General features: G+C 43.8%; 4 protein-coding genes and 1 long non-coding RNA gene across 9 annotated transcripts in view; 4 read left to right on the forward strand and 1 right to left on the reverse strand.

The window, feature by feature from the left end:
* The window catches only part of LOC119436359 (Ig-like and fibronectin type-III domain-containing protein 1), a 225,299-nt gene extending 208,515 nt beyond the window's left edge, over window positions 1–16,784 (forward strand). For all 3 annotated transcript variants that reach the window (XM_049657148.1, XM_049657152.1, XM_049657156.1), the window contains 6 exons: window positions 4,170–4,298; window positions 6,059–6,205; window positions 7,888–8,039; window positions 10,498–10,627; window positions 11,877–12,070; window positions 14,320–16,784. In XM_049657148.1, the coding sequence (XP_049513105.1) occupies window positions 4,170–4,298; window positions 6,059–6,205; window positions 7,888–8,039; window positions 10,498–10,627; window positions 11,877–12,070; window positions 14,320–14,448 (881 nt within the window). In that variant the 3' untranslated portion in view covers window positions 14,449–16,784. The remainder of the gene's footprint in view (window positions 1–4,169; window positions 4,299–6,058; window positions 6,206–7,887; window positions 8,040–10,497; window positions 10,628–11,876; window positions 12,071–14,319) is intronic.
* Window positions 16,785–21,684: 4,900 nt separating this feature from the next.
* On the reverse strand, window positions 21,685–27,569 carry LOC119436362 (nudC domain-containing protein 2). 2 transcript variants are annotated; one of them, XM_049657178.1, is made up of 3 exons: window positions 27,433–27,569; window positions 22,009–24,090; window positions 21,685–21,954 (listed from the first exon to the last, which is right to left on the reverse strand). In XM_049657178.1, the coding sequence occupies exon 2, from the start codon at window positions 24,059–24,061 to the stop codon at window positions 23,498–23,500; it is 564 nt and encodes a 187-aa protein (XP_049513135.1). In that variant the 5' UTR covers window positions 24,062–24,090; window positions 27,433–27,569; the 3' UTR covers window positions 21,685–21,954; window positions 22,009–23,497. The 2 variants fall into 2 exon arrangements, with proteins under 2 accessions (XP_049513135.1, XP_037559109.1); XM_037703181.2 differs by lacking the exon at window positions 27,433–27,569 and adding an exon at window positions 27,100–27,232.
* Window positions 27,570–27,599: 30 nt separating this feature from the next.
* LOC119436361 (tetraspanin-17-like) lies at window positions 27,600–76,086 on the forward strand. 2 transcript variants are annotated; one of them, XM_037703180.2, is made up of 9 exons: window positions 27,600–27,792; window positions 39,823–40,017; window positions 50,139–50,213; window positions 52,741–52,839; window positions 54,819–54,947; window positions 58,995–59,045; window positions 63,332–63,448; window positions 64,578–64,697; window positions 72,298–76,086. In XM_037703180.2, exons 1-9 carry the CDS (start codon window positions 27,664–27,666, stop codon window positions 72,364–72,366), a joined length of 984 nt encoding a protein of 327 aa, XP_037559108.1. In that variant the 5' UTR covers window positions 27,600–27,663; the 3' UTR covers window positions 72,367–76,086. The 2 variants fall into 2 exon arrangements, with proteins under 2 accessions (XP_037559108.1, XP_049513119.1); XM_049657162.1 differs by lacking the exon at window positions 64,578–64,697 and having other exon boundaries at window positions 27,603–27,792; window positions 63,332–63,442; window positions 72,292–76,086.
* On the forward strand, window positions 43,815–44,542 carry LOC125940715 (uncharacterized). Its single transcript, XR_007463917.1, has 2 exons — window positions 43,815–44,056; window positions 44,097–44,542. It is a non-coding gene; the product is annotated as an uncharacterized LOC125940715 (long non-coding RNA).
* A 7,134-nt stretch (window positions 76,087–83,220) lies between the features above and the next one.
* LOC119436364 (uncharacterized) lies at window positions 83,221–121,332 on the forward strand. Its single transcript, XM_049657211.1, has 14 exons — window positions 83,221–83,305; window positions 85,345–85,393; window positions 88,967–89,034; window positions 90,059–90,157; window positions 91,515–91,593; window positions 97,740–98,011; window positions 98,693–98,758; window positions 99,261–99,297; window positions 100,673–100,750; window positions 107,057–107,085; window positions 108,060–108,118; window positions 111,723–111,810; window positions 113,131–113,218; window positions 120,594–121,332. The coding sequence occupies exons 2-14, from the start codon at window positions 85,346–85,348 to the stop codon at window positions 120,696–120,698; spliced, it is 1,116 nt and encodes a 371-aa protein (XP_049513168.1). The 5' UTR covers window positions 83,221–83,305; window position 85,345; the 3' UTR covers window positions 120,699–121,332.
* The last annotated feature ends 16,695 nt before the right edge of the window (window positions 121,333–138,027 follow it).

The following is a 138,027-nucleotide window of genomic DNA, read 5'->3' on the forward strand; positions in this document are numbered from 1 at the left end:
TCGTAATAGTTGAAATGTTAGTTAATTTGTTTCTATAAAAAGAAAGTAATAGAAAGAGAATGCACAAGGACAATGCATCACTACACTCATGAAAGCACTTCTGGCACACAGCAAGTGTTGTCTGCTTGTGTTGCAACATGCTCCGTGTTGACGCGAGCTGCGCAGTCTGTATTGGTCTCGATCTGTCTTTTCGTGAGCACCATGGTTCGCTCTTGCATTGTGAGCTGCAAACGTAGCGATCGGAAACATGTCAAGTTGCGACATCGTGTCCCTCTGCAAGGCAAACATGCGATCGAAGTGGCTGCAGCGCTGGTTGTCGGTATCGGATCGGCACCAGCATCTACGCGTTTGAGGCCCTCACTTCACACCGAAGGATTACTATATACCACAATATTGTTTTGCGTGTCCGGTATTCGGGTAAACGCAAGCGCAAGCTGACTGTGCTTGGGCGTTTTACGGGATGAGTGGAGGCACAAACGTGAATAACCTGGATGATGCAGCCACCTGGTGGCACAGAGCTCAACCAAACACAGAACTAATATAACAGTAATCAAGTGTATTCTGCTTTGCTGCTGGCGTAAATTTTTGGCAGGAGCGTAATCATGAACACGTTTTTCTAGATTTTGAAATGTTTTACGCTTGGTTACAGCAATATTAGCTATTTGTTTGGACTGGTTAAGCTCTGCGCCACCAGATGGCTGGACCATGCAGACCGATCAGGCCGCTCACATACATCTGCGCTGAAGCTCCTTCATCACAGAAATAGTAGTATGGAGGGGCTTTAGTTTACGCCTCTGCCCATCCATCAAAACGGCCAGCCCGACTGTGGTTACCGGAATACCAGACACGCTCGGTGCTGCAACAGAATGCAATTCGCACTACTTCAAAGCTCTCACTTGGGATTGACTGCCAGGCAGCTAGCGGAGAGGTTGGAGAGGCTTCACACGCTGGCTCCAACTGGAAGCAGACATGACGGCACATCATGACACACAGCCAGTGAAGGCGGAGCTTAACCCTGATCGCTCGGCGAGCGAGTTGTGGAGAAAAAGCATGGCTATAGAGGAGGGTAACTTGTAATCGTCCGTAGCTCTCTTAATATGAGACGCTTCACACAAATTGGGATGCGAATGTTTTACTGTATCTGTACCCTACGTGTCTACAAAATTTGTCCAAATCGTTTCAGGGACCCTTTAATACCCCTGTCACACGGGCACGCAAAAACTCTTTTAAGCAAGCGGTCTTTTACCAAGTCGAAAGACTTTTGAATGAAGAGGTGTTGCGCAGCAAACACACGGTGCCGACCATCTCCTTTTAATGTTTTTTTTTTCTGGACCCGCTACCGAAAGCGTAGCGCTAGCGTTCAAAACAAAATCGGCTAAAATACACTGATGTATCTCGAAATATAAAGTGAAAACTTATTGTATTACACGTTTTTCAAGTAAATTTAACAATGCCAGATTAAGAAACATTAATGTAAACATTTATTGTAGTAGTTTAAAGAGTGTTTGTAGAACTAGCGAAGTGCACATGCTTGTCTGGCAACATTGGGCTTATTTTTCTAGCATTACTGGGTTTACTACACCTTCTGCGAGACATAAAATAATTTTTTATGATGGGCCTAGGTGACAGAAAATTACGCATTTGCTTATTTTCTTTAATATAGGATAATTGCTGGCGCCTACTGGTTTCGAGGCTAATCTTTTTCGGCCGTAAAGGAGATCGGAGAACTCCTCTTCCAGAAAAGACTGCTTCTGAAAAAGAGATCACTCCCTGGTGTGTGTCTGCAGGCAAAACTATTTTTCGGGAGAAGTCTTTTTGTTCAAAAGACTTTCGAGTGCCCGTGTGACAGGGGTATAAGACAACCAGATTATCCTAATGCAACATCTGTGGTATTTACCAGTTCCGAGCTTATGAGCAGCCTGTCACCTCTGGAAGTTGGTTTTCAATCCCTATCTTGATTTAAGAACAAAGTGAATTCACCAGAAATTTATTGTCAGAGAAGCACTCTACATTGTGAAACATGAAGTGGGTTGGTTGAGAACTTCAATGAAGATGTAAGAGTATTAGTAAAAAGCAGAGAGGCTGACCATATTTGGTCAGCCTTAATAAGTGTGTGCAGTCCAAGCGAAACTTTATCAGAACTGTTCATTCAAATTTGTGTTGCTTCCTGTAACTCCCTCCATTCATTTTCAGTTACTCTTGCATGTGAAGAAAGCTTCCCAATTTGTGTCATTTTTCCAAAAAAGAAGATAACAAAATCGACATGTTTACATGGCAATAATCACAGGCACCACCATTTGCCAATGCGAACCTCTAAATACTCTTGCCCGAGTATTACAAGTGTATCATCAATGGCAGAAACCATGTAGAAAAGAAGCTTAGAGCTTGTAGGTATAATAGACTTCCGTTAATTCAATTTTTATTGCGATAGCAATTATATGGACACTTCAACCGGATTTCTGCCGTCGGCATCGCTGTCGCCGTCGCCGTAATAAAATCTTCGCCGCGCGCCGTATGCCCGAGCGGGAGCGGAAGCATGCGGGGACGCGCGCTATCACGGAGAGCGAACGCACTCAATCTACCACGCGCAAGCAAGGAAGCGGGAAGCCAGCGCCAGAGGGAGCGGGGGGGGGCGCACTTCTACTCTGCCAACAACCGCGCTCGTCGCTCGCTCGCACCGTCGCTTATCTCCACACGGCTCTGACCTTTATGCGCCGTGCATTCGCCGCTCAGTTTCTGTTGAAGCGATAGACCGTACGTACCTTCGCCCGTTGCTGCGGCGTATGCGCTTGCTGCCAGCGTTTTGACAGTCGTTGTCTGCAGTCATTCAGTGTGATCTATTCATGTTTGTTTGTGCGCGCTCACACCACGCTTGTTCAATCAGTTAGTAATAGTCGGGCCACATTTTCCAACGCACGCTACACATGCAATGCTGCCCGGGTCGGCAGTGCAGCGCTACAGGTGTGTCCCTTCGCACGCGCTGCCCACGGGAAGCGCTTCTCATCAACACCACCGTTTCACACGCGCCTTCTCGTGGTCATCGAGTCTCTCTTCATGTCGGTCTACTTACGCCGCAGCACACCTGCTTACTTAATCAGCTCATGTTTACTACAATTCATATTGCTACCAAAGCCGCTCACCTTACTTCGTATGACATTGCTGTGTTGCTATCGCATTCATTGCTTCGCCCTTAGGGCGAAACTGTGACATTTTTTTTGGTTAATTCGATCCCTTTCAAGGTCTTGGCCGGTGCCCATGCATTTCTATGGGCCCAAACTTCCGTTATTTCGATCCTAAAATTGGCCTTCGTCGGATAATTCGCACTTGACCTGTCAGCACGCACGGACCTGCCCCCTATGATGACCCCAATAGTGACCCCTTTAGTGGCGGCGTCTATCTTGGCGGAGCTTAGTGGGCAGTGTATGCGTTGAGCACGCATCATCTCTCATCGAAAACGCTTATTTTTGGCCCGCCCTGGGAAGATTTTCAAGCAATAACCGTAGCTCAAAACGTTTGATTACAGTATTTACCAAATTATAAGGTGTGCATTTTGTTTTTTTTATAAAAGAAAACTGGGTCGAAAATTGCCTGCTCGGTGCACGCGCGGACACGAAACCGAAAACAAAACCGCCTTTGCAACGTTTGTATGCTTTGTCGCATAACGAACGAATGTATTGTGGCGAAGCTAACGTTAAATAAACCGTGTACGTGTTTGAATCGGTTAAATATGCCAAATGCATCATTGGTTTCATTTGGCGTTTTTTTATGCATCTTGTTTAATTCGACCCGCCAAATAATTTGATCTATTTTGTCCGTAAAAAAAATGATGGGGTTTTACGTGCCAAAATCACGATCTGATTATGAGGCACGCCATAGTGGGGGACTCCAGAATAATTTCAACCACCTGGGGTTCTTTAACGTGCACCTAAATCTAAGTACACGGGTGTTTTTGCATTTCGCCCCCATCGAAATGCGGCCGCCATGGCCCGACAGGGTCGAATTAACGGAAGTCGACTGTAAGAAAACATTATATATTTCGGCAACCTTTTTTTTTCAATAGTCAGTCAGAACTTAATTATTGCTCAGACCAATTAATCAGTGGCCCTGGGCAGCTATGTCATTCTGGTAACTGAACACCTTGTTTCTCTTTCTTTTATTTTTTGTCATAGATTGCTGTGCATCTCTGGGCGTGTCAGCACCATGTATGACAGCGTGTGCCTTTGACATTGACATCAATTTCGCTGTAAACAGGCCACAGTGCATTCGAGAACTTGATAAGCTGATGCACTGTGCTGCTGGTAAGTTGATGATTTTTCAGAGTTGATACGCAGAGTTAAGAGCACCCACAATTATGCAACTACTAAAAGAAGTCACAAGGGTCATAAGTGTCAACAATCACAACAATTACAAACTGTGATAGGCTGTTCTGACCAACAGAAAAAGGATACACATTTTCGTAATGTATTCTATTAATTTAAAATTAATTTTTTCAAGGATATAAAGAACCCTACTTTACACTGCAGATTGTATTTAAGAAATGTGTATTGTTCAGTCTAACCATTTTCTATTCTAACTCTCATCTACTTTGAGGGCCTGAGATTTTGGGGAAGATTTTTGTTTAAATTTGTGTTATGCTATTGACTTTTGGCATTTGGGTGTTGTGTTAATAATAAATAGTTGACCATAATATGCACACATTATAGTAATTATATGTACAGTATAGACCACTTATAACGTAACCGCTTATAGTGCAGGACCGGATATAGTGCGGTCTTTTCAGACTCCCGTTAATTTTCGCATAGCACTCCATGTATACACGTATCGCTTATAGTGCAGTTGCGGGAAACGAAATACCGGTTACAGTGCGAAATACCGGTTACAGTGCGGAAGTCAGCGGCGACGGCGAACGCTCCCCTCAAACGGGCGCCCGAAGGAGTGCTCGAGGAAGAAAGAGAGACGAAGTGGAGGAGAAGGGCACGTGGTGCGAACGGAACAGCCAGGGAGGCTGAAACCAGAATCTTGAATGCTAGTCGTGAAATATCACGGCGCGCATAGCGAGCGAGCGCCACGAAACTGCCAACGCCGGCCAACGCTTGCTTCATGATAACGGCAGTAAACGAAACTTCAGGGAGCGGGCGGCGCCGGCACATCACGGCGAAGGGCGCACGCGGACACCATGGAATGTGAGGGAGGAGGGCAGCAGGGAAGCGGATTTCGCCTCGGCAACTCCGCCGCTTCGGTGGCTCCCCTCGCCCTCCCTCGTAGCTCCCTCACTTTCGACTGTCACCGTGCGCGCCCGCCGCCGCTCCAGCCGGTCCGGCGCCAGCTCCCCGAAGTTTCGTTTTCTGCCGTTATCGGGAAGCGGGCGTTTGCCGGCGTAGGCAGTTACGTTCGCCAGCCTGGGACAGCGCCGCTGCTTCCCTCTGCGCCATAGCCGCAGCGTGCAAGGTCAACACGTGACTAGAAAGTAGAGGAAGCATAAAGGAGAAAGAAGGGTTCACTTTCATTTTCTACACATGGCTACGGTAGCGTGGCTGAGACGTCGGCACGTACACGCATGTTCCGGCGCAACTCAGAATCGGCGAGAGAGGGTGAAATTTCCGCCGCATTTTTTTTTTCTTTCTTTCTTTCTTTTTTGTTTCGTTCGCGCGCAACATTGAGGGGTCTCTCCTAAGCTTTTACTCTATGGCGATGCTGGAGCAATGCCGGTCGGAGGCGCCGCCGCGTGATTTGGTTCGAATTAACGAGATTCGACTGTAAATTGAATGCAAACGTTCTAGCCGCATTCCTCGACTGTCGCATACGCCTGGCGGCTCGGTGCACATGTTTTGCATATGTGCGGGCCTTGAAAATTGTTGCTTTGGTTATAGTGCGGTACCGCTTATAGTGCGGATATTCGCGACTTTGGCGACTTACGTTATAAGCGGTCTACACTGTAGTTGATATAGGGATTCCATGATTTGGTATAATGATTGCACTGTCTTGCACAAGAGGCTTCTTTCTCCCAGTCATTGGTACACATATATTCAGTACCTTCTCCTCTTTCTCTTCAACACAGATGGTAGTGATCACAGACAGTGTTGTAGGAGCAAGGGCGTCCCTTCAAGCTGCTTGCGCTGGTGTGTTGGCAGGCCAGTATTTCAGACTACACAATGTGCCCTTGCTGCTGCCAAAGAGATTGTGTCCTGCTTTGAAGAAGGCAAAGGTAGGCCAAGTGATATTACATGGCTAAGCGCAAGCACACAAACTCAACTTCATGTAGGGAATTACCAACCCTTACGCAACAGAAATGCACTAAATGCGGCAACATAGTTTCATTCCTAGCAGAAAATTTTAGATGTTCAGTTTGCATGAAAGGACATAGTTGCATTAAAATGTCAGGAAGTCCTTACATTGTAACAGAAAGGCTTAAACAATGCAATTAAGTATAATAAGTAATGGAGCAATAATGGTATTACTAGCGGGCTGACCTTGGAAGCTGAATAGTTTAATGGGTTATATTGACTCTGGATTAAATTATTCTTGTTTAATTTGATGGCCTTACACAAGAAGCTGCCTCAGGCAAGGTAGCAGAATGCACTATACAGTAATGCACAAATTTGTAATGCCTTGATTATATTTGGATTTTCAGAGCACCAAAATTTTGCGTCAGTCAGTTAATTTGCTATCACAAGGCTCCAGGATTTCCAATTTTATTTCTTTAGAACTTCTTTCTTTGTTCTACAATTCTGAAGAGCTTGTGATGTCTTGTGATCATAGGGGGAGGTTGTTTTTTCAAGCTGCTGCACTTGGGGGGGGGGGGGGGGGGCAGCTTTTCTTCCCTGCCTCCCTAAACCTGTTGGAAATAAAGACAAAGAGCTGACCAAACAATTTGTGTGAGTTATTCATGTTGAAAGATGTCTGTTGACGAGGAGATTTTATGTATTAATATATGTGGTAACAGTACTAGGGAATCAAGCTGTTCATTGTACCTTAACAGTCTTCTATTCCAGAAAGTGGCCACTGCCGCAAATTTATTGCAACAGATCTTGAGTAACTAAGTAAATATATGTAAACTTTGTATGGCAATGAATTTAAAATGTATTTATTCCAGTGTACTTCAATTAGGGCAGTTGTGAGAGTAAAGTTCTGAGGCAGTTAAAACAGTACTGTGCGTTGGTGTGATATAGTTCTGCCTCTGGAAAGGCCTGGAAGGTGTTCTGTATACTGTCAATGCAAGAAAACTTTTTTGGCAGCATTGATATAAATGTAGTTACTGTATGAGTAGCTCTATACTGCCTCTCATATTCCAGTTCAATTGTTTATTTCTGATGAAACTTCTATTCTTTCTATCATTTCTTAATGCATGAATTATGAAGTGTAACAGTTCCAGAGCTGTCTGTGTCTAGGCTGTTACTGCGAAGTTTGGAGCAAGTTCTCCACTGCTTTTGATCAGATATAGATGCACACGTCAGGGATGGGTTCTCACTTCCACAATCCATGCATAAAAGAATCTGGCAGGAAAGCACAGCCTCACTGAAAAAGGAGAATGATATTGAGTCCAAAAACTTGCATCTTCTCTCATTTGCTAATCATGCCAAAGTCAAGCAGCAGTACTCCAGTGATTACCCTGCAGGAGAGCTTGGTTGCTGATGCTCTGTTACAGAAACAGCTACTGCATTATACAGGAAAGGAATAGCACTTATTTCAGTAAGGGTGCTTGCTACAGCAATTTTACAACCACTGTGGCTGCCCTTAGTAACAAGCCTCAGATGACATTGCATCTGCAGTCAGTGACAGTTAGCAACTTAAAACGCAAAAGAGCCAGCTGGCCAGTGGTTATTACTCATGCACTTGAGCTTCTGTGCATGGCTGTTAGCCTCACGGATCATTGTATATCTCTCGTAGCAATGCTGCCGGGCCCACCTCAGAATGTCAGGGCCACACAAGTGGCTCCAGGGGCAGTGGACATCTACTGGGATCCTCCGCTCAAAAATCCTGATGTGGTTCAGTGGTACCGTGTGCTCTGGAGGAGTGTTGGCTCGCAGAGCATCAACAGGGTAAGTGCTGGGCCATAGCACAAAGCTTTTCTGGTGGTAAAAAAGGAGCGGAGAAACTTGAAGCTGTTCAACCCGACAACATTTCCGGTCTTGCCAAGTTGCCCTTTTGTTGTGTCGGATTAAATTTTAATATTTTTTCACTATAAGTGCTCAAACAAACCGGTACAGGTAATGTGCAGAAAGAGCTCCTGAAGCGAAACATAGTAATGGGACCTCTGAAAATAAATTATGAAGAATAAGAACTCTTCTAAACAGCAAGACTGTAACTCGGTACTATATCACAAAACAAAATTTTGCTAGTGCATGTCAAATCACACTCTGAAAGGAACTATATTGCAAATTAAAAAAGCTTTTTTTTTTCTGTTTTAAGTGGGCAAGCAAAGGAAAGCTTTAGCCTGAATGCAATGTTTCAACTGGGGGACTTGTGTTCCTCTTGTCAAAACGTTAGCTCTGGGCTGATTTCCTTGTTCACCCACTGTTAATCACTTCAAGTCTCTATTTCCTGTGACCTCTCTGTCTTGGTTGAATTGTCTATGAAATTGCTACAGTGAGAAATCAAGGTCTTGCAAGGGTAATATAGTGTCTGTTAAGTAGAGGTGAGTGTGAGTTAATTGTGAACATTCAAAACTTCATATACGAATTGAATAGACCTTGTTATTCACGTCATATTCAATGCAATATTTGAATATTTAAAATTTTCTAATACCTGTGTAGTATTTGTTTTTGGCTGAATAGTACGGAATGAAAATGGTTGTTAGTGCCTATCAGGTGGAGGGAGAAAAGAAAGAACACAGCAAGGCCACTCCAAATGTCTGTTGTTAATACATCTCCAAGAAATACTGAGGCAATACTCAGAGACACCTGTTTCTGAGGCAACACGTCAAGCAGTGAATTTTTTTCCCCCACGATATCTTGTGATTAATGATTATACTAGTTACCAGGTAAAGAATTCCTCTTGGACTGCCTTCAGTTTGTTTCAATGATTTAGGTAAAATATTTCTTTATTCTGTTTTTTAACTTCACCGCGATCACACTGAAGTAAGAAATTCAATATTCAATGCCAAACGTTTGTGAATATTTGTATTCGATTTGAATAGAAAATTTAACTATTCGAACACCCCTGCTACTGAATCGATAGCTTTTTTTTATCCATTAGAGGTACTGTTCCCAAGCAAAAATTTTTAACTTATATTCCAGTTGGCATCCAATTAGTTCCACTTAAATTATTTGTGAAGCACATTTCCAGTCATAAGTGGAACTAGCTGGCATTGGTTCCTGTCACATACAGTTCCAATTAGGCCTGACTTACTGGTTTCATTCGGGCTAGCCTAATGGCCCAAGCTTTGACTGGTAAACTGGTTCCAGTTGCAAAGTGGAACCAGCCATAGCGGATGTAGCACCCTGCCACAATTCAAATTTACTTTCTTGCTAGGTGGATAGGTGTGAGGAGGGGCACATACAAAAAAAAAAAAAAAAAAAAGAGACAAGACAGTCTCTCCTTCTTTCTATACTTCTGTTTGTCTGTGCCTAACATCCATATAGCAATGTTTCATCAACAGAAAGAAAAGCAGTTATTTGACAGCAACAGCCAGCACGACACAGAAGTAACAGAAGCCTTCTTTGACTAACTTTGCCTAGCAGTGACATATTGAAGAAGCCACAGTAGCACATATTAGTACAAAATACATATGTTCAAGACTGATCTTTGCAAACTGCTTAGCAAGTATTGGCCAAAACAGCCTTTAAGAATATTTAGTGTCATAGCCTGGTGCAGTTTAAACACAGTTAAAGTTTGAACACTTGATTTTTGTTTAGTGAACTACTACTTTTCATCTATCTGAGTCATGCCTGCACAGTGTTCAGTGGAACAAAACACAGTGAACTCAGCCAGTTAAGGGTTTGCAGTTATAACTACAACCACATCCGGTTGTCAGGAGTCATGTTTCTGCTCAGTAAATATGAAAAGAATTCTACCCACAGGAAACTTTATAGTACAATTGTGCTTTCATGGCATATCTGTGACAGCCAACTAGTAGTAAATCACCTGGTCGCTGGTCAAGCTAGTGCGTGCCCAACTGCCAGCCAAACTGTTCCACTCAAATGCCAGCTTTGTCCACCTGGTCCCACACCAAGTTCACTTGTCCTAGCTAGAGGTCAACTAGAGGTCTGCTAGAGGTCCAGTTGACTGCCAACTTGAACCAGATGACCTTAAATTGGTCCAGTTGAAACCAGTTTTATTTTGAACGGGTCCCAGCAAAAACATTTTTCTTGGGTATAGGTCTGGACTGTACATCCTAAGTTTTTACTAGAAATTATAGTCATAGCAGCCGTAACAGTTAGCAGATATAAATGTCCTTATATAGATAGCTCTCATGTGCCTGCACTGTAATAAATTGTTTCAGGGCAAAGTTGTCGGAAGGTGTGAGAAAGTGGAGTAACTTTAGCTCTATCTTTTTAGAACGAGACATTGAAGCCACCGTTCCAGTTCCGAGACATGGAAAAGGGTCTCATCTATGAATTCCTGGTCAAGGCAGGCAACCACTATGGCATGAGTGCCAGCACTCTTCCAGTCGTCATTCACCCACCGGGTAAGTTGGTCACTTGCCACACATGTGAAAAGCTGTGTATGAAAGCAGCATGGTATGCTTGTGGCTCTGCAGAGCTCATTATTTCATTTTTAATCTGCTGAAAGCTGCAGGACACTCTGGCATGTCCCAATTACACTTGATGTTGCCAAGTTGATGCACATGATGTAGCCTAACTGATGACGTGGATGCCCAAGACTGTAAGGTATGCTGAACATATGGTATGAAGCACAGGAAGGTAGAGCATATGTGAAGCTGTCCATAAACGAATACATATCCTAGCATTTTAAAACTTAAATTTTACATGGTTGCATATTTACTTGTCATCACTCATGTACTCTTTAAACCAAAACCCTATGTTTACAGTAGTTCCCCAATAGTCTGCATTATTACACCACTTTTTCTTCCTTGTTACTTAACGTGTACATGGGCATGCATCTATAACTACTTCACATGCGCAAAGCTACCCCCCCCCCTCCCTTCATTTCACTTTCTTATTTTGTTGTTTACCATAAGCATTCAGAATACCAAAGTGGTAATAGTGGATAAACGATGTATTGAACAGGGACTGGCGTTCATCAGATATCGAAAGGTAACAAAGCAGCACATTTTACAGAAATAATCATGCCAGACAGTGTCATATAGAAATGCACATGTACACGTGTTACACAACACAGAAATTTGTCTCTCGAACATCCCTAGAAAAGAGGTGCAGGAAGGAAGAGTAATGTTGATCAGACCATCCTTCCACCTTCTTGCACACCTTGCATACCTTGTTCTATTCATATAATTCTGCTTTTTTTAATTTTAATTTTTTAAAAGACATGGCAGTGTGCCAACTGGATATTGATTAGAGAACCATAGGGAGAACTCCAATTTTAATTTATTTTTCAATGCTGTGTACTGGAATACCGGACTCCATAGGTGGCAATTTCTAGTGCAGTCAAACCTCATTATAACAAAGTCACATCCGACACAAGAATACCCGTCGCCCTTGCGCCATTAAAACACATACATCATCATCACATAAAAATAACCTTGTTATATCTGATATTCATTATAAGCAAACAAACATTCTGATATCAGTAAAAAAAAACTAATGAGAATTTTATATTTACTTTGTTATATTTGTGTTCATTGTATCGACGTTTGACTGTACAAATAGGGAGGTGTACTTCCTTGAAAATTAAGCTGTAGTATAAAGGTAGTTACAGGAAATTATACAGAAAGCTTGTTCCCACGTTTTCTGCAGGCTCTGCAGCTCTATCTGGACAGGGCTTGAGCCTTGGTGGAAAGATAGCAATTATACTGGTGATGACAGCATTGGTGCTGGTGATTGCTGCTGTGCTGGGCATTTTCTACTGGAAACGCTGGAAGGCCAAGACAAGGCCTCCTGGTGTCTCGTTCGAGAATCCCACCTACCTCAAGGATGGTGTTGTACTCCAGGTACGCATGATGGTTACATATTACTGTGCATGTGCATGTTTCATGTGGCAAAGCAGTCTAGTCCAGTAAGAGGAATTATCTCATAGCACGTAATAGCACATAATCCATGGTCATGTGATTACGTGCTGACTTTGTCTTTAGTTGAGTGTAATGCGGCATTATTCAGGAGTGTGGCAAACAGCCTCTGCCTTATATATAAAACGAAACTGATTGTGAAACAGGCACTCCAAGAGGTACTGGCTAAAACAATACTATTAAATACTGGGACCTTCTGGAAATTGGGAAAGTGTGCATGCAAACTGCAACCCAATACTTGGAATTTACTTGCTCATTAGCCAGTGGTGAAACAGTATGACTATAACACTCTAGTAGTGACCTTGATGTTGCAAGTTTGAGTATTCTTAATCATAGACGTACAACTGCTTTTTGACAGTGAGTGGAACACTAGGTATCACCATGGCAGAGTGTACTTGCATGCCATCTGAGACCTCAATACAGAGCAACAAAGTCAGTATACAGAGTAGTGTGGTGTATCCTTGGGCATTTGCATTATCAAGGTCATACACACATGCATAGAATGACTATTTCTTTTTTTTATTGGAAACAGATAAAGGAAATAACCTGTGGCAGATGGGTTAGATCCACCTTTGCAGCTGGGTTTGACAGCCACAGACAGCTACAAGAATGTGAAAGAAAATGTAGTTGCCTTAAGTAATGACGGGCTTCCACTTTGCAATTTACAACTGTGCTCTAAACAGCTAGCATTTATAGCATTAATTCATAAAATATTAATTTAAACAGCCATAGAAATTGAACCTACAGATTGGGCATGCTTGTCAGTGAAGTGGCACTACAAAGTGATATCCGACTCACCTGCTGCAGGTTTCTGCACTGTCCCTCATAAAAATGCTGTACCAAATTTCCCAAGCTTCAAATATAGCACTGTCAAGAAAGTTAAAAGAAAGTACCTGGTAATCGTTAAGACAGTATGTGCAGGAGCACATACATATTGAAGTGAAAAGAAGTACTTGGGCTCTTTTGCTTTTCTAATTCAAGGTTTTTCCAGACCTACTACATGGCTGAAAAGGACATTCACGAAAACCCAGTGAAGTACACACCCATAAGCAGTGACAATTCGTTTCACTAAAAGAATGTTTGTTTGAAACTATGAATTATGTGTACTAACTTGACAAGCCAGCCTTTATTTACTATCTGCACTGCATCCAACAGATTTGAAAAGAGGCACTTAGGCGGAGAAAATGCCCGTAGTCATTCGCAAGCCCAGGTCTTTCTGCAGATACTAACAGTCTCTTTCTACTTTTTCTATTTTGAATGTACTATTACTGCCAAATTCATTCACAAATATATAGTTTAAAGGTTCCATGCAATGTCTTTCATTAATGTTGCGAAATATGCCTCGTATTAAAGGTCATATTCTCATACTAGATCATTTTCCAAAAAGAAGGTTTTGGATGTGCCTTGTGTGAACAGAGCGAGTTACTGGCAATCAAATGCTGCCTGTTTCTTGTGCTCGAAGATATGTTACCTTTCCCATGTGGAACAGTGCCCGCCATCCTGTGCCCATCATCATGCCAAGATTTGTATTGGTATGGTGCAATCCTATGCACATGAAGTTTTATCTCGTAGGCCATAGTACTGGTGCAGTGGTATCATTGTCTGGCTTCAGGTAGCACCACTGCTCTGTCAGCAATGTGATTTGTCCATTGTTGCTTGTGCCAGAGGCGCAGCCCCGTCATGACATCTACAGAAATTGAGCCAATGGCTATCATGGGTATAGATGCATAAGGATATACAGTACATGAAAAGTGGCATGGATTTCAGAAATTTGAAGGAAATAGCAGGCAGTCTTTTGAACGAAATATGAAGATCAGATGTCCATGACAGCATTGTCTACCAATTAAGCCTGTTTATTTAATATATGTTCAAAAAGTGTCGCAGAATCTCTTCCTAAGTTGTGTAGCACCAGCATCGTTATCAGCAAGGACAGCCATAAGGTGTAAGGTTGTGTCAGCTCCGTTTTCACGATTCCATCCTACTAAAGTGCAGCAATGGTAAGTCGCACGTATGGCCTTGCAGTTTTGAAATAGGGCTCCAGTTGTGACTTAAGCTGTGGTGGTGACTTTTTTTTTGTGTAATCAGTCTCAATGTTGCAAGGTGTTGGATGTATGTTATGCATGTGTGGCTCACATAAGCCTAGGTGCTCACACTCATCTGTTTGCTCTTTGCAGAACACATCGGGAGAGGGCGCAGCCAAGCCTGGTGAAACGACTGTTGAAAATGGTGGCCACCGAAACGGCCGGCCACGGGCTGTTGAGAACTGCTATGAGGACATCCGTGCAGTCAGGCTGTCCTCATGATCACTTGAACAGATTGCAGATCCTATATTCAGGCCTCCTTCGCTCTCTGTGAGGGAGCTCTTCATATTGCCCTGCTACTACGTCGGCTGGATAAATCATCATAAGAGCTTCAAGGCCTGTGTCTTATAGTGGAACAAGGACAACAGGATATTGCCTAGTGACCCTGAAACCGTGGTGTTCTCAAAGAATCTGCCATGTTGTGTGTGCCTCGCCAAATGTAATGAGGCCAATATTCTTGTGTGAAAGTAAGAGAAAAGAAGGCTGATGCGATGACACTTCTCGGTGTCTTGGCAAATATCATCCAGACGTGTTTAACGCCTTGATGAACAACCTTGCACGAAACCTCAGTTTTGGTTCTTTGTGTGCACATGATGGCAAGGTGATGCACAGCCTTGCATCAAGATTGTTGCCCCTGAAGGTCGTTTCTTTAATTTTGTGAAATGAGGTGCCTTGTGCTTTCTGGACTGGAACATGTTATGCATCCCATCGGCATGCAGTAAGCATTTTGTGCCTTGCATCTTGCAGAGCTATGTGCTATTTGGGGCATATGCCATCCCCTTGCCACATGTGACTTGTTACACCAGATGAATGCGCGTGCTACATGCCTCGTTTTTTGCGTGTAGAACCCTCTGTCTGCACATAATGCTGTGGAAGCAAGGCTGACATTGATTGGCACAAAGAATATAAACTGGCTTTGTTCAAGAACTATAGTATTTACTGTGCAAAGCCCGAGAGTCCTAAGAGAAGCAGGACACATTGTCTTCTCAAGCACTGTGGCAATTTACTGAATTTGTCACATTTATTTCCTTCATCCTGGCACTTTCCATGGCTTCACACACTCCCACTTCTTAAATGAGATTGTTTGCAGGAATGTTTTATTACATATGTTGAGGAAATGTATAGTTGTGGCTTTGAAGCAATGCCATTTGTGCAGCAGTTCAGTTGAAAGTGACATAAGCACAAAAGCTGCAGAACTTTCTTTATGAAGTACCAATGCAGTTAGTGCTGGCAAGTTGACCGGTGTTATGCTTAGCCTGTGTTTGTATGCAAGCTCTGAAAAGGAAGGCAGCAAGAAGTCAGAGTACTTAAAAAAATTTAATCTAAGCAAGTGCAGTTGCTTTTTGTGCTGGCACCAGCAGAAGACGACTGTCACTACACATTGCTTTGTACATAAATAATATGTGATAACAAAGAAAGCGTTTATGACATGTATGTTACGGCATTCCATTTCCTCGTTACTGTGCTTTTTTATAGTGCATTTTGTGGCTTCTTTTGTGTGCAACATTTGTTATGGCCTGGTGTAGTTTTTAAAAATAGAAAAGCCTAACAAGGCAATTTCATCAACCATGACCGTGATATCATGCAGAGTGATTTTAGTTGTGTATTTTAGCTTTTACATATGTTCAGCTGTTTCACACTTTTTATGGCATTAGACAGGATTTCCTAGAGAAGAAAGAATACAGCAGTCATTGTGATATGCAATGGTGTCTTTGGAGGGTCTGTGTTACTACCATTGCAGTAAACATTCCAGTGTAGCTTACAACCGATTTCTGTTGCAAATGTTGAAACAAAATTAATTGTGTCACCACACCAAGCATGGACTAAGGTTATCAACCAACAGCAAAAGGCAGCCATTTCATTTGGAAGCATATTCTAACATCAACAAGCGAATTGATTTTAGAATCTGCTTCAGAATGGCTTCTTTATTGGTGAAATCTTGATGTTTTATGTGTTGGATGTTGGAATCTGCTTCCAACCTGCACTACTGCAGTGCCTAATGCATACACGGACTGCATCATCAGCCACAATTGTTCAAACTGACAGCAGGTTATGGGAAGAGTACTATGAACCCTTCATATTGGCCAGCCCCTCTGTCCAACCTCCAGTAACATGTGCGACACTGATATTTTTATTTCGCTGCAATGGTGAATGTACACCCTCAAAGAAAAATTTTCAGCATTCTCTTTTTACCAGCAGATTTGTATGGTCGTATAGTCTCATGCCCATACAACAGTAGCAACATGTGACAGTATGTGCAATGTCCACAACAAAGTGACCTGTTCCAGTCAAGCTCAGAGATGTTATTTTCAGAGAAGTATAGATGCTATTTTCCCTCTTGCACTGAAAAGGTGTGTACAAAATGAAGCAGGATTGCTTGCCATGCTGTTCAGTTCTTTTGTGCAAGTCGAGGAATTTGTACATAAACACAAACAATGCCCATGAACAAAGAAAACAGCGATTATACTGATGCTGTGCATATACATAATTTTATATTGAAATGCAAAGCTGTAAATAATGCAAATGTTTTTTTAATAAAGAGACTTGTGTTTCTTTGATTTGCACTTTTTTTCTGGTACTGTGTCCCAGAGCCATTTCTAATACAGCATGGAATTTCGTTGAGCAAATGGTTTGAATTTACTGCTCATTTTTGGACTGAAAAAGTTTCTACTAAAGCAACAGAATGATTTGCCATTCATTATGTATGAACCACAGCTCCTTGGCTGTTAATGGTGCAATGCTGAGGTGCAGCTGCACGTGTAAGTATTCCCAAGACGTAACAAAATAATTGAATTTCCCCTTGTGCGTTATTGTAGGAGAAGTACATAGTGCACACTTCAGTTTTAAACTGGTTGCTTAGTGCACAAGAGAATTTAATTTTCTGCAGCTTCTGTGTTTGGCAAAATGTAAGCACGTGTGGCTGTAGTACATACAGCTGCACATCCAGACGGAATAGCTATAATGCTGCATTGTCGGTATGTTAAGCTGTACGGATTTGCATCTGTCTGCTGTCAAAACAATTAGAATGTGCAATATCTTACAAATATTAATCAGAAATATGCCTTACAAAGGCGCAATTTGGGCCAGCTGATATTTCATTAGTGTACCTGGCCTTGTACAGTTGCAGGCTCATCTCTGCAAGAATCAACCAGACTACTATGAATGCACACACCCACAATGCAAATATGAAAAGTGTGCACTAGGCGCCAGACTGGCCAAGGTAAACCATTAATTACTGTAACTTTATTTAATCTAATATGAGCTGAAGACAGCAAGGCAATAAAGAAATTAGTACTTTTACTATGGTGTCATTGCATGCTTTAGCTTTCTGAAAGTGCCATTTCAAAAATTTCCCCTGGTTTTGCAGTGCAAAAATTTTGCAGAGGTTGATGGCAATATATAAGGATTGTTGCATGACAAAAGTTGGGAAGAGCAAGCTTTTGTTAACATCAGGTAAACATGTGCTGATGTCAGTACATTAAAATGCAATATGCATTATCACATCAGCACTGTTAATGGTTAACATGCTCAGAGGCACCCTGCTCACAAGACCCTAGTGCAAAAGTGTAGGAGCTGCCTGCAAGTAGAAACAAAATTTAAACTGAATGCACTCCTGTTTAGAAGTGCACCTTGGTTAGTGCTTCCTCAGGGTTCAGTCTCCTATGAACTATCCATGGCATAACATATTCATAACATAACATATTCACTTGCCTGCATACAAACCCCAATACAGATACTGTAGGAATAAGCATGCCTTTTAAGGATTGTCAACTACTAAGCAAACTGCAAGTGAAGTATGCATCACTGTAGCCTATAGTAAATATAGCAAGGAGACTTTGCAAGATATAATTTGCTTTCTCACTTATCTTAGCTGCTGCACAACAACACTTGACGAGTGCTTATGAAGCACTAGTGCTACATGTTGCTAGGATGTGTTATCTGAAAATGCCATTTGTGGCTTTGTTTTCGAACTTATTTTAAAGGGCCCCTGAAACCATTTTTGTAGTAGCTAAGATTACTGCCTAGACATAGTACATATTGAAGGATGCTTTCTCGCAAGAAAGCATGCTATATTAAAAGAGCTACAAGTAGTTCAGTTACAAGTACTAGTTCACATGCCTCCTCTGAAGCTGTGGAGCCTGTCATCAAAAAGAGGGGAACGTTGGGTTTTGGATGTGAGAACATGGCTGCTTTGAACAGTTCAGTCTTGATCGCATTGAAATACAAGCACCCAAAGATCATGACAAGGGAGATGAGTTGTTCATGTTTCCCTTACAGGGTACCTGTAACGATTTTCCTTATACCCAAGACAACCACCTACAAATAGAGGGTATCTCTCATGGAATGCTTTCTAATAAAAACTTTGTCAGTACACTATAATAAATGAGCTACAAGTGCTCATACGTTACCCTCCTCTCAAGCTGCGGTGTTCCCACTCTTCTTGGGTACGGTGTCTAGTGATGCGAGTGTTGTCTAGTTCCAGTTGATTTGAACTGATAACATTCCTGCCCATCTTCCTAACGGAGTTTTCATTACTGTGGTGATGGTGGTCTCAAAAATGGGGTCTACACGCAGATGCTGCAGTTTACTCCTTGCACACACCTCCAGTGTAAGGCAAGTGCATTACAGTGCTGGTAACATTCATGTTTCTGCAACCGAAAGACATTGCTCTGCCTATGTCCTAGTGAGAACCCTTCTGCATCCAACTGGATGCCATCGCCACTGTACTATTATTAGCCTTTGCAGCATTTTTCCTCACCCCTTGTCTTCTTTTATGCAGCCTCACAAAGCTTCCATAAAGCCCCACTTTTCAGAAGGAACTCTTTTATTTCACTCCTTCCCTAACACGCATGTGGAAATGCATGTGTAGGAGGGACGTGACGGCGGCTGTACAAGCCGTGCTGTCGTCCTTGATCAGAAGGGCGAAGGCGGCGAGCCGAGCAACGGCTGCGACGACCAGCGTGGCTGGCTTTTGGAATGACACTGCGCGTGCCGAGCTTGCGCCCCGAGCACCGCGCTGCCGCTTCTTTATTTTTCACTTCCACAGCCGGCGCCAAGGCACCGGCTGAGAGCGCCGACCAAAGCGCTCCGCGCTGCGGCGTTGGTGGGTGCTACAGGGCCCCCCGCCCAGACGGAACGGCGATAAATTAAGTTTGCTAAGGGCAGGAAGGGTCCGTAGGCAGTCCAAGTGGTTCGAGTCCGTTGAAGCCAAGGAGACTAGCCAAGTCCCTCCGGTGGACGCGGCTGCGAGTGGCGGTGCGGACGCACGGCACACAGCACTCCGGCACGGAGAGCGAGGAGGTAGACGCCTCTGCAGTAGTTCACGGAGGTCAGGCGAAACGAACGGGTACTGGGTGCTGGCATTGGTGGGCACGACAAGCCGCGAACTCGTTCGTGCGTGAGCTCTGGTGCATGCAGCTTGTGCACGCGCTTGTCCGGTCTTGCTTGACCCGCGGTAGACATCGTAAGCTACAAGCTTTTGCGCTTGACACCGCCCGAGTTAAGACAAGAGGGTCTGGTATGCGCCTGCTGGAGCCGGGGTGTTGCCACGGTTTGTGGCGTTGCAGTCCAGTGGTGCACTTGGCGGCGAGGAAGGCATCGTCGGACAACGATCAATGACGGTACCGACGTGGGTTGGTGAAATTCTGGGAGAGCCGGAGCAGCAGCAGCCGGGTCATGTTGCTTGGCGAGCTCCAACGTGGGCATGACGCGAAGGACAGCATCAGGTGGTGGGTGCGAGACACCGTCAAGACTCGCGTCGCGGGATGGTGGTGGCAGTCCATCTGACGTATCCTCGTGGCGCGCCGATTGTGCACAGCCTTCAACCTCCGACTTGTCAGAGCGGTCGCCGGAAGGGCCCAATGGCAAGTCGGCCGAAGGAGAGAACGGGCAGCGCAGGGCAGGAACGAAGGTCGCTGCTGCAGCTACGTCGCTCTCGCTGGCTTGTAGATGCCGCGGTGTAGGGACAGTTGACAAGGTCGGAGGCAGCAAAGTCGGCACGGCGTAGGGCTCGCGCGCTGACTCGGAGGCTCGCTCAGCCGGCAGCGTAGACAAATCAGGTGAAGGGTTGGTATGAGGCCGAATGGCATGAGCGACGTCGTTGGCGCCAGACCCGATGGCGTGCGGAACAGGAGCTGGTGTAGGGTCGGCGATGGCACCACTGTCATATGTCATTGGTGGTGGGAAGCAAGGCAGTGACGTGGCCGGTAACATGGTCGTGTCGAGGACATTGTGCGCGTACTCGCACGAAAGAGACCCCTGGAGAGAGCCGGAGGCCGAGGACTGTGCGGTAGCGCATCGGACGGTCAACAAGACTGTGTCGAGGCAAGTCGAGAGAGGAAGGCTTGCCTGATGGTGGCTAACGGGCGTTGAAGGAGACGCGTCTGGTGCTGGCCGGGAGGGCATTGGCACAGAGTCGCGCACGGTGCGTTCAACCTGTGGAAGAGGATGGTAGGTAGCGCCGTAGAAGCCGAGGACAGACTGCCGCAGCTCGTCGTAGGGGCGTGGGCCAGGCGATGGAACGCCGAGGCAGAGCTGAAGATTAAGTGGCAGGGCGTGAAATAGCACCTCATACTTGAACTCCTGAAGCCAGATGGTATTCAGCTCCAGAGCAGCCTCGAATTGCGCGAACCAGACGCCGACGCAGCGGGACGAGAACGGCGGCAGAGGCGGGTCAAACTGTGGCTCCGGCCAGGTGGCCATGGCAGCGTGTCGCTCGGTGGAACGCGCATTCTCCCGGGTCACCAATGTAGGAGGGACGTGACGGCGGCTGTACGAGCCGTGCCGTCGTCCCTGATCAGAAGGGCGAAGGCGGCGAGCCGAGCAACGGCTGCGACCACCAGCGTGGCTGGCTTTTGGAACGACACTGCGCGTGCCGAGCTTGCGCCCCGAGCACCCCCCCGCGCTGCGCTTCTTTATTTTTCACTTCCACAGTCGGCGCCAAGGCACCGGCTGAGAGCGCCGACCAAAGCGCTCCGCGCTGCGGCGTTGGTGAGCGCTACACATGTGTACACATGTGTACACACGTCTGTAGCAGATGATCCGCATTCTCAGGTGGAAGTGTGTCATTGGTTTGAAGAAACATTTACATTTAATGCATTTGAGTATTTATTTTCACGGGTACACAAGTTACTTCAAAATAAGCTTGATGGAGCAGCATGCTTCAAGTATTCTTGATGACGTCATGTGAGAAGCCAATCAGATTGCTTACCAGAGTGGCGTCACTCACTCACTCTACGTATAATAGGCACAGGTGACTGAAAATACAAGCAGCGGTGCTGCAGCGATCTGTAGCGACGCAGATGTTTAAAACTCAATAAATTACAAAATTTATTTAGAGTGCATAAAGTTTTCCCTTGGTGATTAGAGTGACCTACCCTATCGACATTGTGATATTGTACAGAACCGGCAAAATTGTTTCAGGGGCCGTTTAAGTTCCTCAAGAAAAGGACATCAACATTCAAAGTGTGACAGACATTTATTCTCTGATAACATGCTGCAGATAACATACACTACAGGGCAACACAGGGGAAAATAAAACTAATCCCCTGCAATTGCTCAAGGCAGCTTCTGCAATTACTTTTTGCCTGTTGGGCATGCAACAGAGTTTGAGGTAGCACTGAGCAGTATTAAAAAAAGTAGCACAAACAGCACACTTTAGTATGGAAAACACCGGCACACATGTCCTCACATTAAAAAAACACACCAGTCATTTTGCAAGTTTACATGCTTACGGACTAAGCTACAACTAAAATTTGAAGCTAAACATTTCGACAGAATTACCTGTCTGGTTGGGAAAATTTGGTACAACTAAACAGTGTAGGCATTTTCAAAGAAACCAAAAGTACTTATACAAGACAGAAGTTTTATAAATCATTGAATGGTTAATGCGTACTGCTAAGAACCTATAAGACCTTTCCTGGCCTCAAGTAATATCTGCACCGAGTCCATACATTGCTATAAAGCACTATCTACATTAACATAGAGATGCATAAAGCTTTTGTTTTTACTTTGGCAATTGTCAGCTATTCTTTAGTCACTGGGTCAGATACTGCCAGCCATCATTAAAATATACTTTGGCCTATTTCGACAGTGTTCACAAAACAGTGCTAAAGACGAAGACGAAAAGAGCACATACGACAGGACAGGCACTGATGGGCGGGCGTGTTCTTTTCGTCTTCAGCGCTGTTTTATGAACGTTGTCCAGATGAACCAACTCACCCAAATCAAGGTATTGTTGTGACCTATTTCTTTCAACAAAACATGTGCTTTTACTTAAACCTTGGACATTTGCCCACTAGTTAAAAAATTAAATTGTGGGGTTTTACGTGCCAAAACCATGATCTGATTATGAGGCACGCCGTAGTGGGGGAGTCCGGAAATTTGGACCACCTGGGGTTCTTTAACGTGCACCTAAATCTAAGTACACGGGTGTTTTTGCATTTTGCCCCCATCGAAATGCAGCCGCCGTGGCCGGGATTTGATCCCGCGACCTCGTGCTCAGCAGCCACTGAGCAACTATGGTGGGTCCCACTAGTTGCTAGTGTCTGGCAAGTCACTGATGCTTCAATGCTAACTAGGGCTTCCAATATGGTTTTGGCCACATTCCAACTTCACTTCACAGATCTAGCAAGCAAATAATTCTATGACAACATCTACCATTGACTATAAAAAAAAAGATCACGACACTAACAAAAATATAAAGTGCTTCACCTTGATAAGGTGTTGCATTCGTTTACCTTTGTGTGGAAAGCTACACCATACTTGGTATGAATGCCCACATATTTCCATGCTGGTATACAAAAGAATGTGTTTGGTGCTAAATTTTAAATGCAAGAAACATCCAGTGGCTACACTGTGTAGCTTCTCTTGGTGAATAATGTGAGGCTAATGTAATCCAGGCACTTTTTGACAGCATAGAAGCCAGAGTGATGCATGGAAGCTTGGTTCAGCAAGAGTTTGAGTCAGCGTCAAAAGACATGATCACTGTTCTCACTGTCAATGTTTTATATGCAGTTTCAGCTGCCGCATATACCTTCTTACAGGTAATTTTCGTGTTTTAATGTGACATACATACTGTGAGCGCATTTTAGAATCCTTCCAATGATTCTATCTAGGCCTAAAACTCAAAGCAAAAAAATTGCTCACACACCTGTCAACACAGAATTTTACAGGGCTAAGTACAAACACACGCCTCAGAGAAAAACAAACAATAAATGTCGAAGGAACAAATGCTGGTGAAGGAATAAGAAGGCAGTCCTGAAAAGTTTTGTTACAAAGAAAAGCTCCCAGCTTTAGAATTTAGCATGGCAGTAGATTCACCCTTGGCCTGTTCCAGATGAAGTCCCATTGCTTGACTTTCTAAAGTGCCGTCATGAAGGCCTGGAATGCGGTCATATGCTTTATCTAGTTTGGCTCCACTGAAGTCAAAGCCTGGGTTCTCTATTTGAAACTTCTCCAGGTCCAGTTTCTTCATCATCTCATGCATGATTTGTGGATCTGGTGCATACTGTCCATCAAGCAATGATTCCCACACCTTTTCAGAATTAGCAGGTTCTGTCTTAACAAGCAAAATCAATACCCGCTGCCGCTCCTCAATGGTCCATGTTGATTCATCAGCAACAACAGTGCGATGAAGATTCCCACAAAAGAGCTCTTTGCTATGCACTGTGCAAGAAATGTGTCTGGGAGTGATCTGGATTCGAACATCTTTGCCTCGTGTGCCTTTGGGAACTTCAATCTCAACAAACACTTCACCGACTGTCTGCCACCAGCGACCCCAGGGTGTTGGGCAACTCACAGCACCACTCCGCTCATCAAAATGGGACAGTGGCATTTTAGTGTGCTCTCATGGACAAGTCAGACCTGTGGCAAAGGAGGAAAAAAGAGAGCTCATACATATTCTGAGAATTGGGATTGTGATCAAGAAGAGAAGCAGCAACAGCAAGCAGCTTCACTAATTCCACACACAAAAGGCTGATGCTGAATTTAGAAGACAGTGCACTGCCTGCCAGCTATTGCTCTACTATAAGTCAATAAATCTCTCTATAATTGGTGGAGGTGCTGGGTACACTACCCAGTGCCTCCACCAAATATAAAGTGATTATGAAAAGAGTGTAAAGAAATAAATCTCTTTATAGGATCATTAGTCACTAAAGGGCCCCTCACCAAGTTCAGACATTGCAAACAGACAAGCATGGTGTGTAGATCATGCTGTGACAATCATGACTCCAAAGTGTTAGACTGTTATATGCTGTGAAGACAACTGAAAATTCAAAGAGAAACCCTGAGCACCTGTCTTGGAGGAGCTGCTCTCCTCACCAGCAGAGACAATAGAGAGCTTTAGCGTGTCTGATATTTGTGTAAACACAAGTAGACTAGCCTTTTTACCGGGTGAGCGAAGGCTCTAACGTGAACGGCCTGCACGGTGCCCCCCAGCCGCCTGGTGATGCAGAGCTCAACCAGACAAACACGGCTAATATTGCAGTAGCCAAGTGTTTTTTTTTTTTTTTCAGTGGCGCAATCATGTTGCTGCCAAAAATTTACACCTGCAGCAAAGTAAAATACACTTGGCTACTGCAATATTAGCTGTGTTTGTCTGGCTGAGCTCTGCATCCCCAGGTACCGTGCAGGACGTTCACATTGGCGCCTCCGCTCATCTGGTAACACGCCCAGTCCGCTTGCGTTTACCAGAATACCGGACATGGTAAAATTCTCAAACGCCACATGCGTGGTGCTTCCACACGAAAGGCAAAGCAATGTGCAGCACACAAGTAGCCAGCAGTAGCGCAAGCAACTTGAGGATTCCTGTCAAGTGCAGAGTGCTGAAAACAGCCTCTGAAAATGCATCGCACAGCTAGAAAAGGCATAAACAAAGGGAGGTGGGGGTTGCGACTCAGCTCCAATAGGAGAGAAAGCAGGAGAGAAATGTTGCTTGCAGGTACTGGTCTCTACTGCAGGGAGTGTAGCTTGCTTCTTCCATTTAATTTGCTGTTGTCTTTGCTCCTACTGAAACTGTTTTACAAACTCTTGCAACACACACCTTGGACAGCACTTTACAAGTTCTAATCTATAACCAAAATGTACGATGTGGCTTTGTGAGGGGTCCTTTAATGCATACTATGTTTGAGTAATGCAGCGACTAAAGTATGAATGTCCTAAACATACAAAATACAGAACTTTTCTTGGCCGAGCTTATATCCACATAAAAATCTATGTCTGTTACTCTGCTCTGAGGAAAGGAAATAAGAGAGGACAGAAAGAGGGGGTACGAGATGACAAAGACATAGTATGTGAGTATATACAGATTTGTATCTGGGGGGTCTGTTCCCAGCCACGAATCTAAAATGTATAGAAATTCAAGGAGCACACGGAAGGCGTTTTGGTAACAAAATCTGGCCAAAAGCCCAGTCAACATACTTCCAATTAATGTGAATAAAGAGGCAAATGTCTGCTATTCACAAACATACTGGGGGCAAACAACATGTGCCTTCCCATCTCAGGCAGTCTGCTCTTTAATATGGTTGACATATCATGTAAAGGTGACACCTAATCCTACCATTAGCACGAGGCTTTCTAGTTGTGTTGGATTCCATGCAGCATTCAAAATTTCATATACAGATTAGGCCCATAAAGTGGTGATTTTCCTATTGTGCCTAACATCTTTCTGTTGTGTTCGACATTGCATCAAAGAGAAAGAGAAGAACAGATTTGAGGAAAGACAGAGATGCCTGAGATTGCAGTCTTGAGAAGGGCATTATCATTGCACAGGAAATAAAAGGCATGGCACCCCAACAGTGACCCGAAGTTTTATTGTAATAACTTTAAAACAAGATTTCATGCTTACCACTATACTTTGTTTTCATTCAAGTTTTGCAACATGATCACAATTTTTTTTTTTTTTTTTTGTCTGCATCATTCAACAAGTGCTTGGAATCGCTGCTCGCCTCGTTTGTAAGGAAAAAATTAAAAACTACCTATCAACGTGTACCCTGTGATGAGAGGCGAGCTGCTGCAGAGCTATATTTCCCTGTCTGTTGGCTACTAAAATTAATCAAACAATTACCAAATGTTTTGTTAAACGATGCAGAGCCAAAATATGTGATCTTACTGGGAAATCCGGGTGAAAACAAACAGATGTAAGTGTAAAATATTCTCTTGAATGTGCTAGAATAAAGATGCAGGTCACTGATTGAAACACAACGAGCTCAGCAAAAGCTGCACCTTCACCTAGCCTGCTCCAATGTGTCCATGATGTCGTCTGAAAGTTATGAATGTTACTAAAGAGCCTTCCTGGAAGTGCTACGTCGTTCAGAGCTGCAGGTATCACGTGAATTTAATGGTGTGTGGGCTATGACGATTAACATCAGTTCAAAAAGTCAAAGCGTACGAAACAGATCATCTGGGTAAACCTAGGACAGCGAACCACGACATGGTTGCTTTTCATGTTTGCGCTTTAGGAATACCTGTTGCACGCCATACACAGTTTTATACGGAAAAAGAAGGTAGCTCTTCACCGGCCTTGCACGCAACCAGCTAAAGCGAAGATACAGCACTAAAGTATGCCCGGTAGGGCAAGGTTCTGAGGGGTGTTGTAGAAGCGTGTACGTCGGACAGACTTTCCCGCACCTGCGGCGCTCGTGCTGAGTCAGTCATGCCAGATTATACCTTTCTCGCGCCTTACGGCGCTCTATTTTCAAAGTAACATCACTGCCTTTCCGGGGGAGAGTAGCAGAAGTCGCGGTAGTTACACCAGTCAGAACTTTGTCCGGTAGTTTATCTCAGTATCATTGTTAGCTTCTTGTTGCTGCAGCTACTATTAGCATTGACGAAAAATTCAGTTTGGATAGGCACATGACCATGACAGTTACTTACCGATAAGTAATTTCAGCCTACCACCTCTAAACTTCTTCAAACAAATTTCCGCTGCTCGATCAAGCTCCTGCCACTTCGCCACAGTACACAACCACCATAACACAACTATGGTGGCAGCGCCTCCTTTACTTTGATGGTGGCTAGAACCAACGTTGCTAGAACACAACCTAGCGTTCATGGTAAAACAACGCCTCCATTGGTAAAATAATGCCCCCAGCGAGCAAAACTAGAGTGTACTAGAATATGGTCTAGTACACTCTAAGCAAAATAAATGCCTCATGGTAGCCATACTGGGTTATGCGTTGAGGGCTCGCATCTGCTAGCATTCGGTACATTTTTCAAGTAATAGGCAAGGAGTGATAAGATTGGCAGATACAAATAAACAATTGAAGCTGTATTTTTTTAATTACTAAAATAAACACAACGCACTCATTCTGTGATAGCTTGAGAAACTGACGAAAGTAAACAAACCCAGTCAGTTGTTCCGGTGGTGGTGGATGGAAACGAGGATAAGAGGGCGAGAAGGCACAGGAATGGAAAGAAGGAACGAACTTAGTTGACAAGATGGCTCCGTATGGCGAGGAAGTTGAACGCTATGGGAATAGAATGCCCGTGCGGAAACATAGGCGCGACAAAAGTGAAATTAGCTGTTGCCTCAAGTATCTCATCTTCGGCTTCAATGTGATTTTTTGGGTGAGTGTAACTGACAACCTGCCTTTTCTGTATTTCCTCTTAAAGCGAACTTTGCTGTCTCATAACCTCTTTGGTGGACGGGCTCTTCTTTCCGCTGGTTTGTAAGACACTTGCTTGATTGAATACTTCTTCGTGAAGATCGTTAATGTTGCGCCTTGGGTCAGCAAGCTGTGCACACTTTGTGGTAGGCCTTGGACTGCAACGCTCGCTCTTTAGACTGTGGTTTCTCGCTTGCATGGTAATAAAACTTATCAGGCCTAGATGACAGATGTGACTGTTAAAATTAACCGAAACAAAAAGCGACTTGCCACATTTTTGTGAGCACATCTGTAGTTGTGGATGCTCTACCAACCTTTTTTCATTATCTGTTAGATCTCGTCATCGGATAACCGCGCCTTCTTTCCTTCGACGAATGTGTGAAGTGTAAAATTTACGAACTGTTGAGCTCCGGAAATGCGCACAAGTGCTTTTTCCCTTTAAAATAGGTGTGGCGCACCAGAGATATGGGTTGTGTGAGCAGTACAGAGAGCAATAAAATATGATTGAATTGGCCTGCATTTGCTCCTGCCAAAGGCAATCTTGTTCTTAGTGTGAGAAAACGCAGGAACTATCTACTGATAGTTAGGGGCCTATAGAGTTTATAGCTCGTAAATTTTGAGCGAGAAGCAAATTACCATACGTTTTCTCATGTTCATTCTGATTATAGAAACTAGTGCATCATATGGCCTGCAATAATGCGACAACTTGTTCCATAAGGGTTGTTCATCCACCGCCACCATTCCCGTGGTGTAACAACCCTTATGACAAGCTCATGCACATTGGCTGCACTTTCCTGCCCAGAAAATTTGTAGAAACTATGAATATTAAGGATAGGATTTCTCTCTAAATTACTGTTACGGTAATAAAGGCTTGTTGAAATAATTATCTAATGGAGTAAAATTAAGTTGCAAAGCACAAAGGTCTTGTAAGATCTATGTATCATAATATATTCTCGTCAGGTACTGACGAACAAATTGCAGCTTACTTAAGGACAGTGGGCTGCACATTGCAGTTTAAAAAGAAATTGATTTGCTGCCACATCTTGCTACTGAGGTGACTGGCAGTAGCCTTTATATTAATGTGCAATGAACGTGCTTAAAAACTGAATGCAGCAAACGGTGCTCAACTATTGAAATGCGATATACAGAGTGCATGGCTGCCGGCACTTTTTGTGGCTGGGCTCTGGTGACACTGAGCCTATACACTGTGGCATCCGATGAAAGCTAGACCCTTTAGGATGCATTGCGACTGCATTTGGATCCTCGGTGGTCACCCAGCAGTGGTGCAAAATGCGTAGTCGCCATGCGTTAGTATCACGTGTTAATCGCTGAGCACTGTACGTACATGTCTGTGTTGTAATAAGTTACTATTAACAATGCTGGCATAATGTGTCATGCTGGTATGAAAAGGGAACATGAGAACAAACTGTAAGGTTCATTTATCTTATGACAATAGAGAGGTTTAGCTTATCTGGTACTCCGGCAGGTGGACTGGGCGTTTTACCAAAGGGGCAGAGGTGTAACCGTGAGTGGCCGGCCGGAGCAGTGCCGCCAGCTGGTGGTGCTGAGCTCAGCCAGACAAACACAAAGCTAATATTGCAGTAGCCAAATGTATTCTTTTTCACTGCTGGCCTACATTTTCGCAGAGACGTAATTGTCACGATTCGATGCTGCTGAAAATTTACACCAGCACTGAAGTAGAATACACTTGGTTGATGCAATGTTAGTTCTCTGTGTTTGTCTGGTTCAGCTCTGCGCTACGAGGTGACACCACCTGTCAAGCCACTCATATTTATGCCTTACGCCCATCCGGTAAAATGCCCAGTCCAGCTATGTTTACTGGAATGCCGGCCAAGCTAAAACTCTCTATTGTGTGCAGTGTTCTGCAATCTCTTGGTGCTGGGGCTAAAGTGCATTTAGTGCCAGAATATGCCATGGTTGCGCATTGCAATTTCAAGTAATTAGATGTTATAATTGCACTATTTGTTTCTTCCTGATTGCATTTTATTTCGATGTGATAGTAACTTAACACTTATTCGGTGTTGTGGTGATGTTTGGGAAGCTAATTAGGCCATCACACCACACACATTACAGGCTTGTGATGACCAGGGCACATGGCATTGAACATTTTAATTGCTGAAATGCATTGGTGCTGCCACCTTCATACAGATAGCCTGCACGTGACCTCATGTATGCAACCCGGGATGCCCCTCTCGGCTTCCACTGCATCATTGCAGATAAGCTGGTCAGATAACACATGTCATTGTGCTATTGAATTTGTCAGGATGCAGCTTGATTGCAGGCTACATCACATGCCAATTCCCTGTCATTACTGTAATGGATGATGAAGTGTTATAGGAAGCATGTAGACACTGGTGGCACATAGCATAGTATTAACAAAAGATATATCAATATGTTTTGTGCTCTTGCTTCAGTGACCTGGTATCAAGCTTAGAGAGAGGAAAGGAAATAAGCAAAGGAAAGGCAGTAAGGTACAGCAGAAAAAAAAGTCGGCTTTGCTGTCCTGCAAGGGTAGAAGCGATTTAAAGAGATAGGAAGAAAGAAATATGAGCGTTGAAATGGAAATTGGCGCACAAAATTGAGGCCGCACACGTCACTATCACAGCCTATCTCGCAGCCCCATAGACTGAAAGAAGTGAACTAGTGCTCTGACTGCCTTTAGAGCTCATGATTGTTGTGACCGCCGTCCTAGTATATTTTGATCCGACAGTGTCCGGTGTGTCTTAACCCTCCCAGGTGCAAATTATGATGGACTGTCTATAAATGTCAACATGCTTCAATGTGACTTAGATAGGGTATCTAGTTGGTGTAACACTTGGCTCATGAAATTGAATACTAACAAATGTAAGGTTATGCGTGTTTCACACAGATCTGTCATTGCGAATCTTAGTACGTATCATATAACTGCTAATCTTTCATGGCAGCTGCATATTGATTATATTGTTAACTATGCTTAACCGCATGCTTGGTTATTTGCGGCGTAATCTTTCTATGGCTCCATCTTCATTAAAGCTACTACTGTACAAAACCCTAGTGCGATCGAAATTAGAGTACGCATGCTCTGTGTGGGACCCGAGCCTCGAAACCCTTACTAATCAATTAGAATCCATACAGAATCGCAGTGCCCGTTTTATATTATGTGACTTCTCCCGCACTGCTAGCGTAACTGCAATGAAAAGTACCTTGAACCTTCCTAGTCTTTCCCTTCGTAGAAGACTCGCGAATGCTAACCTTTCACAAGATTTATTACCACAATCATCAGCTAAAAGGGGATCTTCTTTCTGAGCCATCATTTATATCACCTCACACAGAACATCGCCATAAGGTATGCATTCCATATTGCCGGACTAATGCGCACTTTAACTCTTTTGTGCCAAAGACGGCTAGCGATTGGAACCACCTGCCCTCCTTTGTTGCTGATATATCTGACACGTGTTTATTTAAAACTGCTGCTGAAAACTATGTGTTCGCCCATCTGTGTTGTTCCTAATCTGATTGCATTTAACCTAAACTTACTTTTTCGCGGCGTTATACGATAATGTTTTCTTTGTGTACACCATATTGTTTTCATTTGTGGCAAGGACGGCGAGCATTGGAACCACTTACCCACCTGAGTTGCTGATATTGTTGACACGTAATTTTTTTTGGCAGCCGCAGAAAAAAATGCATTTGCCTAATCTGCCTTGTTACCAATGTGATCTTGTACTTCGCTTAAACATACGTTTTTTCGTTGCTGATACCATTTGTTTTATTTTTACTGCACTATGACTGCTTCTTTTTTTTTTATACCACTCCCTTCTGCAACGCCCCCTGGGCCTTGAAGGTATTGAAATAAATAAATAAATAAATGTGTGAAATTTACACAATTTTATTCCAAGGCATTCAACACTCCACTGCAAAAATGACGAGGTGGTAGGACGGTACTTCGTGCATTTTATGATGAGTCATCATAACGAGATTAACTTTCTATTTATTCTTTACTCAGTAATGTTCCATTTTTGCATTAAAAATTCACTATTTTATTATTGACTGCATGCATTACAAGCAAAGAAAAGTTATTCTATGTTGCTACTGGAACGAGCCACGTTGACGATCTCGTCAAACATGGTAGTACCTTCAGCAAAGTGATCGTCTGTAGCAGTATGAAGCATATTGGAAGTGAAATCAAGACACATTGAAATTGCAGGGGGTTTAATTCACTTGACGCTCAATATCTGCTGCTTTTTCGTGGCCACAAAAAAGAAAATAAAACTAAAAAAAAAAAACTGGCAAAACAAGTTCCTTTCACAAATGTGTACATGGTTGCCTGAAGGGGTTAATGCAGTACACAGCACTACCTCTTCATGCTATAACATGGGTAGATGATCAAGCCTTGGCATTCTTATCCCTGTCACACTGGACGTTTTAATGTCATTAGATTCAAATGACAGATTCAGTGCAACGAACACCATTTGACATGTGGTGGCGCTACACAGGAAAAGTTAATGTCATTCGGTCATGATATCGGTATAGATCATTCCCAAAATCAAGCCTTGACATTCTTATCCCTGTCACACTGGACGTTTTAATGTCATTAGATTCAAATGACAGATTCAGTGCAACGAACACCATTTGACATGTGGTGGCGCTACACAGGAAAAGTTAATGTCATTCGGTCATGATATTGGTATAGATCATTCCCAAAAAATTGAGAAAAATAGAACAAGGTATGTGTAGAGTGTCTGAAAAGTCAATCTCTTTATTTAAAAATAAATATGGGGCATGGCTTCACTGCAATAGTACACATGTAAAACTATTTCATAATATCTGGCCACCATAAGACAAGGCTTCGCCACAATTGCCATAGCCGATAAATTGAACAGAAACAATATGACTGACATAGCAGCACTGAACGGCGATGCTCAGTTGCGGCAGGTAAAGTAGTTGCTGGGTGCTCTGCATTGCGAGCCACATTGCATCTGGGCCCAGTGCACTCGTCCTGTTGATACCATTCAAGATGCGGTAATGCATGCATACAGGTTCCCGATTGTTTACAGTATGGCTGACTAGTAAAGTGGCAGCTGCCAGACACCACTGAGGGGGAGAGTAAAACATTTTGTGACAGCCTGCCTTGCAGCTTTTCCCTCGTTAAAATGACAGATGCCTTAAGAAATGCAAAATTACCTTTTTACATGAATACTTCTTAAATTACAAATGCTCAATGTCATATTTTACCTTGTCTCTCGGGTGGAGAGTATACATTCGCTTCGAGTGCAAAGCCGAATGAGGTTCTCATTCGATTTTAATGGTATTAAATATTGCTGTGTAGCAGCCAACTAATGTCATTTGATGCTAATGCCATTCAATTCGAATGACATTAAGCCCTTAACCGTTTTATTATTTTGACAATTTCTATGCCGAAACTGCTTATTTAAAAAAATTTGGTATTGAATATTTTACTTATAAAAAGCAAGTTTTCGATGTTAAAAAATAGTTCAAGCACATACATCAAATTAGCATAAGAAGGTTTATTATTGCTCATGATAAAGAGGCCAGCTACCTCCTGGTAAACAGCAATAAAAGATAGAGCAAGAGCACAGTTCGGAAAGTTTTATGAAGTCATGGTCATCAGGCAATCTTAGATTGAACGCCTTACTGGGGACAGCTAAAAACGGAAACCAAGGAGGCTTCGTGGAGGTGTCATTCATGTCGATGCGCTGCCAGTGACGCGCACTCGCAATAGTGTCTTCTGAGTTGTCTTCAACTGAACAGCTAATTTCGAAGTCATCACTGTCACTTTCGCTTCCAGAAGCGAAGTAAACTTTGGTGTCTCAGTCATTATTGTCCGAAGAGCTGGGTGACGGCAAAAGGCTTTTTTTCCGCTACGATGGACCAGCAACACATGCGTCGCCTCCACCGGACTCCAGAAATGTGAAACGGCGGTTGAAAAAAAAAAAAGAAATTACCTGCCCAGGTGCTGCCATCTGCGATGCAACACTAACTAGCTCGCAAACGCACGTGTCTCGTTCAAAACGCTCAACAGGCAATATCTTGAGCGGCAACATGGTTTTGGGACAGTTCAGCTTAGGGGTAACGTCCAGTGTGACAGGGGTATTACACATATAAGCGGCTTATAATCATTATTTGCCCTTTCCTGCATTCATTTCATTCCTTCATAACCGGTTCATAATCAGTTCTGTCACATCACTGAAGACAAAAACTACCACTGTCTGGCTTCTTTTCACAGCAGGAAATCACTGGCAAATAAATAAAAAAAAGCACAGCATGGATATGCATCAATGACTGAACATTGGATCTTTTCACCCACTGCATTGGAACCACTCTCGCGCTATAAGGTCTATTTACGGAAATGAGGGAAAGGGAAATTCTGAGTGAAGTTGCTCTGCATCTTGAGCAGTTTTAGGAACCCGTCATGCGTGGAACGCTCTTAGAGTGCATTTTGTTTATGCTTCTTCAGTGTATGCATTGAAGTTTGCTTAAAAATCTGAGTTAAGCATTCTTGTCTTTATTATGCATGAAGTATAGCCACTTTATGCCACTGTATTTCTTTCTTAGATCAGATTTGCTAGAAATTACACATGGAATGGTAAGCACAAGAGCTCTTGTTTAAAACAAGAAGACCTTTCTTGCATTGAAAGCCATGCAATAATTGAGTGAGCGGCAGAAATTCTTGGTGTCAGCCTATGGAGCCATGTTAAACTATGTACCAGCATAGCTTTTGAGTCATAGTCTGCAGTGTTATTATGAGGTGCACATGATCTTGGGGCCACTGCTTAGCTTATTGCTTGATTTATCTCAGTCTCCAGTGACATTTTTGTGTGTGTCATATTCCTGAGTATGTGGCCAATCGGCAGCAAGTACATACAGTGGGATAACAGGGCGTGAACTTGCACGAGTTAGTAATCTATATTAACTTGCTTAAGGGCGCTACTGACAAGGCTTAAACTTGTCTTGCATGTTTCTTCGTCTTAAGTCCTGTCAGTTACTTGCTTTAGCAAGTTAATACAGTGGGAGTACAGATGAGGGGGCTCATTGTATGCATGGTTAAGCTGTTGACACATAAGGCAATTAGTTAACGGTTTCTTCAGTATTCTGCACAACATGGACTAATTTTGGTTACTGTCATCTTGATTCCCATCTGACATGTATGAGCCTTGTAATGAAACTAATGAATAATTTTGTGCACGTCTGAAATGTTGGGAGTTAAACAAAATTAACACCATCCAGTTAGGGTTATGTTTATTAACTGAAAGGTTGGCAACTTAATGGAAGATCACGAGGCATCACTTACAGTATTTATTGTGAGGACTGCCTAGTTACTTACCTGGGGGACACACAAGATGTTTCTGAACAATTAAGGCAACTTAAAAATGAATTTTGCTAATTTACCAACCAAACTTGAGTTCTGTCAAATGTTTACCTCTAAAACTGCAGAGTTGAGTGCTGTTTCTTATTTAACCTTGAAAGAATTAGCAAAAATAATAAAGGTCTTTCTATGCCCAATGCCCATCTTAAAGCTCTGATCTGGCACACTCATGTTTTAATGTTTGATTTGTAAAGGGCAAGATGCAACAGGAAACATTAGGTTCTCAGGGCATGCGAATATTTGAAACTGTCGAATAACAAGTTGAATAGTGGCCTGTTTGATTCGAAGACCGTATTGAATAGTCAGTATTCATGAATGGAAATATTTTTCTAATATTTTAAGGACGTCAACTGCACCCAAATAAACACAAAATTGAAGCAAAAGTAGGTAAATTTTCACCCCTGCGGGGAGTAGTCTATATGTCACTTAGGTAGCCATACTTCACAGGTTGTGCAGCGGTCATTTGCCCTCTCTGAAGAGCCCTGTGCATGTGAAGAAACCACTTGTTTGCTCCTAATGCTCCATTTGTGCTTTTAATAAATGCTTCATAACGTACTATGTAATGAAAGAAACTTGCATTCTTTAAGAATACTGCCATATGAACATCATTTTATATTAATTGTGATAACGGCTATTCATTATTCAAAAAGTATTCAATTGGATTTGTTTCTGGCTCTGTTCAGTTTGATTCAATTCGGTCTCAAGAATCACTATTCGCGCACCCCTATTAGGTACAATTCATCTTGGCAGAAACAAAACATACACAAGATGCAGAAAAACAAAGGCACATATTATCGCTGTTTGCAAATGTCCCCATGACTGGCTGCACCACTTGCATTGACTTGTTCAGTGGAACACATAACTGTAGTGTGTGTCTTAGGATGGCTGTTTCTTTGTGCACATAAATTTTACTTCAGGTTACAACAACTCTTGGCTTATTGAAGTTTAAGGACACAACAGAGTCAATCACACTGGAAATGATGTTCATTAGTGTCCTGGGGCAATTATATGTGACAATTCTTTTCACCCTTTGTCACTGGCTGGAGTGATGCCATACATTTGTTATTGCTAGTGTTGGCCACTTGAAAGGATATGAATAGACTTGAAGTAAAAGAACTTGGTTCATACACCTCCTTGAAATCCCGGAATATCCTTAAATTCGGAAAAATATTCAAGGGCCCTTAAAGCTCCTTGAAAATAAATGTGCTCCATGAATTCCTTGAAAACTGGGTTGAGGGATGACTTTTAAACATTCAAAGAACAAACTCTGCATTGGGGCTGTGCCATGGACACTATCGGGAAGCAATCCTAGATATTTTCAGTGTTGCTAAGCGATGCAATGTAACGTGTCCACCTCCACCAATGACGGGCTTGTTTAAATTGCCATCGTGCAGCAAGAAGCCAGATGAAGCAACCAAGCCGTACCCTTATTTTTTGTTATATTGCTAGTTGGTTCACAATGCAGCCGTCAAGGCTCCATTTTAAAGCCTTAGGCTTTTAAATGCCGGGTAGAAATTAAGTTTTGGCCGTGTGGCTTTAATGCAGCAAGTATATTTAGCGGTAGTCGGACACTACTAACCATCATGCTAGAAGGCGATCGACATTATTAAAATGGGAAACTGAACTTTTAAAAGCCCCTGAAGAGCTTGAGGCATGTGTCCAACTCGGCGGCCTCTGCTCAGCTGCAAGAAATTGCAGCTATGGTAAAGGACATCTCACTATTTTTCAATGTACGTGTATGAATAAGGTTTGTTCCCCCTCCTTGAATTTCGGCCTTCAGTATCCTTGAAGTGTTGTTGAATTTTGACTCAAATGGTTTATACAAACCCTGTTTACATAATACAGCCCTTGTGCTTGCTTGTGCTGTTCCTGCCAAAATGCACATGTAAAAACCTCAGTGTCAGTTCTCGTAAAGAGGTGATTGAGTCAGCAGTGCAGCAGAGGAGTCTTGTAATTTGCACACTTTCCGTGACAAGATAAACCAATAATAGTTTTTCTTCGTGCCAAATATTGCTGGTGTTGTAGTAGGACATTGTGCACAACACACTATGCAGGGATGAACAGAGGCTGTCATGACTTCATTTGGTCGCTATGCCTGATGGCAGGTACCTGCCACAGGGTTCACACAGCTCCTTGAAATCCTTGAAAATCCTTGAATTCGGAAAAGGGAGATTCAAGGCCCTTAAATTTAAGTGTTTTATTATTACGACCAAAAGTGCCCTTACTTTGCCTTTTCTTTTTTTCGATGGTTTGATGGCTTATTTTCAAACTTCACTCAATCAAAAACCCTTCTAAAGGTTTTTCAACCAGTTTGCTTCATGTTCTAAGCCTGAAAAACCCCATTTTACCTCTTCAATATGCAATATGTATGTACTATTATCATACTCATGATGAGTCACAACATGAGAACCCCTTTTTTTTTTCCTTTTTTGATTTCAAAGTGTCAAATGGCTCATTGAGCAAAAAAGCCAGCGTCTGTTATCTGTAGCAGCAAAACGGCAGGTCAATTCCCATTGGCTGCGATGCCATATCACAAGTGCACCTAGACGGAGTTCCCATTGGCTGCGCTGCCACGACATGAGTGCGCCTCGACAGAGCAGAGCGGGCAAAAGGGAATACCTGCTGCTCCAGTAGCGCGCCAGGTGTTATGTGAGGGGAGAGGGAATCGTCGCCACATGTGGCGTCACCCTCGCTCTCGAAAGCCTATTCTATCCGCACGTTCCTTGTCCACACAAGCTCTCGCCTGTGCTCTAACTGTGCCTTGGCAAGGTCAAATCAAAATGCGCAAAGTGTCTCAATGCACTAGCTTGCCCGCAAGGAGTTCATAACTCATAAGTACTTAGGTGTCTTTAGTTCGTGTGGGGGGGGGGGGGCATTGCCATGCTGCTACACTGTGTCCGTATGGCAGCATGGCAGTGCCTGCACAAAAAGAAATTGCTGAACATCATTTCGATTACTAGTAGGTAGAATCCTGTATACAAGAAAAATGGCACTTGTCATTTTGATTATTGATAGAACTGATAGGTGTATCCCCATGTTGCAACTTATATTGAGTGCTATAGTATTTGCCATCGCTGAGAAAATGAGAAAAAAAAAAAGCTTTATTTTACCCCTGTCTCAAAATGAACTTTTCTGTGAAGCAAAATTTTTTAACAAAGACAATTTTTCTTCACGCATTCTTGTATAACAGCCGCCCCCCTTTGGACATGGAGGCAGGGGCTGTCAGAGTCCTAGCTGCACTACTGTTGGGCCAAGTCAATGTCGTCTTCGCTTTCCGAATCACTTTCAGTAGAAGCAGTACCATCCCCTTCACTCAAAGAACAAAACTAGTGCATCGCTTTCACTCACTGTCAGAGTGGAGCAGCGGCTTTCTTTTGCATGTGTGACTCGTGTGCAAGCCGTCAGTGGCAGATGCCATTTTTGTAAAGCTGCCAAAAGGCACAAAAAGCGTGCTGTTCTAAAAACATGCTCTTGGAGTGCCGACAAAGTGCTACCATTTTACCAATCCATGTAGTAGAAAAAAAACAATAAACGTGCCCCTTCAGCACCGACGAAATGACTGCTGTGTATGTTGTAAAACACAGACTGAATCAACGTTGCCTTCGAGGCGCTGAAAAATTGCTAACATATCTATGTAGTAAAACAAAAAAGAGCAAAATACCAGTTAATTCTGCTGTCATCTTTGTAGTAGAAGAAAAATAAAGTGGACTTGCTGAGTTCGTCCAAATCTCTTGGAAAACGAGATTATTGTCGTTGATGAGCCGAGTTCGTCCAAAGCAAAATTAACCAGGATCGTGTTGATGAACTGAGCTTGTCCAAAACACTTAAGGGGTTAAACTGGGGTTGGGGTGGCAGCATTTGAGCGTTCAAAATAAACTCCGCATCGGTGCTATGCGATAGGCACTGTCTATCGGGGAAACAATCCTAGATATTTTATTTTCAGAGTGTCGCCAAGTGAGGCAATATGGCGTGTTCAGAGCTGCCCAACGTTGTTTAATAGTGTGTGTGGCCATTATGTACTATTTTTGTTGTTTTGCTAGTTGGTTTATACCGCAGCCTTCATGGCTCCATTTTCAAGCCCTAGGTTGAAGAAATGCCTGCCCGAAAGAAAGTTTGTCATTTGGCTTTAATGCAACGAGTATCTTCGACTGAAGCCAGCTAACCATCATGCTAGAAGGGGATTGACACCTTGAATTTGGGCTTGGGCGTCTTTGAAATCCTTAAATTGTGTGTCTAATGTTCTATATGAACCCTGCTGTCACTATATTCTACTGGTCATATGAGCAGTTTTGAATCGTTTTGGGACACAATTGCCTTTGAAAGTGTGTTCCATTTCTGCTGATGAATGCCTAACCTTTTTTACTGCATAGCATCAGCAATTTGTTATATAGGCCACTCAGTTACTCAAGTTTTGAACAGACACTAGGCATTTGCCATTCTCTAGCAAGTGTGACTGTGGTAGTCAGTGATTGTTTCAACTGCCTGTGCAATAATGGAGTGAGTGCTTTGTATGTGAAATACTTTTTCCTCTTTTGACTCTATTTATGAAGGCAATCTCCTCTTGTCTGTGTGTTGTTCCAAAGACTTAATGCTTGCTCATTGCAGCTAATGGGCTTAAGCATCATGGTTGTTGGTGTTTGGGCCTGGACTGAGAAGGACATCTTCAACAACCTGAGTCGACTTACTAACATTGCACTGGACCCTGCCTTTGTGCTGATTGTCATTGGAGGCATCACCTTTATTATTGGTTTCACCGGCTGCGTCGGTGCCCTGAGAGAAAATACCTGCCTGCTCGCTGCTGTAAGAAAGCCTTTTCTACTTTCCATTTAATTTTTTTTAAGGGGTAGTTCACTACATGCACCTGGGACAAGTGCATTGCGTCTATGTGCATACGTGTGTTTGAGCAAAAAATTGTATATATACATACCTGCAGTCTTCCCTGAATTTGTCGCAAGGTTCACGTACTTGGGCTTGTTCTACAATTTTACAAATTTTGCTTCAAGCTTTACAAAAAATATTGCGTTCACAGAATTGTTTTAAAGGGGCCCGAACCACCGCTCGGGCTTGGTGAAATAACAATCTGTGGGTAACATACGCTGCTGTGAACATCTCAGCCAAGTTTTGCTGTCGTACGCGGGGCATGGAGCTCGCAAGCGGAGTGCGAAGTCACCTTTCTCTCCAATGCTCTCGTTTCAACAGAAGCCATGATCCTTGCTCTTTTCAGTGTGCTTTATTTCGTAATAAAGCACATTCCTATACGCAGCTGCTATTGGTCGCTTCGGTCGGCTACACTGCGGCCGCAGAGCGGTGCCGCCACTGCGGCTCGCTGAGGACAACGGCGTTTGGCTTACGTTTAGGGCGTCGGAGGCACCAAAATCGGAAGTCGTGTGGGGTCTATGTTAACATCCAAAATGAAATTTGAGCTGCGTGCCATGGTGACATTTCGAAGGCAGAGCGTTGTGGCCCCACCCCACTCTGCCGTAGCCTTCGCAGTGTAAGGCATTGAGGGAGGCAGGGGAGCAAGTGGAGGCCGTGTTTGATTGCCATTAACTCAGTTTCTGCTGAATGCATTGAAGTACTTTTTTGGCAAAGTATTTCTGAAATAGCCTATTTTCATTTCAAATGTCTTTCTCCACTTTGATAAAAAGTTGTTCAGGGCCCCTTTAAAACGTTAGAGGAAAAGGCTAGCAAGATTGAAAAAAAAAAAAAAATGCATACAAGGAAGAAATTGTGATGGTACCTGTGCTGCCATTTTGTGGCAATGCAATGCTTAACTGGGCTACTTTGAGCAAGTTTATTCAAACAACTTCCTGAAGCAGGGCTAAGTCTGCATAAGCAGAATCACTGAAAAAGTCACTGTGATCTAATAACACTGTATTGCTAAGTCTCTGTTGTGCCCTGCTTGCTGCTGGTCATATGCTGCGTCTAATTATAAAAAATCGTAAAGTGCGTATGTATTGCGCAAAAGGTGTTTGCTCGGGGCAAACATAAACAAAAATGCATGCTGCTTTCTTTCCCCCACCCACCCCCACTCTCACTCCCTCCCTTCATGTCCCTGAGTGTTTCGACGAATTTTAAGGTTCACAGGTCGACAGGTATATATATATATGAACAATCACATGCCCACATGTGTATATCTTGTGTTTTATGTAACTCTGCTCGTGGTTACCAGATAATCCGGCTTTGTTAGAGCTGCGAGATAATTTGGCTTCAGCTATTTTAAAGGGACACTAAAGGAAAGTTTAAGTCGAGCTAGATCGACAGAGTATTCAACTAGAATTTTATAGTTTTCTGCATGCCAATATATCAATGTTTTGCCTAGGAAATTGCGGTCGAAAGTCCCTTAGCTGCTTCTCAATTTCAACTGCCCGCACCAAAGCGGAAGACTTGACGTCATCTCTACGTGACTGCCCTCTATGCCGTTATGTCTTTTGTAGATTCTTTATTTAGCTCTATATGCAAAGCATACTGCTAGGCTGGGGTGTAGGCGTTCAGCTTGTGTGAGTCACTCTGTGGCTCTGCTTGGGTTCAGGTTACCAGTTATGGTCACTTGAGCCTCCACTGCTGCGGGAGCTGGCAGGGTGGCGGCCTTGGCCGTTGTAAACAGAGAAAAGCGATCGCTCTCTCTGAATCGCAGGTGCTGACGCCACACATAAGTGGTACCATAGTCTACAACAGATGGCGCCACTCCGATTTTCTATTTTCGTCATTTTCTCGCTTACAAAAGTTCTGTTTTCATTACGAATGAATTCAATATTACAGAAGCATAATTTTTCATTCTTGCTTGACTTAACATTTGACTTTAGTGTCCCTTTAAGCCTGCCATAAGAAATGGCTAGCCTGAGAGTAACAATTGGTGTCTGTGCCTTATTACTAGTAGTGACTTGTTTCACTGTTTATTACGAAATGAAGCACACAGAAAAGAGCGAGGATCATGGGGTTTTTGAAACGAGAGCGTTTGAGAAAAAGGTGACTTCGCATTGCTTGCGAGCTCCACGGACCACGTACGACAGCAGAACTTGGCTGAGATGTTCACAACAGCGTATGCTACCCGCAGATTATGTTATTTCACCAAGCCCGAGGGGTGGTTCAGGGCCCCTTTAAAGATTTCATCAAGGCAAGAACAGTGCAAATATGAACCTAGTTCACTTGTCGTTGGAGGTGCAAGGAAGTTAGTTGGCTGGACTTCTACTTCATTAGAGTGCATGCTGCTAAGAATGCCTAGGGATGCGTGGCAGAGTGTGAAAAAGCCTCAGGTTGCCGTGCAAGATTGTTTAGCAGTGTGTATTGGCCACGAGATCAAGCAGGAGTCGCTGCCTAGCAGGCACTGGCTGAACCACGGATAGTCTGGATTGAGTCACGCTTTGTTGGCTAGCATTACAGGCTTAGGTGTGTGGGTACGGCGTGCAAATTTTTAAAAGATCATTTCTTCCACGGTTGTAGCACAGTCGAAAATGTTGGTCTGCATTTTTTCACAATGTACAGAAGCATTTAGCCTTGTGCTGTAGTAAGATCAGTGACTGTATATGTAGAGCACCGCAGTGTGTTGCCATTGCATTCTCTGTTTGCCACAATCATAGCAATTTTATTGTTGCTTTGTGTTTCAAATAAATCACTGACATTTTACCTCGTTTTAAACAAATGAAGGGGTCACAGCGTTAATGTCGCACTTTAGCCTTGTCATGTGTTGATCACTCTGCAATCTCTGATACCAAGAAACATGAAGGAAGTGGTGTGAATATCGTTGAGTCGTAGAAAGAATCATAAACATGCACTCATATCGTATCGTGTCATGCACTTTTATTGCTATAACTGCATTATGATAATTGCATGACTCGCTTAGTGGTTATGTGACTAGCCTTAATTAGCTATGCCTGAGGTTTTCTTTTAATGTGTGGTCCTGATGCCACTACCTCAAATTCATTTTGCCTCGCAAGTAGATCGTGGGCTTTTGTACAGCCGAGTGCAAAATATTAGAGACCACGGGAGCGGTGACTAAACTGCATTTCTGCGCCTTCTAACGGCTGCGCGCCTAAGTTCGAGAGTGCGTACTGCGCACGCACGTCCTTTTTTATCTGCCAGCCTGCTAGTTCAGTCGCTTCAACCGCGCGCGCACCAGAACGCGGGGGAGGACTCAAGGTGCCACTTCTGCAGTCGCCGTGCAATCGTAGAGCGCAAATACATCGCTGCTTCCGGACCTTATCACATAATTCGATTTCAGAAAAGTGACGCAAAGCATGTGTTCCGCGCGGAACGTCTTGAAGCAAAGCGCAGAGGGTGGCGCGCTCCCAGCGCTCCCAGTAGAAATGAAGTATTTTTGTCATGATAAGACGATATCATCACTCGGGCGATTGCGCGGCGACTGCAGAAGTGGCACCTTGTGCTTTCGCCCGCGTTCCTCTGCGTGCTCGGTTTAAGCGTCCAAACGAGGAGGCTGGAAGGTAAAAAAGGACGCGCGTGCGCAGTACGCACTCTCGAACTTAGGCGCGCAGCCGTAAGAAGGCGCAGCGATGCAGTTTAGTCGCAGCTCCCGTGGTCTCTAAAATTTTGCACTCGACTGTACATTGATTCGCTACTACAAAAGGAAAGCTAGTTGAAAGGCTGCTATTGTAAATTCCTTTCGCTCTTCAGTGTTAGCTTCATTGTTAGCCTGGTGGAAGACAGCAGCCATTTTTAGCTGAAATAAAACAATCTCATGATTTTAGCTCGACAAATCATTACAACTCTGTTGCATCGCTGTTGCATGTGTAACCATGCAAGGGCAGCTTTGTACTTAAGTGGTGCGTCTTTAGTGCAACTGCAATAAAGATAATCTTGTCTGAAGCAAGCTTGCTGTCTTGTCTTGCTGCTTGCTTGTCTTGTCTGAATCTTGTCTGAAGCAAGCAGTAGGGAGTCTCGCAGGGGCCTCCCTACTGAAAAAACCCATGTAAACTCTGTATGAGGATAGAAAACTGGGTGAGTTGATATTAGCTCACGGCTAATAACAGCAATGCGCTGAAAACAAAGATGAAGGAAGGCTTGGATACAACACAAGCGCTGTAGAGTGCGCATTAACTTGCTACTTTGTATACCCTCGTTACTTATACCTTCGTGCTACTTATACTGTCGTTGTATAGGGATACAGACTTTTTTCATAACCTTTATGAGATTCACAGAGAATGATGTATTAAGTTATGCAACAATATTAACAAAGTAGGCGGAATGCAATTGAAACACACACAAAAAGGCCCGATGAAGTGCCGAAACAGTGCGGCTGAGTGCTAGTCCCCCGTTAAATGACAGTATGAGCTTCTTTCAAGTAAATAAAAACGTTCTGCGCATTTCATGCATAAATGTCATTAGAGGGCAATATATGAATAATTCACTGCTGTCAGTGCGTTTCATTACCAGACAACTTGGCTGAATTCTTCATAGCGAAGCGCCACTGCTATGTACAGAGGGGTCCACTGTTAAAAGGAACACCGGGGCGCATGGCATCTGCTCGGCGCCACCGCCAGTCAGCGGCCGCAACGAGTGTCGCACAGGTGCAGTGAGCACTGTGGGCGGTGCTCTTTCGTCGTCTGCTATGGTCAGGTGCCATGCTTCGGATCGTTGCGAAGCAAGCAGCTCGCGTAATTCGTGCTTGAACGCAGCCACCACAAAAGTGACTGGATTGATGTATAATCAGATAAGAGGGGACGTGGGTTCTAAAAACTTTTTCTTTAGTTTTGGTTCTATCTGAACTAAACTTCACTGTTTAGATGATTTTTTCACGCTGATTTCAAATCTATAAGTTTTTTGATAGCTACTCTAGTTCATAAAGTATTAAAGTCTGAAAATAAATTTTATGAGTACTTACTGGGCTTTTTGGCAATTTCTCCTTGTCAAAGACAAAAAGTAAGAGCATGACTGTAATGCCAAAGACTTGCTGTAGGGGGTGATGTTATTTTTATTTGTTTGAAAGCCTTCTAAGGGGGGGGGGGGGGGGGGGGTAAGAAAGCAGACCAACATTGACTGTGAATATATTTTTCTTATTTTCACTCATTGTTACTTTTGATTGTAATTTATACAATGATGCTAGAGTAACAGAAATCGCATCACCCCCTAGATCATTTCATTACGAATACACTGATACCAAACTTGTTATTGTCACTCCACAACATCATAGAAAAAAGCCCCATAAGACTGAGTGCGGTGTGTAAAAACATCGAACTGAGAAAAACGCATTTGAAGTTTAGACAGCTGCCACTTTTTCTAGAATCCAGCTACAGCAATATTTTGACATCATTTTGTAGCTCTATTCTACACGAGAATGACTATACTAAATATATGACTGTACCCTGCCAGAAAACCGGGAAAAGCTTGTTACAAAGCCATGTACTGCCCCTAAACCAGCATGAGAAACTACATTTACCACTTCATGTGACCGTTCCAGTGGCCTGCAAGCTAAATGAATACGAAAATTGAATAATAAAGTAGATTTTCCCTAGACAAATAGACTTGCACAATTTTCAAGTCGCAGCACGTACTTATGGAATATTTATTGAATGGCCTAAATTGATTATTGTCATTCAACAACACTTCGCTCTACAGCATGCCAGGGCTGTATATGCAGGGTCTTTTGCTGGCTTGTGCCGTTTTTAAAGCCTAGCCTTGGTAGCACTACTGTCTAGATGCTTATTTGCGATGTCCGCAGCTTTTGCGACTAGCAGCTTGAATTTCCACTCCGTTGCGCACTGTGATGCCAGACACTCCTTCAAGATAGCCGCATTTCTCGCGCGCTCAGCTGAGAGTCGCCCACTGAATAGGATGCCGTATCAACGCGGTCTTGGATGCCGCTGGACGCGCTGGCTGACGATCCGATGACATCAGATGGGCCGTAGCTATGCCCAGTAAAATCAACGCCGACGTTAGATGGGGCACTTCGACCCGGTGGTTCCGGCCGTTCGGGTAGCGCGCCTTCGTCTGCGATCTTCAGCCGTGCGTTCCATGGACACTTTCGTTTCTTTCCGTAAGATTAATGCGTCATCTTTAGACGAGCGCAAGACGAAAAGATGGTGCGTGAGCCGCGTGAACGCAAGCCTAGCAGACGACCACGAGAAAGTGGGAACAATGGAGGACTGATACGGCAGTGCACGCTACGGTGGCTAGATTGGTAGGTGTGCCGACCGGCGTAGTTCACTGCTTCTCCGCATCATGACAGCAGGAGTGGCACTGTGGTCAGAGGTTTGCCGTGAAGTGCGCGTCGTCTGCTACTGAGAGTGTTGTTATTGCACGCCTGTTATATTTAAAATAATGTTTTCACAGTAAAACCTGAAAGAAAATGGTTAAATTATCTTGAGAGAGTGCTTAACAATGCGATGTTTCTTGTTGCAATGAGTAATTTTCAAAAGCGGTCATTTATATCGTCTGTTAACACGCTCACGGCACGGAGCGCTGCGCTCGCAGTCACGATAGTTCTCCGAGTTCCTGTAATTTTCTTAGACGTTTAAGGAGCCAAGTGAAGACTGTGGGTGATATTCGTCAATACCAAGCTTGTGAGACTCCGGGACAGAGTGAAAGTATTTCTGCATAAAAGAAAACAAGCCGGAAGGGCACCACTTTCTTTGCGCCGAATTGTAAGTTTGGCTACAAACATGCAAGCCATGCATGAGAGAGTCGTTTGTTTCGTTGCGCTGAGACCCTGAAGTTTCCGAGAGACGTGAGCTTGCCCGTCTCCGTGCTGAAAAAATGTTTCAACCGCATGTTATGTGCCAGTGCCACTTCAAGGAGTATGTCATCGAGCGTATCACCGGCAGGAAGATTGCACAGATTCCGATGGCGTACATATGTTAGAGTGACACTTCCTTCATTGCTACCCGACGCTGCTCCTTACATATTGAACAAAATTTCTAGAAAAAGAATAAGCGAGGCTCCAACGGCATGTCGGCTGTTGAAATAATTCGGAAGAGACAGCGAGCCAAACCAATGCCTCCTCTGGAGCCATTGGCCAAACTTACACACTCACCAAGCAAATAGGATGCGAATGGAAATGTCGCGTGTTCTACAGGTGAAGAATGAGTATTTGTAGACAAGTGAAGAAATGAACCTGCTCAAAGACTGCTGACGAAATGTTTGTGTGCAAAAAATTCAGCTTCAAGTGCAGCGGCTGCGGTTTACAACGCAACGACTGGCAGATATGCCCTGCCGCTGGCATTTTTTTTTTCCCCTTTCGCCAGCTGAAGCGTTCAAGAGTCATCGGTTGTGAGCGGCATAAAATCGAAATTACGAACAGCATCATCAAGCTAATACATTGCTCGCCTGCACTTCCTTGTGACGACCAAAACTCGGCTCCTGAGTGTACTCCAGAAAAGAAAAAGCACCTTATGCTACAGCTACGCTACGTGCATTTTGAACGCTGTGATGCAGTGCAGTGTTTGATTTAAAGCTATAGTTGCAATAAAAGCTTGGGTGTACGTTGCTGCATGGTTTGCGTGTGTGACCGAAGAATTACCTAAAATATTATTGCATTCAAATATACATATATACGATCTTCACGAGTGCAAACTATGATTTTTCATGCTACAAGCTACTGCTCTCATCATACATAATCGCCCAACGTAACAACTTTTTTTCTTCATCACGAACAAGTTTATAATATATTTTATAAATTTATAATAACTCCAATACAATCAAGCAAATTGAACCAAAAGATTTTAGTTCTACGAATAGCAATATTTATGCCATTGTGTTTTACATCCCTTCAAGCCAAAGCATTTCTCTTGGCCCTGCACGTTCACGTATAGCCCCTACATACTACTGTATACATCTATTCTGCAAAGCAAACACAACAAGCCCAAGATGGCGGCGGTCGGCTGGCGGCTGCGCCCGCAGGAAGTTTGAACAAATTTTGCTTTCCGCAGGTCATTTCGCGGCTCCCGTGGCGTTTTGAAAGCCGATTTTTTCCTATTTACCAATTGAAATCAGGGTTAATAATTTGATGGCAGGGTGCTTGAAGGCCCAAACATTCCTAGAATGCGTTTTTCCAAAAATCAATTTTTCGGCGGTTTTTTACCGTTCTAGAACCCGCGTCCCCCCATAAATGCCCTTAACATCAGCAGCAATGACCGTGCCGTCTTTTGTTCGCCTTCACGTTTCATAAAGATTTGCCTGCCTCAGAAAATGTTTACCGTGCACGTCGATTCCCATGATTCAACGATAACTCAAGTGATAGCTCTTTATAAATTAATATGCTCGTTAAAGGTGCTTGTGGATTCTTTGTGCAGCCTACGCACTGCAGCGACTCGAATATGCAGTAGTACAAATGAGATGGGCACTACACACAGAGAAGTATTCGCTAATATAGCTGTGCCACAATGAGACATCTGTAAAAAATGATCATGTTTGTTTTGTAAACTGAAACGGCAAAAATTCCTGCTTCTTAATATTTTGCCTCGTCTAATTTTCCTTCACCTTTGCAATGGCTAGCTATCAGTGTGTGGCCATGCACTCACCGGCCAACATTAAAAAGGCATGATCGGCTTGCTTCTCTACTTTCCGAAATGCGGCAGCAGACGGTAGCAGACGACAAAAGAGCACCGCCCACAGCGCTCACTGCGCCTGCATGAAACTTGTTGCTGGTGGTGGCGCCAAGCAGACGCCACGCGCTCCGGTTTTCCCTTTAACAGTGGACCCCTCTGTACATTTCAATGGGTGCCGGTGATCGCCTATCCACACTAATGCAGCGGCGGTGCTGTCAACTATAGCTCAATCTCGCAGCGAATATCCTTGTGTGAGAGAGTAAAAAGTGCTGACATGCCTTTACACTTGTGGGTGCTTGTACTGGTGGTGCAATGTGATCATTCCATTGAAGTGCAGTGAAAAGTGTTATTTAAATATGGTGAAGGTGATTGCATTTGCAGTTATCTTATTCACTTAAGGAAAGGAAGCTATTTAATTACCTGCTGGGGTAGCTTAGTGGCTGTGGTGTTCCGCTGAGGTCGTGGGTTTGATTTTGGTCTTGTGCTTTGATTTAGGCGCACATTAAAGAGCCCCAGTAGGTAAAAATTAATCGGGAATCCCCCACTACATTGTGTGCCTCATAACCACATCGTGGTTTTGGCACGTAAAATCTCGGAAATTAATTTTTGGGGGATTAATACTCAGAGATCATTGCAACAAGGGAGGCTAGTGTGAAAGCATTTACTGCATATAGTGTAGTACTTCCAGATTGGAAGTACTACTAATACAAGAGGTGAAGAGATTGCTGATTGCATCTGTTAATTTAAATTGGAAGTTCCAATTTAAGTTAACAGAAGCAGTCAGCAATCTCTTTACCTCTTGTATTAGTTTTGCATGCAAAGCTTAAGTCATGGCTTTCTGCCATTGTGACATGGCGACCTTTAAAAGTTCGTTTTAACCTGGGCTGCTTATTGGAAACCATAATGTGGCATACTGGTGCTTGTCAGATAAACAGTCGTGAGCCAAGTCTGGAGACCGCAGATCCTGTGAAAAATTTTGTTTTCATTGCACTTTAGGCATGGAGGCTGAAATTAAGTGCGGTCTGTGTGGTCCTGTTCAACCAATGTAATGCATTGAGCCGATTTCATGTTGCACGACTGGGTAAGAAAAATTCTTAATTTTTTTGCTAATACCATGGTTGCCAGGCTTTGGCTCCCGACTGTACATCTTGAGGTGCGATAAATTTATCTGGATAAAGATACGCTTTTCACTGTAATTTGTGTTTTCCCAAGTTTGCTGCTGTTCCTCTGTGTTCACCCTTTTATATCTATTCACCTATTAAGGTTCTCATTTCTAAGGCCACTTATTTATATAGTCACTTCTGTTGTAATTTTTGCAGGAGTTTTTCTTTGTTAATGTAGTACTATGTTATGGAGCAATGATGCACACATTTAGCATGATCTCGGTAATGAATGCTTGACATTGTTGTCTGGGCTTTTCAGTACGCTATATTTTTAGCGATCTTGTTGCTGTTGGAGATGACGGCAGGCATTTTGGGATTCATCTTCAAAGATTGGGTAAGTTTTGCTTGTTCCTTGTGAAAAATTGTGATGGACTGTTATTTGTAAGTTGCTTGTAATTTTTTCTAGAGCATTGCTTTGTGTCAATAATTGTTTCGAGTTGTTCATACTATGTTGTGAGTAATGTAGTTGGCTGTTAGTATTCAGGCTTTGTATGTGCATTTTTTCTTTTTCATTCTACGATAGTTGCAATTGGGGTTGCAGGTTATTGCGGGGTTGAATCATGTGTATGGAAATAGTCAACTACAAACAAACTAGTTGAGAAAGCATCTGCTGACCTTTTTGCATGGGCATGTTTACCCAGCAGAGGCTAGCATGAAGCCTGGGTAGTAGATGAAGTCACTTGGGGAAAATGTACGGTTCCAGATATGCTGGGGCTATGGGCAAGTTGTGGGCAGCCTATTTTAACAAAGATCATGTGTTTTTATATGAGATAGCTTGAATATGTGTCCTTACTGCCACATAAAATGCACCTTTGGCTGTGGCTTTATTAGCTCTGCACTGGAGGATGTAGCACAGTAAGTTAATGTAGGCAGTGCTGGATTTATGGAAGGGAATCGACTCCGGGGTGGAGGCAGGGAGGGGTGCTGTGGCATCGGGCATCGCCACCTTGGAGAATAGGAGTCCTCCTCCCTTTAATCTTTTTTAACATTTTCAGAAAACTGAATTCCCAAGTGAATGAATGAAATGAATTAAGCCAATAGGCACTTACAGCCTAAGACACTTAATTTCCTTTGTGTGAGGGAGAAGTGGGAGATAAATGAAGTCACATTTAGCCCCTGGTACCCTAATTTCTTTATCTGTATGTGGGCAGGAAGAACTTTAAGGGACCTAAGGAGCCCTGTAAAAGCTTGTAAATAGCAGAGCTTTACATAAGGGTGTTAGTGTTTTAGTGGCATACTTCACTCACCCACAGAGCAAAAATGCAAATGTGTGTGCAGAATGCTTAGTCATGAGCAGGCTAGTGGAACAGTCACACTCTGTTTAGCATGCTTAGGGAAAATAGCAATACTTGTCAAAGTTGAAGCTGCGCACTTGACTAGTATTTTGTCGCTTATTCTACACTGTACCTTGCACTCGTAAATGAATGCTGCTACTTGCTTTTGCCTTTTATGTTCCTCTACCGTGAATTTTGTGCTACAAAATATAATGATTGAGTTTATATTATGACTTCAGTGCGCATTAGCCTAGCTGTGCATTGTGGTAGATGTGCACTGCCAGAGGGTCACAACATAGAAACAAGATAAACGTTTAAACATTTCCTTGGCCTGATACAGCAGTGGTAAATGGATATTGCGTTTTGGGTGCCTGTTTGCTGTTTATAATTTTCATTTTAAGTGTGACAATAGGATGTGTAACTTGATTTGCACAGTACCACAAATAGCATATTTTTGGTGCACCTCCCCTCAGCACAAACAGATAATGCTAAATAAGCTGCTCTGTGCTCAATGCTTAGTTGAAATGTGGGCGTTGTATGCTGCTTCACTCACATAATGTGTGTGGACTCTTCAGTGTAGTTGGCTGCTCAAAGCCCTTCAAAAGGTCCTGTCTTGACATAGAAATGAACACTTTAGAGAGAAAAGCACTTACGTCAGCTTCAGTAAAAAGTTGTAGCAGATGTATGAGCCTAAAAAAGGAAAGCAAAGCATGGTCTTACACATCCAGAGGGTGCTTGCAAATAACTAAAGATATTCCATAGTGCTGACATCCAAACAAAACAGAAGAGGTACACAAGAAGCTGGAGACTTTAGGTGATTAATGGGGGTAAAACAAATGTCTTTCCATGGATCCAATGTTTCAACAAGCAGACTTGTCTTCTTGTCGCTTGCTCAGAATTTTATTGTAGTATGGTAGTAATGTATATTTGTAATGGTTTGATTTTCACCGAGTCTTGGGAAGCTTTATAGAATGAATGAATGTTTTGATCATGCACAATGCAAGCTTTATAGAAAGTGTCAGAATTTTACAACTGTTTTTCAACCAGATGAAAGCGCAATGCACTTCATAAAATTGTGACAGAAATTGTCACGTGTACCTGGTTCCAGGAATGGTGTCTAATTTCTTGTTTTCCACCTACAAAGGCTTCATAGCTATTTCATTGTATGTCATTGCCATTACTGCTGCCTGAGGCACTTGAAAAATACTTGATAGAATGACAATTTCTATTGAAGGAAATCTGCTCAAAGCAGCAGTACATGTAGTCATTATGTGAAAAAGCACACTGTACTGAAGTCAGTCGTCCTTTCAGAGGGCAGAAGAGACCATTTGCCCTGAAACTTGCAGCTGAATTTGGCAGCTTAGGGAGTCAGATACCTACTGCAGAGTAAGTTCATCCGAAGTGACCAATGTTCTTCTCTGGGTAAACCATCTCAAAGCAAATTCTCTGCTGCAGAGAAAAAAAAAAAAATGTGCTTTAGATTGACCTGTGGAATGCACACTCAGTATTTCTGGGGCAACCTGATTCCAATATTGTTCCTCTCAGTAATGCACCACAAGTGTTGATGTCTTTTTTCAATATCTGCAGATCAAATCTCAGGCAACCAACGGCTTCCAGGCTTTCATTGTGTTCTACAGAGATGACCCTGACCGTCAAAACTTGATTGACTGGATTCAGGAACAGTGGGTGAGGATATAGTTGACATCTAAAGGTCTTCTAAAAAACTTCAGGCAAATTTGGCAATTTTGGGCAGTGCATCTTGTATAGCAAAACTCATCTTGTTTGTGGATTATGGTAGGCTATGTAGGCTTAGACTTTAATTGATTCCATATCAAACATTGGGCCTCTTCGATTTTCGAAGTTCTGGCAGCCGCTGGCAGCCAGCTAGTTCCGGTCATGATAGGAAGTCTCGTGGGCTGGGATCCCAAGACATCCCGAAGCTGCCCGAAGTTTGCAAAATTGAACGCTGGGACAGTGCTGGCCGCGGGATAAATGTAAACATGCTACCAGCATGGTAGCGATCGGTGTGGGTGGCGTGCGCTCAGCTTAGTTGGCCCATTTCTGCGTTGCCAGCTTGAAAATATATAGTTGCATTCGGAAATAGAATCTTTTGTGCGAGATTTCGTGCAACTCGGCGGAAAAGGTGTGCTGATGGCACCTCACTTTGCACAGTGCAACAAACCGCGTGCGACGCGTCCCATGCCAAGATGCGAAATTGCACGTAAGGGATCGCGAAAGTGGTCGCTCGAGGATGCCTGCTTGCAGCGATCACGTCTCACTGGCGACATTTGATATTTGACAAGACACGAAAAAGCAGGATATCGGGTACAAATTTCGTGCCGACATGCTTTAATTCGATGTCAGAAAATTTGTTTCGGCTGATGGTTCTTGTTGTTCTTTTAATTCTGCCCCTGTGCTGATGGAACTGGGGCGGTGGCTGGCGCATGAAGACGCACGCCGCCTGTGACCAGCACAAGTTTTCACACGAAAAATTCTATTGGTCGATCATGAGAGCAATAATTAAGCTAATTTACGTGTGGCCATTACTCATCTCAAGAAGTGCATTCCTTCAACATCAACGGTCTATAGTTACACATCGGTTTCGAGCTGCCACCCAAGCATACGACGGAGAGACGGCCGGAGCAAACACGGGCTAGCTGCGACGCCTTCGCTAACTGCAGAAAAAGGAGATATCGCCGCATATACGCGAGAGATGCGAAATGCCACCAGAGAAAGATGTGAACCAAAAAGGTTCGCAGACAACTTGCAATCAACAACTTTGCAGACAACTTGCACGAAACGGGATGAAGATACTATGTGAGCATGATCGAGAGCGTGGCGTGCTGTTCACGGCTGGAAAGAAGCATTCACGGGACACGCACACACACACACGCACACACACACACACACACGCGGTACGGTACGGTTCACTGCCGCTCGTATGGCACCTTCTCGCAAGGTGGAACGGTGCGTTAGAACCCTAATAAGATAACGCTAGAAGTAATGCAATCGGGAGGTGACCGCAGCCAGTCAATTGGCTGCGAGGTAAAAAGTCCTCAAGCACCCGCGTTGCAATCCGTCAAGTCCCCACAAAGATGGTGGCGAGCGCTCATCGCCTCTTTTTGTCGTCTGCTAGCCAAAGAACTTCCAGAGAGCAGCCAGACGAAAATCGTCCTGGCTGGTTCTGGCAGCCCACGGGTAGCCAGAAGCATCCAGCCCGAGTAAAACGAACGCGCGACGGAAGTGCGTCACGCGGTGGGCGGAGCAACTCGAGAAAAACGAACGCGATCTGGGTGGCTCTGGCAGCCTGTGGGTAGCCAGAAATGGAAAATCGAAGAGGCCCATTGTTGCATTGCTTTGTGTCATTCCTTTGTGTCATTGCTGTGTGCTGTGCAGTAACTGATTTATAGTGCATTAGCCAAGTTTGATCACAGTAGTTTGCATTGACAATGACTTCCCACTTTCTTGAACAAATTTTACTTCGATTGTTGCTTGGTTTTGAATTTTAGCATTAAGCTGCACTTCACTGTTGCGAGCAAGCATTGCAACCAGTGCTAGAATTTAGAAGGGCGCATATTTTTTGTCAAATCATATTGGAGAGACAGAAGATGTACTGCAGATAGGTGATGCTAGGTTTATGGCCGTATGTGCTCTCACATGTTCAGCTTGGCTGCTGTGGCATTGAGGGCCCCAAAGACTGGGACATGAATATCTACTTCAACTGCTCAAGTGTGGAAGTGGGCAGTCGCGAGGCCTGTGGCGTTCCATTTTCCTGCTGCAAGAGACAACCAAATGTAAGTGTAATGTTTTGTGACAGTTGCTTATTTCATCCTTAACCCTATCAGCGTCACTGATGTACCCGTACATTCTCCACTCTCTAGTGAGGACCTTACTAAGAGTTCATTTACCATTATCCGCGTCATTCTTTCCCTTTTGAATAATCGAAATTAAGCCGGTGTTCATTTTACAGTTAAACCTGCTTATAACGAACCTCCATATAACGAATTCCTGGATATAATGAAGTTTTTCTATTCCCCCGCCATTACTCCATAGAAGCATATGTATTTGAGACCTCTACGTAACGAAGTGGCAGCGGGAGACCCCCTCGAAATAACGAATTTTCTCCGCTGACAACCTAGAGATTTCGCCCCAAATTTTGTTATTTTTGCGCGAGCAGCAACCGGAAGCACCTGCTCCGCCACGACGGAATGCTAAGCGGCGGCGGCGCGCTTGGCACGCTCGAATTCACGGCGACTGTGAGGCGAGAGCGAGCGTGCGTGAGGCGGGCCTGCATCCCTCGACCTGGCGATCTTGCCGCCGCGGGCGTGACCTTTCCCCCTCCCTTCATTCAAACCTGATCCCGCCGCTTGCTGCAGTTGGCCTAGCCCGCCAAGCCAGCACTCTCCTTTTCCTGTTGATGTTGCCGAAGGGGAAAAAAAACTTTTTTTTTTTTTCAATGCGCTGGCAGCGCCACTCTTTGTTTACTGCGCAAGTCTCTGCGCTTCACTTCACTAACCTGACACTAGGTGACACTGTACGATGCTACAATGCCATCGTGTCGCTTGCTCTTCATTTCCGACGCCTCGCGCTTGTGCGAAACGACATGCGTCCACGCATCCAGTACCTAGTGTGACACATTCCAAGGATGAGTGCTTCGACGAAGAAACCTTGTCTGCAGTTCGCTTTGAAGATAAGCCCGTGCGGGCGCACACTTTTGCCACATCGCAGATCGCTTTCAAGACACGGCGGCCGCAGCCGAAGTAAACACCTCCCTTTCTTGCCTCCCCCACTGTGCCTTCTCCCTCGCGCGCGCTAGATTGAGTCGGCTGACCCCCGCCAGCTTTCACTCGCACACACAGCGTACGGCGCGCAGCGACGATGTTGCCGCGTTTGGACTTTACACGTAACCTCAAAGTGACGTCCACGGTGACGGCACAAATGCGCTTCGCAATGAAATGTGCTTCTGTGCGGTTACTATTCCGACGGCGACATCGAATTCCCACCCCCTACCGACAGCTTCTCCGCGTTACCGGGAACTTATCTCTAAGGCCATGCTTTCCTGCGCAGCAATCGGCAACAGCTGTACGAGCAAGAAATACGTCATGGTGGCCATGTTGTAAGTTCACTATCGCTGGCGACTGTCGTCCGAGCGTTGCAACTCGAGAATCGAACGTCTGCGCACATAAGATCTTGCCGCTTTTGTGCCTGTGCGTGTAGAACAAGAAAAATAGTATGCATTAACCGTTTGGTGGGCAATCTCTCTACACTGGAATAAAATGAATGTTCCTGTTTTCATTGTTCACTGCAAAAGGTAATAAATGTTGTATACTTGGAAATACTTTCAAATTCTAAACATACGCTAAGTCCAAGGTGTTAAGGGCAAGCACCACTACTGAAGATAGTGGCACTACCACTGATGTTAATATGAGGGATCATGGGGACACAGCTGCAGTGTCAGAAGTACAGGAGCAGTCCCAGAACAGATCTCTTGAACTGGGCAAGTTAATCTTCTTGGCGGTCGGATGCATAGAATACAAAAAGGGTGATCGAGGCACTGTTTGTCCTTCTCTCGTCCTTTCCTAATTGTCACATTTCACTGGCATGCTGATGCAGAACAAGCATTTTTATGTCATGATTAGTGCTGTTTGCAGTCTTCATCGTCTGAACTTCAATGAGCTTGTCTCTGCTAGGTACTGGCTAGTTCGCTAAAATGCAAAAGAAACGACAAGAAGTGTATAAAAACTTTATTTGGCATGAATAACACAGTATGGAAAGGCTTGCTGAAAAGACTTAATAAATATGTACTGTGGTGCAACTGTCAAATATGGTAAGTGACATATGATCAGTAAAGCACTGAATTGTTGGAAAGAGCTAATGCATATCCCAATGGGCAACAAAATAACCAATTACATAATGAAAGCATTTTCGAACGGCTCGGAAAGCATTTGTGCAACAATGGTTGCTTGTGTCCTGTCACATGCTCATATGCTGCGACCTTCGGCCCACTACATGGTGCAGATGTGCATTGCATATTAGTATGTACAGTCGATCCTAGATATATCAAACTCAGATGTACCGAAGTATTGTCCATATCGAACATTTGTAACATCCCTTTGGGAATCCTCTGCATAAGTACATAGCTCTGTACTACACGTGTCGGAACTCCTGTTCACCGCCACATTCGATATATTGAACGCTACGGTGTGCCGTTCCCCTGCAAGTATGCTTCTTCTAATGGATGCGCAGTTACCTCTCGTGTCATCAGAAATGTTTAATTCCAATGAATTCGAATAGGCACTGTTTTGGCAGATGCTCTTCAAGAAGACATTGAATTTCTAGGGCTGTACTTGCCATGGAGGAAAAATGAGCAGGGTATGTGTCTGTTTTGCTCGCTCCTCGTATGGATGGCTTGTGCAAACTACTGCCATTCATTATTGGCAAGAGCAGATCACCTAGCTGCTTCAATGCGAAAGGCCTCCCACTCTGATATGCGTTCTACAAGAAAGTGAGGAGGACACTAGATCTTTTCACTGAGTGGCTCCAGGCATGGGATGCCAGACTGGAGATGTCTGCGCTACCGGTTATATCTCCTTGTAGACAAGGGCTTTCCGCAAAGGAAGCTTAGGGTTCCATAAGTGGTGAAATCGAATTCAACCCCAACCCCTACTTTAGTGGATTTTTACATTGCTGTTTGAGTCTATGAAAGCTACTGCATGCTGCATGCACACTTTGTGGAAAGATTGCGGCAGCGGCACACAAGACTCATCGCTATTTCTGTGCCCAGAGTCGACACAACCAGCTGAATGCATTCTATTTGTGCTGAGTTACACAAAAGTGGGAATGGACTCACTCATGTGGACTAAAATTAGTGTAAACGTCCCTGGTAAAACAAGGCATTTTAAACACAAGGTAACATTTTTCGACCTGCCTTGCATCTCTTTATTGCATGTCTCGAAAAGTTTCCAGGCCACCAAAACTTTGGTTTGCGAGTGTTGTAGATGAGCAGCATTATTGCTTTATCAGAGCTTGTGGTAACAGCATGGAAACAAATGTTGTTCTTCCTTGAGATGGGCATTCCTCCTGACCCTCAGTATTCTTGCAGACTCAATGGTGTTACCTAACTGTGGCCAAGGTTGCATTGGCATGTGATCTTTAAAGCTAGACCAGCGGCACACATGGCACCTTGTTGTTGTCACAGTTCTGCTGCATTATGTGATGCAGTCGATGTTAACATTCGAAGAACATTTCGATTAAACTGTTTACAAAGAGAAGCGCTGATAGAAACTATAGATAGTGCCAAGTCAATAACACAATGGCATATGTCCTTCAAAGGGAATCTGTATACACATACCAGCATGTATACAGGTTCTCCTTGAGGAAGTTTATTTGGTCTCTTTTTCAAAGACCTCTGGATTTCGAAGTTGTTTGCTTGTGCTACTAGCTTACCTGTTCATGCTTGTAGTGTGTGTGCCACGGTATGTGCACTGATCCTGACAATTGGGGCATCTCCTCTCCACATGAAAAATCCACAAGGAAACTGTTTTCCAGGAACGTAGCAGGATGGCAGGCAGGCATAGTATCCTTTTGTGGGAGATGCCTCTCCTGGATTTTTGCAAAGTTTCCTATTGTTTGTCATGTAAGGAACACTTCATGTTGAATGCTGCTGTTTCTAAAGCTGTTTGAACTGTGTGGATGGATGCTGTCATCAGCAAAACATAGCTTTTATTTATTATTATTTTTTTAAGGAATGCAGCGCGAGGTATTAGTCACTGTTGTCGTTTTAGATTACGAATATGCTTTGTATGTGGAATGTATTGAAATGTGAAATGTTTGAATTCCAGGAGCTCATAAAGAACAAACAATGTGGCTATGATGTACGCAAGGCCGAGTATGTAAGTCAAGTATTCTTCCTCTTTGTCTTTCGGTAGAAATCCCCTAACAGAAATTATGCCCTTAAGCCAGTGCTTCCCAAACACTGACATCCTGTGACCAACCATAATGAAGTATCGCAATCTCTACCATCAGGTCGAGATTATATATGCACAATGCCCGGTGAAATTTTTAACGATTGCAGTGAGTTGGTCAGGGCTCAAAAGCACCAGGAAAATAAAACCGCATTCGGTTCGGTAACTGTTCATGATGACTAGTGTGATCATATTAAAGCTCAGCTTCTCAAAGTGATGGTAAAAATGTGAAAATACCGCTCTGATTCTGCTGCATGTTAAGCAGCAGCCTGTACGTTTTTTACCAATGCCCTGACCAAGAAAGCTAAGTTAGCATGAATACTCTTGATATAAAGGACGATGACCATCATGACAGTTTGGGAAGCACATCCTTTGGGCTGTTTGTGCTGCTTGTTTCAACTGCATGTGGATTTGCATGTTGTTCAAAGCTCTGTGGCTTCTCAACCTTTGAGCATGCCAACCACACGATTATCTTTTTGTATTATTTCTCTGCTTTGCAGTGCACATTTTTCTCCTTAGTAGCAAAACTTCTGCACTTCGTTACAGAATTTATGTTAAATGGTGCATCAGTAATTATCTGGATAAGGCTAGGATCATTTTCCTACTCAGATTCACAATAATTATGATACTGTGAAGAGCTTGTGTGTCTAATCTTGGTAAATAAATACCAGTAAGTGATTCTAAGAGTTGGCCTATGTTGGAAGCTTCAGAATCTTTTGTTCACGTTTATGAACAGATGTGTTTTTTGCAATCATGGCCTCAGCACTAAGCAACAAAAAGTGAGAAATGTCACTGTGGGAAAAAATTTTTCAGGGACACTGCAGAGCAGGAAGCTGATTCAATAATAGCTTGCGCCTTTTGGAGTGAAATATAGTAACTAGTGCTCGGCATCAATGAAAAATTTTAACCCAATTATGGGACCTTTTAATCTATTAATTAATCAATTAATTGGATTTGTGCATTTATGCACATAAGGGGAAGAAAATTAAAGCCAGTGATTTCTAACAATACATACACTTTCAACAAAGAAACAACCATACTATTTAAAATAATTAGACAGTTGCTTTTATTATTACTCGAATGACAAGTCTACGCAAATAGACGTTCCAGCTTGTCATACTCAAACTCACTGAAACGCAATCACAGATCTAGTTGCTTAGGCAATGAAGCTCGTTAGCATTCTGTGGCAGTAGTGTTCTTTTGCTTATTAACAGTCATGCCAGCTTCAGAGAACGCAGGCTCTCATGGCATTGGTGTAGCTGTGGCACACATAGTCTTTACAACCAGCATTATGTCCTGCGCTCGCCACCACTGCAAGGGATCCAAGTTGTCATCAGATACTTCAGACATCGAGCGATATAACAACACGTGGCTTGGCACTGTCTTCTCATCATTTCTTTCTGCTAACTGTTTTTTTCATCGGGGTACGAGGAATCTGTTTGGCCGATAATTTATTGGCTAGCCATTCCCACATGTTCTCCCGGCGTTCTTTGTTGATGCATAGCAGGCTCTTGAATCTTCAATCGAGACAAGTAGCCAGCTCGTAATTATTGTAGTATTGCCATGCTAGCTTAACTGATTAATCATGATAAAAAAAATTTTTCTCAATCAGAACGTAAATCAATCAGTCTGGGCCCAATAGTAACTTTCTAGTTTGATCTCTATAGTGTTGTTATATAGCTGTTGGATATTTAATGCAGTTTTATTGATCATAATAAACTGATCAGATTAATTGACATTTCATTGATTAGTTTTCGTATGGGACTTTTTATTTCATGCACCTAGTCATGTACTTTGTCTTGCCATATACTGGTTCTCAGTAAAATCAACTGTCTTTACAACTGGTGGAAGTGGTTTGCTCAGGTACATTGTTTGTTTTTACAAAGAAATGTTAAGGTTGTAGTTGTGCCATGTATGTTTACACAAGTAAACCTTGAACTCATTACTTGCATTCTTTTTTTCTTCCATGTGAGCAATGTTGATGAATGCTTTGTATCTAATGCAGTGCTGGATATGTGCATGAAGTTAACTTGAGCTTAGGCATGCATATTCTTATCTTAGGCCAGGCTTCTTGGACTGCCATACGTGTAGTGTCAATTTAGCATGCGATTGCTTAAGATGCAGGGGAGTGTGTTGCAGCTTTTGCTTAGCATATAATGCATACAAGGGATTAGGTGGATGTTTGTATTTCCACATACAGTAGAATGTCGTTCATACGTTTTGGAGAAAAAAACGCGAGAAAGACGTACTAACCGAGAAAACGTACTATCCTAAGTAACTCGAAAATTGGTCAGACTCAACTGTAGTTGACATCTACGCAATACGAAACATTGCACCAATCGTTGCGCACGAGGCACGAGATGCCGACGCGTGTCGATCTGGTTGGGCTTCGGCGGCCCGAGACACATACATTTTATTTTTCTATTGCGTAGTGTTTAAAGACGGCGACGAGGAACCGAAATGAAATCGAGCTGGTGGGCGACGCCGAATGCCGCCGAAGCGAAACATGACTCTCACACGCGCCGCCTGCAGCAGAGAACGGCGGCACGTTTCTATTATCGCCTACTAAAAGCCTTGTAGTCGGCTACTAATACCAGTACGCCCCACGCGCTGTAAAACAAATAGGTGAAGATGCTTATCGTAATAGGTTTGGCGGTGATAGCTTTGAATGAGGCATGCGACGCCCCGGGATGAGATTTGCTGGTACTGGAAACTGAGTGCGCGCCGGCGTTTTCGTGTGAGATGGGCGGGCGAGTGTTGCAGTGAAGCTGATGCGGCGGGCGGCTACTGTTCTCAGTCGTGCGCGCTCTGCGCCTTTTCTTGTTTACATGGGATCTAGCGGTCGTAAAAACGATACGAACGCAATCTGCAGCAGGGAACGGCGGCGCGTTTGTGTTATCGCCTATTAAAAAGTGTGCAATATACTTCCAACGGCACCTCCTGCTGTGAAACAGATAGGCGAAGATGCTTATCGTAATAGGATTGGCGGCGATAGCTGTGAATGAGGCGTGCGATGACCCCGGAGAAGTTTTGCTGGTACCGGAATAAGAAACTGCGTGCGCGCTGGCGTTTTCACGTGAGACGGGCAGGCGAGTATTCCGGTGAAGCTGCCGCGGCAGGTAGCTATATACTGTTCTCGATCGCGCGCGCCTCGCGCATTTTCTTCTTTACATGAGATCTAGTGGCCGGAAAGCGTAGAATACGATCGCGTTTTGACGATGTACCGAACGTTAGTGTCGAAAAATCGTGTTTTCCGGGAACGTATGAACCGGTAAAAAAATTTGCGCAACTCTGTGGGGTTATTTTTTGTGTTCTAGATCGCGAACGTTGACGCTGAGAAATCGTATGTAACGGGATCGTATCAACGAGGTTCTGCTGTATGTCCATATGCTCACTTTATTGACTTGTATTCTGATAAAATAATTCAACATTTCCATCTAGTTCTGTGCTTGCCAACATGAATTGCACAGTATAAGTGTCCCCAGATAAACTTGCTTAATCTTTTGTACTGGTTTTTTACATGCCCAACGAATCCATTGATGTCATAAATGAACTTGGGAACTATCACCAATCTGGCACATTGTGAGGTGTAGAGGGAGGTCCTAAAAATGCACAAGCCATCTGCTTGCATGCTCACTCCAACAGTGTTGCAGCACTTATGCCACAGATAAGAGCCAGCCATTAAGGGCAAATGTACTGTCTACATAAATGTGCATTGGTAATGGGCTGATATAGTAAAACTGCTTATTTATGTGCTCGTTGTCTTGTAGCAGTTCTTGATGGCATGCACTTCTGGATAATGCAGACCTTGAAATCTTATTCATGCACATCTTCGTGAGATAAGTTTTCAAAAAAAAAAAAGTTAAAGCTGTTTTGGCATCCATCATTCTGCCAGCAAGCAGGTAAAAAAAGGTTTCACGTTTCTTGGAGCATTGCTGCCACTTCCTGCATTCAGGTAGAATTGTGCATACCATGTGACCCATTTCATTTGCTTACACGAGCAGCAGTTATAAACTCATCCGTACTGAATTTTCTAATGATCATGTTGTTGAAATTTGTGGCAAGCTTGTTTTATTTGGTGTTTTTTAGCATGTTTGTTAATCCTTTTGTGTATTGTGTACGCAAGTGGCATGTTTGGCTGTAGTTTTTTAGTGGGGTGAATAACGATGGTGGATGGAAGGTGCGACTAACAGTGGCGTGCACTTGGTTGGCAGCAGCGGGACAAGTCGCACGTGATCTATGAGAAAGGTTGCCTGCGAGCTGGGGAGGAGTGGATCGAAGCTAACCTGGTGCCAGTGGCAGGGGTGGCCGTGGGATTGGCTGTGCTGCAGGTACTCATGAAAAACCCTTTCCAGTGATATGATAGCCTCAGCAACAGCTCACTGGCATTTCTCAGCCATACCAGCATTGCCAGGCATTCTGAAGCCATGATTAAGAATCTTAGTTTTCTTACCTGAATAATATATATATATATATATATATATATATAATATTCGCTGTGATGCATAAATGCATAATATTGATCATTTAGAGCTAACGAGTAGTGAGGGCATGGTTTCACAGACAAAAGAAATATGTAGTAATATCTCGACATGGGGGACAGCAGTTGTGCCTCAGCAGTCTTGACAACAAGACTCCTTCTGAAGCTCCCTTTTGGAGTAATGACACTGCTAAAAACTTGCACTCTGCTTTTGCTGGGTTTACTAGTCTCCATTGCTAGTACCAGTAGAATTCTCAAGGTGAAGTTTTTGTTATTTGTGTAAGTTGTGGATAGTGTCTTGGAATCATAACTTCTACCATAAATCCGTGCATCAGGTGACTTCAGACTTGTTTCTTTAAAGCAGCCTTACCTGTTTGCAGAACCGTTTTAGTCAGTAATGTATTTTTGTGTGCTTGTCATGTTAATGTGCCAGCTTGTTAACTTTCTCTTTAGTTCATTGACACTTCCGTCTCTTGTTCCAGAGGAGCAACTAATGGTTAGGTAGTTTCTTAATAACGAAGATCACTAGCAGTTCCAATAACATGTGAACTTTGTAAATAAGTCTCATCACACAAAATGTCAACTTTTGTATTTGCTATAGGTGCTCAGTTCGAGGACGAAATTTAGGCCTAGCCTCAACTACACTGGCTGCTTTTAAGTATACTAACTGTCAGAATGCATTTTTTACCCAGCATTTTCTTTGGAGATATTGGAGAAAATTTGAAAGGGCTTGTGAGTTCATGAGAACCTTGCCTGCCTCATATGTTACTCTCTTGGTTGTGGTGATGGTGTTTGTCCAGAAGACAGTGTAATGAGGTTTCCTGGCTCTAACAAGATGGCCTTCAGAGGACAAAAAACCTGGTGTTTGGGGATGAACGCTTGCAGCTCACGGTGGCAGGTAGACTTGGATATGGCAGCTGTAGTATTGATTGAACACTGCAGGAAGTATTGACAAGCTGCACTAATCGTGGCTCTTTTAGGACAAGTCCCAGCGTTCGCGGCTCATTTATGAGCGAGGCTGCCTGCAGGTTGGGGAGGAGTGGTTAGAGGTGAACCTGGTTCCCTTGTCGGGAGCACTCTTAGTTGTTGCCTTTGCTCAGGTCAGTGGGCCATGTGGCTTCCATAGAAAACTTCAAGTTTTGTTCCTATATTTACTTATTTAGTGTCCCCTGTGTCTTTCTGATCATATTAAGAACAACCTTTTTTGATATCTTGTAGCCACTAGTACAGTGGAACTTCGTTGATATGTTCCTCACTGTTGCATTTTTCTGGCTGCTACATTGGGTGTTCGTGGTCCCGACCTAAATCCAGTTGACTCCGATGTATTATGTTCCCGTTTGATACATCGCCATTCTATAGTGCTCCCGCATCTTACTTTTTGGTTGAATGTGGCGCTCACATAAATTTAGCGGTGCAGCCAGCTGGTTCGTTGCAACAAGCGACCAAAGTTGCACAAGCCAGACGTTGCACAAGCATATCGGCAGAAAATGTGCACAGAGCTATTGGCAAAGCACCCGAAGGAGTGTGCATCGGTTAAAACCTACCAGGAACCATGCACACTGGGCGAAATCTTCTGAGCGCAGGGCTACGTTTATTTTTGGGCCGGCAAGGGCCTTATATATGCGTTGCACAATAGCCAGTTTGCTTTAGTCAGCTTCACTGCAATAGAGCTGCGTTATGGAGTGAAGCATACACAAAATATTGTGGTGGAGCCTATCGAGTTGAAAGGGGCCACTGTCACAGAACATCGTACAGTAGAACCCCGCTGTTACGTTTTTCACGGGACCGTAAAAAAAAAACGTAAGAGCCGGGAAACGCAAGAGCCAGGAAACAGGAAAAATTGAGAAATGGGAGTAGTGTTGAACTGCACACAATATTATTTTAATTCTTACGTGTGACAAAAAGTAGTTTCGCCCAACAGCCGAAGTATCGATTGCGGTGAGCTATACAAAGTAAGAATAGTAGTTTTATCGTCTGTATAAACTTGTAAACATTCGGTTATTAACTAATTAACAAACATAGTGTCAGCGCCCGCAGGCAAACATGAACACATCACACTCGATGAGCGCGGACACGCGCAGTTAAGCGCCGCTGCAGAAGCGAGCGAAGTGACCTTCGACTGAGCGCCGAGAACACGCAGCACGCACAAAGCCACGAGCCGCCGACGCACCTACACTGCGTAGAATCTACCCCCACGCAGATCGCTTTCAAGATAGGGCCCGCGGGACCACGCGCGCGCCGCCGCGCAGTATGATGCCAGAGCACAACGCTGCTCGCTACCCCCCCCCCCCCCCCCCCTCGCTCCCTTGCTGGTGCCTCGAGCGCAACGGAAGGAGGCGCGCTTCCTCTCTGCTTTTCTTTCGTGCGCGAGACGCGGTCGTCGGCTCCCTTCGCACGCTTTCACTCGCACATTCAGCATACGGCCGCGCGGCTTCCCTCGCACGCTTTCACTCGCACATACAGCATACGGCGCGCGGCGACGTATGCTGTATGTGCGAGTGAAAGCGTGCGAGGGGAGCCGACGACTGCGTCTCGCGCGCGAAAGAAAGCATACGGCGCGCGGCAACGGCGTTATCGCCCTTGGACTTTATACGGTACATCTATGAGCCAAAACCAATTTTAGGGCCGCAACGCGTCATAGACATCATCTTTAGATAGCAAAAGCGGATATCAAAGGCCATACTTTTGCTGGCGGAAACCGAAAATACGTAATAAATGTCGCCCCCAGCACTTTGGGCGGCCAATGCCATCGTCAAGCAACCAAGCCAAGCGACATGAAAAGTCAAAATGGCCGCTCGGGCCGGCGCGGTGTGGCAGTTCGCAACGTATGATGCGGGAACGGTCCCGCAGTTGCGACGTAACAGCGGGGTTACCAATGCATTGGGTTCTATGGGAGCTGTGCCGGGACCGGCCGAAAACGACGTAACAGCCGGGAAAACGCAGCACCCGGGAACGTAACAGCGGGGTTCTACTGTACGTGTGTCTTAATTGTACATGTTCGCGCGTGCCATCCCCGATCACTGAATGAGCGCCGAGACGTCTAATAACTGTACTGGCAGTTATTCAGCACTCTTTCCGACATTGCTATGGCTCTTTTTGACCTTCCCTTCCTGAAGTCCCTTGAAAAACGAATCAACGGGGTTGTACTGTATGATGGGTGCAATGCATTTATTGGCTTGACAGAAAGATATTCTTGAATATATATTTTCAGATTGACACAGGTTTCTAAAATGTGCTTATTTGTTTTCAAGCTAACATAAATGTTTCGTGCTTCCTGCACCACATACAGTGAAACCCTGGTGTAATGGATCTAATGGGACTGCCAAAAGACATACTTTTTAAAGTACAGTTTCAAATTAAATTCACCTTAAGGAATTGCCTTCATTTGCAAGTGGGGCATCTATTGTTCTGCTTATGCTGGACAGATAAAAACAAGGGGGAAAATAGTCCACAGTATAAGAGTCAGAACATGCATATACGTAAAGAAACATGTCTACCCGGCGAGGCAGGCAGGCAGAGGTGGGGAGCAGACCGTTTGTACAGACCTCAGATCTAATAACACACAAGCGTGTGCCCGCCCACTTATTCTGCTCATTGTTCTGAGAGTCACTCTTTTATCAGTGAGGTTATCAGTCTAGAGCAAGTTCTATCTGTGGTGTGATGAAATGTGCTGCTGCAATGCTGTAGCAATTGCGACAATGATTCTTAAGCATGTGGTGACTGTCACCTGAATCATGCAGCAGTGCAGTTCTTATTAGTGCAGATAAAAAATGCCTCGAGTCCCCACACCTCATGCGTGTAAGCTCACTGAAAACACCAGCAGCTGTCACTAAGGTATGCAGCAAGCACTTGCATCATCGTAAATAGATCTTCGACCTGCACATGCTGCACTGTTGCTCATCGCGGTGAACTGAAGCCCCAAATCGCCCATGGAAAGCATTTTAGTGCGTTCATAAGCAGCATTCCTTGTGTTCTTCACTGCCGGATTGACCAATCTCGGGTTTTGGTGGGAAATAACTTTAACGAGCAATGTTTTTTCCCCTGCTCGATCCTTTGATTGTCATGTGGGCATAATAGGTGCAGTTTTGCTCTCTTTAGAGTGCCAATTTGAGTTTCTGTGAGCGGTCGCCACTATCTTTTTGCTGTAGAATGGCCAGTTCTTGCTGTATAACTGCAAGCATCGGGGCTGGTGTGGGTTCGAATTTCAGCCATACCTGAATATCAGGTGACAATGATGCTAGTTGCATGCGTAATGATTCACAGTCTCACAAAAGTGGTAGATGTATTTGGGGTTGCAAATTTGTTATAGATTAAAATTTTGCTCATTATATTGAAATATTTGGTGTTTTGAAATTTGTAGTATGTAGTGAAATATGTTTACATTTTAGAACGGTAAGCTATTGGCTGGGGATTTTTCAAATTTTTCTGAATCTGACAAATTTAATACTGACATTGCAGTAATGAGGTGACACTGTATTGCTTTGAACAGTGCAGTGCTCGGACATAAAATACGTGTAACTTTGAAGTGGCACAACTTACTATGGCAGCTTGCAGAGCTAGCTGAAGCTAGTTCTGGAAGCTATTGAGCAACGAGGTCAAGGATGAGAAGAAAAATGTTTTAGCATTATGCCTTGCTTTTCGGTGCACCTTTGTGTTGGGGTCTTTGTAAAAGCTGAGCATTGCCAGAGAGATGCAGGAGCTTTAGACAACACAAGCTATGATAGGGTCAGATCACACTGATCATATACTGATCATACTGAGCATGTGAACATGTGCTGATCACATCAGTATAAAGCTTGTACTAGTGCATTTTGTGTTCGAGTGAGGGAGCAATACGTGTACTGTCTTGTTAGTCTGCCATCATAACTGATAACATGCTTGCCCCATAAGCATTCAAGAATTTACCTTTGTACCGTGGTGGGGCTGCTTTGCTTCTCCAGTTAAAATGCATAAATTGTTGGATACAGTCTACAACATGGGCATTTGGTCTGGATATGATGATTCTTCTGTGACTTCTCTGGTGAAGGGTCCCCTGTAACTTGGATCCCTTTTCTCTTGTATCCTGTTAAATACGAAGAAGCATAAAGTGAAACAAAGCTTGGAGAGCACTGCAGTAAGTCAAATGGCACATCAGGGGCCTGTGATGCCACATAATCACCTGAGGTCACCATGACATCGTTTAGGGCCCATGAGATCATGCTGGAATAGGCACTGATCTTGAACTGGTCGCATTAATGAATAACATACTATTTGTTATGCAGTGGAAAAACTGAGGCTCCGGATTTACCGTATTTACTCACGTAATGAACGCGCCCCCAACTTTAGTCGTCAAAATTTAGATTTTTTTTCTTCCGCGTAATAAACGCGCCCTGAACTTGCTGCCGTGAAGTAGAAGAGACACAGTACGATTCGGTGTCCAATATGGTTTCTGGCAGGTACGATTGTATCGGATGCCGTATAGGACATGGAATCGTACCGTGTGTCTCCTACTTTTATTGCGATAGCAATCATTAGTACACTCCAGGCGCATTGCTGCCATCGGCGCCGACGATCGCGGCTGTCTCCCGTGTTCGAGGGAGGAAAGCGGGGAGGAAACGCACCATATTTCTTCACGCGCATGGCGCCGGTGGGAGAGCAGGGAGAGGCGGCGCAGCAACTGCACATTGCACGACCGTGCGCGCCCTATCTTGAAAACAATCTGTGTCGGGGGAGTTTAGGTGCGACGGCGGCTTATACCTTTGTGCGTGCTCCGTTACCGTCGCTCAGTTTGCTTTGAAGCTATACACGGCACGAAAGTCACTTCGCTCGCTGTTGCTGCCGCGCTTCCTCACACGAGCGTTTCGACAGTGAGTTTTCACGGACATCGAGTGTGATTGGTTCATGTTTGCCTGTGCACGCTTACACCATGCTGGTTAAATTTGCAAGTTTTTACGGCCGATAAAACTACTATCCTTACTTCGTATAGCTGTCTACGCATTTGCTATCGCAATCGATGGTTGGCCTTTCGGGAAAAACTGCAACATTTTTAGAGGTGACCGCGGAAAAAAAATTGCTCAAAATTTGACCCCTCATAATAAATGCATTCCCCAACTTTGTGCATATTTTCCGGGAAAAAAAGTGCATTCATTATGTGAGTAAATGTGGTATGTGTAAACAGGTTCCTATTGCACGCGCGCACACACACATAAGTTTTCTCAATATTCCTTCAACGGTCAGTGTTCGGACCAAACAGAAAGGTAATGTTGTAATGCTTTGGTGTAAAATGACTGATACATAGTTGATGGTTTAGAAAAGCACCAGCTTATGTGTTTTGGTAGAGAAAATGTAAAAAGTATTCAGTGGTCCCAAAGGAATCCAGAATGTTGCACTTGCATTTGCTCATGTCCTGATTTGCTTTGACATGTAAACTACTTTGTAAAGATTTCACGAAGCACCAAAAATTATGTAAATGTTATATTTGAAGTTTATGTTTGAAATTAATAGCCTTTGAGCAGATAGTTTTAAAAAATGTGGGGTAGCTAGGCCTGTGAAGGCTCTTTGTGTGTAAGTGAGTGCCATTTGGTTTTAATGTATAGCAACTACATCTGCAGAAATGTTCTGCATTTTATTAACAAGGAGGCACTTAGTTATAGCTTTGTCGCTCATTTTTGTACGGCGGCAGGTCAGTTCTAAGATTCGCATTTGCATGCATTCAGATCCGTTCTGGCGATTCATTGTTTTCCTAGGTTTTTGGACAAGAACAGAAGTGCAACAGGCTTGAGGTGTGAAGGATGGCTTTAATGAAATTTATATACTACACCTGCACTGTGGCTGTAAGGATTACTCGAAGTGCCTGATAGGCTTTATTTGATGTGCTTGACATAAAATGAGACTTATGGTGTTTGTCACCATTTTTGTTGTATTTTCCTTTTGCCTATTTGAAAATTCTGAATTGTGCAACACATGGAGCATGTAGTTTAATTACTTTTGCTTTGCTCTCAGTAATGCCATGCTGCATTAGCTGCATTTAATATACATGACCTCAATTTACTAATTGGTTGATCTTGAAATGTAGTGGTGGAATAAAGCTACTTACTGTGACAATTTAAGGTGGCTGTTGGTACTAAAAATTATATATGAAAAGTTAAATTTGACAAGTAAATACATTGGTAAGTTTTTTATTGCTTTCGAGTTTTGATCAGGCTTATGGCCTGCATTATGAGTAGCTGAAATGTGTAGCATCTTTTTCTTTCTCTGAAGTAAGCAATTTGATTGACACTTTTTTCATTTAATTTTTCTTTTCGATGAACAAATCAATGCTACTACCAGGCACTTCATCATGGCAAAAAGCAGATGGCACATACAATACACAAAATGTGGAGTGCATTGCAATGCCTTGGGCAAAAGAGGAAAGTACCAGAACATAACAGAGAGGTATCTTGAATCGGTGCTGAGGGTGCAAACCTGTTGCCACCAGAAGTGAAGGCAATTTTGTCACATAAGAAAGCAAAAAACTGAGATGCTCGTGCAGTGGCTAAACTAGATAGACATTGCTCTGCAGCTGGCAGATATAGCTGCGTTGGCTGAACGCATGTTATTGAGGGGGTACGCATACATTGTAAGTGGTAGGGTGGCACAGAGGCTGCAGTACTTGGTTAATTTAAGCGCCAGTGTTTACTGTTCTTTTCCAAAATTACTTGCAAGAGGAGATTCACTGAAAAATGTCCTGTAACTGTCATTATATACCAACTTGGTGGCTAAGGGCCTGTTTTAAATCTTTCGCCCTTGGTGCTCCATATTTGAGCATGAATGCATTATATATCATAAGAAGCCAACAAAGACACCAAGGACAACATAGGGGAAATTACTTGTACTTACTAAGTGAATTAACGAAATGATAAATAAATGGAAATTAAAGTGGATCAAAAAAAACTAACAACTAGCCGCAAGTGGGGAACGATCGCACATCTTCGCATTACGTGTGCGATGCTCTTACCATTGAGCTACCACGGTGCCGTCTTCTCAATCGCTTTCTGGGGTATTTATGTTTCTACTAGAACTAATCCTGCGAGTGTTAGCCAGCGCCACCACTCGCGAACTTTGCCGGCGGATGTGGAACATCCTTTTTGCCACAGGCGTCACGAGTATGTGATCTTTTTTTGTGTGGGTGAAGGCAACTGGTCAATAAACCCACATTATATCAATAAACCCATAGTTATCATTTCTTTAATTCACTTAGTAAGTACAAGTAATTTCCCCTATGTTGTCCTTGGTGTCTTTGTTTGTTGGCTTCTTATGATTAATAACAATCAGGCGCCTTGGTTCCCTTTCTTCTCTTTCATTATATATATATATATATAGCATATGAAAGGTGCAGCACTGGAGGTATGTTTCACTGCACTGTTTGTGTGTATCAGCTCTACCATGGCTGAACCAACAAACTCCAGATAGTTGGGTAACGCAACCATCTGGAGAAGAGGCAAGGCTGTCTTTGGTCGTAGAATATCCTTGTTTATACTCTGAAGAATTTAATTTCAGATCATTTTAAACCTGAGGGCAATCTAAGAGTCTCATAAAACCGGAGGAAGGATAAGCCCAGGATTCACACACCTTAGGCTACGGTCTGACAGAAACTGAAATAGTTTGTAAAGTTTTGTACCAGGTCACATGCTGGTGTCACTTTCATCAAGAGCTCTTTTCTTTCCCTCCTCTCACCTGCAGATTCTCGGCATATGTTTTGCCCAAAATTTACGGGCAGACATCTTCGCCCAGAAGGCGAAGTGGCACTGACATCCGCTGCACACCTGGGCCAAGATAGCCAGCCGAAGGTTTCAGGGCCCAGAGTGGCGCCACTGACTGGCCCCACACTTGCAGCTGCTGCCACCAGCGCTGACAGCATCTTGAGCAGCCAGCATGAGCAGCAACAGCACAGACGCAACCACCAGGTGGCTCTCATCACCCTCTTCTGAGCATGTTACCTTCCTGGAAGCTAGTGGCAACAAAGCGTGTTGTTGGCCTATGCTATCTTAACTTGCAACTGACCAGTATTCAACGTACTGTCATCAACATGATTGAAAAACTGGCATCATGGGACTGGGTGGTGGGTAAGGTTAATTAATGTCAGGCTCAAGGCAGTAAGGACATCTTGAGGCTTGGACCTTTGAGCACAAGAAGTTTGACAAGCGCTTGTTGCATTGTGCAACTTTGTGTATTTTTCCATGTTTGGTAGACTGTTGTATAGAGTGTAAATTTTGTATCTTGCGGTTTGCTAGTGGTTGGGACTGAAAGAATGCTACCCTCCTACTGCTTGTTGTTTGGTGCAAGAACTGATGCTATGGGAAATAGCACGAGATGCACCATTTTATCACACAGTAGCTGTCACAATGCGTTTTTTACAACTATTCCAAAAGGTGGAAAGTCTGGCGGATACATTTCCTTCCGTATTTGCTGCAACAGAAACTATCTGTTGTTAAAGTTTCTGAATTTTGTGAGGCAACAGTGTGAAAAACTTACTTTAATGGAGATGATTTCATGTGCACAGTCATGGAGGTAATTTTATGCTTAATATCCTAATGGGAATAGGCAAACAAACTTTCCTAGTCTACTTCTTAAGGACCTTTGACATGAGATGGTACCTTCTCCTGGCATATCAATTTTGTGCAGATGCACTGGCTATCTATAATTTCTTCATACATTCCAGCACTTCCACAATGCTTTGAGGGACACATCAGGCTTTCTTGAAATTAGTGATTGGTGTATTGCAAGCTATGGCCTAATTTACTTTCTCTGCTTTACGCTGATAAAGGTTATTACATTATTGGAAATTGCTAAATTTACCAGGCCTAGAGGATATATTTAGTGAGCAATGGACACTGCACAGAAAACAGCCATGAGGTTTACAGTGACAGTGAAATTAGTATCTGGTTTCAATCCATGTCCATGCAAGTGTTGCTATTTCCATAGACTCTTCATAGTTTGTGTTACACGTTAGTGGTGCACTGTCGATTTGTAATTTTGTGGCTTTCAGCTGCTTCATGAAAACATTGGATAGCTAGGCTGAGGCTTAAACCTCCTTAAATTTTGAACATATTAACATTACCATGTCTTATAATCATTTTTTTTGGAGGGGGGGGGGGGGGGGGGGAAGGTATGACCATACACTCCAGATGTGTTAACACAAGGCAGCACTTCTTAAACTGGTGGCTGTTCTGACTACACTGGCATGGTATCCTTTTTTGCTGTTGACATTGAGCACTGGTTACACAGTATGGTGCAGGACTGTTGTACTTCAGACATTTTGAATTTCTGAATAGTGATACAAGAGGAAATGTATGTATATCTTGCATTTTAAACATGGTGAAAGTCTTTAGTTCAAGACACCTTAGGCTTTTGCCTGGGCTTTCTTTCAAATACTCATGGGTGTTTCAGCCAACTGCTGATATGATGCTGGTTTACACGTTGTGGATTCTTGTAGTGTAACTGTCAGCTTGTTTCATGGTGTGATGGTGGAACCTGTGCTGCAACAGGTGTGGGTTCTGCCTCTAAGGTATTTGCACTCAGCTGGGGCTTTTATGGTGGCTGACTGTTGTGTTCATATTTTTCATGTGAAGAAATGTGCACTAGTATTTTACATGTGGTAAAGAGATAGCAATTTTTTATGCTGCGCTATTGTGGCCAGATACTGCTACTACCCAATTGTAATCGGACATAATTTTTCACCTGGTATCATTTTGTAAGGAAACTACAACTGACCCTGCAATAATATGAATGGAAGGAAAATCTTGATGTACATGTCTTCCATTATGTCCATTCGAACAAATGTGTTGCCTCAACACCCAGGATTTTTTATTAGTGGACTCTTAAAAATGTTTTTCATTAGAGTAGCTTTATCTGTGGCAGGCTGTCTTTACTACCTGAACACATTAAGGTCACCATTATGGGTCTTTTGACTAGCAGCTTATATGCAAAAGTTCTGTCATGTGTACTAGTTTCAGGTGTGTTCATTTTGTGTCAGCAAGACATTAATTCATGTTCTGTTTTTCATAGCAGCAACTTCATAAGTGTGCTTTAGACTAGGAGTTGCCCCCTCGGATCTATATTTTTCCGAGCAGCTGTCCCTATGACAGACAGAATATACTTCTGCAAGCAAAAGCTAGCGTGCACTATTGCACTACCGTTTTGCACATTCACTTATGTTGCCAGCATCACCCAGCTGTAGCTTTGTCTGTTTAGTTGTGCCCACCTGTGGTCTCAGTCTGCTTAAGTTATCCTGCTGCATGTTGTCATTGCCCATTATTGTAGCAGGTTCAGCATTAGTGGGGTAGCTGTGGTTTTTGCTCAAAAGCGACTGTTTAGCTTTCCAGTTTGTGTAAGGGTCCATTTGGTGCAAAGTCTGTGGTGCACAACCAGACGTGTCATTTCTTCCTGCAAGGCAATGCATCACCAAAGCTTTTCCCCTTGCATTGTCGTCTGAATTCCTTGCTAGGAAGTTTTCTGCCACTGCTGATTGTGTTAGAAACAGCTTTGCTGAAGGCTTTTCTTTTTTATTATTAAACTTCAAATAAGGGTTTGCATCATGTTGTATGTTTATATTCAGAGTTTAAACATGATCCTTGTGCAGAACAAGCTAACTTAGAGCATTTTAATCACTGCCGACTTAAGCTCTCAATATTAGGTTGTAAGGAAGAGTATGTATGATATACATATAGGTGTAGATGCGAGCTAGCTTTGTGACCTTTATTGTAACATCAAGAGAACTTGATGTATACTCCAGCATGTCAGTCTTTAATGTACAGTTTTGCGAGTTCTTTGTGACACTTCCATGTGACAGTTTGGTTCATGTAGCCTCTATTTAGCTGCGCACCTGCATCAGGCCTTTAGTGACTATATGGCAGTGTTGGCAAAAAGCTGCTAATAGCAGTGACTCTCATTTTTGCAGGCCGTGTATACACTGTTGTTCAGCATAGATTTCGTGCTGCAGTTGGAGTCTGTATGAAGTGTAGCTACAGCAGTGTGGATTTTTCTGCCACTTGCCCTTTTTCAAGTCGCATGAGGCTACAGTAGCAATTATGTGTTTTACATTAAATACATATATATATATATATATATATATATATATATATATATATATATATATACAGCTCTTAGCATCAAATTGCTCCTAAGGAAAATGATGGGGGGGAGGTTGATCTGATGAAGTTGATCTACCTGAATTTTAGTAACTCTTGTGCCCTCCCCCCCTTTTTTTTTTTTTTTTTTTTTTTGTGATTGCTTGTGTGAATTGTGCAGACTTTGTCCTGCACATGCAACTGTGCTCAGTGTACATAAAACACAATGTGTACTCATCTTGTTTGTATGCCTGCTCTATTTATTTGTGAATAGAGTTCTATATGAGAAGTTGACAAAGGATGTTTGCCATCTGCACTGTCACTAGTCGTGTAGAATCGTATATTACCCACAAATGCGACTTACAATTGTGAAAAAATAAACAGTGACCTTTGAAGTTTGAAATCTGTGTTTATGGCTTATTGAGTGAAGCTGCATGAAGCATGTTTGTAACAGCTATTCATCGGCAAAAGTAATATGGTGTATTGCTACATGTTATGTGTGTCACACTTTGTTTACCGTTCAGTTTTGTCATATGGCATGGAAACGCATTGGCAGCAGGAATGCATTCATGCATGCAGTAGTACTGTTTTGTGCTGCTGCTGCCTGCATCAGTTGATTCAACGAGACAATAATGACCTCAGCCCAGTACCTTGCATTTCATGCCTTTTGTAGTCTTACTCTGACAGTAAAAAGGCTCTTCTTGCAATATCTTGACTGAACTGTAGGCAATAGTCTGAAGACAGAATGGACATGCTGAAGTTCTCCTGCTTCATTTTAAGTTGCCACTTCTGTGTCAGCATTGGAACCTTCCTTCGCTTTCACTGCAGATCCTTAGCTCACTTCACACTGCCATTTGTCATTCATTATTGGCTGACCTGGAACAATAATTCAGAATCGCCAGTCAGCCTCTAGAGTTTGTAAAGCAGCGCGTTTATCTAGGTCAATTACTCACAGGGGACCCTGATCGTGAGAAGGAAACTTACAGAATAAAGTTGGGTTGGAGTGCATACGGCAAGCATTGCCAAATCGTGACTAGGAGCTTACCACTGTTGAAAAGTGTACAATCATTGTGTAGGAAGAACGTGACGGCGGCGAACGAGCCGTGCCGTCGTTCCTACTAAGAAGGCGGCCAGCCGAGCGGAGGCGGCCACGACCAGCGTCTCAAGCTCCTGGAACAACACTGCGCGTGCCGAGCTTGCGCTTCGAGCACACGCTGCATTTCTTTTTATTGTTTACTTCCTTGACAGTCGGCGCGAAGGCACCGGTTGGGAGCGCCGACCAAAGCGCCCCGCGTTGCAGCGTCGGTGGGCGCTACAGGGCTCCCCGCCCAGACGGAACGTCGATGAAGGAAGTGAGAGAAGCCAAGTCGGATCTTTGTACTCCAGCCTGCATCTTAGGTGCACCTGTGGCTGGCGCACGCACAGACGTCCTTGAGGCAAGCGGCTCCGGCAGTGTGGCATTCGCTGTTGGCCTTGCAGGGCTGTCCAATGCGTTTCCGGCGGTGGTCTGTAGCTTGTCGCAGGTCTTGCCGTCCAGCGAGCGGACAAACTCGAGAGCACAGTCGCCGATCAGATGGTCCGTGCAGACGCCGTTCAGCTGGGCGAAGACGCACTGCTCGGAGTAGTCGCAGGGCTAGCCGAGGCCGGTGGCGGTGCGGCAGGTCAGGTGCTTGGACTTAGGCTCACGGGCTCGGATAGCTTGTAGGGGCAGCGGCTCTCGCTTCACGAGGCCCCGCGCGGCTCGCGCTGGGCGTTGCTCGTGCAGGTGTCCTCGAAGATGGAACCAAGTGCGATGGTTGCCTTGGTGACCTGCGCGTCGATAGGGTGGTGCATTGAAGGACGAACTTGCCGTTGTCGGAGGGAAGCCTCTCCAGCTGGTTGATGGTGATCTTGGAGACCTTAACGGGGACGTCGTTCTTCACGGTGCTTAGGGTAGGGCGGTTGATGGAGTTCTCCAGGAGACGGTCGTGTACGGTCCAGGGGATTGTGGCGGAGTACTTGTACAGGCGCGAGAGCTGTGGGCCCCTGGAAGGAGGTTACCAGTGTGCGGGATTGTGCGCGCAGTGGGCTGCGCATCGATGCATCACTCGAGTTTCAGCCGCGCAGGCCGGGTTGTACGTAACCACCTTTGCAGGCTGCAGAGTTGTTCGAAACTAATCCCCGAGGGGGACGGCGGGGTTAGCGGAGCTTCTCCCAAGCGAGCACCCCTGAAGAAAGCCGGGCGTCTGGCCGGGGGTCGCTTGTGCTCGATTTCTATTCCGGTGGGTAACCGGTGGCCGCCTGGATTCGAACCCGCGACCTCCCGCAGCCGAGGCGGACACTCAACGACGAGGTCACGGCTGCGGTGACTTACGGCGCTGCAGCTTTCCAATATCGAACACGGCGCCGGATCATTGGTAGGACTAGTGAGGCTTAGCTGCTGCACGGGCGCCCGATGGAATCGTCCCTCGAGCAGAGCCCGCTGACGGTCCGCATCGTAAGGGGCCGTGGGCCGTAGGCTGTTGGCGTTCCCGAGCCGAAACTCGTCCTCGTAGAAGTCGCCCGAACCATCAGGGCCAGGGTCAGGCCAGTCAGCGCTAGGCGCAGGGACATGATCCGAGGAGTGAGTAGCTGACGTGTCACCGCTCCGCGTGGCCGGCGTGCTGGTACCGTGACCGGCGCTCGCACCGTGGCCGGCGTGCTCGTACCGTGGCCGGCGTTCTCGTACCGTGGCCGGCGTTGGTGAGCGCCGTGGCTTGGTGAGCGCCGTGGCCGGTGCGCGTCCTGGCCGATCACGTCCGGGTCACCATTGTAGGAAGAACGTGACGGCGGCGAACGAGCCGTGCCGTCGTTCCTACTAAGAAGGCGGCCAGCCGAGCGGAGGCGGCCACGACCAGCGTCTCAAGCTCCTGGAACAACACTGCGCGTGCCGAGCTTGCGCTTCGAGCACACGCTGCATTTCTTTTTATTGTTTACTTCCTTGACAGTCGGCGCGAAGGCACCGGTTGGGAGCGCCGACCAAAGCGCCCCGCGTTGCAGCGTCGGTGGGCGCTACAATTGCATTCTACCGGTGCTAACATATGGGGAAGAAACTTGGAAGTTAACAAAGAAGCTCGAGAGCAAGTTAAAGGGACACTAAAGAGAAACCGGAAGTTGAGCTTAAATGGTAGATTATCCTTTCACGATCACAGCCATACCATTCTTACTGCAAACAGATGTTTAATAGGCGAGAAAATAGCGAAAAACTGAAGGATAGGTGCTGACGCCCCTTCGAATTTCCCGCACTACACGTTCTGACGTCGGAGATTACAAATGCAGGCCGGTCGCGATTGGTCGAGAGCGATTTATCGCTGTTAATAAAACGCAAAATGAAATACACCTTAAACGTACATAAACAGCATTTGCCAACTTTTTAAACCGTTTCAAGTGAGGAAGTACAAGTTTAGCACAAAATTAAATAAGAAAAAATGGCATGGCGATACGTCCGGTCGTGATAGTTTCGTTTTTGGTCAATGCATCGTCGCGCGCGCCTGTTCCGCTCTATGGTGTTTGGTTGCGTGTTGCGTGGCTCAAAAAACGTTGACTTCGCGGGAAACAGCCAGAAAATGCCTCGTGTGTGTAATGTTGAGGGTTGTATAAATGGCCCAAGGTGCTTGCTCAGGGGCAGCGGCAGTGTTGACTCGATTGTGTCCTTTCATGTGGTGCCGCGCGGTGAGCCCCGGCTCCCCGGCGTTCGCAATGGCTCAGTGCTCTGCCGATGATAAAACGGCAAAAGAGCCAGAGAAACCGATGGTGTGCTCTGCATTTCTCGCCCTCGGATTATGTGTATAATCCTGCCCTCGAAAAGTATCTTGGCGTGCCCCAGAGGCCAGTCCTTTCTCGAGCAGCTGTTCCCTCAATGCGGCCTTCATCAAACCCCCTTCCGGTGCCCCTGCAGCAGCAAACTGGCGGCTCGGTGAGTGCTGAATGTCATTAAATAAAGCCACGAAATAACCATACCGAGTACGTGCGCAACTTTCTACGCTTGTTCTGTCGGGAACATCGTCGCCTGGCGGACCGGACGCTTCGCCTTCTGTCGACGAAAACGAAGCTCTCCGCCGGCGCGGCCGGCGGCTCACCGCCATCGCACGCGGAAACACCTACCGCTCGAGCACAGAGGATCATTTCGCGCTCCGTTTCACTGAATATCGCTGTAATGCAGTCCTGCTTCCCTGGCGAGCTCTTCGTTGCAAGGTTTAGCTGCAGCAACGGTATCCATCGCGGCGAACGCAAACGCAGCGACCATGCATGTGCCTCGGCCGTTTACGCAAGCGGTGACGTATCATGGCGCATTCTGATTCGCCGAGAGCAATGAAATCTGTGACGACACTGCTTCAGCGCCAAATCTGGGGTGAGAGAAATTGAGGAAGAGATATTTGGTCTTTGTTTACGAATTTCTCCGCTAATAACATGGAGGAAGGAAAAAAACATGGCTAATAACTCATATTTTTGCACCCAACAAAAACTGCATGCATTCCTGAAGGTCCCTCTTTTAATCCAGCTGAACTTCCTGTTTCTCTTTAGTCTCCCTTTAGGGACAGCCCAAATAGCAATGGAATGAAAAATGTTAGGCGAAACGTAAAGAGACAGGAAGAGAGCGGTGGGGATCAGAGAGCAAATGGGGATAATCGATATTCTAATTGACATTAAGAGAAAAAAATGGAGCTGGGCAGGCCATGTAATGCGTAGGATGGATAAGTTACAGAATGGATACTAAAAGCACAGTTGAGGACGGTAGAACACTAGGTGGGGTGATGATGTTAGGAAAATTTGCAGGCGCAAATTGGAATCGGCTAGCGCAAGACGGGGGTAATTGGAGAGCGCAGGGAGAGGCCTTCGTCCTGCAGTGGACATAAATATAGGCTGATGATGATACCGATTATATTATTATTCAGGGCCTCGACCCTAGTCGAAGACACGTTTGTTGTGCAGTTAGATTTTTTTTCTGAAACAAAACAATTATCCTTTAATTAATGTAGCTTTATTCTACCTATCAGATCAGCATTTATTCATTGAAATTATTTTCTACAAATTCTTTATTAACATGTATTTATTCTATCCTTGATTGTAACCTTTTTTTTTTTTAAATTTAACCCTTCAGTTATAACGTCTGACTGCTTGCTGACATACTAGTCTAGGTATTCCAAAATCTTTTTTTTTTTTTTTCATTTACTTTGCGTTTATTTTCGAATAGGGATTTTCTTTACCTACCTACTGCCGCCCGATTCTTGGCCTATCCATACCCTTAGTGGGTACGAGTTATGATAGAGGTTCATCATCATAATCATCTCCGTGCGTCGCAACGCTCGTGACCATGCTCGCGACTGACGCATTGGCGCGTGCAAGGTAAAGCCTTTAGTAGAAGTTAGCGTTCGTTCGAACCTGACCTGCAGTTCAGAGAGCAGCCAAGGTAAGCGTTCGAACCTGTCGTGCAGTTCAGAGAGCAGGGCCGGCATTTCGTAGCGATGCCTTTCCGGTGCTAATGCCTTTTCGCGCTTTGTCAGTGGTCAGAGCGACGGTCCGCTCGCGTTATCAACGGGATCAGCCGGCCGTGAGCGGTAGATGATGACTAACTCATAAGGCATCGCTACAAAATACCGGCCCAGCCAAGGTGAGCGTTCGAACCTGTCGCGCAGTTCAGAAAGCAGCCAAGGTGAGTTAAATGTCAGTTTACGTTAGTTTTAAATTATGATGGAGTTTTACGTGCCAAAACCACGATCTGATTATGAGGCACGCCGTAGTGGGGGTCTCTGGAATAATTTGGACCACCTGCTGGGGTTCTTTAACGTGCACTTAAATCATTCAACAAGATTTGAAAGGAATTGAAGAAAATTGCCAGGAATTGTTAGCATTTAAATTTGTAAGTTACCAGGAGGAGGTTGAGCAAGATTTGCGATGCATTGGAGAAGACTGAAAGGCATCCGGAATGTTGAACAAGTACACGGGGGGGGGGGGGGGGTCGCATTTCGCCCCCATCGAAATACAGCCGCCGTGGCCGGGATTTCATCCTGCGACCTCGCGCTTAGTAGCCCAATACCATAGCCACTAAGCAACCACGGCGTGTGGTTTACCTTAGTTTTAAATAATAAAATAGTATTATCACGGCCGCTGGATAAAAAAAAAAAAAATACGGCATGTTGCGTCAGGCGGGCTGCAATGGGAGCGAGCGATTCGCTGTCGCTTGGTTGGCCCGAACGGCGCTACTTGCGAGGGATGGGACGCGCCGGGTTCCACGGGCGACGGCGTTCCTCACGCTTTTTCTACGCCGTTCCCATACAGCAGTCCTTGACTGGTGGCGCCACGGTGGGTCATGCCGTTTTAGATGCATGCGGCAGGTCGTACCTTTTTTACAGCGGAGCTGTTAAAAGGTTCCCCAGGATCGTGTCCGCGTGTAGAAAAAAAATTACACCATCTTTCCGTAGGGGAACCCTGAGTAGTATGCGAAGCAGCCATGGGGTCGACGCAAGTTCCCATTAGTTTTTGCGTTGACGTTTCCTTTCGGCTTCGCGAGCCCGAAGGTCGGGATCGGCCTGTTGCCGCTGCCGTTTCGTGGGAGCGGCTCGAGCCCTCTTCTCCGCGGCGCTGTCCGTGGCACTCATCGCGGCGTTGCGGGAGGAGAATGAGAGGAGCGGAGCGCGCGCGCGCGCGTCATTATACTGCGAGCTACAGTGGCGCCCCCCAGCGGAGTATGCAGCGCCTACCGTCGCGCGCGGAGCCGCAGGTGTTGCCATTCGTTGCGCAATCCGGAGAGAAGGAATGCCGAAAGGAGAGGATATGAGACAAGGAGAGGAGGGGGAGGAGTATGCGCAGTGCGGGTGTGGACGCCGCACGGCGGATGGATGGAGGGAGGGAGAGAGTGACACGGGGTCGGGGCCACCGCCGATGCCTCTTTCACAAGTGTCGCGATACTCGGGCGGTGGCACGTCCCACCAATCGTTGTGCCCCTTTGTCTTGTGACCTAGCACTGCTATCAGCATTTGCCCTTTTGACTCGCTATGACGTCGGTGTCCTTGCTTTTTGACGAACATGCCGAAGACGCTCAATATAGTCAGTAATGATAATATATAAATTCACTATAGCAGACCCACCATAGTCACAGCTTTGGTGGCTTCCATCTTCACGGTGGTGGAAGGGCTCTGAAATTTTTTTATCCAGAGGCCGTGGTATTATATCCTGACCTCACATGACGTGGAGTGGATGCACACAAAACATTTTCCTACTTGTGCACTGTCTTGTGCCTACACCGTGGAACCGTATTAATTGTTGATCACTTCCGGGGATAAACATCCTCACCTTCCTGACACTGTGATTACACATCACTAGACTGCGTCTTAGCACAGTGTCGGAAACACTGTCGCCTGTAGGCATCTATAATCTTGCGAAAGTATCCCCCAAAGTATCCCCCTCGGGTGTCGTTTGCAATATCCCCCTGTCCTGTGGAAGAGTATACATTGGGCAGACGGGACGCCCCGAGAGCACAGCTTGGCTGTACGCAGCAAAACTGGTGGCCACCTCAATATTCATTGCAGGGGCTGTTGTGGTTGCCAAGCCAAGTTTCGGAGACAGTCTTCCTGTCCAGATAGAAGGACAAACCGGAAAGAGAGGTAATTGAAGCTTATTTTATCGCTAAGATTACTGACAAATGCGTGAGCATGCCTTTGAATTTACTTGCAAAGTAAATCTGTGAATTTCAATTTTTAGATGGTTTGGTTTAATTGACACACAGTGTTTTGTTGTATCATAGCTTCATGTTTGTTTTCCAGTCTCACGCATTAAATTAGTTTACGTATCTGCGCATGTGAGTGATGCGATTCATTTGGTAGACAAGCTTACGGGGGTGGGTGGGTCTCTGATAGGGCTATCATGGGAGCTCTTTATCAGAGTTGTATGGCACGTGTTGACCTGATGTGCATTCATAAAGGCTCGATTTTCTTTTCTGAAAATACAGTTGGAAGTTTGCGCCTGTCCTGTGTACAGTACATCCCTTTCTTTGTCCGTGTTTTTAGTGCTGCCTCGTTGTGTGGTTGTTTGCCATTTGCAAAAGGCTGGGATTAACTGGAGTGTTGACAGCAGTAGAATCATTGTGGGTCACCATCGAGCTGCATGTGGCGGCATCAGAGGTGGTCTGGGCTGTTCCAGCTATACAGAGAACGAAAGGTTTATAGCAAGTTGGCACGCTGCAACTGCCTAGAGCTCATGCACTGGGACACATGCTTGAGACACATATTTGAGTTCATCACATTTTCACTGTGTCACGCACTGTTCATCTCAACTATGGCCACTTTGAGATCCCTTGCATAAGCATATTTGGTTAGAGCCAACATGAAGGCACTGAGTCATTAGAGGGTTACCTGCACTGTGACGATGAGCATTCACTCGTAAGGAAATTTTGTCCTACTGCAACCATAGGAGTGCCATAAGAATTTGCCACCTGTACAGTGTCAGCAAGTTTTCTGCTTTTTCAGGCAAGAGCAGAACTGTAACCTCTCGCATGGCAACAAATGTGCTATGAAGGCGTAGTTGAACATATTTCGTAACACTAAGAACAGCTCAGGATTAACTGTCCTGAGGTAGTTACAGATGACAATCGGGAAGAAGCCTTTTGGCTGGTGCAAGTAGTGCCATATATTTTAAAGAAAAGTTTGAGAACTCGAAAGTGCTAGAAAGGAGGAGTCAGCAGCCAACTTTGCAGTGTTACACTTTGTTGGCATGCAGATCAGTGAGGAAAGCCTAGTGCTCTCTGGGATTCAAGAAAAATTATTTTTGGCCTGCAACTGGTATTGGTTATTTTAAACACCACACATCATTTCAATCTGTGCAAAGGTCCATAACAGTTATTATTGTTAAGAATAAGTTTAATCAGCAGATTTAACATGTTAATGTAATGCAGGCTTTGAGAGATGCTCTGTAGTTCTTGGTTAAGTTTTACTGCTTGGTGTTTTTTTAACATGTGCCCTTTGCTGGGGCTCAAGTTGTTTTGTACTCCTTCCCATCCAAATGCCGCTGCGGCAGCTGTGAAGTGAGCCCTCTGTAGTAACCTCCGCTTGGCAGTGGCTGACGATAAATATAAAGAAGCGCGGTGGAGCAGAATGCACACATGAACAACCTTGTAAAGGTTTGGTAAAAAAAAATTTTTACACTGATTTTTTACTCTTGTCTCTGCCTTGGCTCGTCGTAGCTACAGTGGTGACCCTGTCGAACACGCTGACAGTTTGGGGCGATGGACAACACACAAGCTGCCAGTCATACGGATTCCACAGCTGTCAACACTGCCGTGTCTGCACCTCGAATCGAGTTCCCACCCTTTCTGGCCCACCGGCCCTGACCCCTGCAGGTCAAAGCATGTTTTACTGCGCAATGGATCAAGTCCAGGTCACCACTGTAGATATGGTGAGGCAAGGCAGAGATGAGAACTGAGAGTCAGTGCCAAACATTTTTTTACTGAACCTTTGCAGTGTTGCTTGTACACACATTCTGTGCCACCGCACTTCTTTCTCTTCATCTTCAGTCACTGCCTAGTGTTGGTCACCACATCTCTCTTTCATGCTCAGCAGTGGCACCCCTAACCACCGAGTCACTATGGTGGATGCAGTTATGGTAATGGTAAGAATTTTGGTAATATCTACCCCCCTTTTTTTTGCAGGATGTCGGGTGCAGTTGCCTGGGACAGAGGCCAAATCCAAAGAAGAGAGGTAGGAATGTGTGTGTGTGTTTGATGCATGGTTTAAAGTGTTTTTATAGCGATTTGGTTGGGGGAAGGGTTGGGGGGGGGGGGGGGTATTATTTGTTTCTGTCATGGCTGTTTTGCTTTACTGGAGTTGTGGTTTGCAAGTAAAAATTATTTAAACTTCTATTTTTGTTATTAAAGGAGGTAGTTGACTTGCAAGTATTCACACTCGTGAGGACCATACCTTTATCTGAATTATCTGGAATTTAATAAAAGATGATCCAACAAGTCCTTCCGCTCACTGTATGAACACACATGACCAAAGGATCTCGTATAAAATTGGGCATACAAAAGCAGATAAGGAATACTTGCGAAAAATGTTTGTCATTCACCAGTCTTAAATGTTTAGAAATAAGTTGCCACTAGTTGCCTCATTTGCCAACATATGAGGCTTAAAGGAACAATAGAGAGGAGCATTAAGTTAGGCAAGATTATAAAGTCATTAACGCTAAGTTAGCTATAGGCTAGTTAAGCTTCTGGAATACCAAGATTGTGAGTGGAGGCTTGGCAAGACAGAAAACACATGTAAATAAAAGACAAGTGGTGGCCACACTGTTGTTCCCCCACCAGCACCGACAGTATGTGCTCAAGACTAACTAATCACTTATCAGTTAGGGCGGAGTGAAACTTTGAAAGGTGGTATGGAATAATTGCACTCAGAGGAGTCATGAACATGGTGGTGCTTTTAAATTTCTCTTCATATATATTGCATTAGTTATAGCTGGGCTATCTATAAAGCGAAAAAATTTTTTTTTAATATTACAGTATTTTGTTATTTTAGTTTTTTGACAAATGTGCATTTCTTGTCATAATTATTATTTGCAGAGTTTCAAATTTTGCAAATAACAGGACAATCGTATCCAACACCACTTTTACTATGTAGACAGTAGTATTGTAGGAATATTGAAAAAAGCGTGACTTAGATCCTTCACAGACGTGACATGCTCTCCAAAGAGTGCACACCCCCAGAAACAAACAAAATAGGAGCGCACGAGAATGGCAGAAGCCTCCCTAACGACTATAAGATTCGCTACATCAAAAAAAGAAGGTTGCAAAGCGAGAACTTCTGTCAAATACACACTTTTGTTATGTGATGAACACTTCATACGAAATTGAGAGTGAATTAATGAATTAAATAAGTATTTAAAAAATTTTGCATACTCATGTGTTAAATATTTTTTGAAAGCTAAAGACACGTGCTATCAGAAGAATGCACAATCGGAAAATATTTTGGATCAAACAAAGTCTCACCCCACCTTTCACTAAATTCTAAAAGAACTAAGGGGTCTACCTAGCACATCTTAAATCCCCGTTAAGCATGATAACAACTTAAAATATGTAAAAATATTTGAAAATTTGTGATACCATACTTGTGTATCTGTGTCATGTTTTGGCCATGAAATTCAGAAAGGGGAACCTGGTCTTTCATTTGATCTATAGTAATGTCTTCCTGCCAGATAAACTTAAATGGAATCCTGAAAGTGCGCTTTACAAATCTAAAATGACTTAGCATTGCACTAATGTTACTTTTAATAATGTTACTTTCAATAATGTTACTTTTAGAGTATTTTCTGTGCATGTCATGCTGTAGGCTATCCTCAGTTTTTTTTTTTTAGGAGCTACCTTTGACTGCAAAAGCTACATTATTTTATTAATGCTTCAACCACGGCAGTAGGAATCTTGAATTAAGCAGCCTTAAAAGAATACTGGTAGCATGTGTATCTTACATTTTTGGGGTCATTAGATAGTTGACTCCTCGATTATGGTATGAAGCCAGAGTTCTTCTAGTGTGAGACAAATGCATACCTGCCAACTCTCCCAAATTTTTTTGAAGTTCACGAATTTGGACTTCTATGATTTTACGAGCGTCATATAAAGTTCTCGAAAAATAAATTGTCTTCACAAAAATGTTTCAAAGCTCTTTGAAAAATCGGGTGGTGCAAGTGTGCAAAAAATATACACACAAAAATATTGTGTTGGCACCTGTGCCACCTTGTTGTGTCAGCGCAAGGTGCTCTATAAACCAAAGAGTGCTTGCTTGAACAAGTTTATTCCGACAAGTTCCTCAAGCAGGCAAAATTGGCAGCAGCAAAGCCTCTGAAAAAGTCACTGTGATCTAAAAACACTGTGTTGCCTGTCAATATGTGCTGTCGAATTTTAAATTTGCGGCTGCTTATGTGGTGCATCTAAAGAAAAACTATCATTAATGATGTGTATGCTACAAAATGTGTGTGCTCAGGAAAAACTTCTTTTTTTTAAATGCGTGCTATCCTCCGTCCCTCTTGTCATGTTCACAACATTTTTACGAATCTTGGAAGTACACAGGTTCGCAGGCATGTAATGACTAATGCATCACGTGATCAGCTCAAGATGCATGATAAATCCAACCTGTCTCCCAGCCACAGCTGAAGTCACCGCCATCGGAAGCGGCAATCGTGTGACATCACAAATTAGTGTGTTGTACCTTACCAGTAAGCCCAATATGGTGGTGAGTGCAGGCCACACTGTGAATCCTTGGCCAAATGCTCAGCACACATGTTATCTCCTGTGCTGCCAGATTGGCGATGTCCCTCCCATCCCACTCTGCAGTCTTATGCATTCAACGTGGGATACGCCTAGATTAGACAACCATCTGCAGTTGCTTCTGTGGGTATGCATGGCATTGCCCTCGCCTTCTCCATCCTCATATCCCACTTTGGTAGCAAATGTGTGCTCAACCTTATTATAGTGTGGCCTGCATCACAAGCACCCGGGTGACTGGTGTGTGCTCTAGTGAGCACGACCACATCTGATTGCTGTTTTGTCAAATGTGGCCTGCTTGATGCCTGAAGCCACACTGCACTTGGCACTGATTTTTAACTGACTGCATTAAAGGTGATGTAAATGGTCAAGTTCTTACATACTAGGGGGAATGGGGCTTCATATTTTAATTATTGAACTGGTAGGGTACCCAATGAAAAAGAAAAATGAAAACAAAATCATTTTGGCTTGAGCAAAGAAGATGGGGCTTGCAGCAGTCCATCACTTTAAACAAAATATAACTGGCCAATCTCTAACACTGAGAGACTACTTTGTGACGAATGATTGACACATGCCACATTTGTGTGTGTACACGTGGGTGAGCCTCTGTCTGCTTCATGTCTTTGTATACTATGATACCATTTGTTGCAGATGATGTGGTTGCTGCAAGATACTCACATTCTTGCTTTGTCTTGCCATAGAACCCATTATCAGAAGTCAGTAGCGCACCCAGGATCTCTGCCAGGGGGGGGGTTGACAGTTTGCCAATACCATCTAAACAGCACTAATTTCGATTTCTTCACGGGAAATTGTCAAAAAAAAATGCGCTTTTTGCGAGTGTGCAGACAATTGCGCGTCTTACATCTTAGTTGCAGTACTCAAATGCGTAAGGAAAGAAAAGGGGTTAAACAAAAGGGGGGGTTAAGTCGGCCTCAGGGGGGGGTTACAACCCCCGAATCCCCCCCCGTCGGTGCGCCACTGTCAGAAGTGTCTACACTGTACAATTATTTTGTTACAGTTTCAGATATTGTTGAAAAACCTGGAGCTACTGCACATAGAACCACTACGTGGTGCTGCATTTGATGAGTAAGCACACCTTAACTACTTTTAATATCCTGAAACACATTGTGGTTTTCAGCATGATAATTGTCAAGTTTCTTTGTTCGAGCATTGTAGTGCAATCATTCTATTGGGGACTGAAACTACCAGGTATCTTTTAGTGGTGTATTTGTATTTGATAGTAGTTGTATTCGATTGTACATTTATGTACCTTGTAGCACATCCTATTTCATTCTGCTCTGGAATACACATTTTTGTGTGAGTTTTTATATGAAGAGTTTGGATAATGCAACACTGAATAACTTACGATTCGCTGTAAGCTTATGACTTCATATGCTAGGAGATATACACGCAGTGCCCATTTATGTGCTTTTTTTTTTTTAAATCTTTCAAAAAACTTAAGGTATATACAAGGCTAAAACGGTTTGTCATCCAGTTGCCACCATGTGTGCTGTATCATTTTTGTCCATAGAACACTTCATGATCAGTGTACAAGGTATCAAAACAAAGTTTTGAAGTACAAGACATATAATGTTTGACTTATCCTATGCTCTGTTAATGTGCTTTCGTCCACCTTATGGCCAGAGAGGCTGCAATGTTTTACTGCCGGTTTCTCCCGAGAAGCTTGAAGTTTCAGTGTACACCAAATGTGCTAATGAAGCAAGACTTTTGAGATTTGTATGAGTTAACCAGAACTTGGAGTGATTCAGGCTTGAATTATTTCAAGTATACTGCATTGGACATCAGATCCATAGGGCTGCCAGCGATACTTATTCGTTCACAAGTGCTATTAAAACTGTGTACAGTATGTGGCAGCAAAACGCAGAAAGTAAAGCCAAGTGCGTGTGAGCAGCCCCTTTTGTGACATCCTTTCTTTCTTGCTCATATAATGTATATTTGACACTGGAGCGATTCCGAATTTAGATGTGTGCAAATGATGTATGTTTTAAAGGTTCTTACTGGCCACTCCACATTTACAGAATACTGAATTGCACTTGGGTTGGCCATACATTTCATACAGTTGACTGTTGCTCTTATCCTTCTTAACCAGGAAAGATTTTCGAGGCAAGCATGCTTCGACTACTGTTCAACACGTGCTTCATGGTATCTACTTTTCCTACAACAAGACACAAGCAGAGAAGGCTCTGAAGTAAAATATTTTACTTTACTCAATCATGCAGTGCGATTTGCAAGCTAACTTCACCAAGGTGTCACCTTATCTTAGATACCATATTTGCTTGAATTTATGTTCATATGTGGAAATGAGAAAATTGAATAGTAATAATAATTTTAATGATAGTAATAATATTAAAGTTACTTGAATGAAAGCTGACTGGAATATTATCCATTGTTCTGTGAACAGATGGCTTTATTATTTCATGCACGGAGGCGCGGCCTCCTCAAATTTATTAAACATTTTATTTAGAACCTGTCGTTACAAATAGTACTCATACTTAAAAAAAAGGTAAATGTTGTGTTTTCGCACTTCACTGCTATAATTACACATCTTGGATGCGTTAGATTCAAATGTTGTAAACGATTGCAAAAGGCTCACTATTGTGGCATGACAATACTAATGTCATCACCCACACCAGCATCACATGATTTGTCATCACTTTGTTCACCACACAGTTGACCTCATTTCATTTCTGTCCATTGCTTATGAAATGCACCACTTCAGAAAAGGTCACAAGACGAGTCAAAGCAGAAATGACTTGTCCGTTTTGCCACCTATCCTTGAGGCGCATTCACACCGGCGATGGCAGAGGTCGCGTGACCAACCGCGAATGTTGACCAGGAAGCGAGTCACGGTGACCAATGTTTTTACTGGCAAGCGTGACCTGCTCGTCATTGTGCTGAAGTCTCACGATTGTTGCCGTTTGCATCTGTTCACACTGCCATTGCCACGTAAATTAAGCACCATCATAAACTTATGTCCCGCTCCTGTGCCGCTGATCGGTTCAGTAGGTTTGTGACGGCAGTGTGCAGCTGAAAAATTGAGCAGTGAGCGACTGACCCAAAAGCACTGCTTTTTGACCAAAGCAACCATTTGTGTCCGGTCACTTTGCGACCAACTTGGTCACGCGACCTTTGTGAGTCGTCAGTGCGAATGAGGCCATAATGACATGTTGTGATTGATGAGGTTTAGCTGATGCACTTTCTCAGTCAGCCAACTTGTATAATCATGTGGCTGTTGTCCTTAATCATATTGCCACCACAAATGAATCACGTGAACATGTGATTAATTGATCACGTGTTCACATTGATTGGTCATCTGGTCATGTTAATGGTATAATTGATCATGTGACCACGTTAATCACGTGAACATTGTTAATGTTCACGTGATTAACACTTACAGCTTGTAGAAGTCTCAAGCCCCCGTCATATGACACCTTGAACCACACCCTTAAATCTAAGCCAAGTCTACCTTTGTCTCCAACATTTTGTAACATACGATAAGCTAAGATTTGAATAAATACAGCGTGTTTATGTATGGGTTCACACAGGAACGTATGGCCAGTCAAGCCCGGGGAGCCTGACAAAGAGTTCCGTGGAGTGATTTTCACCTGGATCTCAACGCTGCAGGTAAGTAGCGTGTCCATCATGGAGTGCTTAAATCACTCGTCTCAACTGTGACCAGATACGGCATAAAAATTACGCTGGCTCTGTACTCACCTTCCCCTATTATCAGTAATATGATTTGTGGACAAACCTAATTTCTGGTGCCTTCTTTTATTGGATGTCACCACGATTGGTTCCTAAGGGGAGTCTGTTACTATAGGTATTTGCCACTGTTGCAGTACCTTTTCAATTGCCAAGTCATTTGGGTATATACTTGGACATGTTGGTAAACTGACAACTCAAAATAAAAGGCCATTTGCAGGCAACTATTGCTCATAAACATCAAGCCTTGCTGCGATTGAATGAGGAGTTGGTTTGCCTGTCTGCACTGACAAAGTTACTGTAATGCAGTAGTTATATTGCAGGAAATTAGACATTGAGCAGATAGCATTCATTCGCTCTTGTACTGTAAATTATAAGAGGATTGGCATCGAAAGAATGGGTTGTTTTTGCAGCCTTCACTTCTACAGCAGGGGATTACTAGTGTAGTATAAAGGAATTACTGACTCGTGAAGATGACATGAACATGTCAGTGTGCTTTTACTCTTGTGCCCGTGTTGTCTTTAAGCTGCACAAATACTAATCCAAGATGGTGTACTAACAAGCCTAATTTGCAACTCTGGTCACTGGTATAGGTTTAGTAAAGTTTATACTCAGATTGAATTTGTTCCTATGTTTTATCTCTACCTCATAAATACAATGTTGTCAGAAAAAGTTAGTTGGGTATGGTGGCAAGGATTAAAAAACGGCTGTGCATTATTTCAGTGACAAAGTATACATTAGACATAGTGAACAAGCATTTTTAAGGCCTGCAAATAGTTTCCATTTTCCCTTGTATATTATTCTGAGAAAACAGTACCCAAAGTGATCCAGTAAAAATTTGTTAAGGAAGATATCTATACAATGAGCAATGAGATCAAGTATGCTAAGCTGACATTTTTATGTCACGCAAGTACTGAATATTATGCTAGAGACTCTGCAAGTACTACAGTCCCAGTGAACCACAAATATCCATTGGATGTACCACAAAAGACCAAATATCCAAGACATTTAACGACGTCCAGTTTACATCTATAGTATGTTTGACTAGTACGTGGCAGTCAAGGGTCATCCAGAGGACGTCGAATGTCCTTATGATTTGGACATCTCTTGCACATTCAAAGCTCTCGTGCATTGATCGTACATTGTGCGTTATGAGTAGATGCACGCACTATGCCGCAGAAATACAAGCAAATTGTCTCTAATGCATAACAATGGGAAGCTAGGAGAGCAAAAGCATTTAATCAATTATTTTGCAATTTAGCACTACCTTTGCACGCACTGCTGGAGGTCTAGTAACGTTGCTGCCGGACATTCGCCATATTTTCGCTATGCTTTCGGTCTCGGTCACGTCATTTTCTTTCTCATACAAAGATGCTTTATTTTTCAGTTATATCTATTAGTACATTGTTGAAAATAAGTAACCTTTAACTTGCTGATGTATTACGACAGTTTATAAAGAAAAAAAAAAAAGAAGCTTGAACTCGCAATAGCTTTGACTTCGCATCGCCACTGATATCAATTCAGCAACACGCGCCTCGATGCAAGTGCGCAGCAATGTTCCGCGCGCGAGCAGCATGTGCTTTATTGGTGTCTTTTCGACTTTTGTGCGGTTGACCATGGCCCAAGTACGTATATACTAGGCGGAACTGTACAGTTGCGTGCTGAAATTTAGAGCTGTGCTTCTGACTGCTATTTGTGGTACGTTTGTTTGCCTTGCGGAGCGCTCACGGGAATGTTCTGGAGGCAATGTTTTGATGGTTAATTTTCGCACATGTCTGTATCGCTTGGTTTCCAGCGTTCCTCTTCAAGTGTCAGGGATATTTCTCATTTGCAATGCCTATCTCTAAGTCTCTGGCAGCATTATGTTATGGGCACTATTGTGATCTGAGAAGCTGCCTGACCAAGTTGCCTATCAAGATGAACATTCCATCTCTGGATTCTGCTTGCGTGGAATTTATTTTACCATATATTTTTCAATGCAGCTAGAAAGTACTGGCTTTCTATCTTGAATCCAGTGGCCCCAGAAGCAGGTGCTGGCAAGCAGGCCATGCACTTTTGGTCATTAATTAGTATGTGATACTACCTCTTACTAATCAGTTTTATTCTTTTTAATTGTAATTGTGGCACTGTGCCTACTAATAATTTTGTGCCTACTCGTTACTTGTGTTTTAATAAAGTTTAATTTTCAAGAATCTGTTTTTGATTACGTTTTTTTTTTGATCCGCGTTTAACATGTTTGTATACAGCGAGAACATGTAATGAATAATTTCATACATGTGCATGGCTGGGGGCCAATCATTTTTGTAATAAAGCTTTATCAGTTGTATAAATAAAAAAGTAACATTGGTATGACATTGTGAGTTACACTGGTGTTCTTTACCTAGTGCTTACTGAACTCACTATTTTTCATTTATCCATTGCAGGATTTGTAATGATGCATAATGATCAAAATGCGGATTTACGGTTTTCTTAGCATAGTTTTCGCATTTTGATGAGCGCTAGAACTATATATAAAAGTTGACAGTCACTTTAGCAAACACTGAAGAGGATGAAGGCAGAAGCCTGCGCACTCACGAAGCATTAATTAAATTATTTGTCATTCGCATGCGTTGTTACTTCTATTGTTTTCTCCTACCAAAGTTGCGGGCTCGAGTGCCTTAATTACCTGTGCCTTAATTAACTTCGTCATAATTAACACCAATGGTTGCGGGCTTTACTCCCACCAAAGGTCGAGGGTTTGAGTGCCTTAATTGTATCTGAATTAACTTTGTCTTAATTAACACCAAAAGTCGTGTGTTCGACTTCCACCAAAGTTCGCGAGTTCGAGTGCCTTAATTAACTCTGCCGTAATTAACTTGCCTTAAGTAACTTCGCTCTAATGAACACCCAAGGTAGTGGGTTCGACTCTACCTTCACCATGTCAATTGGAATCCAACTTGGAGATAATTTGGAAATGTGGCCGGTTCGCCCATATCTCCAAGTGGTTTCGACTCCCAACAAAGGCCGTGGGTTAGAGTGTCTCAATTAACTCTATCTTAATGAACTGTGCCTTAATTCGCTTCGACCTAATTAACACCAAAGGTCGAAGGTTCAATCCCCAATTTTGGTGCCATTGAATTTTGGTGCTGCAAAGCTGTATATCGGATTTTTCAACCATTGAGCCATCTAAGGATTTCACCTTAAGTGTTGCAGTTTATATTTTCACGTTCACACGTTAACAAAAAATTTCAAGCAAAGTCACCAGCTACATGCCGACAATGGGGGTAACTGTGCCATTAGTGTGCCTCAGCAGATGTACCATCGAGGACAAATTAAATGCGAACAGCAGAGTGTGTGGCTGAAGCATAACTAAAGGTATACTATGCATGTCGTCGGCCAGTCGTTGTGCACGTGCGTGGGGATGTAGTTCTCAAGGAAGAGTGCAGCGCTGCTCACCCTATTGCGATAAACGTCACCCATACTTTGTCCGAAAGATGTTTTCTCATCTCTCCTCGGGCAGTGCCATACCCACCTGGCAGTACAGTGTTATGGTGACTCGCACCATCGCTACATCTGTAGCGTGATATAGCTGGCATGCACCCAGCTTGCTAACGTGCATTGCTTTGCTTTTGTTACCACCATCAAAGCTGCCAGTGTCTAATCGTAATTTGAATAGCACGAAAAATGTATTGCATTGGATGCGCAACAACAGTGCTATAGCCACCTTAAAAGTAATCGCAGATGGGAATGGCACTGCAATGGCGGGGTGAGAATACAAGCTTCCAACAAAATACAGGTGACGTAATACACACTAGGACAAGCAGCCCCGCACTCCGCATCGAAACCACATGCATGTGTACAATCATCGCTGGCCGACGCCACACACTGTGCTTTTAGTTACGTTTTGGCCACACACTCTGCTGTTCGCATTTCATTTGTATTCAATAGTACATCTACTGTGGCACTCGCAGGTATACAGCTCATTATAGCGTCAGCAGGAAAGATCCACTAGATGTTCTATGGACCTCCTGCGTCCCCAAAAAGAACATCTATTAGAGGTTACTTATGTCCAGCTGCGACATCCGTTCAACGTTAGAGCAACGTGATCTGGATGGGACTTAGATTATCCATGGTACGTATTTGTAACGTTGTTTGGAGAAATATAGATATCTATAGGATGTGTGCAATGTCTCAAACATGATGTTCTATGGACATCTATGGTACATTAATGGTTCACTGGGTACTATTCGGCTATTCAAAACTCCCGTGAGCTGTTGGCTACCTGGTAACACGCAAAACCGTCCGTGCTGCTTAATCAGTGGCCATGCATGCACTTTTCTGCCTTCTGCAGCTGCTTCGCACTACAATCTACCAACACTGCTGACTCTTGCACTCTCCTTCACTTGTGCATAGTTGAGTGTGTTGAAGAGTGTGTGCTATTACACCCAATTGCAGTGTGAACATTGAAGCATGTGGCTTGCAGTATGAGGAGGAAAGGTGCTTCGGTACATGCTATACTAACTGTGACTGCAATAAATAGCTGTACATGCGTAGTTGAGGGGTTTTCCATGTCCTGGGATTGCATATAATAATGACCCATTTTATTTTTCATTCTTTTTCTTCCTTTGTCATTAGTTCAGGTGAAGTCAGGGCAGCCGTTATTGCCAGGGTCAGGCACTCGGCACAACGAACAAGAATATATGACGTTGGCTCGTGTTTTTGGCGATCGCTCTGCTTATCAGTGTATTGTAAAAGTGCCAGCAGTGTGCCAGCAGCAAGCCTTTCATTTCGTACAATGCTTGTTGCTGTATAGGAGCAAAGATGGTGCTCTGCATGCCTCTGAATTTGTATGGCCATTGCTGGATGCCCATGTAAAATTATGTATGGCCATTGCTGGATGCCCATGTAAAGATGTCCTTTTATCAAATATATGGACACTTCAGGGAATTTTTGCCAACGTTGTCGCAGTGGTGTTTCGTGTAAAGTTCAAGTGTGATAAGATACTATCGCGCCCTGCATGCCGTGTGCTTTGAGGGTGAGGAAAAGCGCACGAGGGTAGGCCGAGAAGGATGGTGGTGTGATGTGCACCGTCTTTTTGCACGCCCAGTGTTGGAGGTCATGTGATCATGTGCACAAGGGGAAGCAGGTGAGAGCACGTTCCCTCCTCTAGCCCAGCTGGTGGTTGCACACGGCTGTCCGTGTGGCTGAGCACATACGTGGCCCATGCGCCATACCTTGTTGGCACTCTTGTGAGAGCGAGTGTTTGGGGTCGTCGAGTAAGATCTGTGCATGTTTGCCTGTGCACGTGTGAAGCCATGCTTGTTATATTAATTGGTCTAATGTTTACTGAAATTTATATGGCTGATAAAACTACAAACCTTACATTGTGTAGTTGTCTAATAGATTGCTATCACTATCAATCCTCCGAAACTGCAATTTTTTGTTTTTGTTCTGTTTAGAAGCATTCATTTACTTACAGCAACAGTCATACGAAATCGGAGGCTTGCAGTGTTCAGCTGGAACGCACACTATAGTATGTTGCAAGACCGGTTGCACCATTACAGCTGCATTGGAGAGAGCACTCACCTCACTGATAAACACAAGAAACAAAACAATCTTACGCGATCCTTCAGCTATCCACTGTGCGTTTTTGCATCGGCTTATCTGGTAGTTACTAACAGCACTCCAACCCCTCCCTTTCCTTGCGGCTGTTGTCGGCCAACAACTGCTATAGTGAAGTTACGTATATATTGAAGTAAGTGCTACCCTCCCTTCAGCTTCGTTTAGTGAGGTCCTGCTGGGTTTCAAAGAATGCAGTAGAATTATCACATCACATCTGTTTTTTGAATTTATAGAGAACATTAAAGGGCACACAGAAATGACAAAAAAAATACACCAAATGTTAAAACCCACAAACAAACGTCGGTTGGGACAAGAAAACAGGGCTTGCTTGGCATCTTCTTGAAAGCCGCAGGGGTGGCATAAAGCTTTCAAACTTTTGCTTCAGCATGAAAAGAAATTGCGGGAGCATAAGTTTTTTCAGAAGAATGTGTGTTATTTATCAACACTGTTTTCACTGCTGCTTACAGGAGGACCCCATTGCGGCCCCATTCCTTCAAGGGTTCAATGCAGGTCTACTGCTGCGTCCAGGAACACCACAGTATTTGAGGTTTCTGACTGGGTTGTCCACCTTTGTGCTTCAAGACAGGCTAAAGGATCAGATAGAGCTGGCTGTTGACTTCAGTCATGAAGCTTTGCCTAAAAATGTTATCAAGTTTACCATCCAGGAAAATAAATCCAGATTTGTCACTTTGCATAAGCAACTCAACGAAATTGAAGCAGACTATGCCGAACAAGAAAGGTTGGTCAACATTTGTTACTAAACCACCATTTCTCGCATACGAGTGGCCTGGCCTTAAGACTCCGGCAAAGTGCGCATGTGTTTTCTGAACGTTTCAGAGCAGATGACACAGTAGTGCTCCCCTCCCGCTGATCTTGACATCACACAAGCCATGCCAAAATGATGATCGCTGTTGGTGGGAGGGCCCTAGAGGCAGTGAATTCAAATGAGATTTTTGTGGTAATATATGTGCGGAAAGCACATAAAACGTGTTGTTCATAGATTCCCACATCAAGCTGGCAAGAAGTGGGCATATTGGCAGGAGCAAGAGCATTAAAGGATGCGCAATGCCATGTCTTGATACCAGGTGCTTGGTTTGTAAGAGGGCACGGGAAAGCAGTCGGGCACACTTTCGCAGCTCCCGTATTATTTTGTCCCAGCCTGTACATGCACGACGGTTAGTGAAACATTTTTTTCCAAAGTGGGGGTGCGGGCCTTACATGAGGGAGGGTTATATGAGTAGATACGGTAATTATGACGTCCCTGTTACCGATAGCAAGTTTTGTTACTTATAACTTGAACTAACTTGAGGGAACATTTTATTGAAGTTCTCTAAAGTTCATTGAAGTAAATTTTTATTGAACTCATATGCATGCTCATTTGATCCTTAATTTTTTTTCCCCAACTTATTACTTTTGGCAGACACTTCAGAGAGTTGCTGTCGAACTTCAACTTGACACTGAATACATTGAGAGTTGAGGCGGAGAGGTAAGTTGGCATTACATTTCTATTACTTTTTGTGTTGTTTTTTACTTGAGATGGATGCTTGGAATTGTTCGTATAGCTTTGACTTGGCAGATGAAGAGGTACGAAGATTAGGCACATGAGAACAGACTTGTAAGCAAGTTTTACAGCATCATAGTTGTAATGAATGTCGTTCATTGTTTCATGGAGACTTGTTAAAGGAGTTACTGACAGCAAATTTTTGGCTGGCACATACATGGAATTCTTTGTTATACAGTCATTCGTTGTAAAGGCATTTGACTGTATGTGTTACACTTAGCATCAAGTGACAAAGGATAGGCAATTGCTTGGTCTTGGCTACTGCGTCATCCTTCACATTTTTCTTTCTTTCTTGACGCTTCTTAAATTTTGCACAATAAGATGCTTTGTAGTATATATCCTCTATAAATAATATATGGTTGCACGTGAGTTGTGAATGCCTGCAGATCAGCTGCTGATAGTATTGTTTTCCTTTTTTTCCTTACAGTCGCATCTCTGATGAGTCGTTTGAAAGGCTGACAAAGGTGCGTGCCTTCAGTGTTTACAAGCACACCAGCAGAACACCGCAATCCATAGCTAAATGAAATGATTTTCTGAGATGTTGTCCCTACTGCGACAGCTATTAGAAGCTTGAAACAGGGTTTACTGTGACCATCAATGCTATTGTTGTACTGTCTTCATATTACCGTTGTCATTATCTTCGAGCCATCTCCACTTCTTTATCTCCACCCTCACCATATAACGAAGCGAAGCAAATCATCTCCTACAACCTCCATTGTCCGTTACTTCATATGTTAGTGACTAAGAGAAATTGGGCTCCTCAGTTCCCCTTCTTCTCGCTTATATATATATGTGTGTGTTTGCATTCAATTACCTAAGCGTTATAGAGGGGAGTGGGCTAACAACAGATTAGTCCATTGCTAAATACTAGTACTTGGCGAGAAGAAACATGTATGAAAAAAAAGCACATGGCAGGCTGAAAGCAAAGAACAACATATATGTAACGCAAAATTATTAAAGAAATACGAATCACAGAATCTCAGAACTGAAATCAGCGCTATCTAGTAAGGCAGCTAATCTAGAATAATAATAAAAAAAAAGAGTGCGAAGGGAACAAAGCCACGTCGAAGACAATACACCTGTTCACCGCGTAGAACGGAAAGAAATGAAAAATAATATACCTTCATTTATGCAGAGTCATTGCAGCAAAAAGGAGGAGTATGTGCTGCTGGAGCAACTTGCAGTTGGGAGCTGTATGCATTGACCACTTAGCTATCATCAAAATTCGAGCTTGGCTAGTTGCGTGGCATATTATCCACCACGCAGACCCTGAGAAGGGCGACATCTGTGCAAGTCATATTTTGAAGGCTACAGCAGGCAATGGTACTGTAACCGACAAATAAGAAGCTGTGCACATTGCAAAATTCATCAGAAGACTGCAGTGTTTGCTATGAGAGCCTTTTGCTGTTGTAATAGGACAGTTCAGAGCCTGAGCAATCACTAAAGTGTGCTGCTGATATTTTTTTTTTCCTAGAAAGGAGCAGGTGCTTTGGCAACAATTTTTAGTGGAGCTGTTTGATTGACAGATGCTTAGTCAGGGTGTGTGAAAATTCCTTCATACTTGGCTTCTGTCTTGCTGCTCTGGTAAACGATATGAATATTTCACATCTTTCATTTTGTTTTAAAGTATGATACACTTACCAGGGAAATAGTCATTAGTCTGGAAAAATTTCTTGCGAGTTTTTGGCTGTTGATTTCGTAACTTGAAGTACATGACAGGAGTACTTGGCAAAAATATTGCTACATACCTGTGAAATGGTTGATAAATTAGTGGTGTCTGTGTTGGTTTAAAGCTCTTTAATGGACACATGTAATGTTTTCCTCTTACTGCCTTCGAAGGTCCACAAGGGACTCCTGGAGCAGAAAGAGATGATTTCAACACGAATGGAGCAGATTGAAGAGCACTGCTCACAGCTGGTAAGTGTCACACCATACATTGCTGCAGGCTTTGAGGTTTTAGCAGGGAGAGAGCGGGTGGCCTACAGGTGCATTAACTGTACCAGATGCTCAAGCAGATGAGAGAGAAAAAAAATTATTGTGAAGCAGCAGCGAAGTCGGTCTGTGGAACACTTCTCAAGCCTGCTTTTTTATGCCTGGTGAAAGGGGGAAAAGTAGGTGTCTAGTGCATACATGCCAACTCTCCTGAATTGTCTGGGAGCCTCCTGAATTTTTCTCGCATCTTCCAATTGTACGGATGCAACCTCAAATCTCCTGAAAAGTGGCCGCCACTTTTTTTTCTTTTTACGGCCTGTAATATAACCATGCGAAAAAGCAGCGCGGGAGCAGTTTGTCAGCAGCATGCACCGTGAATCGTGGTAGCGGCCGCCGGCACCACCACGAACAGCCGACGGGCGCTGCCACATTGGATTTTCCGGATTGGCTCGTCTCAGGCTGGGTCGAGCGTTTTTAGCAATCCAGTCGTTATATGACCGCGAGTGCGCTAGGCTTCAGTTGGCTTTGTCAGGTTGTCAAGTGAAGTGCGAATGCCAAACTACTCTTTGTTTCCCTGAATTAGTTGGAACGATCAATGGCACTTTCAAAAGCCATGAATAAGTACCGTATTTTCCGGTCTATAACTCGCACCTTTGTATCACAAAGACGCACCCTTCTCAAAATGGCAGTTTTTCCGGAAAAAGACGTATATAAGTCGCACCGGTGTATAAGATGCAGCTGTTCGTTCGGTAAGCGATTAAAAAAAAAATTTGTGACCCTTCACTCGGTGAACGCAGGTCACGCGCAAGTGTATGAGTGGCATATATTGTTACTCCAGGCGCATTTCTGCCGTTGTGGCTGCCGCGATGTTCCGTATAAAGTGCAAGGGCGATAACATCGTCCCCTCGCGTAGTATGCTGTATGTACGAGTGAAAGCCTGCAACGGTGAGCCGAATCGCGCACAAGGGAGGAAAGCGGGAAGGCGCCCTAGCGGGGAAGGTTGGGGGGGGGGGCAGCTTGTACTGGGTAGCAACTTCATAGTTCGCGCAGCGGCGCATGCTGTATCTTGATAGCGATCTGCAGATGCGATGACTTCGGTGTTGGTCGACTCAAGGTCATCCTGCCGCCGCCTTGGATGCTGCTCCGTCCTTCTCGCATGGCGCTCGGGAACTCGATCACGAAAAGAACCCAGCCCCTCGATATCGCGCACAGAAGCCGGAGCAGTTAAGTCAACCAGCACGGTTCGCGTAGCCATAACATCGAATCCGATTTTGATGGCAATGTTTCTGAAAAAAAAAAACGTACATATGTCGCACCATTCTATAAGGTGCACCGACGAAAAATTCTGAAAAAAATGCGTCTTACACCAGAAAATACGGTACTTGCAAGTATTTCTGAGATCATACACGACTGAGTTTCTGTGCTTTGTTACTTCGCGGAGTCGTGATAAGTATGGACTCTGTACCACATGCGCCGTTTTGCACAGCGGCGAAATTTTTTGGGGGGGGGGTCAGGAGTGAAAACTTTTTTGACCCCCCTCTCGCGTGGCGGTCTCCCGAATTTTCATGTTGCGAGGTTGGCAGGTATGCTAGTGCTTGATGGCATCTCCGGTGAAGCTGACGGAAGCTTTCCTTGGAAATACATCAAGCTGGAGTGCAGTGTCAGTGCATAGCCATTGTCAGCGGCAATCATTATGTGCATGCTGCATGGGCAGCAATGTCACCTCGCATCCACTCCGTCGCTTGTTCATTCTTCTGTGTTGCTATGTTTCTACTTTATTGCATTGTTTCCAAAGTGGATTGTCATGTGGAGGTGTTATTCATTATAGTGATGCTGAAAATTTGTAGAAGTTCATCTTGATATTGTAAGTTTGTTCTTACAGCAGCTGCATCCGAGTAGTAATACAGACTGGGGCATCGTGTGATGAAAGCTTTGAGGCCACCTCCTTAATTCAACATCAAACTTTGGGTCAGTTCTCTTTGTAGGTCACATGAGCAGGAATGGCTGCAAAGTGCTCACAACTGTAAAGTAGCATGGCCCAGAGCTATTGCATACTGTCCAAAGTGGCTCATTAGAGCTTGCATCATGTGCAAGTAGTACTGCTGGTATGGTCTTTGAATAAGTAGAGGTACTTGTTTTATGCACTCTTTGAGCACTTGGTGGCAGTGCTGGAAACTTAGTTAGAAAGTCACTAAATTTAGCAAGTTTTTAGCCACCTTAATGACAACTTTGCCTTCTTGGAGTATTATCAATTTTTTTTTAGTTAAGTAAATCGTCACTAAAATGCAGAGCTTATTAGTGAGTCATTTGGTTGCATGAAAGCTGCTTTTCTAGGTGAAGCACAGACTTGGGATCTGACACCTTTTTAGAAAATCGGGGGTTGTTCTCCCTATCTCCCCTTTCACATTCCGACATTCGAATTGTTGACTTGCCACCGCAGGAGGTAATGTAAAGCTATAGTTTAAAGAAATAATCAGACGGGCATCTAATAACAGCTAAAGCATAAAAAAAAAATTTCTGAGCAAGTCATAATTGCAGTCATCACTTGGCAACTTTTCTCTAAAAAGTGTTTTGGGCCATGATGTGGCGACTTTGTCTGAAACAAAGTTACCAGTGCTGCCTGGTGGCGAGATAACTGTAATTTTTAGCTGCCACGCGTAGTAAACAGCTGCCTGTATTGCTTAAATTCCTTTACCACATTGCCATTCTTTTTATGACTATCTCACACACTGTGGTGTGGCACACTGATGGCTGTACTGCGCTTGCTTTTTACTTTCAGTAGAGAAGGTAAGGAGGATTTCATTTAAGCATTGCTCTAGAGAATTGACTGAGGACGAGTAGGGCATGTCACATTAGACCCCATCAGGCACATCATGCATAAGCAGGCTTGGCATAGTGCGGCGGCAAAGATTAGAGGTGCTGCTGGTCACTGACCTTTCTTCACCAATCATCAGTGCTTTAGATAGATGCTCCTGGTTTCTGTCTTAATGTTTTGTCTATGAATTGCACTCAATCTTCATTTCAAAGTGCAAGTCTGGTCACCCTTCCTTTTTTTCTTAATTTTGTGAGCGTGTAAGCAGAATAATGAACTGGAGGCATTGTTCACTGGAGAGCATTGTTCACTGGCCATGATGACAGTTGCACTCTCTTCAAGCTGGGAAGCACACTCGGGGGCCAGCCAGACATGTTGCACAACTAGTGCACTTTTGTGCTGCAAAATGTTACATAAAAGAGTTCCTGTATGGATTCTTCTGTGTCTCCCCTGCATTCGTGTCTTTATTCATTCCATCTTCCCTACAACTTTTTTTGCAGCACAGAAGTATTCTAAGTAGTAGCTACTCAGGGTGGTGGTTGCAGTTATTGTAAGGTGCCATTCACAACATGTTCCTCTGAATGAGTGTGATGGAACATAGTGAGGTTTGTACATGTGAAAGAAAATATTTCGTGCAGTCACCACTGACAAAAAGTTGCTGTGGCTCTGTACTTAGATTACTGTGATTCAGCATGTCTGGCTGGGACATGGAAAAATGCTTTAAGTGCAAAGGTGAATGAGTGCCAAAAACAAAAATAGTGAGAAATGAAATAAAAAGGAAGCGGGTGAAGCTTTTGTTTCAAAAGGAAAAATAAATTATTTCGTCGATTGATTGATTGATGAAAAACATGATGGAAAGGCTGTTATGGCTTGTTTGTGAAATTGAAACCTAATAAAACGGCTCTTGATTTTGGTCAGATTTGGAAGAAATGAATATAAAACCCAAAGGCTCAATGTACATATTAGGCAGATGAGGTCATGCAAGTAATTAGGTGAGGTGCACCTACTTATCGGAGCAAAGCCCATTTGGTACACGCGCTTGCGAAACAAAGCAGGAATTTGACAGTTGTTATAATGACTGGAGTCATTACTGGTAGTCGTTGAATTGAATGCCATTGCTTTCAGGCAACTGCAACATCATTGTAATTCCAGAGTCCTTTAATACTGTATTAAAGGAATATGGGAATACATTCCAGCTGATTTTTTGGTTGTTATGCAGGCACCAGAGAAAAAAAAGTTGTCGCAGTTTCACCTGAAAGGTGAAGCATCAATTGCGATAGCAAACTTGTGGAGAGCTATACGGAGTAATGATATTAGCTTTATCAGCTGTATAAACTTGGACATGCAGCAGCATCGGCAACACGCAGAACTGTTGTCGACACCATCGGCGTTTTGCCCGCGTTCGCTCAAAATGCGTGCGGCGTTGGTGACTGTTGCCGGAGCCTCTGATATAAATAGGCACTGCGTGCCGCAGCTAAACGTCGCCTCCCTTCCCTCCCCCTCCCCCACGGCCTCTCGCTCGTCGGAAGAAGGCGCGTTTGATCTACATACATGGTGATTGTGAAGGAGAACAGAGACGCCTACTTCTGCAGCCCTTAAGCGAGCACGGCGCAGAACGCGCGTTTGTTCGCCGTGCGTTCACTCCCCGTGAAAGACGCGCCCCTCGCGCCCTTTCACTCGCACATACAGCGTTCGGCGCGCGGCGACGATTTCTTCTCCAAATGACGTCATACGGAACCTCACGGCGACGGCGATGCCGACGGCAGAAATCTGCTTTTGAGTGTCCATATAATTGCTATCGCAATAAAAACATTGTAGTTAACAACCTGACACACCACCATTGCAAGCTGTTCTTATGCTAGGATACGGTGGAATCTCGATACAATCTTCACAGGAACTGGAGAATAAAGCGTATCATCCAAAAATCGTATCGTGTAATGTATCATCCAACCTAAGTTTTCCTTCCCTTCTGTTCGCCTCCTGGCTTACAAATCCATTGTACTGCCCATTTTAGATTACGCTGCAGTTATATGGGACCCTTTTACAAAAACTAACATTGCAAAACTAGAACAGGTTCAAACAAGAGCCTGTGCGTTTTATTTATAACTCATTTACGAGAACTTCTGTTACAGAACTTTTAAATGGGGCTAATCTTCCTTCTTTGGCACAAAGAAATCGTTGCTCACGATTCAAGTTCTTGTATCAACTAATAAAGGGGCATTATAAGATGGACATAACAAAGATCGTAGCCTTCTCCTCCGGATACGCTACTCACAAAGACATAATTTCACTATAACTCCTTTTTCCTCATGCAGCAACTCTTTTAAGTATTCTTTTTTTCCGCGCACAATAGTGGACTGGAACCAGCTAAAAAATGACGTCTTCTCTGCACCAACATTAACTTCTTTCTTAACATGTTTACAGTGACATTATTTTGTTTGTACCATGTTTGCAGTGACAGTGTTTTACTTCTTTAGTGTAATGTTGCGTGTGCCCAACCTGTGTGCTTTGTATTTATTCAAATAACAGTTTTTTTTATTAACCTGTGCATTTTCTGTACATACCAATGTATTCATTATGTTTGTACCACCCTGCTAAAATCACCGCATGGTGATTGCAGTATTTATAAAATAAATAAAATAAATAAATAACCAGATCGTATTATCAGGAAAAGAAAAAGAAAAAAACGTATTATGCAGAATCGTATTAATATTCCACAGTATAGTTTTGCATCACCAAGGTGGAAAACTGGGCTAGTTGGTATGGTTCCATTCGTATATGACAGTGCGGCAGACGAAACTCAGAGAAAACCACAGGACAGCACTTGTCCTGTGGTTTTCTTTTCTCTATGTTTTGGCTGTCGCGCTGTCATATACAAATATAATGTTGCATGTTGCATGCCTGCAATGGATGCGAAGGGAAGGAAGCCTCACTTTTCATGGCCTAGTAAAAGCTAAACATACCAATGCTTTACAGGGACAAATTACTTTTTGTTTATTATACAAATGCATTTTAAGTTTCTAATTGCTGGCGCCTGTAAGTCATATCATAAGAAGCCAACAAACAAAGACACCAAGGAAAACATAGGGGAAATTACTTGCACTTACTAATTGAATTGAAGAAATGATAAATTGATGAAAATGGATGAAAAAACAACTGGCCGCAGGTGGGGAACGAATCCAAGTCTTCGCATTATGCGTGCGACGCTCTCACCATTGAGCTACCGCAGCACCGTTTTCCCATCCACTTTCTGGGGCATTTATGCCACTAGAATTAACCCTCGGCGGGTGCCTGTAAAGTAATTAGGGCTTCACAGCTGTAATACTTTGCTGGTACTGGCATAGAGCATGCCAGCTAGCGTAACAAGTTGCCAGAGATGGAATCCCATGTTTCGATGAAGAAAAAGTGAATTTGTTGAATGTGCTTTTAGCTTGTATGCCGTTGCAGTTTCAATAAAGTGCACCATATCACATTTGCAGGAGGGAGTGATCACAATAGATCTAGTGGGGTGAGTGAATTTCATATTTTATTTGCTTACTTGCCAAGGGTCTCTTAATGTCTTCATTTCTGTTGGACCATTTCCTTGGCCTGCCCCACTGTAGTTGTATTTGCATCATTGGAAAACCTCACTAATGTGAATGGGAAAGTTGGCACCTATGCGAAAGCAACATGAAGGTATAAAGCTATGAATGAAGTCGTGCAGGTTCCTTAGTAATACAAGCTTCACATATGAAGAATTTTCTGGTCTTGGGATTGACCCACGTGCTGTTGTTATTCTACAGCAGTCGCTCTACCAAACTGAACTAACAAGGAGGGAGGCTAGTGGTAACAACCTGTAGGGCTTGATCGTTGATTAACCAACTGAGTTCTGCAGAAATTCACAAGGTATTGGAAAATTCAGGAAAAGCAAGTTCTGAGTTGTTTTTCAATTCGACCTTGCCCCGTAATTTTTCTAGCTTCCTGGTTAGCTCAGCTGGTAAGAGCAGCTTCCCTGGAAACACCAGGTTTAGTCCTCAGATGAAGACAAATTTATCTTCAGTTTGCTGCAAATCATCCTTTCTGAGAGACCCCCAAGAGTTTCTTGCCCTTTTGCAACCACAACTTTCCCTTTTAGGAATCTTACTCCAGACCATGCAGATTTCCACATAACTGTTTTGGTCAATTTCACTAATGTTGTATTCTATGCTGTAATCATCATAATGATGATCCACCTTTCTGTGCCTCTTGCTCTCATGTTGAGGTCACAAGCGGCAATCTTTTGTTCTTTAGCATATGCTTTTGCATCTTTGTGTGTTTTGCATTCACTGCCACTCACTTGCATCTTAACAAGTGTATTTGGCACAATGATATGGGTTTTGCTCTTTTGGTAGACAATAAGGCACTAATGCCAATAAATAAATTGCATTGCACTATATTGCAGTATATCATCTATCACTGTGTAATGGTTGTTTGTGTTGCAATCGCATCCTTCTTTCTCTGTAGAGGACTTGAAAAGTGCAACACAGTCAGTGCCAAGTTTTTTCAAGGATACAACGAAAAAAGTAAGACTATCTTGTACTTTATATGTTCTCTTAAGAGAACAGAGATTTTGTGGAAGTGACGCACTAGTGCATGCATAAAAATGTTTCATGAAGTCATAGAAGTGACTGTGCCTTGTAAAGTCATAATTCTCTGTTGTGTTGAAGCCTTGTCATGACATGCCGGAAGACTAGTCTACCTGATGCTTTTGTAGTAAATGAGGTAACACTGACCAAGTTAAAGTGCTAAAAAGAAAAGAAAGGGGAAAAAAAAAGGAGCACCCTATGACCTACTTTGTGGTAACACATGACACATTCCGTGACAGGTGTTCTCTGGGGGCAGCCAAAACATATTTTTTTTTAATTGGTGCTGCTACCCTGCCACAGGGAATTCTGACAGTCAGCTTCGAGGTGTCTTTATACCAGATGCCTTTACAAATGGTGCTGAAAAATATTTCCCGAAGACTGTGTTGTAGAGGTAGAAGCAATGTTTTTCTTCTTTTAAGTGGGTGACTTGTGGCGCCAATTGCGCCATTTTGATACAATTTCGTATTTTTGCGCGACGCTGCGCCAAAACCGCGATATATGTTGAAATAGCACCATGCTGCGCCAAAACGCCCAACCGGTCGCGAAATTTCTCGGTTACGGTAATTTTAGCGGGAAATAAAGGCCGCATTGGCAACTTGCAGCTTGACATGCCATTACAGTACCAGTAGCGCAGACGAGATCCAAAGTGCCCAGACGAGACGTTGGCGTGTTTGATGGTGGGCGCCGAAGAATATTTTCACTGCTGGTTGCAGCGCGGCGTCTTGTATATGCAGTAAAATCTCACGGAGTGCGCATTGCTTGCAGTAACTGAAAGCAGTTCGCCATTGCTGCGTTGGCTCAACAAGATCCTCGCCGTATCTGTGCACGCGGTCATGAGCGGAGCGGGTGCGAATACTCCAGGGGAAACTCGCTTGTACGGTACAGCAAGCCACTCGGCACTGACGGCGTGAGCTTTGTAGGTGACGCAATGCACAAAACTAGTAAGGGTTCGGTTCCACGTGGCAACAGGCACCGCGGTAATGAAACAGTGCAGATTTTCCCTGTACACCGCCGAAATGCCATAAGATTGTCAAGCAGTCGCTGCATGTTTCGACTACCGCCGGAATGTCGCGACATATCGTCAGAAAAAAAACAACAAAAAAACGAAAGGGAATCACTCGCGAAGAAATGCATGTGTACTTTCCACTTGTTCGGCGGGAAAAGTTGCGTGCAGTGCACTGCTGGGGCGCGATCGAGGTCATTGTTCGGAGCGCGCGTTCAATTTCGCCGGGCGCGGCCTAGGTCAGCCGTGCGTGGTGAAACTGAACGCACGCTCCGAACAACGATTTCCGATCGCGCCCCTGCCCTCACCTACGCTGCTAATGTGAATTGCCGTATATAAGTACTTGCGTAATGAACGCACTTTTTTTCCCCCAGAAATCCAATACAAAGTTGGGGGGTGCATTATGCGGGGTAAATTTTATGGCGTTTTATGAGTAAGCCTTCTTTGTGAAACTGCTCCAAATTTGGGATTTAGTGCTCCAAAACGGTGTTTTTTTCCCCGTAACCTGCTCCAAATTTGGATTTTCCTGCTCCATAAGCATGATTTTCCTGCTCCAAAAATTGCTCCAAATCCTATATTGGCTGTTGCACCACTGTGTTAGCAAGTGTGTTATGATAATAAATAAGTTTACTCATTTACTAAGTAATATTTCAATTAATAAATACCACCATTCTGTCTCGTGCCACAACTGCAGAAATGAAGAAACGGAGTATTCTCAAGGCATGTTCTCTTACCAAATAATCCCGACCACTGTCACTTTCTAAATAGCCATCCTCAGAAGTGCATCAAAGTACAGTACGTCCACTCAAAGGGAACACCTAGCTGGTAATAAAGCCTATACAACTGAAACACTTTTACGTTGTAGGGAGAAAAAAGAAGGCTGGTGGGATGCATCAGGCTGTCATCTGTGCACTCAAAAATAGTTTGCACGTAAGCTTTATGTAAACTATACATGAGCTTTATATTGAGATTATAATTGTAACAAACTTTCTTGTGCCCCACTATCCCGGAAACTTTGGATTGTACTGCGTGGTCTTCTAGCTTAAGACAGATCATCAAGCTACATGCGTGGTCGTGTATATGTACTATGCTTAGTTGACTAGTGAAATGAAAGTGTGTGGGTTTGTGAAAGTCTGAGATGGTGCTACATGATTCAACACTTAACAGTGTGTGAACGAAGAGAGCAAAATAACTTCAGAGCTAAACACACATTAGCACTGATTTTTAGCCGATTTTTGCTTCACAGTCGTCTGTCATGTATGTGTACAGCACCGATAACATAAAATGTGCAAAATAACACGCAACCAACCAAGGCAACAAACCTTTGATCATGAAAGAAGGAAGCGAAAAATAGGTGATGTGCTGACATTACTTTTTAAAATCTGGATGTGGAGGCACAGCTGTCTTCTCGTGCTACCCTCTCTGTCCATGCCTTTTCCTGCCGCTGGCCCAGCGGCTCGTTTCACCGCACTTCTGCTGCGTTGATATACTGATATACTGTGCTGAGATAGTACTTACATTCTGCCGAATCGCTGGCATTTCAAGGCATGTGGCATCAAAGCCAACATGTGCTATGCATTCCCAGCATTGCATGTAGATCCAACACTATGTCGGTTTCGTGCGCTGCACAACTACAAACGTGCCATTCACAACACAATAGTGCCACATACCGTATTTACTCGATTCGAACGCGCCCTCGATTGTAACGCGCACCCGTTTTCAGTGACCAAAAGAGAGGAAAAAAAATCCTTTACAGTACCACGCACCTTACGTTTTCGCACAGAAATACAACTATCGCTCAAGACTTACTCCCAATAGACTAAAGTTGCGATGAACAAAAAGTCCCAGTTTTGCCTGAAAGGCGAAGCAGCGATTGCGACAGCAAATTAGCAGACAGCTATACGAAGTAAGGATAGTAGTTTTATTGGTCGTATAAACTTGTAAACATTCGCTGTTTAACTAGATTGGTAGACTAATGCCTAAGCACACGTACTACAGCACATGGTCGAAGCTACGGGAGCTAGGCTCGAAGTGCGTAGGGGGCAGCCATATTGAAATGCCGATGGTGATATGGTAGCGCAAATTTAGGATTGTACTCTATTCTAACGCGCAGGCAATTTTTGGACCCATTTTATCAGAAAAGAAGTGCGCATTAGATTCGAGTAAATACGGTAATGCATGGTTGCTAAGACAACATAAATATTATTGTGGACAAGCTGTTGTGGCCACTCTTTCCAGAGCTACTTTACGGGGGAAAAAAAAAAGCTTCCGCCAGACTTTCTCCAATACAGGCCTCTCCTAAGCATTAATTTCTTTGGGATTTTAAGTTTTCAGTGCCATCAACCATGTCATGCTGTCCACAATCCTTGTTATGTTGCCATATCGTTGCATACATGCATATGATAGCGAAAAAAAAAAAAATTAACTTGAGAGTCGGAACTTGTACTTGTCTATGTCGCCTATTTTTTTCGGTCATTTTCATTTACGTGCTGTCTAGTATTCATTTAGTGAAGTAAGCTATGTTCTTTTTACATGAAGCCTGCGAAGAAATTCACCGCAGCGTCACTGCGGCCAAAGTGGAGCTGAATGCCCTAAATAAGACTGTGGAGCGCCTGAATGTGCAGAGGCAAGTTCTTGTTTTTCTCTTAGCGAGGGTCACATCTGTCCTCAAATCTCATGACCTGAACATTTCCACCCCGTATTTTTTTACCCAGTAAATATGATATATATTTCATACGATACAGACACACGAAGAGAACACTGCTCTTGGAGTTGCTTTCCCGAGGATAATGTCTGCACACTATCTTGAGGAAGTGTTCAACCTCTGTGTGTCCCTGCAGCTTTTGAAGGACTGAATAACTAAATGCAAACGTGCCTGCTAATTTTTTGCAATAGTAATCATTTTTTTTTTTTCATCCTTGTTAGACAATAGAGAGCTTTAAATTATGGTACACACATGTTGGGGAATTTAGAGCCCCCTGGCTCTTGGATATGTCTGCAGTTGTGTACCTAAGCAGAACAGCGCTATAGGTTTGCGATTCCAAATGCAAATCGATGCGCTTACGGTGCGATCAACATATAGTCACGGTTGCGTTTGCATTTCTTAAAATATAAAACTGACCATAATATAACAAATAAAAGTAATAATTTCTTATAGAAGGCAGTTAATTTACATGCCAGACATCTCTGTATACACGAAGTAAACAATGTATAGGTGTGTAGGTTGTGGTTAAAGGTGAGTCGAAGCAATCTAAAAGGCTAGAAAATTTGGAGTCTGGTACAGCATGTTTGCTGCAAAAGTGCATTGTGACCGACTACATGATTTTTTTTTTCTGAATATCAAATAGAACTGGACAAGTAGCATTTTATTTCGTCTTATGTTTCAATACAATGATCTGTTTATTACGAGTGGTTGAGTGCTAGTGACAGAATTATAATGAGGAGTGTGTTCGTCATCAGGCTAGTACTTGAATGTCCGGGGGAAGTCTCTAATTAGGTCATGCATTTACTTCAATTTCTCGATTACTAATTCTCTGTTCCCGACTTAGACGTTCTCGAGCACTAATCTATCACTTTAGCTTGACTTAATATTTTGCCTTTAGTGTCCCTATAAGGATGCATATTGTGAAACTGGTGCCATTCTTGGGATTCCTTCTGAATAGAGTTCTTGAGCACTCATTGGCTTCCAACTCCTCGGTCACGGTGTATGTGCTTAGTATTGATCAAAAAGTTAACTAATTATCTTATTTTTAATTACTGCAAAATACTTGACATCGGCTGCGACAGTTAGGTAGATAATGTATTGCTAAAGAAACAACCTATCTTTGGGAAGTAGTTAAAGCACTTGCTTGGTCTGTTTACTGTCAAAGCACGTGGTCTGTTTACTGCCTTGCTGAGTGCCTAGCTTTTAAGCCAGTGCAAAACACGTTCCTCTTTCCTGCTGCAGACATACCTTGGAAGGTATGAAAGCAGACACAAGGCAGCGCTTGGAAGAGGCCATTTCTCGCTTGCCTGCAGAAATGTTGACTGAACAGGTAAGCGCATCTGGCTGATGAAAGCATGTTTCTTTCAAAAGTGCAATCTTAATGGAGAAGTGTCAGTGTTCCTGCCACTGTTGTTGTAATGTACTATGCAGGAGACAAACGCAAAAAAAAAAAAAAAAGCCGAGAACACCTAAGCACTTCTTATGAGTTGTGAATGCAAAAGCATTAATGTAATTGAATGCCGTTGAGCAGTCCTTTGATTTATGAACTTCTCTCAGGGCAAACCAGCGTGTTGAGATGCTTGGTGCATTTTTATTTGGACTTACTGAGGTGCAGTTAGAATGCCGGCGAGAGCTTGCGCGGGCAAGGAACGCGCGGATAACACAGACTTCCGAGAGCGAGGGTGACGAGGCAATGTGGTGATGCCCTCTCCCCTCACGCAACACCTGGTGCGCTGGTGTCCCATTTCGCTCGCTCTGATCCATCGAGGCATGCTCGTGCCATGACATCGCAGCCGATGGGAACTCCGTCGAGGCGCGCTCGTTACATGGTGTCGCAGCCAACGGAAATTTTGCCTGTCACAGATGCCGCACGTTGACTATTTTGCTCAATGGGCCATTTGACGCTTTTGCATCAAAAGAAAAGAAAAAGGACAGCTTTGGTGTTTTGTATCGGATGTGAGATTACCAACACTGCAGTTGTAGTACTAGTATTAGTAGTTTTCGAGTGTACCAGGAGTATGAATGGAGTAGCCATATTGAAAAGATAAATTATTTGATCAAGGAATAAGAAGAAAATTTATTATTTGCGGAGCTTTCAGTAATCTTTCGTGCTTGGTAGTAGGAGGTGTGAGCATTTAATTTGAAAGTCTGTCGGCAAGATCATGCCAACATAGGTGTGCTACTGGAAATTTTTTGGCTCTTCACCGCCTTGCACCATTTCACTGGAACACTCTGTACATGCCTGCAATAGCATCATAGCAATTCAAGTGGTAAAATTAATTTTTTCACTTTGTTTCCAAACAGAGGTACCTTGTTTTTCACTACTCCTTGACACTGCCACTGAGGGGGAAAATATCTTAAAAGTGGTGACTGCGGTGAAATGGAAGTGTGTCTGTGTAGGTGAGGATGGGATGAAACAATGTCTGGTTTTGTAAGTTGTGACCACCAGTTCTGCACTGTCTTCCAAAGTGGAAGTAGTGGTGGTTGAGATCTTGAAAGCAGGTCTTGGTGTTCATCAACTTGGAAGCATTCTAGTGGGAAAACCACTAAATTGGCAATACTGCTGCCGAGTGTGAGGTTGCGGATTTAATTCCTGGCCACCGTGTATGTGTTAGAGTCGGGGTGGAAGGCAAAACCATTTGTGTACTTAGATTTTGGTGCTCATGAAAGGACCTCATGTGGGCAAAATTAATCTCACTGCGGTGTCCCTCGTAGCTTATGCATTTCTTAGGGACATTTCCAATTTCTCATTTTCGCTGCAGGCATTTGAAAAGACCTCCGCACATTTTTTTTTTTTTGTCATCACTTCAACTATGTCTCCACAGTCAGCACCACGCTGTGCAGAGCTTCTGGACAAGAGCTTCTGGTGCCTTGGATATTTTGTCGTACTTGCGTTTTGTTAACGGGCACGTCTAGCACCACGGTTGCATTCTGTTGCCCATCTTTAGAAATAAGGCAGTTAGCATCAGTACTTGCCTGGCTAATCTAACAATATATTCTCGAAATATATTCTCGAAACCTGGTAGTGCACTCTGGTGTGTTGTAAGAATCCTACAAATGAAAATTTGATACAGCAGACTTCATATGGCTTCATTCAATTTGACTCAGGTTAATTTAATTTTTCGGTTCATTCGATCTCGTCCAAAGGTCCCAACCAGCGCCCATGCATTTCTTTGTGCTTAAAAATTTTGTTATTTCGATCCTAAAATTGGCCTTCTCCAGATAATTCAAACATGATTAGTAAGTACGCACACGCCCGTCCCCTGTGGTTACCCCAATACGACTCCTTTAGTGGCAGCATCTGTCTCGGCGGAGCTTAGGGGAAAGTAAATGCGTTGAAGCACAAGTCACCTCCCGTCGAAAACGCCTATTATCAGCCTGCCCTGTGAAGATTTTCAAGCAATAACCTTATTTCACAGTCTGATTATGGTATTTACATTATATTGGGTCATTCCATGTGAAATGTGCCAGCCCAAAAAGCGACCATCGTTGATTTTCTTGAAAAAATTTGGGCTAGATGGCGCTTGTGTGAATAAGGTTTCACCAAAGTATTTTTGTCGAAAAAATGTGTTTGATCACGTGAGTGCTCTTTGAAGTTTCCACAAAAAAAAGCAATAGTTGGTTGGAGGTAAATTTTTTTTTTATTCAAGTTTGAAACTAGGTGTAATAAAATATTTTATTTTAGAGCATTCTAGGGGCATCCTTCCTTAAAAAATGTGATAACTGAATGTATTTTAGAATTTATTGCGTTTATTTGGCTCAGTAAGAAAGAAAGAAATGTTGCGTTTTCAGAAATTTTTTCGCATAAGCTGCGCAAAATTTTCCACTACAATATTCTTTCTTCCTTTTCGCAGGTTGCTATAGTGTATAAAAATAGTTTGAAATTCTTAAGGAATATATTTCTTTAGAAAAACACCTCCAAAGTTGGCAAAAAATTGATTTTTTCCGAGATTCAGGCCACATTTAAGCCTTATGGCCCTCCAGATAAAAATATCTCAGATAGCTCAATATGTGCACCGACCTCTTAGCTTGTGATTTAGATATTTTTACTCCTGTAAATTTTGTTTGAAGCGAGAAAAAAATTTTTGAAGTCAACCACCAATATATCACCACTAGGCACTGCGCACATGCCGCCACTTTTTTAAGATTTATAGAATTTTTAAAAATCGCCTGTAGCAGATGTCGTAATTCTAGTCCTTGAGCTGGATTGTTCAGAGGCGGACAATACTTGAACGAGAAATCGAAACGCATACTGAACTAATTAACAAACAACTGTTAATTAACTTCCTATTTACTTTACAGCGCATATTGCAATTTATGAATTGTAGCCGCCGAGTTTGAAATACGCATCCACTTGAAATTAATTTCCAGGATGACACCAATTTTGAGGTATTATTTCCTAAAGTGTGGGACGAAATAGGTGGGCGTTCCGGTTACTTTCGAGCTTCAATGCGTGATGCTGATGGGGCTTCAGCCCCCCCCACCCACCGAAAGTTTTTCGTGCCAGCATGGACCGCCAACCAAAACTACCACCGACGCCGGGAATCATTCTGGATTTTGTCTACAATGTCTTTGTGACGCCCGAAAATACATTTCCGCACGAACATTGCAAACTCGGGCTGGATTTTATGGCAACGCCCTTGCACCTGGAGTCACGTAACGCAAGGAGCCCCATCCGAGCACAAACTTTCACGGCCTTTTTGATAGCGAGCGGGCGCGTTGCGGCATCTCGCAGCAGCCGCGGAATCTATGGATTTCAATTACGAAATTTTATGGGTATAAAGTTCTCATAAACTTTTGATGCGAAAGGTGCACCGACATTTCCAAAGGCGTGCACCAGATTTTCAATTGTGGAACTTTATGGGGTTAATGCTCTTATAAACTTGGGCCAACATGCGCGTCCTCTTGTCTAAGCCGTTCCAGAAATTAAATCACGCGCTCACAATCTTCCACACACACATAAATACTAAATATTACCGTGACTGTGAGCTAGCAGCTGATAATTTTCTCCAAACGTTTTCAGGAAGTGGGCTCAATGTGATCGATCAGCTGGACCAGGGCAGGCAAAGTAAAATATGAGAAAACAGAAGAAAGTTAACGGCCCATTATTGAGGAAATTCTTTTTGCGGGCGACAAGGTCTGGCTCTCCGTGGCCACAGGGACCATGGCCTAATGGATTTAAGCATAGCCTCCGCTGAAAATACAGGTATTTTCAGAGTGCTTTTTCGCATGCGAGCTGATTGTGGAGACACATATCTGAAGAACCATTTGGAAAGTTGCCCCAGTAATGCCTCGGATTTAAGCCCCGATGCACAAAACCAAATTATAGGAATTTGTGGTGAAATTATCAAAGAAAGCCTAGTTGCAAAAGCAGAATGCTTCTCCATACTTCCTGATGAAATGACGGACATCGCTGGAATCCAACAGCCTACTGTTTGTGCAAGGTACCTAAACAAGGATGCCAACGACATCGAGGGAGCGTTTTAGGTTTTAGCACTGGAACAGATGCTCTCTCTCATTGCGACTGCACGCTCTATATAAATGTGTAGAAACTGCTGCAGATTCTAGTCACCCTTCCAGTGACCACTGCCAGCGCAGAGAGAATATTTTTTAACAAGAGTTTACTAAAAAACTACTTGCGCTCTACAATGTCTGTGGAATGCATGGTTAGGCTGGCGCTTCTATACAGCCACAGAGACGTCGGTATCAACGTGTCCGAAGTCATTGACCGCTTCACTCAACTTCCCCGCCGAGAGAAGTTTGTCCTTTAGATAGCGAAGCAGCAAAAATCGATGCAAGTAAAAAGTTGTGTTCCTCCAGGTCCATAAGGTCGTAATTATGAAAACATATGACTGTTCGTTAGCTTTTAAAACCGCAGAAATTTTAGCCATTTATTCTAGCAGTTAGCATCATGATCAAAATTAACATGCGAATACGAAAATTACGAGGACATTAATAACCAATTTTGACTGACCTTGCTCATTGAAAGCCCGGCCCACGTGGCGTTTGCCAAAAACACACTCGGATATTGGCTAGTTCAACTTGCCGCATAATCTGTGGCTTTCGTTTGTCCTTTTCTTTCCTTTTTAGCTACCTGCTTTTATTTCTTTTTTGAAACAAAGCAATACCCTCCTTTAATTTTGGGTGCAGAATAATTGTTGCCGCTGTGCAGGCAGTTAAATTACACATTTTCGTACTGATTTTTGCATTATTCTTCTATTATTCTACCTACATGGCGCTGTCGCGACCGCTGCATTGCCCAAGTACATATCACGATTTCTGCGATCATAGTTATGTTCTTTCCTAGATCATCTGTCTTTCTGTGCGCAAAGTTTACTATCTCTGACTGCGCAACATGTTTATTTGTCTTGTTTCACGCATTATATATAATGAAGTTTGCTTAAGTACGTAGATTTATTGGAGACTTAGACGTATATTTAAATATCTTGTTGCGAGGTTTTGTGTATACAAGCAGTGAACTTTGTTTCCAGCGACTCTTTTTTGCCCTTTAGTGAGTTGTATCTGGCATTTGTATATTCCATTGTATCTTCGCATTTGTAATTTATATTTTGCAGAACTGCTTTTTATTTGTACTCACTGTTGCGACTATAATTTCGGTTCAGTTACTCAGAATACACGACATGCAGGTAACTGCTGCTCCTGCGCAATCCATTGCAACTAAGGACAGCGTCATTTAGGTTTTTTCCTGGCCGTTGCATATGTACAAAAATGTAAACAAGGTTGTTGAATGACAAAGATTCATTAAAATATTTGTCCTCTACTTGTTCATTTTATGGCCTTTACGTTTTTCATATCAGCTGCATGCACTGCTTTGCTGGTTTCGAACTGATATAGTTCTAAAGTTCGCGTGATATTTCTTTACTTATTAAATAGACAAAAAAAAACGCGGAAGCATTGATATCAGTTATTTCTGCCTTAATTTTTGAGACATACGAATATATGCTTTTATGAAAAAAATACATATTTTACTTACCTTGACAGTGCTTAGCATTCAATAATTCGTTTGCAGCATCTAATATACAATGGCATTGGCAAAGCAGTTATTATTCATGTATTTGATCCCTCGACAAATTCTATAAGGAGGAGGCCGCGCTGCAACCTGAACAAAATTTCTGGCTACGCCACGGCAACATGCGAAAAGGAAGAAAAAATATTGTAGTTGAAAATTTTGCGCAGTTTATGCGAAAAGATTTCTGAAAACACAACATATTTCTTGTTTTTTTTTACTGAGCCAAATGTACGCGATAAATTCTAAAATGCATTCAGTTATCACATTATGTTAAAGAAGGATGCCCCTAGAATGCTCTAAAATAAAATTTGTTATTACACTTAGTTTCAGACCTGAATAAAGAAATTTACCTCCAACCAACTATTCCTTCTTTGCGGAAACTTCAAGGAGCGCTCACGTGATCAAAAATTCGTTTTCGACGAAAATACTTTTGTGAAACCTTATTCACACAATAATAGCCTAGCCCAATTCTTTTTCAAGAAAATCAACGATGGTCACTTTTTTGGGCTGGGACGTTTCGCGTGGAATGACCCTATTCTAACATGCACATTTTTTTTTTCTTCGATAACATTGGGCCGGAAATTGCCTGCGCAATGCAATCGGACATTATACCAAAACCACCTTCACGGTGTTCGCATGCTTTATCGCATAACACTGATGTATTGCTGCGAAGCTGACTTCAGGAAGTTGGCTGCCATTTTGCAACACACCTCACCCATTTTTCTTGGTAAAAATTGGTGTGCCCGTTAGATTTCTACTTTGTTTAGGAGCTTTAATGTCATTTCTACTTTAATTTACTACTTTGGACACATAGAAGGCGTGCGTGCGTTTTATTCGGAGGCGTGTCAGAATCGGAGAAAATACTGCCAAATTAGTGGTGTACTGGCGTTTTTTCTGCATCTTGTTTAATTCGACCCGCCGGATAATTCGATCAACTTAGTCGGTCCCGTCAGGGTATAGTTAACGAAAGTCAACTGTACTGCATGCTCCCATCAATGCTGCCCATTAACTAGTGACTGTCGCTATTAAAATTCATGTCATGATGATGTAGTCATTTTATTTATTAAAAACTCCAGCAAGGTTGGCTATTCCTTAAAAAAGGGTTGTTTTTAATCTTGCTACTTTCACTTCCTACAGAAAAGTGCCTGCAAGTTATTTGAATGTTGCAACCATATCAAGTGACAATATGTAGCCACAGAAAACATAGGGGAAGGTAATTGTTATGTTTAATTGAAATGAAGGAATAATCAGTCAAAGGGGGGAATTGAAAGTAAACGAAAAGATAACTTGCCGCAGGTGGGGACCGAAGCCACATTGTGTGTGTGGTGCCATCACTCCAGTTGCTTTCCGTCACTTGATACGGTTGCAACTAAAAAAGAAAAAAAGAAAAAAAAACGACCCCTTCAGAACCCCTTATTCTTGCTCATTGAATGTCACTGTTATTAAAGTGCATGTAATGTGTAACGGGCAGCCTGCGATAGCTTGGCATGCCTTTACATGCCAAGCAAGTATTACGCAAGTATTATTTAGCTAATTTATTAGGATTGGAATGCTTGTAATCATTTGAGAGATGCATCAGGATTACGCTGCATCACAGTTGCTGTTGACTTTTTTTTTTAACACTGCTGCTCTAGTGCATACTGGCACCCAATGCTTTGGCTCTTATCCTTTTCAGGGTATAAATACCACAACCAGTGTCACGAGGCCGCAAGTCAATGTGGAAGAATTCATTGAGAGACTTTCAGCTAGTCTCATAAACCGCAGCAGCAGGAAAAAATGATCACAACTGTTTCTTCTTATGAGAAAAGTATTTTCGTATACCATCTGTGTAAGAAGTCCTGCCTACTGAAGTGTTCATAGCCAGTGCAAAGAAAAGGACAATACAAAAGCTTGCTTTTCCTTGTGTTGTTTACTTGCAGAAATACCATGATGTGTTGTGCACAAGCCCAACAAAGCTATCAGCACAGATATAGGTTTCACTCATGTCACCTCTCAGTAGTCCACACCCGGTAATGAGGTCACACAAGCCTTGGTACAATGAACATTTCCCACTAGCGGCACTCACTAAGGCACTCCACTGTTCCAAGACAGGACACAGGATGGAACTGTTGGTAACAAAGAAAAAATTCACTTCCAATAAAATATTGCAAAACTTAGCCATCAACACGGCATAGAGATAACAAAGGTAAACTGCACTGCCTGGCCTTGCATTCCCGAAGACAAGGTCCGATGCTTGAGTTGCCCATTTAAAGCAGGAAAAGGTGTCCGACTATTCATCAACCCTGCTCGTTAGGGCTTAAATTAGTAGGTATGTATATGTTTTATCGGAATACTGGGACAAATATGCTAATTCTGACCTTTTGCAACTCTTTGTTCGAACCTCAATGTGCTGAAAGGTTCTCAGTCTCATGGTATTCCGTTGACAGTAATGCTAAATTTTACATAGACACACTGGTTAAAACTCAGCCTTCTTCCAGTTTCTCTGCTAGTATTACCCAACTTGTCTGTATTTCAGAGGACCAATATTTTTAGACAATCCTTGACAATGCAGACTTTGCAAACATGTTAGCAAACCAGCTGACTGTTACCAGTTTTAGTGCTGAATGACAAAGCTGCTGTCACATCTTGTCCCAACCATGCCCAGACCGAGGTTCTAAAATCTGTTACCGTTGCACCACATTCACTCCTGCATCTACTGTCCGATATGTGGCCTTGAATCCACTATATCCCTCCTCCTGTCATACGATTGACCAAACTACAATGTACTTTGAAAGCGGTTGCCTTTAAGAAGCACAGGTTGGTTGAAAAGGGTAGGTTATTTCGCAAACACCACAGGCTTGCAAGCCTGCAGCCAGCAGTACTTAGCCGAGCAACGTTGTTTCCACTGCTCACACGACAACTGCTCATATGATATGGCCAGTTAAGCCATGCAAAGCTCACCGAGGCAGCAAATGTATGGTAACAAGTCATCCTTTTGGACTTCAATTACAAGCCTCTTGCGGTGTTCTTACCACCTGTACCAAAAATTTGCCTTCCCGGCACTTTGTGAAAATGCTGCATTTTTGTCTGGCTTTTTGTCTTGCAAAGTTATACATACAAACAGCAGACATTCTCCTCTGGAGGTTGCTCGCTAATCCCTGACAAAACGAAGGCCATGCTCACTAGCTGCACACATATGGCGATTTGAAAAATGACTCCAAGAAAAATATACTAATGTCCCAGGGCCCATCTACCACACACATCTACCAGCACACCTACCCATCTAGTCACCGTAGCGGCGCTATGGTGGCTAGATGGGTAGGTGTGCCGTCCGCCGGGCACGAAGAGTAGTTTAGCGCTTCTCCGCATCATGACGACAAAATTGGCGCTGCGGTTGGGGGTTTGTCGCAGGCGGCGCGCGTCGTCTGCTGCTGCGGCAATGTTACATTGCAACTGCGGCATATTTACTATCGTATTTAAGCTGAAAACCACATTCACAGTGGCATCATAGACAGTTACAAATTTCTGAACGCAGCAGAGCTCTGTCACTTGCGAAGGTAACGTACTTGCCTTTTCGGTCACCTGTTTGTTTCCCCGTTTGAGATTCAAGAATATAAGAGCTATTAACGCTGTTTAGTTCGGTAAACACTTTAAACTTGAGTCTACGAGGACAAGTACAAATTCTGCATGGACGAAATAGTCCTTCATCAGTTCTTCTAAAGCGAGAAAGGTGAAATTTGCTTTGCAGAATAGATGTATACAGTAGTATGTAGGGGTTGTACGCAACCGTGCAGGGCGTATTCGTATACCACGGAATGCGCAAGAGAAATGCTTTGGCTTGAAGGGATGTAAAATACAATGGCATAAATATTGATATTCGTACAACTAAAATCCTTTGGTTCAATTTCCTTGACTGTATTGGGGTTATTATAAATTTATAAAATATATTATAAACTTGTTCGTGATAAAAAAAGTTCTTGCGTTGGGTGATTATGTATGATGGGAGCAGCAGCTTGTACCATTAAAAGTCAGTTTGGACTCGTGAAGATTGTATATATGTATATTTGAATGCAATAATATTTTAGGTAATTCTTAGGTCACACATGCAAACCATGCATGCAGCAACGTACGTACACCAAGCTTTTATTGCGACTATAGCTTTAAATGAAACACTGCACTGCATCACAGCGCTCAAAATGCACGTAGCGTAGCCGCAGCGTAAGGTGCTTTTTATTTTCTGGAGTACGCTCGGGAGCCAAGTTTTGGTTGTCACAAGAGAGTGCAGGTGAGCAATGTATTAGCTTGATGACGCTGTTCGTAATTTCGATTTTATTCTGCTCACAACCCATGACTCCTGAACGCTTCAACTGGCGAAAGGAAAAAAAAAATGCCAGTGGCAGGGCATATCTGCCAGTCGTTGCGTTGTAAACCGCGGCCGCTGCACTTGTAGCTGAATTTTTTGCACACGCAAACACTTCGTCGGCCGTCTTTGAGCAGGTTCATTTCTTCACTTGTCTACAAATACTCATTCTTCACCTGTAGAACATGCGACATTTTCATTCGCATCCTATTTGCTTGGAGCGTGTGTAAGATTGGCCAATGTCTCCAGAGGAGGCATCGGTTTGGCTCGCTGTCTCTTCCGGATTATTTCAATGGCCGACATGCCGTTGGAGCCTCACTCTTTCTTTTTCTAGAAATTTTCTTCAATATGTAAGGCGCAGCGTCGGGTAGCAACGAAGGAAGTGTCACTCTAACATACGTACGCCATCGGAATCTGCACAATCTTCCAACCGCTCATACGCTCGATGATATGCTCCTTGAAGTGGCGCTGGCGCATGACTAATGCGGTTGAAACATTTTTTCAGCACGGCGAAGGGCAAGTTCACGCCTCTCGAAAAGTTCCGGGTCTCAGCGCATCGAAACCAATGATTCTTTCGCGCGTGGCTTGCATGTTTGTAGCCGAACCTACAGTTTGGCACAGAGCGAGTGGTGCCATTCCGGCTTGTTTTCTTTTGTGCAGGAACAGTTTCACTCTGTCCCGGAGTCTCACGAGCTTGGTATTCATGTTCATCGCCCACAGTCTTCACTTCGCTCCTTAAACGTCTAAGGAAATTACAAGAACTCGGAGAACTATCGTGACTGCGAGTGCAGCGCTCCGTGAAGTGAGCGTGTTAACAGCTAGACGATATAAATATGAGCGCTTTTGAAAAATACTCATTGGAACAAGAAACATCGAACTGTTAAGCACTCTCTCAACATAATTTAACCATTTTCTTTCAGTTTTTACTGTGCAAAACTTATTATCTTAAATATAACAGGCGCACAATAACAACACTCTCAGTAGCAGACGACGCGCGCTTCACGGCAAACCTCTGACCGCAGTGCCACTCCTGCTGTCATGATGCGGAGAAGCAGTGAACTACGCCGGTCGGCACACCTACCAATCTAGCCACCGTAGCGGCGCCTAGCATTCCTATTACCCGCATAGCGTACGCGTACCGTGTACTAGAATTCTAGTACACTGTACGTACGCGCCAGACTGCAAAACGTTTCAGGTGAGAATGTTTGTAGCGCCATCTCTCGGAGGCGACATCAAGGGCCTCAAGCGGAGCCGTCATCTGAGCCCACTACCCCTATTCTAGAACACTATAATTCCTATATTTGTTTCTGCGTGGACTTGATTTGCGCACTCTGCGCACGCTGATTTGCGCACGCGATTTGCGCAAATCAGCGTTCTGTAGGTCTTTTGATCTTGTCGACGCTCAACACATTTAGCAAATGTAATATGCTATCTATTCCGCAAGGCAGTTACTAAACTTATGGTGGTGCAGTTTATTTTGCAGTCAGCATGTCATCAGCACTGCATGGTTCCAGCGAGCAGGCTGACCTGAACCGATTATTGTAAAAATTTTGCGCACCTGAGAAAACCCGATCTCGGTTCTGTTTGTGCCTTTGCATATTCTGCATCTCAGAGCAGCACACACTGCGCGACTTATCGATTCACAAGTTCAAATAAAGTCAGCCTATAACCTGCGTTGACAAACGCGCTGACGATCTACAGGTGCATTGCAACAGTCGCCTTACTTCTTCAACCCGCCACGCGGACTCCCCGTAGCTCTAACCAGCAAAAGCTCACTGGTTCAAGAAAACGGACAGATCATGTTTCTAACGTGACTTTTTGGAATCAAGAGGTTAGTGGGTGCACAGATGTGAACAGATTGCGCAATTTGAGAACACAGAAAGAGCCTGAAGCTTCACCGCGCAGCGAACTAAATTTCTTGTCAAATAAACACACACACAGGTTAATGCGACTAACCGATTCCTTACCATGCACAGTCGACCACTTACATACACAAAAAGGGTCAACAATCGTCGCCACCAAGACGATAATCGGGTAAACGCGAGCGGACCGGGCGTTGGGGCGTTTTGCCGGAACCGTAAACGTGAGCGCCCTGTATGGCGCTACCACCTGGTGCCGCAGAAATCAAACAGACAAAAAACGCCAAATATTGCAGTAACCAAGTGCATTCTACTTCGCTGCTGGTGTAAATGTTCGACAGTGGCGTAATCGTGTTGCCGCCGAAAATTTACACCTAGCAGAGAAGTAAAATACACATGGTTACTGCAATATTAGCTGTTTTTTGTCTGTTTGATTTCTGCGCCACCAGGTGGCAGCACCATACAGGCCGCTCACGTTTACGGTTCCGGCAAAACTCCCCAAAGCCCGGTCCGCCCGCGATTACCCGACTACCGGACAAGCTAAACCTCTCTATGCCACACAAGACCATAAGGCATCGCCGAAGATGAAGTTGTTGACAGTCCTAACAATCTCCACGTGAATTCATGTGGGCGCTCGCGAGATAACGCAATCCTGGCTAAAACAAACAAACAAACAAACACAGAAAATATTATAAACAGAACAATGCGCATAGGCGGGTCCATCATTAATCATATGGGCAGTAGCGAAAAAATTCGCACAGCGAGTTTCACTGATTCATGGACCGTATTATCGTTCACTTCTAGATTTTTTACATGAGTCAAGTCTCTTCGTGTATGTTTGATATACTAGCTTTGTATTATGCCTAAGGCCAAGCTTTCAGAAAAAAAAAAAAAAAAAAAAAAAACTGGTTGACTAGGGAATTTCAGGCTCCATTCTGGGTACATAAAAGAGCTAGTTTTGGTAGGGTGGCTAGAACTAGGGCGGCCCAATCCGCCTTTTTCACGTCGCTACGGCGCATGCGCCCTGCCCTGGCGGATTAGTCGCGAAACGTTTTGGAAGGGTCGCGCGCGCGGCCGTGCGGCCCCGTCTCGGGGAAACGTCCCCCGAAAAAAAAAAAAAAAAAAAAAATGCGCTCGCACGCGCGCTACTGCAAGTGCAAACTCGTGCTGTGTACCTCGTTGAAACTTCACTGGTAGCTCGACGTCGGTGCGGTACCGAAAACGTGGGTAGCGTAAGACTGCAACTCCACTTTTGATCACGTGATCAATGATATTTGATCACGTGGTGACGCGTCCATTGCTTGCCTCAACTGCCTCCGTTGCCTCCTTGTTTACAATGGAAGTGTATGACGCCGGCGCGGCTTAGAAAACCTCTTTTTTCGGAGATATCGTAGACGGTGACTAGGTGGACGACACGAAGCTTTGATCTTACTGCTTCAGAGAACATGCAAAAGCGCTTTCGGAGCTGATTGAGCTATGTCCAAACGGCGCAGGCAGTTTATATGGTGCTTCTTCTAAAAGCGGGGCTAAATATGCATTCCAAGCTTTGCGATTATGAATTCAGTCAGGATTAGTGTGTTTTGCTCTTTGTTCTTTATTCGGCAAATATTTTGAAGCAGTGTCTTGTCAGTTTCTTACTCAGTGAAGTTCCTCGGTGCGGCCACTATCTGATTATTTTCTGCCTAATCGCTCGCGGGTGTGCTCAGTTCCGAATCCGATAGATTTGTTCTTGCTGCGCACAAGGCTTGAAACGTAGCTGTTTTGTACATTGTAATACCTTGTAGCAAATATATATTACAGCTAGTAACTTGCTTACTATTGTGGACCGTCACGAAACATTCAGCTTTGACCATTGGTGCGCCATAGGTGTAGTCCATCATTTATTGTGTGTGTATACAGTGCGCATATATTCAAGTGTGCGTTCATTCACTTATTCTTGATACGTCGGCGATACAGTGGGCGTAAGTTTTCCTGCCATTTGGACAGATGTGTATAGATAACGTGCGCGAAACTTACTATAACAGGAAGCGGCGCTACTCCCTTTGTCATTGTTTAACGAGTGGTACTCACTGTTGCCGACGTTCTGGGGATGAAGCCCTTTCTTTGAAGGTTAGCCATACAAGGCTGGCGGATGAGCAAATTTCTGTATCCTCGAGGAAAGCCGTACATCACGAAGTGCCGGTAACACGTTCGGACAGTTGCAGCAGCGGTCCGCGAACTTCGCCACACAGATTCATTCTCTTCCTTAACATGCCAGTCACTATTTTTGCAGCCAACAACTGCACACGTCTTCAATCCACATTATTCAATCTAGCATGATTGGAGCACAGTGTGTTAGCGAAAACTCAGTTGCATTTCCGACAGCTGCTCGCACAGAAGCAAGGTAGAATCGGTAATGGTTTCGTATTCGTGCGCGGTCGCTGAGGAGAGGTATGGCGTGGCGCCGTGAGCGCCATCTCGTTTCTCTAAAACAAACTGCTCCGCGAAAAGGGTCAATAGTTCTAAAGTTCCATGTGATGTTTTCTTTACTTATTAATTAGACAAAAATAACACGGAAGCATTGATATCAGTTATTCCTGCCACAATTTTTGGGGCATACGAATATATTCTGTTATGAAAACTTACATATTTTAATGGACAGTGCATAGCGTTCAATAATTCGTTTGCAGCATCTAATATACAATGAAATTGACAATGCAGTTATTATTCATGCATTTGATCCCTCGACAAATTCTATAAGGAGGAGGCCGCGCTGCAACCTGAGCCCCCCCCCCCCGCACAAAATTTCTGGCTACGCCACTGGTACAGTGTACTAGAAGGGTTGCCCGATAATTCGGATTGCCCGATAATTCGGAAAATTCGAAGGCCCCTTCCGCATAAGCAACATCCGTCAGCGACGAGCTCTTTGCACAAAAGGTCTGAGTTAGGATAGGCAGCAAATTGCCCAAGAGTTGCCGACTTCCTTTTCCACAAGGTACTATTATGGCAAATATCATGTGGCCTAAACAAATATAGTGCTTGCTAAAGATATGTAAAGACTGTCAAGTATGCCAAAATTTAAAACAAATAAGAGTGTGAAGTGCTTCGAACTGAACCGACAGAAACGCAAGGAAAATCAAAGCTTCTGCAAGCAAAGCTTCCATTGAAGTTGCCAGTGGCGCCACCTCTTGGATGCGACGCTGACTGCGTCATCTAGTACACTGTAGCTAGAGGTGGCTAGAATCCGCCCGTTTCGTGGATTGCGAATAATTATTAATGGCTTCTGGGGGGCAGCATGTCGTTCCTGGAAGCCATGTAGCACTCACCAACTATATACATGTAGGGTGAGCAGGCCTGAGTGTGCTGTTTTGTTTACAGTGCGGCCGATAAAGGCACGCTGAGTTCCCTCTGCCGTATAGCGGTCATGCGTTTTCATAATTAAGAACTTATGGACCTGAAGGAACAGTGCTTTTTACTTGCATTGATTTTTGCTGCTTCGCTATCTAAAGGACAAACTTCTCTCGGCGGGAAAGTTGAGCGAAGCGCGGTCACGTTGATGCCGACGTCTCTGTGGGTGTATAGAAGCGCCAGCCTAACCAAGCGTTCCACAGACATTGTAGAGCGCAAGTAGTTTTTAGTAAACTCTTGCTAAAAAAATATTCTCTCTGGGCTGGCAGTGGTCACTGGAAGGGTGACTAGAAGCTGCAGCAGTATTTACACATAGACATAGAACCTGCTGTCGCAATGAGAGATGGGCATCTATTCCGGTGCTAAAACCTAAAACACTCCCTTGATGTCGTTGGCATACTTGTTTAGGTACCTTGCAGAAACAGTAGGCTGTTCGGTTCCAGCGATGTCCGTCGTTTCGTCAGGAAGTATGGAGAAGCAGCCTGCTTTTGAATCTAAGCTTTCTTTGATAATGTCACCACAAATTTCTATAATTTGGTTTTGTGCGTCTGGGCTTAAATACGAGGCAATACTGGGGCAACTTTCCAAATGGTTCTTCAGATATGTATCTCCACAATCAGCTCGCATGCGAAGAAGCACTCTGAAAATGCCTGTCTTTTCAGCACGGGCATTGCTTAAATCCATAGGGCCCCTGTCCCTGTGGCCACGGAGAGCCAGAGCTTGTCGCCCGCAAAAAAAAAAAAAAAAAAAAAAAAAAAAAAAAAAAAAAAAACATCAATAATAGGCCGTTCACTTTCTTCTGTTTTCTCATATTTTACTTTGCCTGCCCTGGTCCAGCTGATTTGGGCACGCTTCCTGAAAATATTTGGAGAAAATTATCAGCTGCTAGCTGACAGTCACGGTGATACTTAGTATTTTCGTGTGTGGGAGATTGCGAGCGCGCGCTTCCATTTATGGAACGGCTTGGACACGAGCGTTCCAGTGCGCGCATGTTCGCCCAAGTTTATAAGAACATTAACCCCATAAAGTTCTAGAATTGAAAATCTTTTAAAGCATGCCTTTGGAAATGTCAGCGCACCTTTCGCGTCAAAAGTTTATGAGAACTTTATACCCATAAAGTTTCGTAGTTGAAATCCATGCGCTCCGTAATTTCCGCTGCCGCTGCGAGATGCCGCAACGCGCCCGCTCGCTATCGAAAAGCCGTTGAAAGTTTGTGCTCGGATGGGGCTCCTTGCGTTACGTGACTCCAGGTGCAAGGGCGTTGTCATGAAATCCAGCCCGAGTTCGCAATGTTCGTGCCGAAATGTCTTTTCGAGCGTGAAAAGGACATTGTAGACAAAATCCAGAATGATTGCCGGCGTCGGTGGTAATTTTGGTTGGCGGTGCATGCCAGCACGAAAAAATTTCGGGGGGGGGGGGGGGGGGGGGGCTGAAGCCCCATCAGCCCCCCCCCCCTCCCCTGGCGACGCGCCTGCACTGTACCCTAGTTACAGTGGCTAGAATGGGGAAGTGTGCCGAGAGGCACGCAGCGCCTATGGGGCGCATTGAAGCTATAGAGGCTAGAAGCCTCTAGCCTCTATAGAGGCTAGAAGCATTCTAGCCTCTATATTGAAGCCGCCGGCAGGGAACCGCGAGGGGGCGCGCGCTGTCGTTGACACGTCGCCCGATGCGAGTCGCGCCGGCTCTGCTGCTTCAGTGACGCCGCCCGCCCTGACCTGTGGAGAGTTACGTTCGTTTCTTTTTGTGCTGCAGTAAGTCTATATGTGTACTAATGGTGCGAAAACATTGTTTCGTGTCTGGTTGCTACTATCGTACTGCTGCCCGATTTTTGCTCACCTTGAACTGTCTTAGTTTCTTCGATTTGGTCGAAGCTCCCAGCAGAGGCAACTGTGAAGGGGGCGATCTGACACTTCTCATCAGCATTGAGGATGCAGACCATGAACTGGACGCACTGTTGGATAGTGGGAAGGTTGAAGAAGCTTCTCACATGATAAAGAAGTCCACAACGCTTTATTTACGCGGTATATAGCGCAGAAGCACACGGATGGTAAAAGCAACAGACGGAACACAGCGCTAACAACTGAGTGCTTATTGGACGAGAGCAGATATATATATATATATATATATATATATATATATATATATATATATATATATATCACCACACCAACAGGAATGTACAAGGAAGACACACAAACAAATCAACCTACCAAGTTCAACTGACACAGGTGCCTAACGCGACAAACACTCTCTCTCTCTCTCTATATATATATAATATATATATATATATATATATATCACCACACCAACAGGAATGTACAAGGAAGACACACAAACAAATCAACCTACCAAGTTCAACTGACACAGGTGCCTAACGCGACAAACACTCAGTTCTTGGCGCTGTGTCCCGTCTGTTTCTTTCGCCGTCTGTGTGTTTCTGCGCTACTGTGTAAACAATGTCATACCAACTAGCCCAACAGTCTGTCGTTTTGAATCCGCAGTGCTAACCGACCGTGATTACCCTGAAAAGATGAACGACACGCGGCTAGTCTTCTGCATGAAAGTGTAAATATCCTGTAGTCTGTATGCAAGAAATGCTTTGACGAGCTCCTTGTTGCCACCGGCAAAGTCATGGAACAGGTGGCGATGTTCACCAAGTTCTGCGTCTATGGGGGCCTCATTCACCCTTCGGAGAAGCTCTTCTCATTTGTATAGACGCCCTTGAAACCATTCACTGTTTTCGATGTGGTTCAGTTACAACGAGCTGCACAGTGACAGCTTGGAAGAGCTTGTCTACTGTCTGCACAAAGACGACGTCATATTGGGCTGTGCACCGCATGGCCCCAGCCTTACCAACCGAGTTACAAAATTATTTTTGGTCATCCGTTTTCCCTTCTACACGAAGGCACTCAACAAAGAGAGAGTCTTCCCGTGAAAAGAAGAAGCACCTGAAGCTCAGTCGCGTAACTTAGCAGAGAATAACATAAGGCTGACAACGTTCTGTTTGAACTGTTTGTCAACAATTTAAAACATTTTTTTTCTCGTGAGAAAAAGAAAGCACCAGCTCAGGTGCGTCGCGTAGCAAAAAAGAATCGATGACGGAGAATGGTTTGGTTTAAACGGATTGTAACTCTTCAAAAATTAGTTGTTTGCGTAAACAGTGCGTCAAAAAATAAAATGTTTGCTTCCGAGTTACCACTGGGAATTTTCTTCCTTTGCGTTCGTTAAGATGTCAGCCGGAGTAAATCGTCTAAAGCAAGCTACATTCTACCATCGACGCGCGGTCAATCGGATTGGCGCCTTTCAATTACGAAAGGGCTAGCATAGCCACTCTACCGCCATTTGCCGCCATGCACGAGCGAGAATATATATTACGAAGCTTTCTTTTTTTTTTTTTTTTTTTTGTTATTGCATATCCGGCTGCGCGCGCGGACGATCGCATTCCACGCAGCGCGCTTGCACTGCGGCTGCTAGCCGCCGTCGCGGCCGACGTGTAAGCGTGTGTCAGCGCCACCTGGCGGTTTCCTCCCAAAGGGGCACGCGCGAGCCGGCGCGTTCAGCACACTTCCCCATTCTAGCCACTGTACCCTAGTTTTGGTCAGCAGCCCAGAGTTGCCAGCATGGCGTTTTCTATACCGCTAACCTTGGCCGATGTTGCGGTCGGTATTTAGTCTCGCGCGTTTCATTGGCCTGCTTTTCATCAGCTTCCTGTGCCAGCAGCTCTACAAGGATGTACGTGCCAAGCCATTTCAGAAACGGCTGCATTGAAAAACGATGAAGAGGAAGAAAAAATCTAAATTTCACTTTTCTGCATACAACACAAGCTTTACAAAGCTCTTTTCACCAGCACTCGCTCAGTTAGCCGTTCCAAGTCTCTTGGCCAAGTAGGTGTAGTCATCCTCACAAACACTGTGCTCACATGCTCAGGTTGATTAAACAAAGTCGTTGTACACAAGGTCGTTGTGACAATAAACAAATGGGAAGAAAATGTGCACTATCAGCACAGCTCGACAGAACCAACCACCTCCTCAGTTTAGACTTGCGAGTTGGTATGACGTCACTGGTATTGTGGCATGGCAACATTGGCAAATGAATGTAAACGACGCATGTCATGACTGTGTGTGGTGTCCTCCTCATTCACATGTCACTTGTTACCATGCGTAATTGGCGATACAATTTCGGAAACAAGTTTCTTCTCAGGTTTTCATATGATCATTTCACAGTGCGCGCGGATGCTTCGCTGACGCTTCTATTTGCTGGACAGTGTTCAGCCGCATGAATGACAAGCTTGTCAAGTTCATCGAGTCCACATGACGGGCTGTTGTGTTCCCAAGTGCACCGGATCGACGCGTAAAGGGCTTCGTTGTTTACCATAGAGTTTCTAAATAAAAAACCTAGAGGGAAAAGTTGCGCTAGTGTCTACGGGGGTTCTCCTGAACGTCGCCTCAACCTACATGGGAATGATGGGAAGTACAGGCTTCGGATTGACTTCTGTCTTGAAACTGGTGGCGTTTGCATGCGGCGCAGTAAACGAAGCTGTATTAAAACATTTTCGTGCAAAAATTAATTTTATTTATGTTGTGTTTTATATAATGCAAAATACATTGAATAAAGTTTGTATGACTTTGAGATTGAAGCATGGTTTACCACCAGGGTATGCATCGTTCTGCCTGATTTAGCGCCATTGAATAACTATTTATTTACTTTCACAACAGCAATAACAACCATGCATGTGCTTATATAAAAAATACTCATCAAATATTTGTGGGAATAAAAATTTTGTATTATGAGAAAAGTGTTGCGCCTTTGAGAGACGCCTGCTCGCTGCTCGCTGCGAACGCGGGGAAAGTGAACTTTTCTCGCAGACGCACTTGCGTCTGCGCAGACGCACTTGCGAACTCTCTCGCTCTTTCGAAAGGCTGCATCGGCTGTCACGATTGATGAACGTCTTCGAGTACTTTTAAACACATCTGCTGCAGTGCTATCTTGGACGCTTGTGGCCTCTTACGAGCATGCTTCACTATATTTTATGTTGACGTACCGCTTCTTCTGAAGTGCGCGCCAGCAACTGTTATGTCGTGGCTTTGCGCTTACCCGTTTTGCGACAGCAGACTACAGCCAGGAAGCAGCAACCTTTCCTACCACAAGTAAGTTTGTGTTCTACGGATTGTAGCAACTGCGCTTGGACCAAAACTAGCGAAACCAAAACTGACAAAAAAATACCTGTAGACTAGTTCGCCTGTCAACAGAATACCAATCCGTAGCCTGTACTTCCCATCATTCCCATGATAGTTGAACGATCGCAGCGCCACATTGCCCTCTAGTTATAGTAATATGAAACTCTATGTTGTTTACGCTTCCCCCGGGACCCAGAGCGAAGGAAGAGATGGGAAGCCCATAGTAAAGCGGTATCACTGGAAGGCAACGGATAACTCCTACATTTGCGAGGTAAGTGTCAAGAAAGTTTAGACTATCGCATCGTGTTTTTCATTTAAATAAGAAAGTATTCTCTGATCCTCGCTCACGTACCTATATACGTTCGCTCACGAACTAAGCACTGCACCGATGCTGAGTAGCCTATGGTTTGCGAGCGCGCGTCGCATAGGCTTTTGCCGTTTTGATCGGCGCAGTCTATGCGAGTAGCACCCTTATTTTAAGAACTGACGAAAATGCTTCGCCGCGAAATAGCCTTACATTAGCTACAAATCGTCATGTAAACCACCTATTTTACTTTTTCACGGGAAGCACACATCGTGTGTCTCTTGTTTCTTTTTTTCCCCCTCAGTTTCTTTTTTCGCTACTGGTTATTTGGGACTAAAGAACGCAGTGCAACTCAGGGGTAGCCAACCGGAGTGCAATCTCCGGTTGGTTACCCTGTACCGGGGGAATGGTAAAGGGATGCGAAAGGAGAGAGGACATGTCCATAGCAAGTGGTGTGCTGTGGCTGGCGCACCCGTGGTGCAAGTTCCACAGGTGGTGTCAAGCGACTTTTCAATGTATTGGGATTTGAACGCAGGCGTGACTGCCGCACCGGTGCGTAGACGGTGGAGTGCCACGCGTTCCCGGCAGCAACACTCCAATTGCTAGTTTCCCGGCATGGAAGCCCAGGAGGCAGGGAGTCATGACCTTCGAACAGAAGCGCTTGTAGAGCAAGCTTTCTATGCTGTCGGAGCTGCAGATGAGCATCGACAGCGTCGACATCTTCTGCCGATCGGGCTGCAACGGAAACGGGGCAAGGAGAATGGGAGGTGGGTAAGCTTGCTCCCCGCGCGAGCGCGTCCGCTCGCTAATTCCCTCCTGCGCCCATATGACTCGGTGTCCAATGAATGTGCAACTCAGTTCCCTTGTGCCAAGAAGTGTTGCTTCTTCGTGGATGGCGCTTGCCAGCAGGTGTGCGTCAATCTTGCTTAGTTGGCGTACGGCGTCTTGCGAATTCGTGTATATGTGTAGAGGGCTGCGATGCTCGAGGCGACCATATCTGGCTGCTTGAGCAACCTCTAGAATCGCTTGTAGTTCTGCACCGGTCGTACTTAATGGTGTGCTATGAGTAGTTGTTGCGGAAAAGCGAGGATGGTGTCGGCAGCACCTCTGCGCGTTGCCTCGTTGGTGCTGCTACAATTTGTTTCTCTCTCTCGCTCTCATTTTCTCTTTCTCTCTCCCGAGCATATCGCGCGACGCGCGCACTCTCGCTCTCATTTTCTCTTTCTCTCTCCCGTGCATGGCACGCGACGCTCCGCGAGGTGGTTGCTAGGCAACGCAGTGGCAGGCGACACACATTACGGCCGACTTAATAAATGATATCGTAACCATAAAAAGTGAGGTTCAATTCATTATGTACGCGGATGATTGCACATTGTGTGTCTCGGGTCCTGATGCGAACAGACTTGTGCAAAAGTGTAATAAAATTATGGCAAGTTTGTCCGATTGGACACAGGCAAATAAGCTTAAAGTAAATTCGAAGAAAGCGAAAGTTGTAATATTTCGTGCAAAAAATAAACCACTTAACCTTAATCATGCTATTTATTTTCAGAACCAACGCATTGAACTGATTGAAGAGTTTAAAATTCTTGGAGTATATTTTTCTTATAATTTACGTTGGGATGCCCATATCAAACATCTCTGCGGCAAACTCTCTGCGGTTACCGGTGCTATGGCACGCTGCCGCACATTTCTACCTACGAGAGAAAAACTTCAAATATACTATGGTCTCTTCTTATCGTTTATAAATTACTCTTACCTTGTCTGGGCTACAACATCTAAATCTAACTTGCAAAAGCTGGTAATACTTCAAAAGAAAATCGCTCGGTATATAGAAAACGTTAATCGACTTTCACCAACAGAAAATATATTTCTTAAATACAGACTAAACCGCGTAGATAAATTATACGAACATAGATTACTAGACATGATTTACTTCTCATCCGAATATGTTAAGAATTATTTGACATCCCTTGCTCAGCTAGAACTCTGCACTCACACAAAACATGCTACACGAAACCCCGAGGTATGGAAGGTACCATGGTCTCGAAACAATTACAGCCTACAGTCTTTAAAACATAATATACCGACTGTACTAAACAAATATAGGCACACAGCTACGCTAAACAAAGATGGTTTGCGTGACTACTTTCTTTCTTTATAGCGACGTACTGATCAGTATATTGCATTCAAGTGTAAAATGTTATTGTTTATGCATACCTGCGATGTGTAATGCTTGTTGTGTATGAAACCTTTCATGAAAGTGTTGTGTATAAAGCCTTCTGTGTATATGTCATGTGAGTACTACTGCCATGTAGGGGACCCTGGGCCTCCGTCAAGCTGCTACGACAGCTTTTTGCCCAGGTGTCCCTCCAGTTCCTTTTGTTTCTGGTAAATAAAATTGATTGATTGATTGATTGATTAAACAGCTCCGCTGTTAAAGGAAAGAGGTCTTTGTCAAGTGCAAAAATGCACAGAGTAAAAATCATCAAAGCATCGTGGCAGTAAAGCGTCGCACATATCAGTGCACATTGCATAGTAGGGCAACCCCATTAAATACCAAGTTCCCTTATAAGAATGCTGGCAAGCTTGCTCTCTTCAAAAATATCCTCTTGATATTGCCACCTGAACCTGTACAAAAGGATGCCTGAAAATGGAGAGCCAACGTGCCAAGAAAAAAAAAAAGAAAAAAAAAAAGAAAAAGGGATACAAACTACAGCAAGAAACAAAACAAAAAAATCACCGACGATTACGATGCTCCCTAATGCGAAATTTGAGCGCAGCTCTATACGTGTTTTCATTGCGCGTGTCAATATTTTGTATTATGATTATATAGGTACACGGTTTACATTAGGAAGTGAACGCTGCGAGTAGCGGAGCTGGCGCGGGTAATCTGTCTCGTGCGGCACATAGCAAACGGAGCGAAATGTGGCGCGAAGTACAGTGGCTATCGGAAGATCGCGAGAGGCAGCGCGTGCGTGATGCGTGGGCGTGATTCACAGCAGCTGCCGCAGACGGACCTCCGCTAATGCAGCGCTTTGTTTCCATACAGACTACGCGCGCTACTGTGGCGCCATATCGAAGAAGCCACGCAGCCCGTCTGCGCGGCACTACGCTTTTCTTTGCACGCCAACGACGAGAACAGCACTTATTCGCGGGGAAATCGTGCCACCGTTGTCAGCAGCGACAACACCCAAGGGAGCGTCACATCGAGGCTTACTAGAGCCGCTTGCCATCGCCTCTTGCAGGACCAGTGATGCCCGTCACACACGCTGGTACCGCGGACCGTTCTCAGCAGCTGACGCCGCAAACGAGCGCAGCCCTACCCACGTCACTACCCAGCAAACTGTAAGCACGGAACTTCAAATCAAAATTCCAGTTTTCAAAACACTCGCGAGTATTTGATTTCCTGCGTGCATTGGAACAGTACGCCATAGGCGGAAAGTTTTCATTTTGCCGGGGGGGGGGGGGGGGGGGGGGGGAGAACGCCTCCGCTGCCGGCGTTCTTCACAATGCTTGCGTTGTGTAAGCGAGGTCATCCAGTGAGATATTTACAGGTTTACATGGTCCGTGCTTACTATGTCCATTATGCTTACTATTTAAATTTTAGGTGAATGTTTACTGCAATTTATATGGTCACTATAACTAACGTATAGACTCATGTAAGGGCCACACTTTTCTGTCGCTATTTTGACGAGCCATTCATGGGACCGGGCCATTCGACCTCATTTTTCCAACTACGAGTATGAAATCCGCCGTAAACCTCCGCGATTGCCTCCTCTCGACATCCAGTAGCGACGCGCGAAAGTATGCTGCGCGCGACAATTCGCTGTTGAGCCTGATCGGAATCAACGCACGGAACGCGATTGCTTCTCGGTTGGATGTCTTTTTTTTTAATATTGGCTGTCAAGTTAAGGGTGCGGCCCTTGCACGGCTGCGATCCTTACACGGATTTACACGGTAAGAATCTTCCTTCATGTAATTGTCTTCTACTTCGCTATCACTAATCACTTCGCTTCACTATCACTTCGCCTTCCCGGCCAAAC

The sequence above is a fragment of the Dermacentor silvarum genome, chromosome 1 (genome assembly GCF_013339745.2).
Source record: "Dermacentor silvarum isolate Dsil-2018 chromosome 1, BIME_Dsil_1.4, whole genome shotgun sequence".
Classification (NCBI taxonomy): domain Eukaryota; kingdom Metazoa; phylum Arthropoda; class Arachnida; order Ixodida; family Ixodidae; genus Dermacentor; species Dermacentor silvarum.

Bases quoted from the DNA above. Each gene is read 5' to 3' on its own strand.
- LOC119436361 (XM_037703180.2), top strand. From the start codon at position 27,664: ATGGCTCCGTATGGCGAGGAAGTTGAACGCTATGGGAATAGAATGCCC. The intron at 27,793-39,822 runs GTGAGTGTAACT...TGCTCATTGCAG, and splicing joins GCTTCAATGTGATTTTTTGG to CTAATGGGCTTAAGCATCAT. The intron at 50,214-52,740 runs GTAAGTTTTGCT...CAATATCTGCAG, and splicing joins GATTCATCTTCAAAGATTGG to ATCAAATCTCAGGCAACCAA.
- LOC119436362 (XM_049657178.1), bottom strand. From the start codon at position 24,061: ATGCCACTGTCCCATTTTGATGAGCGGAGTGGTGCTGTGAGTTGCCCA.
- LOC119436364 (XM_049657211.1), top strand. From the start codon at position 85,346: ATGTCGGGTGCAGTTGCCTGGGACAGAGGCCAAATCCAAAGAAGAGAG. The intron at 107,086-108,059 runs GTGAGTGAATTT...CTTTCTCTGTAG, and splicing joins ATCACAATAGATCTAGTGGG to AGGACTTGAAAAGTGCAACA. The intron at 111,811-113,130 runs GCAAGTTCTTGT...TTCCTGCTGCAG, and splicing joins GAGCGCCTGAATGTGCAGAG to ACATACCTTGGAAGGTATGA.